Raw genomic sequence first — 144,179 nt, 5'->3', positions numbered from 1 at the left:
TAAATTATAGCTCTGTATGCCATGAAATGGACTGGTATTCAGCCTGTAGTTGCTTCCTGCCTTGCTTCTGATACTGATACTGACAGGATGTTCATCATTTTCGTGTAATTAAAAATAAAATGCAGATGGACTGTAGCCTCTCATCTTACTCTTTATTTGCTGTTACATTTCTTTCATCTTTTCTGAGAATGTGGGCAGCATGGTCCTGAAATGAACCTGCATGTTGTTTTGTAGATTCTCTCAATGCTGGTGTCAATTGCTTAACTGTAGGCACAGCAGAATTCTAGATATACCCTAAAAAGCATTGCAGGGTTTAAAGAGGGCCTCTCTGGACCCATGTTCCACACTCAGTGATATTCTAAGTAAGCCAGTATCCAGTTCTTCAGGTAATTGCTTCTACACATTGTGTGAATGTGGACAGTGATGAGCCCACCAGGACTATGCATTGTCAGGGTTTAAATCACCTCCAGTTTGCATGAAACTTCCTTTACCACACATTTGCCCTGTCCTTTATGGGTCTTTTTGTATTGATTTAGATGCCCCAGTAGAATCTGCTAATCTAATAAAATTTAGTGTTGTCAGCAAATGTAGCAAACATTTTTGTGTTAACTCTTCATCTTACTTTTTTGTTTAAATTGAGAGTGCCTTACAGCACCAAGTCTACTTTGTAAATTAACAAAATGTACTGTACATATTATTTTGAGGGTGACAGTAGGGTAAGTGTAAAGTGCTCAGAGTACTCAAAGCACAACAATAATTGATAGTGTATGAATGAATGCAATAAAATAAGTTAACCTTTATTTTGTAAAACATCTTCCAAATTGGCACTGTGTTGTCAGAGTGTCCTGTGTGAGCCTGATGATGTTCTGGGTTAGTTCCAGCCTTGTGCTGCCAGGGTTGGCTTTGGCCCTGTGTGTCCTGAATTGGATTAAATGGATTTGAGGAAGTTTTCTTTTCAACAGAAAGGGTTTCTTTAACATCAAAGCCAAAATAGATCTCGGGAAAATGGCGTAAATTAATATCAAATATAAAACACAAAATAATTGATTGCATTAAAAATATGACACACCTAAACCCTCACTGGTGCAGCCAGTTGGTGTTAGAATTAGTTCAATGGAGATCATCAGTCTGGAATTTCAGTTGATTGTAGTATAAATGCAATTATATACTCATCTGGTAGTGCCAACGTGTGGTGAGCAAAATAAAGTCAGTGAGTGTGTTTACATGCGCGCACACACATATACCTAACTGGCATAAGGCAGAAGCCTACTTTCTTAAAAATCTGTGTATACACGGGCAAGTAATCTAGTGGAGTTCTCCTTTATCAGAATGCTTAGACATCATTAAACTGTGCAAAAATTGTTAATTGTCATCAGCAGCTATTGTAAATCTGAAAATAAGCATGACGCCTGCGATCATTTTCTTGTGTTTTATAAATATGTTTAGTTAAATTATCACTTTATACTGTATATAGGTTTCTGTTATCGGATTGCACTTAGCTCACTTTTTTTGTGCTTGGCTGTGTGACTGAGCCCTATAAAGGACTGGTGGTATGTGTCTTTCTTGTCCAACACCCAGTGCTGCAGGAATAATAACTCAGGCATTTTTACTTCAATAAGATAAGTACTGCATTAGGTTACTCATTACTTAAAAAAATAATTTGACTACATAATGCATGTTACTTTTAATTTGTTACCTTACTGCTCTCAAGATTATGTTTCTGACTTTATCATGGTATGCTGAGTTCTTCAACATAAATTTAGCAATTTCTGAAATGCTAAGATAGATAATTTCAGCCAGAAAATGTAATAATGTGATTGTCCAAAAATTTGCCTCTAAAAATGTATTTTGGGGATGCTTCTATGTGTGGATGTTGAACGCACGTGCAAAGCAAATTCATGCCCAGACTGACAGAGTGCAACGGACATGTGCAGACTACAAACTCCTTAACAGTAACTTGATTAAGGGTTTACATGGCCACATAATTGGGTTATTCCTGGAGAATTCTACCTTTATTAACCAGATTTCTCAGATGCCAATGACCCAATTTCTGTAATCAGAATAAGGGTTTATACAGTGTTTTAAAAAACGGGTTTCTTTGAATAATTGCATTATTGAGACACATGTAAACATTCCTACTATGGTGGCCTAACCTACACAATGATGACAAAAGAGCACTCCAAGCAACCCTGAAAAGGTGATTGAAAAGCACAACTCAGGGGATAGGGACAAGACAATATCCAAGTCACAATTATCCCTCAGAATCTAGCTAAAGCAATTATTATGAAACTGAGTGATCATATAGGCCACTAAGAGAGCTCTGAAGGAGTTACAAACTGCAGTGCGTGAAATTGAGCTTTTTGGCCATTTGGCATAAACTAAATGCTGCCTATTATCTAAAAAACACATCATCCCCACCATGAATCATGCTGGTGGCAGCATCATGCTGTGTGGATGCTTCTCTGAAGCTGGCCCAGATAGGCCTGTGAGAGTAGAGAGGAAAATGAATGCTGCAAAACAATGTGAAATCCTAAAGGAAAACCTAACGCAGCATACAAGAAACCTGAAGAAAGGGAGAAGCTTTGTTTTCCTTCAAGAAAATGACCGCAACCATCAATTAAAAGTTGCACAGGAATGGCCTTAAAACAACAGTGTTAATGTCATTGAGTGGCTAAATCAGAGTCCAGATTTCAGTCCAATTGAAAATTTGTGTCTGGACATGAAAAAGGATCTTCATTCATAATCCCTATATACTGTAACTTGTAAGTTTGAGCAGTTTTGCAAAGATAAATTAGGAAAAAGTGAAGTGTCTAAATGTGAAAAGCTGATTGAGACCTGGGCACACTGACTCAAGGCTGTCATGGCTGCCAAAGGTGCATCTACTAAAACTGATCTGAAGAGGGTGAATGCTTCCATGGTAAGTTATTTTGTGTTTTAAATTTGTAATTTATTTAGACCACTTTATAGAGATCTGTTTTCACTTTGAATTTAAAGGGTGTTTTTGTGTTGATCAGTGTCAACTGTAATTCAGTTCTATTGTAAAATGTGAACACTACCAAGGAGTTTTCATAATCACTTTGTACCACTGAAGTCTGAACCGGTTCAGTACATAATACACAAAGACTGAAGTAGACCAGCTCCTCACTCAGTAGCCAGTCCACATTTTTGTATAAAGAAAGTGGCAGTGCTAGTGAATTTGGAGTTAATCCTACATAGTCCCAACCTTTAAAATGAGGATGAACGCTCCTTATTTTAGTGCAACTGATTCCAGCTTCTGTGATGGACTGGCATCATGTCCATGGCTGAATGGTTTCTTGTGACAGGAGTTACTGTATGTTATTTTAATCATAATTCATAACTGTGTGTGATACAGTACCGTCTGTTATTGTCTGTAATATATAGACTTGTCACTATAGCTTTGGCTATTAAGTCTACGAGGGTTAAATGCAATTTGGTTCTTCTGAATGTGTTCTGGTGTGACTGGTTAAAGGGTGAGTGTGGAAAATCTGATCATGATGAGTCACATTTGCTAAAGGGTTTTTTTTCCAAACAAATTCTTAGTGAGATACCAACTTTTAATGACATAAATACATTTATGAATTAGATATTATGTTCAAGGAAAATAATCAAACTGATCTAAGGAGGATTAGAACCTCTCAATCCTTTAGCATTTTTCCATCATATTTTTTTCAAATATTGATAGTTACAAATTAATGAGCACACATGCAAGTGAAAATGGCAAATGTTTCCTGTTATTTATGACTCATGGTTAATTGCTTTCTGGTTAATAAAAATAATAATGCACAACTTGAAATTCTTGACATGCAAGCAAATTAAAATTAAGCCGAGTGTAAAATTGACAGGCTCGCTAAAGAAAAATTGGGGTGCCAACTGCCTCTTCCATTTTAAAAAAAACAAAGTTCAAAACAAAAGAAAATGCTTCTCATGCATTATTGTCCTTGTCCTCGGGCTTCCAATAACAAAATAAGGCTTGACTTCTAGCTATGGATTAGGACCAGTTTGCTTGGGACCTCCATGTATTGGATTACTCTTTCCAAAATGATGCCTCCTTCCATGAAGCTGGGGTTCTTATGTTTGGGGAACCCGGAAGGGGTGGAGTTAGGTGCCCTCACTGGGTGGTTTCTCGGTGCTGTGGGGAGAGAAGTTATTGCATTCTTTCAACTGAACCTGTTAGGAAATCCTCCAACACACATGCGTGGCAAAGGAAAATAACTCCAGTGTACTAAAAGTCATTGTAGCAGTAAACATCATTAGAATAGTAATTACTTAGGCGAGATATAAAAATCTAAAGGTGGCCAATTGATTAAAAAAGGATGCCATTTAACATCAACACAGAGCTTAAGGTAAGAAGCTGGTTACAACAACATTTATTTATATAGCATATTTTCCTGCAAATGATGTAGCCCAATGTGCTTTATAAGATGAAAAAAGAAAAAATATAAAAATAAAATTAGGCAATACTAATTAACAAAGAATAAAGTAAGGGAGAACAGAAAAAACAAAAAAAACTCCAGACTGGAGAAGAAAACAAAATCTGCAGGGGTTCCAGGCCACAAGACCACCCAGCCCCCTCTAGGCATTCTACCTAACATAAATGATCCCAATCAGTCCTCATGGTTTTCAGGCTTCACGTGGAAGAGTTAGATGATGATGATCATGTGGACATCTGGCCTTCAATCCATTAATGAAGAGGACAGCACTGTGCTTTGATCGGAAAAAGAACAGCAGAGAAAGTAGGGGTTAGTATGGATTTCGGAGTCATGAAAAAAAAAATTCAATGCACATACAGAATATCGGGGTTACACTAAAATGGAGCTATGAGAAAGCCATGTTAAATTAATGGGGTTTTAGCAGTTTTTTTAAAGTGCTCCACCGTATTAGCCTGGTGAATTTCTATCGGTAAACTATTCCAGATTTTAGGTGCATAACAGCAGAAGGCTGCCTCGCCCCTTCTTTTAAGTTTAGCTCTTAGAATTATAAGCAGACACTTAATTTGAAGATCTTAGGTTACAATTTGGAGTGTAAGGTGAAAGACATTCCGAGATATAAGATGGAGCGAGATTATTTAAGGCTTTGCAATCATAAGCAGTATTTTAAACCAGTGTAACCAGTGTAGTGACATCAAAACTGGAGAGATGTGCTTGAAGCCAGTACAGTCCACCTGTAATTCCTAAATGTGTGATTCTGAGATACTGAGAACTACTTGGCCTATCTGTGCTCCAGTTATAAAACAAACATATAGAGTGTCCTCAGAAAGAATTCAGGCAATTTACTTTTTACACATTTTGTTATGTTGTAGATGTATGCTAAAATCATTTAAATTCAGCTTCCCCTCATCAAATAACACTGAATACATCAAATGGACAAAGTGAAAATGAAATGGGATTTAAGCAATTTGTATAAATTTAATTAAATATAAAAGAGTGAAATATCCCATTGACCATTTGCTATAATACTTGAAATTTTGCTCAGGTGCATCCCATGTTGAGATGTTTCTACACCTTATTTGGAATCTATCTGTCATCAATTCAGTTGATTAGACATGACCAGGAAAAAAACACCCTGTTAATAGAAGGTCCCACAGCTGACAATGTGTATCGGAACAAAAACCAAGCCACGAGATGAAGGAATTGCTTGAAGAGCTTAGAAACAAGATTGTGTCAAGGCATCTGGTAAAGACTACAAAAATGTTTTGTAGCATTGAAGGTTCCCTAGAGTAGAGTGGTCTTCATAGTTTTTAAAAGGAAGAAATTTGGAACAACTACAACTCTTCCTAGAGCTGACTGTTCGACCAAACTGAGCATCGGAGAAGAAGGGCCATGGTAAGAGAGGTGACCCACTGGTCACTCTGGCAGATCTCCATAGAAGCTATGTGGAGTCACGATAAACTCCCAGTAGAACAGCCACCCCGGCCGCACTCCAGTAATCTGGGCTTTATGGCAGAGTGGCCAGATGACACATGAAAGCCTGCTTGGTGTTTGGAAGAAGGCATCTAAAGAACTGTAAGACTATGAGAAACATGATTCTCTGATATGATTAAATCAAGATTTAACTGTTTGGCCTCATTTCTAAGCATCACATCTGAAGACAATCAGGCATCACTCATCCCCTGTGCAGTACCATTCCACTGGTGAAGCATGATGTTGGCAGCAAAATGCTGTGCGGTTGTTTTTCAACAACAAGGAGAGGGAGACTAGCTAGGAGTAAAGGAAACCAAAATGATGCAAATTACCAAGATATCCGTAATGAAAATCTGCTTCAAAGTGCTCTGGACCTCAGACTGGGCCCAAGGTTCACCTTCCACTAGGACGATCACCCTAAGCACAAAGGAAAGACAACACAGGATTGGCATAAAGAGAACTACAGTATATGAATACCCTTGAGTGTCCCAAAGAAAGCTTAGACTTGAACCTAAGCAAATATCTCTGGAGAGACCTGAAATCATCTGACAACTGATAGTCTTCAAGCTTGAGAGAATCTGCAGTGAAGAATGGCAGAAAGTTCTCAAATCCAGGTGTATAAAGCTTGGCACGTCATACTGAAGATGACTCCAGGCCATAATCACTGCCAAAGCTGCTCTAACAAAATACTCAGTAAAGGGTGTTAATACTTGTGTCATTGGGATTAATACAGGGATTTAATTTTTTTTAATAAATTGGTAATACTTTCTAAAATTCCATTTTTGCTTTGTCTCTTTGGGATAGTTAGTGTTGTTTATTAAGGGAAAAAATAAATTTACAGTAAATGATTTTGGCATAAGGCTGCAACATAGCAAAATATGTAAAAAGTGAAAGGGTCTGAATACTTCCTGAAGGCACTGTAGAAACAAATGTTACGTGTTGCTGCTTGTAAGGCACTTTGGATGGTGATTGTTAAAGAATGCTGCCATATAAAATTAAAACATTTGACTAGTCTACTACATGGCCTTACAAGGTGTATCATCGTTGTCTTATCATAAATTTGGATATAGTCACAGGTGTTTGCTTTAGGGAAGAACTGCAGAGCTCATATGTATTTGTTTTCAATGTTGTAATATATCTCTAATGTGTCCATTGATAAGATCCAAATGGGCAAAGAAGTGCTCAGAATCCTTAAATGTAAGCCTCTAGTACCTGTCCATTGTCTCTATTTAGCAAAGTATGGTGGTGCAGGATAGTCTTGGAGGATTGGAGAAATAAAGTACATGTCTAATACGGAGTTGGGAAACATTTAGGAACAGTCAATCATAACAAATTTATTTCTGGTCATTATGAAAAGTGTCCCTAGCAGTTCTAATAGGAGTATGTATGCTAAAGTAATGAAGCTTCAGCCTTGATGTAAGCATCAAAAGAGATGGGACGTCTCTTGTATTGGTAGACATGCCTTTCCATACTTTGAGAGCCCACTAGCCAAATTTTATTTATCTTTGCAATTTTTAGTACACTTGAGTGGATTGTCAAGAGTAAGAATAAGCTGTATAACTAAGCTAAAGGTGCTGGAAAGCTAAGCTTTTAATGATTTTTTTTCAAAAGAAGCCTTAGAAATTTGGATGTTGTGGACGAAAACGGCACACTGACAACAGGCAGATAATATTTCTCAATTCTCTTTTTTATTCATTCGGAGTCACAGTAAGTAGAGATTCAAAAGAGCATAACTTATTGCCGCAAAGCTCAATTTTGAACCCCAAGAAAAAATTAGGAGGGGTTTTTATAATTCAGCATTTCATGATTAATAAGACAGAAAGAACATCCTTATCAAAACAGTAAAGTTAAACAATATGTCTGTTGAGCTAAGCATTATCTGTGTTCTCAAAGCTAAGCACAGGAGAGACGCCTTTGCATAAACTACATGTACTTTCTGCAGCCTTGTGACCTTGTCCCTGAAACATTCACTCTGAGAAGGGAAAAAAAACAAGAAACAGCTTAGATTTTATTCATGTGGACACTATTTCTCCTGAACCCTGGAATAACATATTTTTGTTAGTTCATAAGCCAAAGCGTCTCTCACTGGCGAGTTACAAAATAGTTATTATAAAAATTCTAATTTACTAAACACACAAAATACATGGTGCTGAGGTGAACATTCTTCTTCTACAATGTAAACTTAGCTGGAACCCTGTGTAGAAATTTTGTAACTACTTATGCGATTTAACTGATAGTTAAGACACAAGTGATCTTAGTTTAATAGACAGAGACAGCTTGAACTGTTAATGTTAACATCACACTTTGGCTGTTCAGATATTGTAAAAAATTGAAGCAGGTAAGATTGGATTACGGATGAAAACTGGAGCTACATGAAGCCCCCATATTATTGTGAAAGGTAGCATTCCTGATTGCATGATAAACATTTGACTCGGAAAGTGGCATCCTGATTGGGACCTGGCTTCTCTATAGACTTCTCCCAAATGAAATGACATCCAGGCTGAGGAAGAGTGTGAGTGAAGTTAAGATAATTCTTTTCTCTAGTGAAAAAAGAGGCCATTTCCCCCAATGGAAAACTTGTCAGAAAACACTTTTATGCATGTGCCTTAAGTACATCATGAGAATGAACATTTAGCACAGAAGGGAATATTGTGACTTCGTCTTGGTCCCTCCTGGGGTTGGAGAAAGCTAACCCGCTACCTGTGTTTCTGCCAAAAACATGTCAGTTGACAGTGAAATGAAACCCCATGCACTTAACAAAGCTGGCAACAGGCCTATGACGTGAATTATAGTACTGTTTTTTTTTTTTCAAACTTGTCAGCTATTTTATTTAATCAATGCTTTACTATTTAAGAAATTGCATTTCTGGGTTTTACTTTCACTATATTTCAGTTAGATTCTTGTTCAATTTTAAATGTTAATATTTTCTTTTACTGTTCTAACTGAAGTATAAATGATATGCTGTAATAATAATATTTGCTCATTTTCATGTGATAGCTTGGCCTTAATATATTTTGTAAGCGGAAACATTATTTTTATTTTTGTCAGTCTGGCATGCCTTCAGTTTCTAGTATAACAATGTATGATTATATCTTATATTGTAAATATTTCTCATATTTCCACACAGTTAATATGCAAATGATTACATGGCCTAACTATAGAAAAAAGGACAGGCTGCAGAGTACTGAGCAGTGGAGAAATGTGACATGTGTTATTTATTAGTTTGAATTTATATGTATTTTGTGATTTAAAGTATTGTTTTTGTTCATTTTGAGTTATTTTGAATTATTTTTTATGTTTTATGTTATTTCTGTTAGTTTCATTTATTATTTGTTACTTGTCTTCTGTTGTGTTCTGTTATCTTCTGTGCGACCATTCACTGTTTTGTGGGTGGAGCCCCAGGAGGCGGGGCCACCCTGATGGCATGACTGCTGGGTCCTCCTTCTGGTTATTTATTTTTAGCAGTCAGGTATTGAAGTTTTTTTGAAGCCATTTGTAAGTATTGTTGGATTCACTTGTGTTTGACATAGTATATGCTCAGGTCTTGGACTGTGTTTTGGGACTTTATACTGTCTTTTTGGCAACTCCTTTTTGCCATTTTTCTGCTCTTGTTATATTTTCCTATTTTGAAAAATAAATCTATTTTTAAAGATTGTTTAATTGCTCTTTTTTCCACAAGCAGGGGGGTTTACAGTCATCCTCCTCCTGATAAAACTGTACTGCTGTATGGTGCATTGTTTTATTTAACTTATTGCTCTTAATGAAGTGTTAATGATAATTCCTAGTTAATGATTCTGAATGTCATGAAGAGTAACTCCAAAGGTTTGCATTTTTCTGTCCATAGAGCTTTTGCAGTAATCAATACCCTGTAGCCTTTCCAGGAAGAACCCAATCAAGCATTTATAAGAAATTCTGGAAAAATATTGGCGATAGTGTTTCCACTACATGATATATGTGAGTAAGAATTCAGGTAACCTTGTATACTGTACATTGCTATTCAATAATCATATTTTTAGTTGCTTGGATATTTTAAAAAAGATTATATTTTTCACATATTCTTAGTTTGTTTTTCTTTTTGCATTTTTTTACGTGTAAGAAAACCAGTGATAACCTTTCCCTTTTACACTTGTTCTTTTTCATTGTGCCCAAGAAAAGATTTCTCCTGCAGAATCTCATTTTCAATTTCAGGACCAAGTTAGAGGTCCACCCCGAGAGAGTCATGGCAGAACTGGTAAATGTGAAGATGAGATGTAATTATACTGACTGCCATGATAATCAAAGTCAATCTTTTTGTTGCATGAATTGGCTCTGCTGTCATTAGCTTTGTTGTAGTTTGTAATTAGAAATGATGAGTATGGAAGTAATGGGAGGAAAGAGGACAATGGCATGACAGATGCTGCTGTCATGCTCTCTGCATTGCATTGTACTAGAGCTATGGACTTATTCCACCACAGTGTGCTAAGAGGTACTGCTAACCTACAGCTATCAGTCCTAAAAATGACTCATTGTGTTCATCTTCATCATATCCTGTATTAACCGTGGATACAATTCCATGCAGCCAATATTTCTTAAGGGACACTATGCATTTAATGTGCAATGTGTATATAGTGCATCAAGTTCTGGGTCTTGAACTGTTGTACTCCCTTGCGTTTTTGTTTTTACTGTTTACATTGCCTTTATGTAAACCATACTTTATAGGTTGTTAGAGCATGTGAATTACTCCTCCTAATTCTTAATAATGTATTATCTATCTATCTATCTATCTATCTATCTATCTATCTATCTATCTATCTATCTATCTATCTATCTATCTATCTATCTATCTATCTATCTATCTATCTATCTATCTATCTATCTATCTATCTATCTATCTATCTATCTATCTATCTATCCAGAGAACATTTTAATTTTATTGAGTTTCTTTTATTGTTAAAATAATAATAACTAGGGGGCTCTGCCTCTGCTTACTTCACTTGCCAACCCAACTGGGGTTGGCAGCTGAGCTGCTCGAAGGGTTTGGGGGTGCCACTCTGTTAGAGAAAGTGATTGAATGTAAAGATATATAGAAGAGTATGCGGGGTGCAGGATGAAGAGTTTAGTCCTTAGTTATTATAGATAGAAAATCAGTTACTTGAGTATTTCACTTCAACTGCCTGTTTTAAATACCAATTAATAATAAAACATAGAAAAGTAAAAGTAGAATATATAAAACATAATAAAAACTAAATAAAAAATTAAACTGTATTAATGCCTTGTCAAAAACAATATTATGAATTACTTTATCCTCTAACATACATTATATAAACGTTGCTTTTTTGCAGTTAAGTTCTGTGGCGGGCGGCTGGCTCCCGTGCTCGGCTGGGATGCCCCTTCTACATATTATGGTGGGCGGCCGGGTCCCATGCCCGGCTGAGACACCCCTTCTACATATGTTCCAGGGGAGCAGCCATGGACATCTCACTACCTCCCCCGGGACGCTTGGTGGCAGCCTCCCTGGCTGATGATGGTGCCTCAGTTTCCCGCAGTGTTTCATGGGAGATGGAGTTCTCCACAACCCTGTGGGGATCTGGGATGGCCGCCAGGGGGTGCTGTATGGATCCCGGAGCCCACATGGACACCTCTACCGCCCCGCCCAGAAGTGCAATTAGCCACAGGTGATCAAGCACCTGGAGCACTTCCGGGTGGGCTATAAAAAGGGCCAGCATCCACCACTAATGAGCCAGAGCTGGGAGGAAGGAGACGAAGCTTGTGAGGAGGGGAGAGGAGGTCAAAAAGGAAAAAAGAAAGAGAAAGAAGAAAGAGTGTTGGAGGAAGGCATTGTGGTACTTTGGAGAAATAAAGAAGTGTTTTGGACATTCTGGTGTCTGTCTGTCTGTGTACGGGGTATGCTTTCCACAGTTCGTGTATGTTTCGGGATATTTTTCTCGTTTTCATTCATTGAGCTCTTTGTTCTTGATTTTTATTATATGCAACTCTTTTTTGTTTATTTTCTTCTTTTTGACATTCATTATCAGCTCTTGTTGCTCTTTTTCTATAGCGATCTAAAATTCAGCGTCCTTGGATAGATAATTTGCTTTTCTGCCTTAGCATAATCAACCAACTGTGTGGAAGGGAGAGTTAGCACTGAGAGTGTCACGGGGTGGTACGGAGAGAGCATGTGCGCAGCAGGAGTGATGATTGGGTGAGTGGTGTGGAGGCTGAATAACATGGACATGACAGAAAACTTTTTTAATAAAATAGAGATACAATAAAATACAATAAATTATTTTATTTTTAATCACAAGAATGCTTTACAGAAGTGGGTTATGTAACACCGTTTTAGTTAAAATACAAGAATTTGGGACTTTGTGAGCATACAAATACATAACTTGACTTGCAGATTATATGACACAAGAGTAATGTGAGATTTCTTCGGTTTTGATGTTTTGACATTTTTCTCACACATCACTACAAACGACATGAGATTAGCAACATATAAAAAATATTTTTCAGTGAAGTATTCCTTTAAGGTAAGACAGAAGAGTACATACTCTATCTCTATAAGACTGACATGCCTGTCCGTTCTCTTTCCAGTGGCTATGACATTTGTCACCACCAGATCCAGTAAATTATTTGCCATTTAAACTCCACCCAAATACAGTAAATGATGGCTCAGTGGTTAGCGCTGCTGCCTCACAGATCCAGCATCCTGGTTTAAATCCCACACCTGGTTGCCTCATGTATAAACAGTACATACGTACAAAAATGTTGCATATGTCCATTTCCATGCTCACATCATAATGTATAAAAACTAAACTTGGCCTAAAGCCACTGTAAAAGACCAGGTCCCAGGCACAGACAGACAGACACCGTATGTCTTAAAAACACGCTTTATTTTATCTTCAGCCGTGGGGCACGCCTTCCCCGTGTCCCACTGGCCCAACACAGTCCCACAAGCATTTAAATTGCACTTAAATTGCACACAACTAACCACACTTCTTTTCAGCATCACCACTCCTCCTCAGGCTTCGTTCTCCTTCCTCCCAACTCTGGCTCTTGACTGGAGGGAGGCGGCCCCTTTTATGTGCCCCGGATGGGCTCCAGGTGCATCCTCAGGACTTCCGTAGCCACACCCCTGTGTGGCGGAAGCTCCCAAGGAGAAGCCGGAAGTCCACCGGGTGCCCTCAAGTCTCTTCCCCCCAGCACTTCCCGGTGTGGCGGAAGTACTGAGGGACAATGTTCCCAAGGCATCGGGGCGCCCCCTGGCGGTGACCACGGGCCCCTACAGGGTTGAGCTTCTAAGCTCCGTACCCGTGGTCCCCAAAGCCACCAGGGAGGACGCCCCCTCGTGTCCTGGAGGAGGCACAAGCCCTCCTCCACTCCTCCTAGGCGTCCCGGCTGGGCATGGACACCCGCCGGGCACCACACCACACACATTTTCACAGCAGCACCCCCCCTTGTGTACGCACTTTTCTGCTTGGCTTTGGAAACTGGCAGCACCCAGTGTCAAAGCAGTGCTACTGCTTCTGTGTGATCTCCCTTTTTTCAGATTTGCATCAGTGATAAGGGATTTATCAAATATATCAAAATTAACTGCATATCGTTTGCAAATGTAATTGTAATCATTCTGTAACAATGTAATTGTGCATGGAATGAACAAACTATTCCAAGTACCATAGCTGCTTTAGCTGCACAGCAGTTGATCGGAAACCTTATGGTAGGTTGTGTTGAGAATGCAGAAGATTATCGGTATACAGCTTCCAGTCATGGAGGACATTTATAGCACATGCTGCCTAAAGAAAGCCATCTGCACCTGCATGGATTCCACTCAGCCATGCCACAGTCTATTTGAACGTCTTGTTGCCCTTTTTATTTGAACTTGTTCTTGCCTCGTACTTGATGCTTTCCTAGACTGCTGTGACCTTGGATGGATGGAATAATTAAACATGTATAACAAAGTTTTTTCAGTGTTCCATAAAAGTTTCAAAGGATCTGTGTTCTAAGCTTACAGCTGGCTATAAATTCATTATTGAGTTCATTGCGATTGGTTACGTGGAGAAAGAAAACGGAAGGACAGGAATTGGGGGTTGGTACATTTGACAGCAACAGTACTGCTGCATTAAATTATTCCATTCAGGGTCGCATGTGTCCCAGCAAGCATCTTGTGGGAGGCAGGAGCAATCCCTTGACAGGAAAGGCTGGGGCAATTCCTGGATGGGGCGCCGGCTCATCACTACCGCTGCACCACCGTGCCCCCACATGTTTAATACATGCTTTAATACATTTCATCATGAAAAGGATATCAAGTATACATCTTACTATTCTAAAGTGTTCAGAGAGCTGTAATATCATGAATGTAATGTATTCTGTGTAGCGATCAGTGCCTGTGAGCTCCTATCTATGAAAGAAAAAGGCCGTTTAAGAAGAAAACTTAATAATTAATGACTGGGTCAGGGAACACATCCTACTTTAGTAACGATGGGCTTTGAAAAACTCTAGTAAATTAAACATCGATTTTAAGATGAAGTTTACGACAGTGTACTTTAATGACAAAATAAACTACAAGATTATAGTGGAAATTTGAAGATTTCTACATTTCAACCTTTTTAGCTTCACTGTGTCCCTAATTTTTTTTTTTCTTTTCTCTGTGCCCTAATACACTTCTGTATGACACTCTGATGGTGGGCTACGACTCGCCTTTACACCTCGACTTTGACATTTGACCATTCCTTTTTTATTTCGGGCACTGTGCGACTTTCTGAACTTGAACTTTGGAGTGTCTCTGCCACACTGTATCACTCCATTACTTCCCTTTTTGTTGCTTATAACACTGCTTAAGCCAACAAATAGTATGTTTTTTCACCCCCACCCCATGCTTTTGAACGTAACAGGTTATTTATATTGATTTGCATATTCAAAGGGGTGCATGTTTTGTGCATCTGAATTTTTGTGCATACGCACATTTCCACTTTTGTGCGTATGCCATGTTTTAGTGTGCATTTTCCGCACGCCGTTATACATGAGGCCCCTGCTCATTTTCTGTGTGGAGTTTGCACATTCATACTGTTTATATGTTCTGAATGTTCCTACCACATCCCAAACACATGCATTTTCCTATGTTGAGTACAGTGCAGCTGGTATAGTGGAACCTTGGTTAAAGAACGCACTACTTAACGAACAAATTGGTTAACAAACTTTTATTTTGAACAATTTTTGTCTTGGTTAACGACTGAAATTTGGATAACGAATGCAAGCACAGACCGTTTTTTATGCGTTCATGCTCATTTGTGCTTTGACGCACTTGCTGTAAACATTGCTTTTCTGAGTGTTGAGTTCACTAACGTTACTTTTTTGTTATTTTTTCAGTTTTGATGTTATTTTTTATGTACATATTTACTCGTTATGGCACCTAAGAAAGAGAAACGTGTTAATGATAGTGGCAGTAGGAAACGTGTTAGTGTAGCAGTAAAGAAAGAAATTATAGCAAAACACAAGAATGGCATTCGTGTTTCCAACATCGCAAAGGAATACAATATGCCAAAATCGACTGTCTGTACAATTCTAAAGAACAAAGACGCATTTAAGGTGGCTGAAGTGGCTAAAGGAGTGACTGTGTTAATGAAACAAAGATCTAAAGTGCTAGAAGAAGTGGAAAAACTGCTGTTAATTTGGATAAATGAAAAGCAGCTGACTGGAGATAGTGTTAGCGAAGCAATAATTTGTGGAAAGAATAAGCAGTTATATGGTGATTTGTTGACCAAAACACCCAGTGCAAGTGCCGATGAGCGAGACTTTAAAGCGAGTAGAGGGTGGTTTGATAATTTTCACCGGCAAAGTGGAATTCATTGTGTTATAAGGCGTGGAGAGGCTGCAAGTTCAAATGAAACAGCAGCAAAAGCCTTTGTGGATGAATTTGCAGTGTTTGTTGAAAGTGAAGGCTATGTCTTGCATCAAGTGTTTAATTGCGACGAGACAGGGTTATTCTGGAAAAAAATGCCCAGAAGAACCTACATCACCCAAGAGGAGAAGGGACTACCCGGACACAAGCCTATGAAAGACAGGCTTACACTTTTATTTTGCGCTAATGCAAGGAAGAGGAGGGTAGGGAGGAAATCACCAGTGCTCGGATAAAGGAAATTTGCAATAAGTGGAATGATGTGCAGAAATTTATTGAGAAGCACCACCCTAACAAAGTTGTGGCTAATAGGGCAATTAACATAATGAATGGCAATGCAATATCACATTTTAGAAAAATTCTGCAGCAAAGAAAAAGACAAATCTTATTAGATCGCTTTCTTGTGCCCAAAGAAAAGGAATCGCAATGTGAAAAAAGTCCTGAATCAGTGTTGCCCGATGTTTTTATGGAGGGGGATTAGTTTCCTTCTCTTCTTCCTCCGCCATCCACCTATGCCACCAACTACAACAAACAAGATAAATACAGTGCTGTTTTATGTAATTTAGTTTATTTGTTTGTACTAATGATATTTATAAATATACATTTTTTCTATATTTTTCATCACAGAAAAACCCTTAAAAAATAAAATTACAAAATTTCTGAGGCTGGAACGGATTAATTGTATTTCATTAATTTCAATGGGAAAAATTGCTTTGGTTAGCGAACATTTTGGTTAGCAAACAGAGTCGCGGAACAGATTAAGTTCATTAACCGAGGTTCCACTGTATATGTTCCAACTTTCAGTAAGCCTGAAAATAGATTATCTATTCATTTATTGTGATTTTCGACTCTATTAAAAATATGTATTAAATATTGCAAATTTACTGTTGGTGGATATGTATTTAACATCAATTTTTCTTATCTTTTTCCCGAAGAACAGATGATTAAGTAAGCTGTGATGTGTTTTATGCCTCAGAGCTGTTAGACCCCAGAAACAACAACAACAATTTATATCTTGTATAGCCCACAAAAACACACTGAATGTTTCAATGGGCTTTAATGGGTCCTGTTTTTTGACAGCCCCCTAGCCTTGACTCCCTAAGAATACAAAAAAAAAAAAAAAACTTTGGAAAATTTTTGGGAAAGGTAATTCAGAGAGAGAGAGAGACCCCCTTCCCGGTAGGTTGGGCATGCAATGGGTGTCAAAAATTGGGGTAAATGCAATAAACAAAGACTAGTGGACCTTGGTCATGCTTCCAGTGGATTGAACTCCTCTTCATTCCACCTATGATGCAGAATTACTTTTCTACTTTTTTTAAAACATTATGTTTGTAATCAGCACTTTATCGTAGTCTATGGCTTTTGAAAATTAAGTCAATGTGTTAGTAGCCATGTCCTGTTTTAACAGAAAATTTCCAGAAGAATGGAGCTGTTTGATATTTAAAAAAAATGCATACAAAATGATCAAATATGTAATTTGGCTCCCTGAGGAGCAAAAGGTGAAGAGGTCTCTCCTACATAGCTGAGGTCCAGGAGCAACTGTGCATCAAATAAGACTGGAAATGAGACCCCAGGGTACACATGCTTGCTCAATTCTAATGGATTTTAATTTGTAAGCCCCCACCCCCACAAATTATTGTGATGTTGCTTCCAGATGGATTGAGCCGTTACTCACGGATTTCTTCTTAGAGGAGATGCCGAACTGCCCACAAGATGAGTTCAAGTCGGCATCGGATTTGAAGGGGTGCCAGATATTTTCTTGACAGGCAAGTTGCCTTTTTTGATGGAATATGCAGCTTGCATTTCCATAATAACACAGTCCAACAGCAACAGCAAACACAGATGTTAATGGTTTACATCTTGTGGAAAACCGTACGACGCTGCAGAACCCTTCGACCTTTTCCCTTCCCCTGAAGAACACGGGGCTTGTTCATTTTTCAGCAATGACTTATTTCTGTCGATTGTGTGATTATGACTTCCCAGAAGGTGACGGTTTAATCAGAACCAACTTTGCCCTCTTTTTTTTTGTACATTTTTTTGTACTGAAGTATTCAATGCTTAAAGGTTTTAAGAAATGAAAACATATTTTCCCGGCAGTTGAGCTTTGAGCTCGGACCTTGAAGCTTCTGTTGGGTGTATGTGTGTACAGCTTATGCGTCTTTATGGAAATACACAGAGCCGAAAGCGCCGGGATTTTAAAACACATGGCCTGTGAAGAGAGCACAGCTCTTGTAATTCTCCTTTACTTTTTAATAGTGCCTTCCCCCTGTAAAATATTTAGTGGGGCACTCAGAAGCACAAACAGGCACAGCAGGAAGTGATCCAATTCACAAGGTGGATTACAGCATGTTTTAGGGGAAGAATTAAATAAAGAAAGAAATTATTTTTTCACATAAAGTAAAACATAATAGTGTTTCTCTTAAATGATGCATAAATTCCATTAGGCATTATTACTTAAAGGAAATGCAGCCAAAGAAAACACACTTGTATATACTGTAGACAGTATGTTTGTACCCCTGTTGTGCTCAAGAAGCCTCACTGGCTTGTATTTTTTCAGCTTATTTATGATTTGTAAAATAACACTGACAAAGCAGTATCACAATATTCAGATTTAAGTTTAAAATGTTTAAATTACTTTATTACATTCCAGTGCAACCTGGCTCATCTACTGTCTGACCAATAGGAATACAGTACACAGACAGAGAGTGATAATGACAAAGTGCCAGACAAAATGGCTGACAGATATGATATTCAAAGGTACAGATATGGACATGAAAAATGGACAGAGGAGAAACACACAGCTAAGCAAAAAACACAATTTGTGGACAAAGGGAATAGACAGAAAGACTGAATAATACATTGACAAAAACAAAGACATAGACTGACAGGCAGGTAAGTGAAAAAAAAAGATATCACAATGATGGACAACAGAATGTGGACTCTTGAACAAATAGATGGACCATCTGGATGAGAGAAGTGGCAGACACATGTCACACTAGTAGAAAGTAATTTTGTGTTTTGCTCTGGCCTTATTGAAATGTTTCCAAAAGTTACCTCGGTATACTCCCAACAAACTTACTGTTATTAACATTAAATTCAGGATGTTCACTTAGTAAAATATTTTACAGATATACACTAAATCATACTGCAAAAGATATAAAACTCTGACCTAAACACTGGTTTCTTAAATGGTACAAAGATCAAGGTTATATACTGAAGAGGATGATAAAATAGACTGACAATCCGATTACTTTTCTATCTGCTTTTATAATGTTTATTCTTATATAGCACTAGTCTAGTTTAACTATGTAAGAGCACTGCGTACACTGTCAAACTGAAGGTAATCGTATGCATTAAAGCACACCTCTGTCTTTCGGATGGGCACACTCGAAATCTGTTGCATTCCCACAAGGGGGAGCATATGGCCTATGGCTGCTCTCATCTGGTTTCAGAAAAACAAGAAACTATCACTATGTAAATGGAAAGCTCAATAGGCCTGATGAATGTCTCTGTGAAAAAAACAGAGTATACCTTTTAAAAGCATGATCAAAAAAGACATGTTAAAATGGAGGTCAGGCTAAACTGTTTTACTTCTGGCAACTAAATACAAAAAATGGGGTATGCAAACTGCATATTACCTTCCTATCTCAATTGCTTATAGATCATAGTACTCGAACTGAGGGATGCATTGCGTATGTTTCTGGTCTCATGAAATCATATGCAGGAAATTTTATGTTGTTGCAGTATGAATTTAAATATACTTGGACATTAGGGATGAAAATGGCTTAGTGTTTAACACTTTTGCTCCACAGCATCAGGAGACTGGGTTCAAATATCAGCCTTGTAACTGTTTATGACAGGTTTGCACAGTCTTCCAGTGTCTTTCTGTCTTTTCTGTCATGCCAAGGACATATTGATCCACTCTTTAGCAACAAGCATAGAGAAAAGTGGCAGATGAAATGCATCATAAGGAAAAGACAAAGTCATAGTTCATAATCAACAGTTAATCAAAACACAGCACCAATTCAGAATCCTAACACTGTCTTGGGTTTCATTCCTTTTGCTACTACTACCGTAAATTTTGCTTTCAGAAGGGTTTCAGTATTTGGATAACAGAATCTGTGGGCCACCATCATTTATAGGTGGAATATAATAACACAGAGGCCACATGACTGTGAACAGGAATAGTGGCTATAAATAATATGCCTATGAAATACTGGAATATTGGAAACATTGTCCCAAAATGTTGGCTAGTCTGCCTGGATGTGAATATAATATATTAAAAACCAACGGGGGTCTCATGTATAAAACATGCATAAACTTTGTGGACGCTAGAGGCGCTGTTGCCCCGCCAAACCCACCAGACAGACGTCCAAGACAAACTTATAAAAAGCACCAAGAAGAATCGTTAATAATATTTCTTCAATAAGTGCACAAAGCACCACACACTCCACAATTCTCCAATAATAATAATAATAATAAACAATAATCAATAATACAATCCTCCACTCCTCCCAGCAGCTCCATCACTCAACCACCCCACTTCGGCTCTCTTTGCTGGGATTCCCAAAGTCCTTTAAATAGTCCATGACCCGGAAGTGTTCCCTCTCTGGGTCAAATACCACATCATTCTTTTCAAGTAGCCCGGAAGTACTGCGGGCTTCCGTCCTCGTGACTCCGAACTACTTCCTGGTTGTCGTAAGAGTAATAGTCCCCAGGTTCTTTATGAGCTCCCCCTGGCAGCACCTAACAGGGCTGAGGAAACGGACTCCACATCCCAGGGGAGGCAGTGTCCCGAAAAGGCTGCCTTCTTCCATTCTTTTCTTTTATGGATGTCTCGGCCGGATCGAAAAACAACAGCCTACCTATCACAACTTGTATAAAAATGCTTGTAAACCAATAAGCCATTTCTTACACAAAAACTGGCATTTATAAAACATGAACTTTGTGTGAAAATTGGCTTAACATGTTAGCAAGTTCACAGAACTTTTATTTCAATGAATATACAACTGATATGTGATGCTCAAAGCTGTTCGTTGTTCTGAGGTAGCCCTGCTCAAGCCACGATTCCTTTATTTTATCAAATAGTAGTGTGGGAAGTGGATTGCAGGGCATGCAGTAGACGATGGTTGACTTCTTGGTAAGTAAGTCTAACTGATAGGGCTGCAATTAAGTTTAGTAGATTCCAAACAGCTTTTGCAGCGGAGAAGTAGTGTGTTAAAGAAGTTATGAAAAAGGAAAGGAAACATTTTAAAAATAACATAACATGATTGTCAATGTAATTGTTTTGTCACTGTTATGAGTGTTGCTGTCATCAAGGATTGGATTATCATTACTTCTTTCAATCAGGTTCGTATTTGGAGTACGTGTTGTGTTCAAGTTACATTCCGCGTTTGTCAACCGTTGTAAAGATACAACAGGTTTCATTGATAACTTTATGTCCACGTTGTCAGAGTTGAAACATTCATAAACATCGAAGTGTCCACTACCCAAATCGCTACCCGTGAATATAAGATGTTTAACAGGCATTACCGGTTATCCAAATGTGTAAAATATTTCCCCATTTCTATACACTTGAAAGCGACAACAAAACAAATCCACGGAAGCTACCAGTTCGCATGCAGAACCATAGGTTTAGAGCTTAAGCATTTCACTGCTATAGTGGTCCCGTGTAGTGTAATTGTCTCCTGTACCGTCATCAGTCCACACCTTGAACCGTTCCCAGTCATTCAGTACATAAGACACAATGTCTCTGCGGATATCAAGGCTGAGACTGATATGGCCATGCAATAAGTAAGAGAGAGAATGGAAGAGGCAGGCGCAATTTTGTATACAAAATTTATATCAGCAGTAACTATCCAAAAATAGAATACAAAATAGAATCAGCAAACTAATCATATATTAAATAAACAATAAGAAATCAATACATAAAATACTAAAAATAGCATGAACAGGATAGATAGATAGATAGATAGATAGATAGATAGATAGATAGATAGATAGATAGATAGATAGATAGATAGATTAGATTTCTCCCAAGGTTAAAATGTAGGTTTTTATAGAAGCATTAAGAAATATTATAACAAACAACACCAATTCCCCCCAGAGAGTGGTATTTTAAAGCCATATTCTTGTATGTATAAAGGAGCCTCAGTGTTTTTTCTTGACACACTTCTGTTGTATTATTTGTTGTCTAAAAGTTCTAAATGCTGGTGTGTCAGAAGGAGGATGACCAGCATTGTTCATAATGGCCATCAGCTTTGTCTTCATTCTCTCCTCGTCTACTACTTTATCACATAATTGAGCCTGCCTTCTTAATTAGCTTATTTATTTGAGAGTCCACTCTTGAAGTGATGTTACTGGCCCAGCATACCACTGTGCAGAAAATCTCTGTGGCCATCACGGAGTTGAAGAATATGCAAAGGATGATACTACCCATATTAAATTAGCTGCGTTTGTTAAGAAGAAGAGAGTCTGCTCTGCTCTTTCTTATAAAGTCTTTCTGTGTTTTAAGACCATTCCAGCTTATTAGTGATGTGAATTATAACCAGGTGTAGAGGTTCTTTGATGCGGTGAAAGTAAATGTGCAGTTTCTTGTTTTTGCTGGTGTTGAGTTGCAAACAATTCTCTTTACACCAAGAAACAAAGTTCCACACCTTACGTATCTCCCTTATCAATACATCATATCAGTGTAGAATAATCTGAGAACTTTAGCAAGTGACATGACCTGGTGGTGTTATATTTTTAGTCCATGGTGTACCGGGTGAACGGAAAAGATGACAGGACTGTTCCTTGTGGTGCTCCAGTATTGGCCACACAGTCCTTGAGCCTCAAAAACTGCTGGAAGTCCAAAAAAAATTAATGAAATAAATTTTTTACTGTTGACCATAGGAAAAAACTGTACACCATGAAGCCTTACATTGTATGTTATACATATATTTTATCTGATGAGAAAATTTAATTCCTGTAATCGAACATTGGGCATTTTGGTGTCTCTATTTAGTACTGATTGTGCCACACTTGTAACAATTCTTTCTAATATGATTTACCATAGTTAGGAGATATTCAATAATTTGGGCATTTTCTTTTGTCCCAACTCCATAATATTAGTTCTCTTTTCCCTGGAATATTCATTTATCATTCATGCCTACTTAACTAACCCCTAAAAGAGTTAAAACACTTTCTTTTACTTCCTCTTCATCTCTTCCCACTTTTATGTGGAATCAATGTGCCTGACCAACCTTCTCCAAACAGATCGGTCCTGCACACCCACCTCATTCAGACCCCACAATGCATCGGATACCTTCTTGCAATTGCTCCATCCACACTGCACTCTGTGGGTTACCTCTGCATCCTATTCTTCATTTTGGGCTACCACTAATGTTACAATCACAGATGGAAATAATGCTATAAAAATGATTGGAAAAATAACAGTAAAAAAGTCAGATAAATTGACTATGGTTCCAAATCTCCTTTTATAGCATTACAAAATGTTTCCAAAGTCCATGCGCTTATGCCTAGTGATGTTGCATATCTGCAATGTATCCTTGCCCAATGAGTCACATGACCACACCCCGGAATATCTTGATACAGCAGCCTTCCTGGATCATTGGAAGCAATGCGCCAATCAGTGCATAAAATGCCATAGATTGGCTCACAGATGGGCAGTCATTTACTGTTTTGAATCTATAATTACTTTAGAATGATATAAAAATGTGTTCATTTATGTGGAAAGTTTATTACAGCAGTAATGAATGTAACCCAAAAAGTTAATTTATTATGAGCCCCTTTGGGCTAGTCACAGAAGTGTCCTGCCTACGATAGTTAGGTCTCTGCTGCCCAAGTCAGAGACTAAGCCTAGCCTGATAACTGGCTTTCAAAGATAAAGCCAGGATTTAGAGGCGAGTCATGAGTCTGAAGGGACACCAGCTGGCACTTTGACTTGCTTACCTCAAACATTTGTGGATCTTCTACCGGGCCTAATTTAGTTTAGTTTCCATGCAGGTCTCTGAAATTACCTGAGCATGATGTATAATGGCGTCTCCTATTCTGAAAGTAATTGCATCTAAAATTAGGAATTATATAAATGCTTACTGCCAAGGAAGTAGAAAGAAAAACAGTGAGATTTGAAATGATATGGTAGGTAATGAAGAGTGCAGCTGTTTAGAATTAGGAGGTGGGAAATGGAGGAGTCATCACACCTATATGCAAGTGTCAAGACTCTGCTGACAGGAAAGTAAAAAATATATATACAGTATTTACTGAACAAACTCTGAGACGTTCCACTGAAAAAGATCTTGTAATTTATAAACTTTGTTTTAGCTTGATTGTACAGTGTGTGCATCATAACTGGAACTGATCACAAGAAAGAATATTGTGTAGTTTTAACAGTATAGCAATGTATGGGATTTTGAAAGTGGTGTAGTATGATCTTGCTTTTATTTGAAGCAACGACAAAGAGACTTGACCTTAACAAAATGGAACTGAATTGCTCACCTTATTGCAAAGCCCGCAAGTACTTGCTTTGCTCACAATGTGTATTTCCTCTATGCAACTAGTCCATGAATGGCTTAAAAGAACACCATAAAAAGTGTAAAAAAAAAAAATGATTGTGCGGTGCAAATAAACCAGGAAATGTCACATCAGTCAGACTTGCAATGAGGAACAAGGAAAGATCAGAACACAAAAGATGGTAACTAATCAGTAAACAAAACACAAAGGGCAAATAAAAAGGGAATTCAGGAAGAGAAGGAAGTCAAAAAAATGAAACAAAAATTAATGGTGTACCTACTTGATGAATAAACTATTCAAGAAGGGTTTAGATAGAAGTTACCCAATATAGAATGAAGCTGTTTTACAGAGCTGATGAATTTATAGTATCTAATTCCCACTCACAATCATGTGACGCATAACTCCTTGCTTCATAGACAAAAGACGTTAAGGCCAAGAAAAAAATAAACTTTGTCCAAATAAATAAAATATAGCTCAAAATCTCACAAAATTGATTCTCCATAATAAAAAAACTGATCTCCAGCACATAACAAAAAAGAAATAACATTTATTTAAGAAAAAACACAAACAATAAGAAAAGAAGATAACTTTGCTGAAAAACAAATTGCAAAAAGTCTTGTCTTCTAAATTAAGAAAGTTGAAAATTCCTTAGTATTTTCAGACTACTTTTATGAAAAAGTCTACCACGTTGTCACAAGGTAGGTGTCTTATTCGGCACATACAACAAGAAACAAAGTGAAAAAAAATTACAGATTTTTACAGCTACTGGATGTGTTTTCTCACAATTAAAAAATGTTTATAAATAGTATGAGATGGGAAACCTCCATTGGAAAACTGTGACTTTATATTAATCCTATTACAGTGTTTTAATAGATAGATAGATAGATAGATAGATAGATAGATAGATAGATAGATAGATAGATAGATAGATAGATAGATAGATAGATAGATAGATAGATAGATAGATAGATAGATAGATAGAAAGCTACACACAAATGATATAATGTAGAAAGAGTTGAAAAATACCTCATTAAGAATCATTTTTACATTTGAAACATCTGGCTTCTAGATATTTTGGCTGCCCCTTCTCTATGTCTAAGATCATTATACTCTGAAGCCAAAGCCCACCTGTGGGGCCGAGATGCAGGTGTGCCAAGTCCTTAGGAGAGTAACAGGGACAACAGTGGAAATGTGTGTGTCCATGCATGTGTGTACAGCAGTCCCAGGCCAGATGTGTTTATTTTTAGGTTTCTCAGAACTGGAAAGAATACTTGTCAAGCCTTTCAATCAGAAGCAAAAAAAGACATTCTTGGAAAAGAGTATGGTTTCTAATAAAGAGCGAACAACTGGGATCTCGACAGCTGAGTATTTCGGTCAGGAGCAGAAAAGGTAAGACACATCTCCATGATGTCTCCTTGGATAGACAACAAAAACAAATATTCTGCAGTAAATTCTATAAAACATTCAAACAATTGAGTTGTGCTCATGTATGTGCAACGTTTGGTGCTCTGGCTTTTGACACTTTGTGTATTCTGATATTAAAAATTGTCACAGGACATGTTAGAAAAAGGTGGAAATGTGAGCCTTGAAAGGCTTATCTACGTGAATGATGTTATTCTTCTTAAAGCTGTGTCATGCACTTTATCATTGGGGAGTGACTACAGGGTGTAGCAAAGTAAGCCCGCTTCTTCAAGCACCTTAGGGTCCATGGTCACTAATGCCCTGAGACAAACAAATTCACTGATGAATTATGATGTCACGTCTGGTTTTGGTCTGAGGATCTTGTCTCGTCTGGCTCAGGAACTATTTAAACAATGATAGAAGTGCTAGAAGTTTACATTCAATTAGGGACATGCATCTAATGAGTGTGGAGCTCTGCAGATAACAAATCAATTGACTGGAGACAAACTCTCGAAAATCCAGCAGGCGTAATGTGCAGAGAACATGAGACATACGCAATTTGTATTTAAACTTTTTTTTTTTTTTTTTATTAAATGGGGAACCCATTTGGTGCCCAACCTTTTAATTGTAAATTAGCTGTTAATTCTTGTCAATACAGCTAATACATTTTCTTTAATCAAACTTCTTTTTAATTTTTTACCTTCCTCCATGAGTGGTATGTTGACAAAGTAAGTAACACTGATGATGAATAGCTCCAAGAACACAAGTTTGGTTCTTGAACCGGTATATGTGAGGTTTGAACACACTGCTTGTGCCTATATTCTTCTGCTCTATGTTCTCCAGTTTCCCCCCTACATCTTACTGCATATTACAAAGTTGTCCAAATCATGTTTTTTCCATCTTAAAAATGTTGGGAAATTAAGGCGCTTTCTAAATAAACAGGATTCTGAGAAATTAATTCATGCATTTATATCTAGTAGGATTGACTACTGCAATGCGGTTTTCACTGGATGTTCAAATTGTTCTTTATACAGCCTCCAGTTAATCCAAAATGCTGCTGCAAGAATTATTACAAGAACAAGAAAATACAAACACATAACTCCAGTTCTTAAATCCTTACACTGGCTCCCGGTTAAGTTTAGGGCAGATTTCAAAATCCTCCTTTTAACATATAAAGCATTAAATTGCCAAGGTCCGGCATACTTGTCTAAACTTATCATGACTTACAAACCAGAGCGCACATTAAGATCTCAAGATACAGTCAGAGTCCTCTCATTCTATTTCTTTCTCTGTTGCTCTCTTTCTCACTCTCCTGTCTCATCCTGCTCACCAGACAGGTATATTCTGCAGGGCAAAGACATCAGCACATGCCATCCATAAACCAACTCCCATCCCAGCCACCTCCAATAGTACCTGCAAGGGATGCTGGGAGCACTACTCCTTCGCTCTGCCACCATACCTCTGCATTCGCAGTGATAACCTTTGTAGCACTCCAGCCACTCCTGCTCCTATGCTAAACAGGAATTGCCCATCCCTTGAGGCATCATGACCGCTTCGACTCCTTCAGCTTGCATTGACACTCCTACCAGATTCAGCTTCCTTCTCATCTTCCTTTCACTTGATTTTCTTCTTTGCCTGTCTTTTCCCTTTCCGTTCTTTTCACTTTTCTCTGTTCTGACCTTATACTCGTCATTAGTGTGGGTGCACTAAGCGATCTGCTGAGCCTCAATGGAGGATGGCTAAGCCAATCGGTCTTTTGCATGTAAATGCCTAAACAGTCCATTCTACAATTAACTGCTTCGTGGCCGCTCATCGCTACTGTGCTCACCTACACTCACAATGTCTGAGCTGCACTCTTTTTAAAACTATCTGCTCTGATCCATAATGGACCCCGGATACATTTCACCACAGTGTAGTCTCTGCAATGGACACACATCCACCTCAGCACTGTTTCATGTCTTATAACCAGTGATGCTGGTAAAAGTTATGGTTCTCTGTGGCTTAGTTTTCCTCACACATTCTTTGTAAATTTTTCCGATTTGGGTAAGTATAAGTATGTGAATGAGTATGGGCTCTGAAATGGACTGGCCTTCAGTTTAGCACTGCTTAATTTGCTCTGCCTCTTACTGCCCATGTAATTACAAATGTTGTTTCCAAATGTGGATGGATTGCTCTCTACAGAGGATTGTCCTCTGATTCTGCAGAATAAAGCATAAACATGTGTTTCTTCTCATCTTAACAGTTTTATTCAAACACCAATTTCTCATACTTTTGGTATCCCCTACTAAATGTTGTGAATATAACATATATGGGAGCTTGATTCACGGTCAAGGATTAGAGCTCTTTGGGATTCTATGGCCAAAAGGACATACACTGTTGAGATACAATAGCTACAAGACTTTGTGAAACATTCCCTGCCCTGCAAGTACTCAATAAAAATGATAAATTGCTGCTCCTGTGGCACTTTGATTGTAGAGTCTGGAGGTGAGTTGGAGAAAATGCATGTTGCTGGGAAGGAGATAAAGCCTGAGTGAGTTGTAGGAAGTAGGTGGTTGTTGAATAATGTGATATCACATTATTATGTTAAAAGGCTAAATTCTGAAAGTTAGGTCCTCAAAGAGTCAGGAGGAGTTTTAATGTATTTGTATCATTTCTGGATCTGGTTACTATCTGAGTGGAATTTCCATATTGTTAGGAATATGCCCTTGAAACCAGTTTTCCTCACCAATATTATAAAGACGTGCATGTTAGGTTAATTAGATAACATAATATTCTTAATCCAGTTCAGAGTCATAGATGCCAGCAACACTGGGTGCAATGTATGAACCAATCCTGGACAAGGAACCCATTCATAATGGGGCCCACTCATACACAAACCCACTTCACTTATATGCAGCCTATTTAAAGTTAAAGATTGTTCAAGAGACCCTGAAGATGGTGTAAAGCTTTGCTAAGTGGTTAGTGGAGCTCAGACATTGTAAGGCCCCAAGAATTTTTGAGTCAGGCAGAAGGTGTGGCTCCCATTGAGGGATCCATCTCACAAATTGCCTCTGTGATTTCTTGGCCATTATTCCATAACAAAGTGTGTTGGTCCCGATTAATTTCAGGATTTAACTATGTTTCATGTTTCCAGTCTAAAACTGCTCCTGTCTTATATCCATACTTATAATCAATCTCTCCGCCTTCTCCTGTTAATGTAAATGGAGAATGACAATGTGAACATTTGCGTATTTTGTACTGTCATCATAGGGATTCTATGATATACTGTATTATCTTGTTCATTGGTCCCAGAAGGTTCTTTGGTGCTCTATTGTAATGTTCATGCTCTGGGACTGTTAAGTTTTTTCATTTTCTCCATCCTGGAAAGCCTGATGAGCAAGCCTTGGAGATGTTATGTTTTAGTCAATGTTCCTTACCTCACTTTATATTAATTTTCTTTCTCAATTTGAATTATTTATTATTATTTTTGCTAATATTGCTCTGTGCATTTGTTGATTCATCAATATTTTAATGCTTTATTGATTTTGTTGTGTTTAAAAGAATGTATGTACCATTTCTTTACATGCCTTTATGTTCCATGTATTTTGTAGGTGGTTACACTAGTGGTGGGGCCTCCTGTCTATCACTGTTGAGGGACTGCTTCTCAGCCCTATAAGGGCTCATGGGATTTGCAGTCCCTCTGTTGCACATTGTGTATGTTCTGGTGGTTTGGTGAGTTACCCCCTGCTACTGCTACTCTTTCTCTTTGAGTTTACTAACATTTTTGCTCTGTTTAATTATTATCTCTTGTAATTTATGTATTATTATTTGGTTACCTTCGATTGTCTATTTTAGGTAATGCCTTTTTGACTCTTTCTGCTCTTTTGAGCTTTTATTTTTTATTTACCTTTTTTGTTAATAAATATTTAATTTTATAAGGATTCTTGTGGACTTGTCCCTCACTCTGGCCAGAGATTGTACAGTTTTTCCTCCTGTCAGGATGTTTTTAAGAGGTTTGCTTTTTTCTATTTTAACTTTAAAGTCAATTTCCAATTTGAGGCCTAGTTGGGTCTTGAGCTTCCCGTTTTCCTGGGTCTGGCTTGCCTGTGACATTTTTGTAGGCCTTGTCTCTTTGCTGTTTTGTGGGACCAGAATGACAATTGGGAGGGCTATTTTATGCATGTTGGCACTTATTTAATTTTTTTCCTGATATTTTTCTTTTGGTATTTTTATGTTTTCATTTGGATTTTGCAGAATTAAGTGTCTCTTTTATTATTCATTTTATATTTTTTTGGACTAATTATTTTATTTTATCAATATATTTTACATTTACCACAATACCATGTTGTTTTTAGAGGGTGCCACCATTCTACATGTCTGTAATTGTGCGGTGATGGCTTGTTGTGAGAGGGAGAAGCCTGGAAGCCTTGGTGTGTGACGTCATTAGCACAATGATATTTAAGCGGGCTATGTGTTTGCATCTTCATTCAAGTTTGTGGATATTATTTCAGAAATGCTTTGCGAGTGCTATTCTTTTTAAGATTCTGGTGTGTGACATTTTGGCTTGGGGTTTCTTAACTTCTAGTTTTGAGTTATGCATTGATTGTTTCTTTTTGATAATCACCCTGCCTTGTTTTTGACTAACATTTTCATGTCCTCATCCTACTCTGATTTTCAACTACCTTCAAGCTCAGATCCTCTTGTAGCACAACAGCAAAGTCCATTCTGGCTAATAAACAGCATTGGAATATCACAGTCCTGAAAGAAAGGAATCATATAATTCACAAATAGCAAAATTCAGTGTTAAATTCAAGGTTCAAAAGCTCAGGCAATGAACATTTTAACATCCATCCATCCATCCATTTTCCAACCCACTGAATCTGAACACAGGGTCATGGGGGTCTGCTGGAGCCAATCCCAGCCAACACAGGGCACAAGGCAGGAACCAATCCCGGGCAGGGTGCCAACCCACCGCAGGACACATTTTAACATAACAAACCTATTTCCAAAAAAATCAAAAGAGCAGATGATCCTAACTGTATCCCCAGGCCTCATTTTATAAGTGATAAAAGCTGTTTTGCCATCATACCTCAATTAATATTTTCCATGCACCAACTTATCTACCACATACCATCATAGCAACACAGAAAATTAAAATATACATAAAATTAAACTGAACTGGTTGTAGACGTCCTGACGCCATATATATTTGTATAATATTTTACAGACTCAGTCTACCCAACTTCCATCCATCCATCCATCCATTTTCCAACCCGCTGAATCCGAACACAGGGTCACGGGGGTCTGCTGGAGCCAATCCCAGCCAACACAGGGCACAAGGAAGGGAAACAATCCCGGGCAGGGTGCCAACACACCGCAGGACACGCACAAACACACCCACACACTAGGGCCAATTTAGAATCACCAATCCACCTAACCTGCATGTCTTTGGACTGTGGGAGGAAACCGGAGCGCCCGGAGGAAACCCACGCAGACACGGGGAGAACATGCAAACTCCACGCAGGGAGGACCCGGGAAGCGAACCCAGGTCTCCTTACTGCGAGGCGGCAGCGCTACCACTGCGCCACCGTGCCGCTCTACCCAACTTCACCTAGCAATATCACTTATTTAAAGCTAAAAAATGTACATGTCAAGATGTACTGAATTTCAAAATAATGTGCATGTACTCCTCCTAGTAAAAGAAACATTCATCTGTTTTTATACAGAAATGTTAGTCTAAGTCTTAAATTTAGTTAAAGTGAAAGTGACAAAGTTACAGCTGTTCATAAATATCTGACAGACAGATGGACATGGGCATTTAGATCTATTTGAGAATATGAGTTTTCAAAGAGCTTATAAGTTGGTCAAAACATGCACAAAACAACTCAAAAAAAGCCCCTAATTTATATGATACAAAACAACATAGACAGGAACGCAGATTGCAAACCACTGACCCTGGCTTGTGGTTTGCCTGAGGTTGGTACAATGCTTTTTGGAAGACATTCAGCTGTCAAATAACAGACAAACAACCATGAAAAAAAAAACAAAAGGATTGTACAAAACAGCTGTCTGGGTACAAAAACAAAAATAATCTGATATTTCAAATATTTGCATTGGTTTTTGGATAGAAGTGGTACAGTGACGCAGTGTCCCAGTCTCCGTTTGTGCTGAGATTTATCATTTCCTTCATGTTTGTACATTTTTAGCTTGGGTAAAGGAGTTCCATTCCACTTCCCAAACGTGTTCATTATAAGGTTAACATAGTAACTCTAAATTACCCTGGTATAAGAGAGTGAGGACGTGTGTGTGCATGAAATATAGCAGACTAGTGTGTCTTACAAGGCTGGCTCCTGCCTTGCACTTATTACTACAGGGATAGGCTGTGACTCTTTGTGATCCCCTAATGAAAATAATTGTAACAGGAAAGGGTTTTTGGATAAAAACAATATGTATTTGTCCACATGCAGTGCATTGTGGAAACTGAATAAAAAGCTGTAGCACGTATAGAAGCAGCCCAAGAATAAGGCTCATGGTATTTTACCTGCCTTACTAAATGCAGCCATGTAGCCCATGAGAATTGCTTTGGCAGCCCAAACTGTGCAGGGCAAAAATATAATTTTGTTCCTAACTTCTTGGTGGAGTAGCTCAGCCCTGAAGCAAAGAACTTGAAAGATTATCCATTATGCAAATCCATGTTATTGCAATATTTATTTTTTTGTTGTACTACGTTCTGTTTTGGTGTAAAAGTCTACATGTTCATTTGTCTGTTTCTGAAAGCTGCTTTGCTGTTCAGACCGTAGGTGACCTTGGCTTGGTTCCTTCTGTAACTGAACTGAGTTCAAAAGGGCTCACTTACTTCCCAAGAAACATCTGGCATATCTCTTATTAATAGTTTCATTTTTAACAGTATTCTGATTAAATGTACCCATGAAGTACAATTCATCTCAAACAATGTTTCTTAATATAAAACTCTCTAAGGATACCAGCATTCCAAAGAATAAAATCAATCTTTATTTTATAATCAACCATACTTCACAAAAATTGGTCTTGATGGCATACATCATACACAATTTATTATAACAAACAGTAAGCTTTATTTTAATGTGGCACATTCATATAACATATTTTAGACTAACAATAACCCAAATCTCATCATTTAAATTTGATCACTTTGTGTCAGTAAATCTTTGAAATCGTCAAACCATAACGAACTTCTGTCCAAGTCTATGTTTTTTTATCTATTTTTTAAACAACATTTTACACTCATTGATGGTACTATCAAGAAAGCCAAAAACTACCTGCATTGGATTCCTCCTCAATATTTTTCTTTTCTCAAGACCCTTTTTAAAACCTTATATAAATCTTAATTAATATTTATTGTAGCAACTTAAATAGACAGTAAAGTGACACAGTGAGTAGTGCTGATGCTGCACAGTTGCCGAGACCTCTGGTTTCTGGCCAGTCACTGTCTATGCGCAGTTTTCCTCTTCTCTAGGTGGTTGTTTTCTTCAGGTACTCTCATTTCTCTGCACATCCTGAACATGTTTTAGACTGATTGGTTTCTCCACATTGGCTCCACTTGAGTGAGCATGCAGGTATGCATTAGTGTGGCATATAATGGACTGCTAACCTCTTCAAGGATTAAAGCTTGCCTTACAATTTTGCAATAAGATTTAAAGTTCCGTGTCTGCATTGAGAATACGGATCGATGGATTGACAGACCCATGGATGGAAAAAATAGATTTTTGATAATGAACAGTGCCAAAAACACCTATTTAGCAAAACAGCTTATTACAACTTTCTGAAATAATCAATTGAAATATAGACAATGCCCACAGTCATATAGTGAATCTTGACAGGGAATCTATCTCCTTAGCCAATTGGTCACTCTTGCCGTTGAAATATCTTATACACCGGTATTACTAGCTTCTCCAGCCCTTGTCATGATGGAGTCCCAATGAAGAATGACATTGCTTAACTTAAATCAATGCTGCCAACTTCTTTCTGCAGGTGTTCATTTCAGCCATATCCTTAACATGATGGGCTCACATGATGAGAAAAACAAAAAATTAGGTAACTCTGTGTAGGGTAAAAGTATGTTTCTTATTAGTACTGATGCTTAATGATCTCAGCCTGATAGATTAAAGAGTCCCAGTGGTGGGGTGGTTAACTCAGAAAGCACAGAGACAGAGACCATGAGGTATCTACCACCTAATGGAGTTGATGCATCATCATATTTAATGGGTATATTCATATTACTTAAAGCAAATTTTATAATAAACTATTATTGGTACTACTACCCTGTTGATTTAAAATAGTCTAAATTGAATGAATGCAACCTCACATCTTTGAACCCTGGCTTTTTCAATATTTCAAAATCATAAGTGCATCAGGTTTTTTTCTTTTTTTACACCAAAGATTTGGAATACTTAATTGACAGAGATATATCAGACTAGTACCATTGAACACTTCAAAAAACTAATGAAAACACATTTCTCTAATTTGGCCTTTTTGTAAATTATTTGTAACACATTAATTCATAAAATTACAATCAGATTTCTTTTGATAGGAATATGTAGCAATCTGTCAATCCTATTTAAACAATTTCTCCAAAATTACATTAGGTTGAGTTCTGGGGGTCCCCAAACTCTACTCTCCGCCTTACTAATAGATAGTTTATTCCATGTGTCTATGATATGTAAAGAAAAAATATCTAATGTTTGTGCAATATCTACCCTTAACAAGCAGCTTCCACTGGTGTTCCTGTGTTCTTCATGAAGAATTAATTTTAAAGTAACAGGACAAAATCACTAATTCCAATCATAGTTTTAAACAATTCAATCATGTCACCTCTTAATAACCGTTTGCTTATACTAAAAAGTGTCAACTCCTTCAATAAATCCTCATAGCTCATACCTCACAGTCCTGTAATCAGGTTAGCCATTGTTTTTGCCTAGTGCCACAAAGTCTTTTTTAATATGGGGAGCAGGGCTGCATACAGTACCCCAGGTTGGACCACACGATTGTTTTGTGTATCTTAATCATAACCTTCCATAACTTTTACACAATGGGATACACGAGAGCACTTTGAGTAGTGAGAAAAGCACTTTATAAATGTAAAGAATTATTATTATTATTATATATTAACCTGGCAGTCCTGTTAGCCTTCTCAATCGCTTCTTTAAACTGCTGGTCCACTATGTCTCCAAAGTCCTTCTCGTAAGTCGTACTTTCTAGTTTCAAATCTCCCATTATGCATTATCTCTCTATTATAAAAAAAAATATTTGGGCGGGAGACTAGGGAGACGAGATGTGATCTTCTCAGAAGACAATTTGAAGTCCCACGAGAGACAATAAACTTGCTCCCAACTCTTAAAACAATGACAAGCAATAAGGAAAACACGTAGCTTGCCAGCAGCAGAAACCCAGCAGATGATCTGACCGCTTCTCCTTGCATGCGTTCAGCCACCCTAACCCCCCCCCCCCCTTCACAACGTGAGTGGCAGAGGCGCAAAGTGGCAAAAGGACAGCTGCTGTACAGGCTTTAAAATGATCAACGGGAGCGCGACAGCAGCAGAAAGACAGTAGATGATCCAACGGTATCTCCTTAGCATGCGTTCAGCGGCCCCCCCTCCCCCCCTTCCCCCTTCCCCCCTTGACAATGCGACCTGCATTATACATCCTGCGAGAAAGAGATTTAACCACGCCTGGGGACCAGAAATAAAGGACAAGTATTGTTTTTACAACGTCACGCAAGACAAGGCAGTGGGACATCATTTAAAATCAGTCCACAGACATCTAATCTAGCAATTGTTGGTTTGCTGTAGGCAGACACGCTTCATGTGCTCCCAGCTCTTAAAACAATGACAAGCGACAAGCAAAACATGCAGCTCACCAGCAGCAGAAAGCCAGCAGATGATCCAACCGCTTCTCCCTAGCGTGCGTTCAGCCGCGCTCCCTTCACAATGCAAGCAGTGTTATACGCCCTGAGAGAAAGAGATGTTACAATGCCCGGGGCCGAAAATAAAGGACAAGTATTGTTTTTACAAAAATTTTAAAGTAAAAGTGAAATAATGCATATGTAACAATTCCGATGAAACTAACAATCCCTTTAAATTGTATATCTGGTAAACCAAACCCGGGGGTGGACAAGCAAAGTGAGCAGGGGGCAGAGCCCCCTAGTGTATCTAAATTTTTATTTCTTACCTGAATTACATTTTATTTGCATTAAATTTTATTTGCCACAAATCTATCCAAGCATGCATTCTGCCTAGGTCCCTCTGTAGTGATCTGTCTCTAACACTACATTATCTGCCTTTCCACCTAATTTTGTATCATCTTCAGAATTAACCAACTTGGTATTTACTGTATATTCCTATTAAGATCTTTTATGTATTAAAAAAAAAAAACAGTGGCCAACTCCAGGAAACACCACTTTTCATATCAACTTAATTAGAACAAGTTCCTCACACCATAACCCTTTGTTTCTGGTGTTTAAGAAACTGAAAACTTCATCTTCACTAGTTTTAGTCTGATCTCAACCCTCTCATTTGGTATCTCATCAAAGGCTTCCTGAAAATCAGGATAAATAATATCATATGAACCCCTCTTATTGCATGCTTTTGTTGCTTGCTCACAGAGATCCATCATATTAGTGAAACATGATCTCCATCTGAGCGCATGCTGATTATTCACTAATGTTCTTGCTATTGCAGTGTGCTGCTTGATCTTTTCATTAATTTACCCATGATGCATGTTAGCCTTACTGGCCTATAGTTACTTCAATTAGCCTGATCACCTTTATTATATACTAGCTGTCCCCCGCGGCTCAGCCCACGTAGTAGTGAGACAGGACAAACTTTAAAAATCAATAAAAAAGAAAATTAATTCTGGCCAAGCAGAAGGGGTACACTCTAACGTCAATCACTGGCACTGTATCTGATCGTGTTCAGCTCCCCACGTGGGGGGAAAAAAAGCATGTGCCCTTGATATCTCTGCCAATCAGCAGCTACACTCTAAAACACATGTAGCTCTGGTCTCTCTCTCAAAAACTTCAAACATTACTCCTTAACAATCTGTAAATGATAATGTCTGTTGAACAAACAGGTATCGCTAGTTAAATGGAGGCACAGTGCACTCCAACACGTGGTGAGATGTAGACCAACTCGAACAGAGGCTGATGTGTGAGTGAGGAGGGTCCTGCCCCCCTCCCCACAGCCCACAGCCACTCTCTTGGATTCACACAAATAAATCGGTGCCACAAGCCAACTATGATACTTAGCGCGATGACAGAAGTCACAAAAGCAAATTATAAAAAAAAAAAACAATCTTAATCTGTTAAGTACTTCTCTTGTGAAAAGCAGACAGACATTGGATTATATATATATATATATATATATATATATATATATGGTTGAAATAGTTTACTGTCAAATAAATGCAAAGAGTACACGACACGTGTTTCGCCCTCATTCTGGGCTCATCAGGTGTACACACTCCACTGCACTCCCTCTCGGGAATCGAACCTCGGACGTCAGCGTCAGAGGCGATGCCCCTAACGTTGCGCCACGGCGTGTGGTTCGTTTATTTGACAGCATGTAGATCGGGGTAATTACATTCACGGCATTCGAAGTCTGTGTCACAATCTGATAGTGTGGGTGGTTACCTACCAGGTAACGCTTTGTGGTTGGCCAGCAATCTGCTAACATCCGCCACGGTGCCCTCAGTTTGTGAAGAGCAGATCATAGAATGGTTGAAATAGTTTACTGTCAAATAAATGCAAAGAGTACACGACACGTGTTTCGCCCTCATTCTGGGCTCATCAGGTGTACACACTCCACTGCACTCCCTCTCGGGAATCGAACCTCGGACGTCAGCGTCAGAGGCGATGCCCCTAACGTTGCGCCACGGCGTGTGGTTCGTTTATTTGACAGCATGTAGATCGGGGTAATTACATTCACGGCATTCGAAGTCTGTGTCACAATCTGATAGTGTGGGTGGTTACCTACCAGGTAACGCTTTGTGGTTGGCCAGCAATCTGCTAACATCCGCCACGGTGCCCTCAGTTTGTTAAGAGCAGATCATAGAATGGTTGAAATAGTTTATTTCATTTATTTCATTTATTTGACAGTAAACTATTTCAACCATTCTATGATCTGCTCTTCACAAACTGAGGGCACCGTGGCGGATGTTAGCAGATTGCTGGCCAACCACAAAGCGTTACCTGGTAGGTAACCACCCACACTATCAGATTGTGACACAGACTTCGAATGCCGTGAATATATATATATATATATATATATATATATATATATATATAATATATTGTGAAAAGCCACTATATCGGCGCCCAACCCAGCGCAAAGAGACAGGGAGGCACGTGTAAAAATAACACAAATATTTATTTTTCTTCACCTGTGGGGCACGTCTTTCCTTCCCTGTGAAAGCACAAACAAAAACACCAAAACAAAACACACTCTTCACCACCACTCTTCCTCCTCCTCCCGACTCTGGCTCCTGGAGTGGTGGCTGCTGGCTACTTATATAGCACACCTGGGAAGTGCTTCAAGTGATAATTAACCTAATTCAGGTTGCACCCCGGGTATGGCTGCTTTCCCGGCCACACGGGCTCGTTAAGCCATGCAGCTCCCCCTGGAGGTGGCCATAGAGCCCAAGAGGGATGAGCTCCGGTGTAACATAATTGTGGCCCCGATGTAACCCAGGGGAGCTGCCACCAAGTGTTCCGGGGAACATAATGTGCATCCCATGGCTGTTCCCTCGGATCCAGTACCAAAGGGGCATCTCGGCCGGGCATGGGTCCCGGCTGTCTGCCACAATATATATATATATATATATATATATATATATATATATATAGTGACAAAAGAGCTTCACCAGCACCAACCCAACACAGACAGACACGGGAGGCACACGTGTAAAAGAAATAAACTTTTATTTTCTTCACCTGTGGGGCACGTCTTCCCTGTGACCTGCAGGCACAACACAGTCCCACAAAGACCAAAAAGCACAAGCAGTTTCATCATCACCACCACCCCGCACGCACGCACGCACGCACGCACACGCACACGCACACGCACACGCACACGCACACACACACACACATACACATACACATACACATACACACACATACATACACATACACATACACATACACATACACATACACATACACATGGGAAAGGATTGTCTTCCGATTATGGCTCCCGGAGTAATGACTGCTGGCTCCTTTTATAAAAACCCCGGAAGTGCTCCAGGTGCTCGTTGACCCACTTCCAGCAGCACTTCCGGGTGTGGCAGAAAACCTGCCCAAGATGGCTCAGCAGTTGTTGCAGCACTCCCTGGTGGCACCCTCGGATATATATATACGGAATAACTTCTGGTCCATTCTTATGAAATTTCCCCTTTGTGCAGTGATTTTTTAAAAAAATATATGTTATCTGGGCCCAGTCCTTTAAATCTAAGCAGCACTTCTCTCTTTTTATGGCAAGCCGAATTAACATTTAAGTACAAACTTGTCAGTCCTTCTAAGACAGTGTTTCCCAAACTCGGTCCTGGGGACCCCCTGTGGCTGCAGGGTTTTTGTTCCAACCAGCTTTTGTTTTTAATTGGACTCCTGGGCTAATTAAGTGAACTGATATTTCCCAAGTTCTGTGTTTTGGGAAAAATATAGAAATTAGAAAACTAAGTTTGGTAAAAAAAAACAAAATATATTAAAATGTACCAAGCATTTATATAGGAATCATGTATTTTATTTCTTTTTAACAATGCTTTCATCTTGATTTTCATTCTACTTTTCAAGGTGTTCTAATTGTTTAATTAATCCATTATTTACTAATTAGTGCGTCTGACTCTAAAGTAGCAGCCTTTGATTATTCAGTGTCGTTTGCCTGCGTGTCTGCTCTGCTCATTTTTAATTGTTATTAATAAGATACAACAAGGGGAAAAACTGCACAGAGAAAGTGCAAAATATAATGAAATCAATAAAAGAGATTTCAGCATTTAAATCTCTAGCAAAAGCAGAAATATTTCTAAATGTCTTATAAATGTAAAAATCATGCTGCTGTGCTTTTCTGAATGTAGAATAAGAGAAAAAAATACCAGCTAATTAAATGAGATCAGTGCTATCAGGTGTTGTCACTGATTAGAAATCTGTTTGGAACAAAAACCTGCAGCCACAGGGGGTCCCCAGGACCGGGTTTGGGAAACCCTGCGCTAACTGCTGTGGTTATTGATTTAGAGCAGGAGTTCTCAAACCCTGTCCTGTGTATCCACTGTGGCTGCAGGTTTTTGTTCCAACCAGCTTCTGTTTTTATTTGGACTCCTGAACTAATTAAATGAACTGTTATTTCCCAGATTCTGTGTTGTGAAATTAGAAATTAAAAAACTAAGTCTGGTAAAAGAAAAATGTTATTAAAATGTACTAGCAGATATATGGGATTTTTTTTAAGAATATTTTCATCTTGATCTTTATTCTACTTTAACAGGTGTTCTAATTGTTTAATTATTCCATTATTTACTAATTAGTAGGTCTCTTGCTAAAGTAGTTGCAACCTTTCATGATTCAGTATTGTTTGCCTGGGTGTCTGCTGTGCTCGTTTTTAATTGTCATTATTAAGATACAATGAAGGAAGCGAACTACACTACAAGTTAAGCATTATACTGAAATTAAGTATTTAAATCAATAGCAAAAATAGAAATACTTGTAAATGTTTTACTAATATACAAATCATGCTGCTGTGCTTTTCTGAATGTAGAATTAAGAGAAGAGAGAAAACAATACCAGCTAATTAATTGAGATCAGTGTTATCAGTTATTGTCACTGATTATGAGTCTGCTTGAAACAAAAACCTGAAGCTACATTGGGGCCCCAGGACTGATTTTGAGAACCCCTGATTTAGAGCATTCACTATTTGACTATTTCCTTTGCTGTTCCTGATATACGTACTTCACCTCCTACCTGACAGCTGTTTTACTACTAACATGAAGAAAGATTCTTTTTGGGGCCTTCTTTTACATTTTGCATAATATTTCTCATTAATTACCTCTCAGTACTCCTTTTAGCTATGGTTGCCATGATCTCATAAGTCCTACGGATTAATCCTGCATGATCGCATATTTTTAACTTTCTGTTTGCTCATAGTACTGTGCATGGCTGTTTTCACTGAGTAGAATTATTAAGCAGTTTTACGTATTCACATTTTTTTTCCCCCGTTACTAATAACTACTTTCTGTGATGGTGCAATGTGCCACTTCCGCCTGCGGTACTCTGCAGTCAACTTTGGTGTTGTTAAGGATGATACCACCATGATGATAGCTAGTGAATCATACCTAGATATTATTAGTAATATTAGTAATAACTGTGACATTCAAGTACTGTAGAATACCCATGGGACTGTGAATTCTTTGGCTTTTAAATAAAGCCTTAGAAGGTTGTTTCGTTTCCAGCATTTGTGCTGGCTGGAGTCGTTGTTTTCCTTTACTCTCTGGCCATTTGATCATAGCATATATTTTCAAATCAGACACTGACTTTTGACAAATATTGGAGACATTTTTGTTTTGATTGTAATTTATCGATTGTTATACTTTGAGCTACACTTCTGCAAGAAAATCTAATATATAAAGCTGAATGTCTGTTTGTGTGTTTGTCTGATATGCAGCTCTACAGTGTTGAACCAATCTCTGCCACATTTTTGTACAGATTCCTCATGTGTACAGGGGAGTACCAGAGGCTAAGTTTCTTACTGAAATGTTTGTCTTTCGGGAGCTTCATTTAGTGACCACATCTGTGTTTTATGATGGGAAATGCCCCCTGGAAGACAATTTGGATCACTGAAATTTTAGTTTGGGATCAACATTTTTCCTCCTGGGGAATTAATTTATTGACTGCACCTGCACTTTATTCATTCTTAGGCAGCATCACATTTCCCTACTAGTGTGTTATATACAGTACCTATAGAAAGTATTCAGAGCCCTTCACTTTTACACAATTTCTTATGTTACACCTTTATGCTAAAATCATTTAAATTCTTGTTTCCTCACATCAAGCAACACTCAGTACCCCAGAATGACAAAGGAAAAGAACATTTTAGAATTTTTTCAGATTTGTTAAAGATAAGAAACTGAAATATCCCATTGAAGCAAGTATTCAGAGCCTTTACTTATTACTTAGTTGAGGCAATGATTCCAGCCTGGAGTCTTCATGGGTTTGCACAACAAGCTTTGTACACATGGATTTATGGATTTTTCTACTATTATTCTCTGCAGATCCTGTCAAGGTCTGTCGGGATGGATGGAGACCATCAGTGGACAGACATTTTCAGTTCTTTCCAGAGATGGTCCCCAGGCTCTGGCTAGGCCACACAAAGGCATCGTCTTTGCATTTTGCTTACTGTCTTTGTACCTTCAACCTAGTCTGAGGTACTCTGGGACAGGATTTCATTATCTCTGTACTTTACTCTGTTCAGCTTCCCCTCACCCCTGACTAGTCTCTGAGTCCCTGCTGCTGAAAAACAACCCTACAGTATAGTATAATGCTGCCACGACCATGCTTCACTGTTAAAATGGTATCACACAGGTTATGTGCAGTGCCTGGTTTACTCCAGACCTGATGATAATCTTGGTTTCACCAGACCAGAGAATCTTCTTTCTCCCAGTCTGATTCCTTTAGGTGCCTTTTTGTAAATTGTAAGTGGGTGTTCATGCATCATTTACTGTCTTACCAATCTGTCATAAAGAACAAACTGATGTAGTGCTGCAGTGATGGTTGCCCTTCTGGAACTTTCTCCTCATCTCCACATAAGTTCTCTGGAGCTCAGCCAGAGTAACCATCAGGTTCTTGGTCGCCTCTCTTACCATGGCTCTTCTCCTGCTACTGCTCAGTTGGCCAGAGTAATGGTTGTTTCAAATTTATTCCATTATGGAGGCCACTTTACTCTTGAGAACCTTTAGTGCTGCCGAAATGTTTTTATAGTCTTCTGCAGATCTGTGCCTCAACACAATCCTGTCTCTAAGCAATTCCTTCAGCCTCATGGCTTGGCTTTAGCTCCGATACACATTGTCAACTGTGGGAGATTCTATGAACAGGTGTGTGAATTTCTTAATTATGTCCAATCAATTTAAATCACCACAGGTGGACTCTAAACAAAATTTCTTAGTGATAATCAATACAATGTGTTAGAGCAAATCATGGAATGTTTAGATAGATAGATAGATAGATAGATAGATAGATAGATAGATAGATAGATAGATAGATAGATAGATAGATAGATAGATAGATAGATAGATACTTTATTAATCCCAATGGGAAATTCACATGTTTAATGTTAATGCTAAAAGTGTTTGCTTAATTTCTTTAGAATGTGAGTTTCTCATGGCTGCATACAGTTGATAATGGAAGATTCTGTTTAACCCCTAAAGCTAACTTATAATAGAGCTTACTTATCGCTCAGCTTTATCAGAACTTCAATAATAGAATTTTAGTCAATCTCAGCTTAGCTAGAAACATAACCGTTTAATCTGACGTGTTTTCAGTGGGATAATGACGGCATGCAGTATTCTGACCGTTCATGTTTCGTGCCTGAATGTTATAAGAGAAATTTAAAGAAACACAACAATGTATATAAGCTTTGAACAGACACATTTAACATATTAACTTTTCTTTGTATCTTTATATATAATACACTACCGTGGCTCTCCATTTGTCTGTCCAGGATTTTAAATCACCTGTAGCTCGCAAACCGTTTGAACTATTGACCTGAAATTTGGTACACATATACTACGTGACGTCTGCTATCCATTTTCGTGGTGATGATTGACCTCCAAGATTATTTCTCTTTTTATTTTTATTTTATTTCATTGTATTATCAACTCTCAGCAGCAGCCAGCAGGGCGGCCATGTGGTGCATGTATACGGGCGCCGTTCTCATCCCTACCACCTTCGCCTTGACTTCCTCTACCTCTTCATATCTTAAATCATTCTTGAGGCAGATTGAAGACTTAAGTGCCAGCTTAAGTTAAAAATTAAGAAAAACGTACTAAGCAATTGTAACACAAACACTGACTTAATCAGTTTTAACGTGAAAAGATGCTGACAGAAGAAGAGAAGAAGCGGGCTGTTAGGGTGAAGAAAAGAAGAGCTGCTTAAGAAGCAGCAAGCGCATCAACCTCTGAGCAAACGAATGCTAAACATACAGAGAAGGAGGATGAAAACTATGAATGCTCAAGTCAAGTGTATTCACTGCATGTTAGATAGATAGATAGATAGATAGATAGATAGATAGATAGATAGATAGATAGATAGATAGATAGATAGATAGATACTTTATTAATCCCAAGGGGAAATTCACTGTTATCGTGCAGTGCGCCGTTACTGGTTATTAATATTTCTGTTTGTTTTTGTTTAAACTGCATTTCTTTGATTTTTTTAGTAAAAATTTTAAAACGACGACACTTGAACTATGGATTTATTTGCATGCATACATATCTACTAGTCATACTCATTACCTGAACCCCATGAGAAAGCAGACGCTACAGATATTTTGGAAACCAAATGAACACGGCTACACAATGAGATGCACATGAGCGAAATTTCAAGTGTCACAGCAAAGGGTCTGAATACTTGTATCAATGTGATAGTTCAGTTGGTAAGTTTTAATAGATTTGCAAAAAATTCTAAAAATCATATTTTCACTTTGTAATTCAGGGTTACTGAGTGTTACCTGATGTAGTGAAAACATGAATTCAAGTGATTTTAGCATAAGGCTGCAACATACGATATGAAAAAATGGAAGAGGTCTGAATACACTGTAAATAAATAATATATAAGTAACTTTTTTTCTGCCACCACTTTTGTCTTTTGCCAAGCTACCTCTTGCTACTAATATTGGCATCACAATAGATGGTAAAAGGTGCCATCATTTTCTGAAAGCAAGTGTTGCTCTATCTGTGTGGCGTACCCTTCCCCGAGTACATTTACAGCATATATTTTTCTTTTAGCACTGTGCACTTGATGTCTGACAGCATGTAAGGTAATTAGCAGCTGCACTTATGATTTATGCAGAGTTCAGAATGCCGAAAGTAATAGCAATATAATATGACCCACATCTGAAACCAGAAAAAGCTACTGCGTATATACTGTATGTGTATAATGAAAAACAGAACCCTATCTGTCTTAAAAGGGATGAGCAGGTCCAAGAGTTACAAAGAAAATGTAGAAGCCAGGACTCCATTATGTTAGCTGTCTTCTGCATATCATCCTTCACATGATGTTCCACTCTCTCCCCAGTGCCCTCTTTCTGCTTTAGTTGGCTGCCAAAGAATCAGATGATGATAAAGATAATAACCTGATTAAGTGATTATAACTATGATCTCTGTGCTCCTCTGAGCTGATATACAGAACTGGTAAATGGTTCCACTGGTTCACTTGTTTGTAATTATATTATGGAATGTGAAAAAGTCTGTACAATAAATTTGCAGACATACCAGTTGCATACCTAATTATTTTGAAAAAACCCCCAATATTTGTTTAAATATCATCCTGCTCCATGTCTATTTAAGAGGCAGCATAGAGTGCAGCAGATATTCAAAATCCTTTCTGTGGCATCAGGAAGACATGGACAGAAACATCCTGAGTTTATACATTCACGAGGCATCTACTTGTGAAACCATTTACTTGTATTTATTATTTATCTACAGGTTACCAATTACAGAAATGCTTTCTCCCTGTTGATGTTTGAAAGTCCCCTGTTTTACTGGCTAACAGTCATGCAAGCCATTTAAACAAAAAAGTATGGAGCCTAAACTGGATTCCAAAGATCAGGCTGATAAAGAATTAGAATCATTCTTTGGAAAGGGCAGAGACAAGCAAAATTCTGATCCTGTCCTGGCATTTTTGAATACCCTAACCTAGAATAATAAACTAGCCATACACGCTTTAAAGTAAAACCTGTGATTATCGTAATCTGTTTTACACAAAAGCCATATAAAAGTGCCCACAAATACTACCATTAAAGAATTACTATAAATGCCTTAAGGAAGCTCTATAGTAAATGGCACCCCAAATACAAGGTGTTAAACTCATTTGGACAGACATCAAACACAAAACGATTTTATGAAAACACCTCTAACACTGAACATTTGTGGATCCTTGCTATTGATGCTGTGCATAAGCACTCCATAGTAAAGACTAGACGTCATTCTGAGTCTTCTTTCAGAATATTCCAAGCAAAACCAATAGAAGTCTTTTCTTACTTTACATATTTAAATATATTGCATATTAATCAGTTTGACCATTATAATTATGATAAATAAAAGGCAGCTTACTCCTGAGGAAAAAAATGAGAAGAGTTATCAAACAATTTCATCATTCAATATGACATCTTGGGCACTTTCACCAAGAGCTTTAAAAAATCCTGAAGGAACCATGTTATCTTTAGACATAAAAATCTCATATAAACTGTGTGAAAAACTATACGCTTTGGGGTCTTCTTTAAACATCCATATTCAAGACCCATTTTATTCAATATACTGTAGGATTGTAGGGAGTGTAGGCCTGGTGCAACAGCTTTCCACTTGAGGCCAATTTACAGTCAAAAGTCTATTTTGCAAGCAGGCCTTGAAGTGTATTAGAAAATTAGAGAACCTGGAGAAAACCACTAAACAAATACAAGGATAGCATACAAAACTCAGTATAGCCAGCAGTTCAGACAGTATATAATGTAATGTTGAAAGCTGATCAACAGATGATTGAGGATACTATAAACTGTAGCCGTGCCATTGTTCAATTTGCATTAACATCTACTGATCTGTGGGTGAGTTTCCTTTTATCGGTAAAGGAAAATGTGAACCAAAAATTATTTTTTATATGCTACTTACTCCAAGTGGTTGTAGTGATGGCCAAGAAAAAAATTCAATCTCATGTTTTCATGGAGAACGAAAATAACAACGTTTCTGATAGAATGGAAACCTATGCTGAAAAACTCTGCAAAATTGGTAACAATACCAAAAATGTTCATGAAAAAAAATCTCATGTTGGCCACCACTACAAACCACATGGAGTAAGTAAATAAACAACAATTCTGGGGGGAGTATTCTTTTCATGTTTAGCAACAAAAGCATTACAGTCTACAAAAATAGTATTGTAGACTTCGACAGAGGTTTTGGACTATACAGTACAATGAAAAGCATTCATACAATTATTATTCTTAAAAACAAAATTTCAAAGTGCTACAACCCTTTTGTCTTAGTTCTCTTTATTAAAATTGTAACATAACATTCTCAAAACTACATACCTAATTCAGGGCTATGATGGACAGTGCCTACCAAAGCACCAAAATGTATAAAAATTAAAGGTATTCAAGCTGCATTTTTACAATGGTATGCAAACTCATACCTACTTTTTTACTTTTGAAAAGATTTGTAGAGTTTGGGTAGGGGTTGAATCGATTTTAGTTTTGCTAAGGTTTGACTTTATTGTATGGAATGTTACTTGTTTTTAATAAATTCAATAAAAAAAAGATCTGTAGAGTTTAGAAAAAAAAATCACAAAATAAGGGATCCCATCCAAGCCAAAGTTTTACATCTGGGCATGAAGCCACCCAGTTTGGAAACTATGTGCTCAGATTAGATTTTTGTATTGCAAATGATTTTTTTCCACATCATTCTCTGTTCAGCATCGTCAATTAGTGTCATCAAGTGGTTCCAAAAGGAAAACGATATTTAAAGTGATGGTTAATACAGGTAAAAGTAAGCCATACTGAGGTGGTATCATGATTACTTTCATTTTGGGAGGATTCAGGTACAGTTCAGGGATCAGCAAAACGGTTGCACTAAAAATGAAATTTGAAAAAAAAAACTTAACCAATAGCTTGAAAAATATGCATAATTCAGTATCATTACAGTAATGTTTGTAAAATAACAGAAAATTATTTTCAGCCTCTCAGCGCACTTTGTGTGTATAATTTGTACCATATTCCACTCATCTGTTTTAGAATCTTTGTAAAAAGCTCTCCTCAAGCACTTGCCGATAATCCTCAGTTCAGTGCACTGTTACAGAAACAATCTGTCAGTCCTAATTATTGACACTTAGTTTTTGTGTTCCTGTCAAATGTGTGGCCACCCTGAGTCACTGCCATCTGGCCAAAGTACTCTGTAGCCACTGTTGTTGTTGGAAGGGATATCAATTCTATAACTATTGATAGGTCTTGCTGCATTAAATGTTCCAAGACAGTGCATCCTAATAAAAATGAAAGGCTTTTTCCCATTTGTTGAATGTTGAATGCTTCCAGTGTGTTTGGCTGGGCCGGTTTGTTTTCTCCAGTATCACACCGGTGGGATTTTATGTTTTTTCTTTTAATTGTCTGTTTCCTGGCCATCTGACCATAGCACACTGGACAACAAAGATTTTGCTTCCCGAGCCCTTTTATGTGTATCTTATGGGTTTTGACCTGCTGATCACAAAAATCGTTTTTACATTTTTCTATCATATACTGTTTTTTTGAAAACACATATTTTTGTGATTTCCTCTTGTATTAGAAATATGCATATACAGTACAACAATTACATCTGGAACACCTATGGTTATCTAAAGTAGTAGCACTATGCTACCAGGAATGCAGCTCAGATCGACCAAGTCCTGTGAATGGTACAGCTCTTCATTACATTAAAAAGATCCAGCCACTCTGTAAGTAAGAAAATGCGGCACATAAACCACTTGTCAACCAAAGAAAGACAATTTTACCTACTCTACATATAAAATTTAAACAGAAGGAAAATTTTGTGAAAGTGATAAACAAGGAAGGTGAATGATTTTGATATCTGAGACAGATGTTTAAATGATTAACTTATTCCAAGTGTGGCGGATGACCGGGACACCTCCACGCTGGGCGGACCATTGGAGCAAGCATGGCCAGAGTGTTACTGTATATACTCACGTATAAGTTGGGTCTTGAAATTTGAAAAATCGATCATAAAATCAGACCCTGACTTATCTCCTCCAATCTCGCATCAGTTTCTCAGACACATCGAATTTTGTTGCAGCAGTGCAGTTACCAATTTCTTTCGCTATTTTAATGACGTTTCATTTAAAACCAGCTTCATATTTTCTTCTGATATAACGCTCCATCATAGATAAGAGATGCTCTTACGATAAAGGTGTATGAGGGTGTGAGATACAAAAGACACAAATCAGTGCAAATGTTGCTTCGGAATAGTTTGGGTATTACCGTGTGGTCACGTAGCCACAATACATAGAAACAAAGGCAGTGTGCTCCATGGTTACTCTCTCAGGAGGGCATTAGCATATCATAATCTCTTGGTCCAATAGTGTGAGTTTTCCGCATTCGACTTATACAACCGACAATACCAGAAATTAAACGGTAAAATGAAGTCCCGACTTATATGCGGTACCTCCCCTGGAGCGCTAGATGGCATCCCTCCTGGGTTGCAGCGGTGCCTAGGACTCCCGCAGGGCTCCATGGGAGTTGGAGTTTGGTACACCTCTGTTGGGGTCTGTGGGTACTGCCAGGGGGTTCTGCAGCAACTGCTGAGCCCTCATGGGCAGTTCTTCTGCCACACCCAGAAGTGCTGCCGGAAGTAGATCATCAAACACCTGGAGTACTTCCGGGTTCCTTATACAGTATAAGGGGCCAGCAGACACTATTCAGTGAGCCAGAATCGGGAGGAGGGAGACGAAGCTTGCCGAGGAGGAGTGGAGGAGTAAAAGGAGAGAAGAAGAAGAAGTGTGGTATTGTGCCTTATTGAACTGTCCTTGGGACTGTGTTTGAGTTGTGGGAATGGGGAAGGTGTTGCCCACAAGGGGGAAAAAGAAAATAAAACCAGTGTGTTTTCCCAAGTGTGCCTCCAGTGTCTGTCTGTATCTGGTTGGGTGGCTGGTACGCCCCCTGCTGGTGCCACATAAGATTAAGTAAGACATTTTTGTTGACCCACAAATCAGACACATCATCAATAATAAGTGGTTCGAAGACCTGCTAGTCATGCCAGAGGAAATTGCAAAGTAGCCATTCAAGGATGTTGCGGAGAATTTTCATTGTATCTACAGAGCACACCCAACTCGCTGACATCATGCTTCTGGCATACAAAACCGCAAAGTGCAACATGTAACTAAAGATACATTTTCTGCATTCATACCTGGACATCTTTCCTGCTAATCTTGGTGCAGTCAGTGATGAACATGGTGAAAGGTTTCAACAGGACCATTGCAACAATGAAAAATCTGCATCATGACAAGTGGATGATGCTGGTCAAGTATTATTGGACACTGAAACGCTAAACTGTCATATGCTAAGAACAAATGAAAATCAGAAGCAAAACATTTTCAGCTCAGCTGTACTAATTTGTCAACATCATTGAGTTATTAAACACATTACATCAAAAGAAATCAATCTCATGTTTCTTCAGCTTCCTATGTGATACAGTGAATCTGAAATGATATTGCTGTTCAGCTTGAAGGTTTCTATCATATATCACAAATTTTTTTCAGGAAGCAAAAATATGAAAGTATTTGTTGTCCAGTGAAATTGCACTCTAACCTTTGCCACCGTAGAGACTTAAAAACTGCCTATAGATAACTGTAACTTAATATACAATTATGTTAGGGACTCTTTCACTTATTTAAATTTTTGATATTTTTATTTCTTATCTTTAACTGTAATTTCTTTTTATGTACTTTTCATAAAACTCTTTGAGCCATACTCAAAAAAAATGGCATGCAGATAAATGCTGTAGGTAGTAGTGTTGTCTGGTGTCCCAAAATTTCAGGAAGAAGTAAACACATCCAGGGATAAAGGCAACATTCTGCTCACATTTTAAAAGCAACTTGCATCACATATGCCTCGTGTTTCATTACATGAGTGATATCACATCATGTTAGCACAAATCCATAGGTAGAACTATAAAGGAAATATTATTTTATTATTATATAGTTTGTTTTATTGTGTAAGGTTCCATGGTGACCCTATTGTGTAGACCAGGGGTCTCCAACTTTAGTCCTTGAGAGCTACTGTGGCTGCAAGTTTTCATTCTAACTCTTTTCTTAATCAGTGACCAGTGTTTGCTGCTAATTAACTCTTTCCCTTTATTTTAATTGACTTTTCTTGAGATTCTGACCACTGAATTGATTCTTTTGTCCTTAAACGGCACCTAAACATAAATTTGATGTGAAGTGAGCCAACAGCTGACCAACTAAGCTGGGGCCTCACACTCCAAGCAACTTCACTTCGTTCGGTTTCTTAACTTGAAGCCAATTCTTGTTGCTAATTAAACCCGTTATTTAATTCCATGGCGCTCATTCTGCTATGGCAGACATTTCCAAAACTGTTGATTTTCTTTTTTAAGAGGCTGTCAAAATGTTTTGTGGACCTGAGCAGATCAACATTACTGAGGCCTTCACCTTTCTTTATTTTCAGTTATTGTGTGATGGACATCGGTTGTTGTTTATGTGTTGGTACATTTTGTGTCATAATATTGTTTGGTTGCTAATTAAGGGAAAAAGAAATAATTCAGGGGCCTGAGTCTTAAGTTGTGAATCAATTAACATTAAGACAGAGTTAATCAGTAGCAAAATCTGGTTACAAATTAAGAAAAGGGATAGAATGAAAACCTGCAGCCACAGTAACTCTCCAGGACTGAAGTTGGAGACCCCTGGTGTAGACCTTAACAAAATGTCTAAAATCTCATACACTTACCACTCTGTGATCAGGTACTTTTTCACTTCCTCTCCCTTCCCTTCTACATATGTATACTCAGGCAATTAGACAGAATAAAAAACTAGACAGGAGTTAAGTTATACATTTGCAGTAATTATGTATTATTGATAAAAATGTCCCAAAATATTAAGGAAGCAGAATGCTATATGAATACTGGCAAACCATAACCCTACAGCCTAAGTAGCAGTGCATCTTGTGTTCAGAGGCAGCTCTCAGCATATCTTCAGTCTCACTTGCTTTGTTATCACGTACCCTTTGAGTATTGAAACAGGCCACATACCAGTCTCAATATCCATCCATCCATCCATTTTCCAACCCACTGACTCTGAACACAGGGTCACGGGGATCTGCTGGAGCCAATCCTAGCCAACACAGGGCACGAGGCAGGAACCAATCCCTGGCACCCACCGCAGGACACACACACCAAGCACACACTAGGGCTAATTTAGAATTGCCAATCCATCTAACCTGCATGTCTTTGAACTGTAGGAGGAAACTGGAGCACCCGGAGGAAACCCACGCAGACACGGGGAGAACATGCAACCCAGGTCTCCTTACTGTGAGGCAGCAGCACTACCACTGCGGTCTCAATATGACTGCTAAAATAGAGTTGTCTTAATCATGGTCAGATGGTGGGAAAGAGAGATGTAAAGGAAAGGTGACCAATTTTATACCATTCTTAAACCAATGGGGCGTTGTAGTACAGCATGGCCTCTGAATTAAAATCATAAAAGGCCACACTTTAGACCAACAGAATTAAATTTCCAGTCCTTTGCTAACCAGTTACCAATGAAACAACTCATCATCAGGTACAACTCATCCCCCAGTTGCTTTGTTTAGTCAGCTTATGGCCGTCCTGCAGTGAATGGCTTGCCCAGTCACCCTTGCCACGCTGGTCTGATGCTCTATCCCCCTCGCCATAAATTTCACATCGTGAGCCAGTCGTAAAGAATGGGGGGGCGGGTTGGTTAGGTAAACATCAATGCACATCTGTTCTCATGAATGAAAAAAAAACATGCTCCCAAAACACTGTCTAATGTTACATTTGCTTTGTCTACTTTGCAAATAAAGACATACAAAATATTTATCAACTTATATGCCTGAAATCACTCCAGCAAAGTTTTGTTAATATAGAAAAGAAACATTTTGCTATGTGTTGACAGAGTATACTAAGAAAATTAATAAAACATCAGTAGAATCACAATGAAGGTCCTAAGACAAACACCAGTGAGATTTTGTTTTTTTATTATTGAACCCCAAATATTGAAACGTTGAATAAAAGGATGCAACAAACATGCCAGTGTAGTTCCTCTTTTTTTCTTTTAATAAACTGTTTGAATATTAAATGCAATACATGTAATACTACTGTGAAACATAACTACTGCACCCAAATATAAATTTTTTGTTTAACAGTTTTGCGTAACAGAAAAAAAGTATATAGCAAGACAAAAGAACTATGAAACAAAGCCCTTCACCTGAAGTTAAGGTTACCTCAATGACTTTAATGCGATGGCACTTTTCACACATCTTGCCATTTCCTAAACATAACTAATAACCTATTTTAATTCCCACGAATATGGGAATGTCCCAGTTTTCATTACCTCTCCTGCACAGAAAGACATGACAGAGAGCTATATAACTAACTGGGCAGCCTTCATACTAACCCGTTGCATGCAGTCAATCAAAGAAGGGAAAAAACAACAACAACAACACAGAAAGCAACAAGTAAGTAACAAATTAGAAGAGCAATCAGCTTATGGGTGCCTAAAGGCAAAGGGAGGTGGTGAACAGGATGGATGGCACTGCCGAAAACGGACACCTTCAGCACCGATTGGATGCATTCTGTGTCAGTCATTTGTATACATTTTGTTACCATGAATGGTTTAAAATAGAATTGCATACAACTATCAAAGTAACCAGCTTTGCTAAGAAGGGAGTATGGGCTTTCATTTTTTTCTTTTCCTGTGTATATTTGGACTATTTTTCTGCAATTTTGCTCACTATTTCATGCCTGGATTCTCTGCCATGTTCAAAAGCACATCCTCCTCACCCTTACCCCCCCAAAACCAAGTGCTGCTGCTTGCTTTGGGGCATCTTAAATGATAATGGTCCTTATTTTACTTTCAAGCTCTGAAAGGCTGGAAAGAAACCCCAAAAGCAGTATTTTAAAAAAGGGAGTTACAGCTTGGATGTGTTTAAATCATGGCCAAGAAAAATAACGATAAATCGGGGAAAAAAACACACAAACTGAAAAATGAAGCCAGAAGTGTTACACAGTAAGCAATGGCATTTTATATTCTGCTTAAAACATCTTTAGAATAACTTATTATATTGTTTTTTCTGATTTAAAATATGTCATTTTTTTTTTTAAGAAAAAGCAAAATGAATCTGAGAATGCTATTAATTCATCATTAAAAATACATGATACTGGAAACGAAAATAAGAAATTTGATTAATAGAAAATCTGTTCTAAAATTTAAAGCCACGACTAACAGGATATGCCTCAGTTAAACCATTCTGTCAAAAAAATCAATGATTTCAGCCCCCATAATCTAAACAAACAACAGTAAGACATCTCATATGTACAGGTGTGAATTCATTTTGCATGGTGAAATGTCTAACCCAATGCCATATTATGAAGCAATCCAGAAATTCTGCAGTTACTATCTACCCCCAACAGGATGCATTGGTTATCTAAAAGGAGCATTTATCAACAACTACCCCCCAACCCAGTTTTCCTATTTTTCTAACAATCATTCATCTTTAGTACAAAAAGAAATTGAATAACAATCTGAAATTTGTACATTTTGAAAACTTTAAATATGAATTATAGGAAGATTAAAAACAGCAAACAAACCCTGTAACGTTTAACTAAAAAATCAGACATGCATTTTAGGACAAGGTGACTGGTAGCATAATTAATAAGTAAGAAATCACTTTGTAGACTAAAGTGTGATTGGTTTCATTTTGAAGTGGGGCTTAGAAAAATAAAGCAGTCTGATTTCCAGCACATGGTGTGCATACAAAGTGTTATGGGGAGGTGGGAGGGAAGCATGTACTGTCAAAGGTCTAGGAATCAGCAGTCAGTTTTGCCAATCACTTGAAAACAGCGTCATACGCAGGACACTTGTAGCTTTTCATCTTCTTCAAGGCTTTTTTGAACTCCTTGCTGGCCTTGTCCCATTTGTGGATCCCAGTTATAAGATACTGCTTCTCTGCTTTGCGCCCCATGATGAGGTAGTTGTTACTGAGGTTTTCCAGCTGCTGACATGGACATTCAGCTCCGTTCTTCAGGTAAAGGACTAGCTTCTTCAGGTCCTTCTTTTTCACAGGGCCCACCTTCAGGAGTTTCTTCTTCTTTTGCAAGACAACCCTGCGATCCATATTTTCCCGCTTCACCTCCTTGATCTTCGTTTTGATGGCTAAACAAACAAAAAAACATTAAAAGAACCATTAACAACACGAGTATATTTTGAAAGAACTGTGTTGATTATTCAAAATTGAAAACCATTTTTCTCCATCACGTAGCTTTTTTTGTAAAACATTTATTAGCCGTCAGGTAGGCTTTATTGTTTTCACACTATATTTAAACATTAGTAATGATTTGTTTGAATTTCAAAAAAAACATAAAAATAACCATTCACAACACAGGTATATTTTGAAAGAACTGTGTTGATTATTCAAAATTGAAAAAACAATTTTTCCTTATCACGTAACTTTTTTTTGTAAAACATTTATTAGCCATCAATCGAAGGTTTTTTATTGTTTTCACACTATAATTGAACATTAGTAATGATAATTTGTTTGAATTTGATTTTTTCTAATATTAAAATCAAAATCTGGAACAGTTATAAATGATAAATTTATAACTAATGAGATAAATGAAGAAGGAAAAGAAATGTGGAAATAATTATTTCTTTTTATTCTAAAATATTATTGATTAGATCCTGCCAGGTTTTGAAAAAATTCTGTACAGATCCCCTAACTGAGAATTTGATTTTTTCCAATTTCAAATACTATAAAACATCGGTTTCCCACTGACTTATTAGAGGAGAGTTAGGATTCTTCCAATTTAACAAAATCAGTCTGCATGTAAAAAGTGTAGTGAATGCAATTACAGTTTGCTTGTCCTTCTCCATTTCAAATCCATCTGGAAGAACACCAAACACAGCTATTAATGGGTTAGGAGGGATTGTGACACCAGGGCTGTCTGAAAGGCACTTAAAAATTTTGGTCCAAAATGTTGTTAATTAGGTGCATGCCCAAAACATGTGACCCAGTGAGGCAGGAGCTTGGTTGCAGTGTTCGCAGGTTGGATCTTGCCCTGGAAACATTTTGGATTAAGTAAGTGAGACAGATGAGCTCGATATATCATTTTGAGTTGAATAATTCTATGCTTTGCGCATATGGAGCTCAAGTGAATTCTCTGCATTGCTACCTTCCACTCCTTTTCTGATATATTAATTAAGAGATCTTTTTCCCATTGTCCTCTTGGATCTTTGAAAGGAAGGGACTCTAATAAAATTTTATATATTGCAGAAATGGTGTCTAAGTCCTCGAAGTTGAGCAGTATTTTTTCCAGCATGGTGGAGATAGATAGATAGAGTACGAGATGAGGAAAATCGGGCAGGTTCTGTTTGACAAAGTTTCTAATTTGAAGATAGTGAAAGAAATGTGTAGCTGGAAGGTTACATTTGGAATGTAATTGTTCAAAGGATGCAAAGATATTGTCTATATATAGATCTCTGAGCAATTTAATCCCAAATTTTTTCCAGATATTAAAAACTGGATATGTTTGCGAGGGTTGAAAGAGGTGGTTCTCTTGCAGGGGTGCCACAGATAGAAGATGTTCCATCTTAAATTGCTTTCTAATTTGGTTCCATGTTCTGAGTGAGTGAAGCACAATTGGGTTATTAGTATATTTGCAATAACTTGCATTTATTGGAGCACAGAGCAGGGAATATAAGAAGTGCTGCAGAATTTTACTTCTATTGCGGACCAGGCCTGTGTATGTTCATTTATTTGTGTCCAGGTTTTTATGCCTTGTATGTTTGCTTCCCAATAATAAAACTGAAAATTAGGTAGAGCCATACCACCTTCTGCCTGAGGTCTTTGTAGGGTCGCTCTTCGGATACGTGAATGTTTTGAGTTCCAAATAAATGAGGTTATTGTTGAATCTAATTGCTTAAAAAATGATTTATTGATATATATTGGGATGTTTTGAAATAAAAGAAGAAGCTTAGGAAGGATATTGTGTGTGTGTGTGTGTGTGTGTGTGTGTGCTGTGACATGCGAGTCCCCGTCTTGCACCCCAAAACACAAAGCTGAGTCTCAGTACTTTAGCAACACCAGCTTTATTCAGCTTGAAACAGCAACAGCGCGGTTTTTTATTGTAGCGGGATCTGACGCTCTCCTATACACAGACACAGCAGTCATGGCCAAGTAGTACTGTGCCCTGCGCATTTATAATGTTCCTTGTTACTTGTATCACCCATCGACGGCCAGCGCTTATAGCATTGTCCGCAATCTTTTCGGATTCGCTTTTACGGCGAACTGCTACAGTGCTGGGAGACTGCGATTGCTTTGGGACGCTCTTCCGCGTGTCGTCCCATTGGGTGGAATCCCACAAGAGTTTAGAAACTCACTCACACCAGCCATGATTCTTTTCAAAGGTAAAGTGCAAGTTAATTTGTTTTATGAATTTTTACATTTTTTATTAATCATTTTTATATGAATAGTTTTGGGTTGTTCATCTGAGTTTATTTCTTATGGGGAAATTCACTTTGATATACGAGTGCTTTGGACTGCGAGCACGTTTCCGGAACGAATTATGCTCGCAAACCGAGGTTCCACTGTGTGTATATATATATATATATATATATATATATATATATATATATATAAAGGTTTATGAAAATGCTATCAGAAGTGGTTGTTTTATTCATTATTTGATTGTTTCTTCTGGAGCAGTTTCAGCCTCTGTTTAAACACAAATTGATCTCCTTAAAGACTTTTTTTTTGTTTTTTGTTGCCTTTTTTTAAAAAAATGATAGCTCAGCAACTTCTAAAATGAAGGCTTCGGTTTTGGAAAACCCTTGAGACAATTAAGACAGATCAGATCAGATTCTATGTCTGTTTTTTTCCTTATGACTGATGATATCCAGAACATACACCCATTGCAGCAAAATGGCAAATTCTTAACCCCCCCTCCCCACACTCCCCAAGCCCACCACTTAAATATACTCTCTTGCCTGGCCACAAAACCTCCATTGTAGGCACGTCTTGAGTGAAGAAGGGTCGGCTGTCAGCCTCCTTCACTCCAGTGCCTGTTCCAGGGGTTCAGACTGCATTCAGCTGCCCAGCGTCGTGCCTTTCACAAGCAGCTCTTTGACGGCTACAGTGAGCCCTTGAGTGACAGCTCACAAAATCAGCCTCCCCACCCCAAATGGCTAATCTACTGAAAAGCTGTATTATGTGCCAAACTGGGACTTGACGCAAAAAAAACAAAAAAAAAGTGCTGAGTAGTGCAAAATGTGAAATCCTAACCTTTGCTGTACGTATATGGTGCCTTTCAAATAAGTAAATTATTTCAAATAGCTGGCCAGGCTTAAATAAACAGATTAATTTTTAGTGTGTTTTAATGGCTCATCCATCAGTTATCTTGTCAAGCACCTTTCATGGTGTACAACATGAAAAGGACTCTTTTGAAAAGGTCTGCCTGCAACACAATTAGTGGAGCTTCTCCAGCTCATATCACTTGGGAGTTCTCCTTGTTCTTCCATTGACTTTCATAGGTGCTTGCTGTTTACATTTACATTACCTTTATTTGTCTGGTGTCTTTATCCAAGGCAACATACAACGTTTATGATACAATTGGTTCCATTTCTTTTATTTTTTTACCAATTGGAGCACAGGCAGGCCAAGTGACTTGCTCATGCTCACACAGGTACAGTAGAGGGATGTGAACCCACAACCTCACGGTATGAAGCCCAAACTGCTGTCTAAAAAACTACTTATCAGGCGGATTAGCAGGATTTAGACTACACATGCTGTTGAACTTTCCTCATCCATTTCCGTAATATGGCACACAACTCTGACCTCTTAAGAGAACAAACATTAGTACTGGAACAGACCCCTGCCTACCATAATTATTTTGTAGCATATATTAGAAACACTATTGATAAATTCATAGCACAAAAGGTAGGTTTGTAAAAATGGTGGGTAAGATATAAAAACAGTAAGCAACAAAGAAGCCCTAGCATGAACAGTAGAAGGCAAAATTTGAAGTTTTGTTTACTCTTAAAGCAACATGCAATAACTAGAATGATTTTCACTGACAACACATCTACAACATTAATACAGTGGGGTCACACTTCAGCAACACAAAGAGAATAGGGGCACACTGGCCCACTGGGTAGAATCACACAAAAGTAGAAAAAGAATTGATGAAATCACTTTACAGAGCCCTAGAGTGTTCCTCACATAGAGTGTAGAGCCACTTACAGCAACACAGTAGGTGTGGTAATAATATCGTAAGAATTAGACGATGGGGTTACACACTACACCAAAACAAAGAATATAGGGTGTCATACCATACTATAGCAAAAAACAGAAGGGATAACGTTACACTATAGAAACAAAGAATGTGTGACACACACAGCTCTGCCAAGAGGTAGAAAACAGCAGGTCACAACTGCAGAATAATAACAGGTCAGAAGACAAAGCATAAGTCGAAAACAAGTGTAGTCAAAACTAGAAAGTCAATCGTATACTCCAAAATGAACTAAATTACAAATGAGAATTTGCCAGACTTAAACAAAGAATGCATGGCTTGTGCATTGTCTCTTCAATGGACCCGCTTGGCACAACTTCCAAGGGCTGTCACCTAGCAAACCACGGTTGTGTCCATGCACAAAATGGCAGCACCCATAACAAAAACAAAATTGAGGTAAATTGACACAATTTTGTATCCCACAATCGTGCCAATGCACAAAATGGCAGCACTCATAACAAAAATGAAATTGAGGTAAATTGAAAACAAGTAATAATTAATTTATCAGGCCATAATACTATTTTTGAACAAAAATAAATTTGGAATTTTCATGTTACAAAATTAGAAAAATGTTTTTTAAGCCTGAAATTACACAGCACACGCAATGATGAGTGGGATGTAGTCACTGTTCTCTTTTTTTTTTCCTCAGCCTCCAGTTACATCTTTTGCAATCTTTGTTAGTTGAGGATTTCAAATTTCTTGTTTATTTTTGTGTATTTAATAGTGTTAAATTATTTTTGCCTCTCCTTACCATTATCATCACAAATGCATGATTCATGAGGTCAGAGATACGACCGTATAAATGTCATCCCATTTACTTCTGTAATTATCTGGATTTTCAGATAAATGTCTAAAAGATTAGCAAGGGATCTTGATCTACTTTAATTTTTGGTACTGATTTGTTGACTATGATTTGGGGATTTGGAATTGGGTTTGGTTTGGCGATAAGGCAGATTGATTGTTTTGGGCTACACTTAATGTGCTTTTGAGTATGTCTCATTTTCTAGTCCTGCTATTAATATACTGACCTACATATTTTTCGAGTAATTATAGTCACTCCATTATAACAATTGGAATTCAGGGTCACACAAATCTTTACATATAGAAAGGAGCATCCAATTATAGTATTGAAGAGGCTAGGGTCACATTTCCACAATATACAAATGGAAGGGTACATCTTTGGCCACTCAGGCAGCAAGACTACATAGCGGCAACATACACTACATTACATGTGATAATACTTTAACAACTTACAAAGAGTCTCCATTACTTATAGCAACAGAGAAGGTGTGGTCACTGGACCATATCATTCAGAGGGGGCGGAGTCATTGTAAAGAACCAGACAGAACAGATGGCATCACTGTACAGTATGTATCTCATAGAAGGAAGGTCTAGGTTGCACATGGATTGCAATCGCACTACAGCAACATTCAATGAACAGGGGTTACTTATAGCAAAATAAGTGAGAGTGAGATGGTCACATTTCAGCAACAAACAATGACAAGGGGCCCACTGCTGTAGGACAGGACAACCAAAAAACTTGTAGCATACAAAGGACAGGGACACTAGCACAATATGGTTGTACAGTCATAGGAAAAGAGGGGCAGAGTCACACTACAGCAAGATATAGATAGAAAAGAGTCAACATACAGAGCTTCACAGTGAGTGCCATGCAGTGTATAAGGCCTCATTGCAAATAGCGCTGTGGTGTGGTTATTTTACAGCTACATACAGACAGAGTTGGGTAACAGTACAACACTATATAGATATTGCAAGGCCGCATCACAACATACAAAGGGGATAGGAGTCACACAAACTTGGAATGTGGAGGACTTTGTTCCTTAGAAGGTAGCCAGATAACGTGCAAGCAATGATAAGAACGCAATCTATAGAGGGAGGGAAAATAATCCTGTGTGTGAATGTTGTCAGCTCCTGTCAGTTTGGGAACTTATGTCCAAGCTGTCAAATTCTTGTGACCATGCAGTAAATTACACATGCAAAACATAAATGAATAAGAAACATATATAAAAAAAGCTTGTCCAGGTATAGGAAAAGTAACTCCTACACTCAAAGACACCACCATACATTCCTACATACACCGCAAGAGGTACCATGCTTGGACCGATTAGATATAAATTGTACTACTTAGTCTGAGTGAAGCAACACACTTTTTTTTTTCACCTCACATCTCACATTTTGCTTTGTGTTTTTTTTTTTCCCTGTAGGATCTAAAAGAACTAGTAAGCCCGCGATTCGCCAGCGAATCGGATATCCAAGAATGGCAATCAGTTTCTGTTCCGTCCGATATCTGGATGGATGACATATCATGGAGGGTGGGTGTGTCTGGGGACATGTCATTTAATTACATACGCATATCTGTAGTAAAGTGGTCTCGTTTTGTGGAGACGTGATTCCGTTGCCTTTGCTGACACCGACCGCTGGCAGAGTGGAGCACAGCAAGTTCAGCCCTGCGTCCTGCGTCCATATCCGGTTTACGCTGTTTAGTTTGGACGTCTGGGGCTTCCGTACTGTAATACTGTAATGTGATTCACATATGTGCTGAATCCTCTCGTTTTTGTTTTGTCTATCATGGAGGGTGGGTGCGTCTGGGGACATGTCATTTAATTACACACACACACATCTGTAGTAAAGTGGTCTCGTTTTGTGGAGCGTGATTCCGTTGCCTTTGCTGACACCGACCGCTGGCAGAGTGGAGCACAGCAAGTTCAGCCCTGCGCCCTGCGTCCATATCCGGTTTACGTCGTGTGATGCGCTGCAGTGCGGCAATGCGCATGCGCCTCAATGTGCCCAGTGCCCTACGTCCATATCCGGTTTACAACCTTCGGTTAGTAAGATGGATAGAAAACTGGTGCCATGAATCCCAAACACCCATCAGATGGAGTATCTGAAAAGCCAGTCAGCCAGCTGAATGAAGAGGGAATCGTGAAAGTGGTGCTTTAATGAGACCTTACTCTTACGGCGGGTGTCATGGTGGCACCCAGGCTCAGCACTTTGTGTTTTAATCTCACATTTTTGTCATGTTGGCCTGGATTTTCCTCTGACACCCCAAATATATGCAGGTTAGGTGATTCTAAACTGGCTTCTTGTGTCTGTGTTCAGAGGGACCTACAATGGACTGGTGTCCTACCCAAGTTTAATGTTAATGTCAATTTATTTATATAGCACATTTAAAACAACATAGGAATGCTGTGGCCAAATTATGTTTTACAATAATAGAATAAAAGAAAAAAAAACAAACAAATAACAAATAGAAATAAAAATATATGAACATAAATAAAAATAAAATAAAAAATAAATACAAGTGATGTTATATAATCACAATGAGGAAACCATCAGTATTACTGAAGGTCACAGAATGCAAGTGAATAGAAATGAGTCTTTAATCTTGTTTTAAACAGTTCAATTGTAGACGACTCCTTTATATGATGAGGTAAAGAGTTCCAGTTTACTTTCTGCCTTGCACTCACTTGATTGCCAGTATAGGCTCTGGTCCCCATAATCTTGATTTGGTTTGAGCAAGTTCTTACTGTTCTCACTGCTGACAGCACAAAATTCCTTTCAATTTTTATATTGTGCCTTTAACCAGCAAACACACTTTTAATGCATTTTTCAAGTACTTTTTAATAATATAGAATATATAAGTGGGTGCATGCATCTGAGCACTTTAACTATGGGCTCGACAACCTTCAAATTCATGTCCCTGGCCACTAGTCCACCATGTCTGTTAAAAGAAGAGCCACAAACGAGAAGGTGAAGTGCCATGGAGAAGAGCAGCAAACAAGAAATTCAACACCACACAGAGAGAAAAAGTAAAAGCCATGCATCTCCAGGTACAGAACAAAGGCAAATGACATGGGCACAACCAAAGCTGTGAGATGAGTATATGAATGTTCACTGACTATGCAACCTTGAACATCTTCTCTGTGTCAGCTCAAGTCTTGTAGGTTCCCTCTGACATCCCAAAGATGTGCTTGTTATGTTTACTGGCGCCTCTAAATCTGATCCTGTATGATGTAAGGTGGCATAGTGGCTCTATGCTGGGCCTGTGTGAGTGTGTGATGAGCTGGCACTTGACTTGATTTTCCTGTTGCCAGAATAGGCTCTGGTGCCCCATAACCATGAATTAAATTGGGCTGAGAATATTATGATGTACATAGATAGAGTCACAAAATAGATTGTTGCAGAAAACAATGTGCATTAATGCACCTTATTTTTTTTTGTGAAGCTCATTTTTCCATTACAGGTGTGTGAGTAGTTCTGTTTTAGTGTGCTCGCCAACAGGTCATTGACCCATGAACAGGTCCTGGTGCTTCTACAATAGGTTTCCCAGCTTATGAGCAATTATGAAAGAATAGGCTCTGTGACCCTGAACTAGATGAAGTGAGTTTAGTAATGGACAAATGGTTGGATAGACATTTTTCTTGTGAAAATTGTCATATCATCCATGCCTTTTTAAGATGAAATGGGAACAGAGATTGATTGTGTCTAAAAGGGCATCTTTACAGAGCTCAGTTATGATAGTGAGCAGATATACTTGTGTGATAAACAGGATGCACGATAAGTGGTGGTGGGGAGCTAACAGAGCAATAGAAAAGTATGATATATTTAATAGTGACAATAAAACTGAAATGGATTTATATGTGCACAGCACAAGACTAATCATTTTCTTTATTTGGTACCTTTACTTAACATGCTGCTGCTCATATATTTCCATCCATTTTAGGAGTATTTTCATTTTAGGAACACACACACTAACTGCCTATCCTGGCATACTAGACACAAGGTAGGAACCACACTGTATGGCCAAAAGTATGTGGTCACCTCTTCAAATGATTGAGTTCAGGCACTTTAGCCACAGCTAATGCCAAAAGGTGCATACAGTCAAGCAAATAGCTATGCAATCTCCTTAGACAGACATTGGCAATCGAATGGGTCATACTGAAGAGCTCAGTGACTTTAAATGTACCACTGCATCAGGATGCCACCTTAGTCACAAGTCAGTATGTGAAATTTCTGCCCTGGTCACCTGTAAGTGCTATTATTATGAAATGGAAGCATCTAGGAGCAAAAACAGCTCAGCCACAAAGTCATAGACCACACAAGTTCGCAGAGTGAGGTGGCCACATACTAATGCACATGGTACACAAAAATCCTCAACTGCATCACTCACAACAACACCCTCTGGAAGCAACATAAGCACAAGAACTTTGCCTCAGGAATTTCATTAAATGGGTTTCCTTGGCCAAGCAGCTGTAGTAACGTAAACCATGCCATCACTGGACTTTGGAGTAGTGGAAACATATTTACTGGAGTGATGAATCACGCTTCACTATCTGGCAGTCTGATGGATGAATCTGGGTTAGCAGATACCAGTACAGCACTACTTTCTGGACTGCATAGTGCCTACTGTATCATTTAGAGCAGGAGGGGGGGTGGATGATGATCTGGGTCTGTTTTTCATGGTTTGGGCCAGGTCCTTGGTTCCACCGAAGGGTGCACATCCATTTTGAGGACACACATTATCTGTTTCAGCACGACTGTGCCCCTGTGCACAATGCCAGGCCCCATAAAGACATGAAGGAACTTGAGTGGTCTGAAAAAAGCCCTGGCTGCAACCCTAACGAATACCTTTGGGATGACCTGAAATGTTGGTTGTGAGATTAGGTCTTCTTGTCCAACATCAGTAACTGACCTCACAAATGCTCCTTTGAAAAAATGGGCACAAATTCCCACAGTTACACTACGAAATCTGGTGGAAAACCATCCCAGAAAAGGGAAGGCTGTTATAGCCGCAAAGAGGAGTGGTTTGGTGGGGACGCAACTACACATTAATGCCCGTGGCTTTGAAATACCATATCCAACAAGCACATATAGGTGTGGTGATTAGGGGTCAACAAACTCTTGGCCATATAATGTAATTCTGTAACAGAGCTTCAGTTCATTGCAGCATACAAGCCTCCAAACATATCCACTCTCTCTCATCCATCCATCCATCAATTCATCTTTCATGCCTACTTTATCATGAGCAGGATTGTGGGTAAACTGGAGCCTATGGTGGCAATATCAGGCCAAATTACAGTCTCCATTACACATATCTTGCATGCCTCTGGCATGTATAAGAAGACTGGAACACCTCTGAGCATAGTGACAACATATAAACTACACACATATTGTGAGAAGGCCAGGAATCAAACACACTGATGGGCAATAATCACTTTCTATTACTAGTTTAAGAAACAAAAACACAAGGGCCTTCAATGCAACTGGCAATGAAAACAGCCCCATTCCCCTCACCCCCTCATTGCAGTAAGGCCCGCCACGTCTTCAGTTTTACTTCATGCACTTCGTTTTCATCTTATTATTTTCCTGCAATGAAAGTACTTTGATCCCCAGGAGGTGAGCTTTTTTCCACTGAAGTCCCGCCGATGACCCCTTTTACCATCTACATTTACCAGCTACAAGGAATTTAACCTAATTAAGCAGGCTGAGAAAAACAGAAGTCTGATTTTGCCCTTTTTATCGTGATTAAATCTGATCTGCTAAAGCAAGGCTGCCAACGAGCTGGATGTACCATGGAATACAATTCCTCTAAAATTTTTAAGCTCTGAGAAAATGTAAGGGGAGGCTTACTCTCTTTTTGGCTATGTGACTGTGAAACTAAAATCTTACACTTTGCACAAACCCCTCTATCAGAATTTGCTTAGTTTACGCCAGTCAAACTCTATTCTTCTGTAAGTAGGTACAACTGCAAGCAACAAGGCATGTCTAAGCAGTACAAATGAAAACAGAAGGACTAGGACTAACCCACCCAGTTTGCCTACCTTTACACTGGGAGATAAACTAGTCCAAGCACTGCAGGGGGTGTAAAGCTGGGAGGTCAAAAGACCAATACATAAGCCAGAATGTTTCTAACTTAATGATTTCATCAGGAATTTGGTCTCATGGTTTGTCCCAATGGTCACAAAACCACATCATAACTCACACTTGAAACCAAAATTCTCATCCCTGAAACTGATGCACTATTGGACTCAATAACTGCTACTAACTAATGCTCACTATTTAGTTCTTCAGCCTGCCTACTGATTAAGAGCATAAGGGAAAAGCTCATTATGATATACCATGCAATCCACCATAACTTGTAATTTTCAGCTCACTAAACACTTCCGAAATAACATAAAATTGATAAAATAAATGCTCCGAAGGCTCCTGTCCAGTGCTGTGATCAGAGAAAATCTTTCATACTGCAGTGTCCTTTGAACCTGAGAGGAACAGGTTCCTCAGGTGGCCAAGGACTATCAGAAATGGTGGGGATACCTGAAGAAGCTGGCCATAAAAGCAGCCTCCTGGAACAAAGTAGAGATACAGTGCTTCAAGAGTAGCAGTTCTGGTGAGTCTCTCTACTGATAAAGACCTTTGGCCTAGGTGCGTGGTCACTTTTGAGCCTCAGCTTTGGACTCTGGTCTTGGTTCGGCTCACAGAGATGGGGGAATGTATGTTCAATGGATTGCCTCAAGTGAGCTGAAGGTGACGGTATATATGTGTCAACACAGGGACGAAGCAGCTGGGTGTCTGTGGAACTGCAGAAGACATGAGAGGTGCTGAGGAGCGGCTGATGAAGATGGTAGTGGGTCTGGCATCAGTCTAAGGGTGAGCTACCAAAAGTTTTGTCAATGCTAATTCCATTCCTCTGTCTCTTGCACCAACAGATTGTTATACATTTATTTAATAGTTAATTAAAATAATTAAATTAATTAATAATTGATTGATTAATTAATTTAATATTTAATACATTTATTTATTTTCTATCCCAGACGTCCTGAGTGTAAGGCAGAAACCAATACGACACATGTCAAGGTATAATCATGCTCACACACACTGGATCAATTCAGCATACTATCGGGATGTGGCATAAAACTGGAATAACCAGAGGACGTCCTGGTAGAAAAAAGGTGCAAACTCCACACATAATAACAAGGCTAGAATTTAAATTCAGGACTCTGGAATTGTGAGGGAGTAGCACTAACCATTATAACATTGTGTCAACAATGTGTACTTTTATATGGAAAGCAAATGTGAATAAATTGTCTTTAGATCTGTATCAAAAAAGTTAAACAAGATGAAACATTCTGGTCACAATAATTTTATGGTGACGTAGATTGGAAGAGGCTGCCAATGATGTTATCATATTTCTCTGCTGTCATGATTTATGTAACGGCCTTCTGGTAATGAGGATGGAGCAATCAGAGACAGCTTCAAAAGCTTTCAGTCAGTTGTGGGCCGAACAACTTCACCCAGGGTGCTTGGGGTTTGTGAAGTACAGTACATCTAGGGCCTTAATATTTATTTACCTTGGCTAAAAAGTTTCAGTTATTTCCTTCTTTCTTCAGTGGTTATAACCTTTATTTCTACAGTAGGGTTGAACACTGTAATAATGATACTCTGCCCTACTTGTGACTCAGGCCTCACCACACTACTACATTTTAATCTAAAAACACAGACATTAGTCTACAATTTTGCCTTTTGTCCACACTGTCATGGAGTTTCTCAACCCCAGAAAAGTAAGACTTTTGAAAACACTCTCCAGAGCTGTATACTTCTGAAAATGAAGCCTCTGTGCTGTAATGTGGATGGGTGAAAACACAGATATTTAAAAATGCAGTCACTCTGATTTGTGTGTTGATTATATTATACTCCTATCAATTATGGAAAATCCACTTCATCCACTAAAGAGTGTCCTCTCCAGACAGAAGAGCAGCTTCAGCGACAGACTGCTGTCACTGTCCTGCTCCACTGACAGACTGAGAAGATCGTTCCTCCCCCAAACTATGCGACTCTTCAGTTCCACCCAGGGGTGTAAACATTAACATTATACAAAGTTATTGTCTGTTTTTACCTGCATTATTATCAATCTTTAATTTAATATTGTTTTTTGTATCAGTAAGGTGCTGCTGGAGTATATTAATCCCAAGGGGAAATTCACAAAGTATTATCTATCTATCGCCGTTCCCTAATTGAAATCTGCTCATTACAACATCTCATTCACTGATTGTTCACCCTTCACAAAAGATAACTGTATTTCAACATGGCGGACATAGAACAGTTTCTTTCTATGGCACTTATTTTGTTGCTTTACCAGTGTGTATCTAAAATGCTTTTCAGTTGTTTTAGTGTGGTACTTCTGTAAATGATGTAAAAACTTGTATTGTGGGAAGATCTTGTTTTCATTTAAAAATACCATTATTAAATTTAAGCTTAGTTGTATGCATGTTACCTTAAAGTAGAAAGAGTTCTTATAATATGATTTCAACCTTTTTTATGGAACGGAGTCCACTGTGAGTGTTTAAGTGACCAAGGCTTTAGAGAGAAAACTACAGGGTTACTGTGTTGGCTCCAATACTCTTTCGACTACATAGACAGAAACCACTAAACCTGCCAATACTGTGGCTATAGAAGTATTTAACAAAATAATTCACTTATCATTTGCCAATCACTTTAAAAGGAATCTAGTAAAGAAATTATCCTAAGTATACAATGTTTCACGTTCTCTGTATAGAATCCAATACTTTCATTGTCCCACCACCTACACCATAAACAAATCCGGTCATTTGTCCTCTCTTGGTAGCATTGTACCTTTCTCAAATTCATCCCCATCATTATTTTTGTTTCCATTACATGAGACTGAACATCAAAGATCTTCTCTAAACCAACACAAGCCTGGTTCCTTATTGTGTCATTAGCTTGTCAAGTCAGTGCCTCCCAGACCTTCTTTTAGGCTGAAGTTGCCATTGGTGTCTATAAGTTAACTTAAATGAGCTCAATACATTAATCAGACACAATTCATTCTAAAATCTATCATAAAACCACCTCAGTTACTGGTAGTTATATATTTTTGTCTGCTTGTTTATTTTTACATATTTGTATGGGGCTGATAATATTGTTTCTTCTAAAATATATTGTATTACACATTGCACTAAAAAACCCCACAATTAATCGTAGACTTACAGTATGCTGCCTGGAGTCCATATGTGAGCATTGGGCTGCTCTTTGAGAAGAATGGAGCAATTGTACTGCCAAACGACAGAACCAAAAGTCAGGGAAAACACCTGAGCTAAAGAAGGACTCCCACACAAGTCTAGACGTGTCTCTGAGTGGACAAGAGGCACAGGTGGTGCCCCACGGCGGCCTCCTTCAATCACTGAGAAGTCAAAGGCACTCTCAGAAATGTGTGTCTGGAGAGACGATAGCCACTGGCGTCATCATTGGAATTCAAGGTGGGCTTGTGAGCTGCCTTGCAGTGGATTCCAAGAGCCCAGGATCTGGATGGGATGTCACTTTGTTCTCCCAGACAGAGTTACCTGAAACCTCAAGCTAGGATTACAGGTTTAATAAAGCCAAATCGGACTTCATAATAGGCTCTGTCTGAAAATGACATTGGAATCCAAGTTCATTAAATGTCTTTCACGGGACAGTGGAGATGTTAAAAGGTTGATTTGGATTATAAATGTCATTTTCTTGTTGCTAGTTGTTCTCCTCTGGATTACATAATAGTCTGAACAGGACCACTGTAATGAATGACACCGATTTGTGCTAATAACATGAAAATTAATTGGCTGGTGCCCCATTTTTTTACTGCTATTGAATTTCATTCTTTTAATATGAAGAACACATATACTGGGTAAATTAAAATGTCACATTCTAAGGGATTATAAAAATTAATAGCTTTCATTCGAAAATAATATCTTAGAAAGTCATTCAAACAAATGCATGTCTGATGAGGTGGTATGGTGGTGCAGTGGTTAATGCTGCTGCCTCAGAGCTTTAGAGCCTTGCAGTCAATTTCTAGCTAGGGCATTGTCTATGTAGCCTTTCCACATTCCCCATAAGGCCACATGGATTATTTCTCCCATAGCTCAGAGACACACAAGTTACATAGACTGATGATTCTGATTAAATGTTTATAAGTAACTGTGTGTATGTATGTGTGCATATGAATATGACCCAAGATGGACTAGTGTTCTGTTTAGAGCATCCTTGGACCCTATGCTTTTTGGAAAAAAAAAACTGAATCCCAGGTAATCCTGTAGGTTCAGTAAGCGGATGGAATGAATGAATGTTTTTGCTTAAATAGACAATCCAGATAAAAGTTTTACAAGATCTTACTTCTAATACACGTTATGGATCTTTCATACATCACAACAACTGTATTGATCAAGACTATCACAAACCAATTATGAAGAAGAGTAGCTTCAAATGCAGAAAATAGGCGGCTTTACTCAAGCAATCCATCTGACAACCTTAATGATTTGAAATATTTCACCAGTATTGATATGCAGTGTAATATGTCCATCTATCCATCTATTTTCCAAACGCACTTATCATGAGCAGGGTCATGGAAAAACTAGAGCCTATCCAAGAAGGCATCAGCCACAAGTAATTAAGTCTCCTAAACATTCAGACTATCCTGAAGAGCGACATACCAGAAAGAAAGAAAAAATAAAATAAAGACAGTATATGGCCTTACAGAGCAAACATAATTTCACAAAACTGGTCAATGCAATGAGAGTGATGTTAGTCATCTATACTGTCCATGAACTCAATGAGTTAACCAAGGCATCTGATAAATCTGCATTTGCTACTAATATGACTGGGCCGAATGAGCACCTTGAATTTAGTTGCCTCACTGATCAGTTTCACAGTATAAAAGGGGAAATTCTTTCTCTTTTATATGTGGTCTCATTAAAACACTTACTTGGGTTTACAGTATGTCAAAACCCTACAACCTCTTTAGTATCTTTTGAACACAACAATATAAGAAATTTAACAAATGAGAGGAGACCGATCAGTACATCAGGCTCATTTGTTAGAGCGAATAGCTAACTTGCCTGAGTATGTCATCCGGAGACTTCTTAAAGGTTCTCAAGGTTTCTTCTTCAACTATATGTCTCAGTGGGTTGTTCCTGATCCCCACAATGATTTGAGATAAGAAATGCTTCCTGCCTTCATTCCTTTGCTAGTTGTACCCTGTGGCTTCGCCCATATAGTAATGAAACAGGACAAACTTTAAAAAATCAATAGACGTTGGCACTATATCTGATTGTGTTCAGCTCTGATGGGGTTCCCCGCATGGGTAGAAAAGCACATGGCCGTGATATCTCTGGCAGCTACCCTCTAAAACACATGGAACTCTGATCTCTCAAAAACATCAAACGTTACTCCTTAACAATCTGTAGATGATAATGTCTGTTGAACAAACAGGTATCGCTAGCTAAGCGGAGGCAAGGTGCACTCTAACATGTGGTGAGATGTAGACCAACTCGAACAGAGGCTGGCAAGTGAATGAGGAAGGCCCTGCCCCCCTGCTCTCGGCCCATAGCCACTCTGTTGGATTTGCATAAATACATCGGTACCGCAGAGAGAAGTTGCAAAATCAACCGGAAAGTTCAAGCAAATTATAGAAAACAACCAGATCTAAATCCATTAAGTAATTCTCTTGTGAAAAGTGGACAGACATACAGAAAGAACACGCTTGGACCACAAAATTTTTAAAACCGTTTCTTAGTGAGCACCTATGGGCCAAGGGTAATCTACATTCCAAATTTCAAGTCCCAAGTCCTCATGGTTCGGGAGAGTTCATGATGAGTGAGACAGTGGTATTTGGCTTTTATATTATTTTATATATATATATATATATATATATATATATATATATAGATAGATAGATAGATAGATAGATAGATAGATAGATAGATAGATAGATAGATAGATAGATAGATAGATAGATAGATAGATAGATAGATAGATAGATAGATAGATAGATAGATAGATAGATAGATTCCCAATGCATTTGACGATTTTGAAGACCAGGATTAGGCCCCAACATGGTCTTCTCTGTTCAAAACTAAAAGGCTTCATTCTCTGCATTAGAGTTGAATGTGAGCTTGAGTGCTGGGATGCATTTGGTTGTTCTCCTCTGCACAAGTTCAAGTGCTGCTATGCCTTTCTTGTAGAACGATGACCAGAACTACACACAATACTCCAGCTCAGGTCTCATGAGCGCATTATACAGCCTGAGCATAACATCCCTTGATTTATTTTTTTCTTCAAACTAAATGGAGTTAGTTTTTTTTTTCTGTCCTCCAAGCCATCTAATTACTGGACTCGTCTTTAGAGACTTACAGTACATCATGACATTGTGTGTTAGGACACTAGATAGATAGATAGATAGATAGATAGATAGATAGATAGATAGATAGATAGATAGATAGATAGATAGATAGATAGATAGATAGATAGATAGATAGATAGATAGATAGATAGATAGATAGATAGATACTTTATTAATCCCAAGGGGAAATTCATTTATTTATTCTTCTACTTGACATATGTCTGTTTTTTAAGATTGCATAGATTTGTTTTTTCTCTTCTTTGTTACTTATTCTTTAATATTATTCCCTAATCTTTTTTTTTTTTTCTTGTAACTTTATCTTTGTCATCTTGTAAAGCACTTTGGGCCACATTGTTTCTAGAAAAATGTGCTATATAATGTTGTTGTTATATTAAACAGTTTTTAACAATGTAACTTAACATTTTATTTACCTTTTTAATAGCTTCTGCACACTGTTGCTTCTGCAAAATGATGTGTCTTAATAAGCTTAAGCCTCCTCCCCTCGTTCCATAAAAAACTCGCTCATCGTTAAAATCCTTCTTACTTACCTTGTAAACATATGTCACTGCTTCACAAAGCTGCAACCATCTTCGTGAAAAGCCAGTTGGTGCATTCTTCTGTTATCACTTTTTCTGTAGTTTTCAGCTGTGTACCTAAATTACCAATGTGTGATTTTAAAATGTGCCTGGATTATGTGGAGGTCAGGAACCTGAGTTCACACAGCACACCACTGATCTGCACTTTGTGTTGAAGACTAATAGAAGGGATGCTGTTAAATCCCCTAATTAAGCCAAACAAGATGTGATATAGTTGTATCATCAAGGCACTAGATTTTGTTTAATAATTAAAATTTAATACTATAATAAATATTATTTCATGCAATTATGAATATTAACATTTCAGAAGTGAAACAGAAATTTTGAAAAATGCCAGTAATGCATTTTAAAATAGTTTGGGGGCAGTGACACAAATACTGGTAAGAAATACAATAATCCCATATATCAAAACCTGGCTAATGTCCTTCTAATAACCGAAAGCTATTTTAGTATTTTCAGGGTCTACTTTCATTTTGGCAGCCATTAGTCAGAAGAAGATGATGATGACATCTATACAATGCCTTGTTTACTACTCAAAGTGCTTTACATAGAGAGTGGAGAGCCACTTCACCCACCACCAATGTGTAGCACCCACCTGATTGATGTTCAAGCATCCATTTCTGCACAAGTATGCTCACCTCACATTAGCTATTGTGTGCTGAAGGGTTAAAGATAGTAAGCAAAATAGGGACAAGGTGTGAGTAGGGGGCCAGAATGACTAGGCCATGATAGACAATTTAGCCAGGACATTGGGATACATTCTACTCCAGGGGTCTCCAACTCCAGTCCTGGAGAGCTACTGTGGCTGGAAGTTTTCATTCTAACTCTTTTCTTAATTAGTGACCAGTTTTTGCTGCTACTTAACTATTTCCCCTTATTTTAATTGACTTTTCTTGAGACTCTGACCGCTGAATTGATTATTTTTTCCATAAACGGCATCTAAACATAAATTTAATGTGAAGTGAGCCAACAGATGACCAACTAACTTGGGACCTCAAACTCCAACTAACTTTACTTCATTCAGTTTCTTAATTTGAAGCCAATTCTCGTTGCTAATTAAACCCGTTATTTAATTCCATGGCGCTCATTCTGCCATGGCAGACATTTCCAAAACTGTTGATTTTCTTTTTTTAAGAGGCTGTCAAAATGTCTTGTGGACCTGAACAGATCAGCTAACATCACATTATGATGTGACCTTAAGAAATGCTCTGGACACAGTGGCTCCCCTTAAAACAAAAGTGATCAAAGCACATAGAAACTCTCCCTGGTTTAATGAAAACACTTGAGCTCTTACATTAGTGTCGAAAACTGGAGTGCAGATGGAGAACAACAAAGCTACATGTCTTTCAAATTACATGGACATAGAGTGTTAATAAATATAAAAAAGCTGTCTTTAAAGCTCGCTCAGAATACTATTCTACAATAATAGATAGCAATAATAAAAATTCTCGGGTACTGTTTAGAACAGTGGCTAAATTAACAAATGGAAATTCAGATCAACAGTGCAAAATACCAACAGATATTAGCAGTACAGACTTTATGAACTTCTTCAATGAGAAAATTAAAAATATAAGATCCCAGATCTCAGCATCACAGTACAAACCAAATACTAGCTTAGCAGACCCTGTCTCACATTGCATTCAGCACTTTATTAATTTTAATCCTGTAACTGAACAGGAAGTCTTAACTTTAATTTCTAAAATGAAGCCCACTACTTGTTCTCTAGATCCAGTGCCAACAAAACTATTAAAAAGTGCAATGGATGTTCTTGCAGCGCCTATTCTAAACATTATCAATAGTTCATTATTGCATGGCACAGTACCTGAAGCACTAAAAGTGTCAGTCATTAAATCATTACTTAAAAAGTCAGACCTATTCCCACACATACTAAATAATTATAGGCCTATTTCAGATTTACCGTTTCTCTCTAAAATACTAGAAAAAGTAGTCGCCAGTCAACTTCAGTCACACCTTACGCATTACAATTTATTAGAGAAATTCCAGTCTGGTTTCCGCACTGGTCATAGTACAGAAACGGCACTAACACGGGTTGTAAACGACATTCTGATATCCTCTGATGAAGGAAACTCCACTGTAATTATGTTGTTGGACTTAAGTGCAGCATTTGACACCATTGACCATTCTATTTTACTGCACAGGCTAGAAAATGATGTTGTGCTTACAGGCACCGTGCTCGCTTGGTTTAGTTCTTATTTATCAAATCGATTCCAATATGTACAGAAATGTGCTGACAGTACTCCATCATTATACACAGAAGTTCAATATGGTGTCCCGCAGGGCTCAGTACTGGGACCTTTACTGTTTTCACTTTACATGCTTCCACTGCGATCTCTCATTAGGAAACATAATGTTAATTTTAACTCGTATGCAGATGACACCCAGTTATACCTTTCATTTAAATCAAACGAAGTTTCTCCGATGTTGTCTTTAATTAGTTGTGTTAGTGAATTAAAGGAGTGGATGAATGAGAACTACTTGTCTTTAAACACAGATAAAACAGAGATGTTAATTGTTGGAGGGAATGACGCTGATCACAACAATATTTTGTCATCATTTAACTTAGTTGGAATCTCCATTAATTTTACTGAATCAGCCCACAATCTAGGAGTTATCTTTGACTCTAGCAGGTCATTTAAAGTGCATATTACAAAGTTGTCCAAATCATGTTTCTTCCATCTTAAAAATGTTAGGAAATTAAGGCGCTTTCTAAATAAACAGGATTCTGAGATATTAATTCATGCATTTATTTCTAGTAGGAATGACTACTGCAATGCAGTGTTCACTGGATGTTCAAACTGTTCTTTATACAGCCTCCAGTTAATCCAAAATGCGGCTACAAGAATTATTACAAGAACAAGGAAATACGAACACATAACTCCAGTTCTTAAATCCTTACACTGGCTCCCAGTTAAGTTTAGGGCAGATTTCAAAATCCTCCTTTTAACATATAAAGCATTAAAATGGCCAAGGTCCAGCTTACTTGTCGGAACTTATCATGACTTACAAACCAGAGCGCACATTAAGATCTCAAGATGCCGTTCTGCTTATGATTCCAAGGATTAATAAAATAACAATGGGAGGTCGAGCTTTTAGTTACAGGGCCCCTAAACTGTGGAATGGTCTGCCTGCTACTATAAGAGATGCCCCTTCGGTCTCAGCTTTTAAATCCTGGCTGAAGATCCACTACTTCAGTTTAGCATATCCTGACTAGAGCTGCTGATTAACTGTACAGACTGCATCTCTGTTGTTAGTCATTAGCACTAAAACATAAGTAACATGGTAGTTATAACTGGATACTAACCCTCACCTATTCTGTTTCTCTTTTCGGTACTCAAATGTGGTACTTGGTGCCACGGCCCACCTGTCAAGTTGTTTTGCCTGCATAAGGTAAAGTCATCCTTGATGGAGGATTGCAGGAATCGTGGGAAGGTGGGGTCCTTTCATCGGATTGGCTGGCACAGCACTGTTTCAGCCGTGGAATGGCCAAATGGGGGAGGCTGCTTGATGGATGAGGTCTCCAGGACTCTAAATATATCCAAATCTTATTATGTGATATTATCTACTGTTAAATTCTGCTCCGTACTTCTAAAATTTTTATTTTTATACTGTATTGAGGATTTGCTTTATTCTGTGTATTGTATTGTATTGTATTGTATTGTATTGTATTGTATTGTATTGACCCCCTTCTTTTGACACCCACTGCACACCCAACCTACCTGGAAAGGGGTCTCTCTTTGAACTGCCTTTCCCAAGGTTTCTTCCATTTTTCCCTACAAGGTTTTTTTTGGGAGTGTTTCCTTGTTTTCTTAGACAGTCAAGGCTGGGGGGCTGTCAAGAGGCAGAGCCTGTTAAAGCCCATTGCAGTACTTCTTGTGTGATTTTGGACTATACAAAAATAAATTGTATTGTATTATATCAACATCACTGAGGCCTTCACCTTTCTTTATTTTCAGTTATTGTGTGATGGACGCAGGTTGTTGTTTATGTGTTGGTACATTTTGTGTCTTAATATTGTTTGGTTCTAATTAAGGAAAACAGAAATAATTAAGGGGCTTGAGTGTTAAGATGTGCATCAATTAAATTTAAGGCAGAGTTAATTAGCAGCAAAATCTGGTCACAAGTTAAGAAAAATGTTAGAAAGAAAACCTGCAGCCACAGTAGCTCTTCAGGACTGGAGTTGGAGACCCCTGTTCTACTCTTTTCAAAAGATGCCCAGTGATCTTTTATGACCACAGAGAGTCAGGGCCACAGTTTTATGTCTCATCTGAAGGATGTTGCCATTTTTGCAGTAAAGTGTCCCCGTCACTACCCTGGGGCATTGGAATCTACACACAGACCACAGGGTTAGCGCACCCCAATGGCCTCACCAACACCTCTTCCAGCAGTAACCCAAGCTTTTCCTAGATGCTCCCCCATCCAGATACTGGCAAGAATCGATCATGCTTAGCTTCAAGTGGATTATCTTTTGTGAAGTACTGATGATAAGGATGGTGGAAGAAATGTTTCTGCTTCGAATTCCATTCAAACTAGACTCTAAAACAGATAAAATGTGTTCACCACATATTTATCTCTATTACATTTAAATGCGCCATTTTTAAGTATCTAATAGCATCTTTCTTTCTTAGTTTGAAAAGTTTCTCAAAAAACCTGACTCTGTAACCCTTATAAAATTAATCCTAAAACATCCTGTCCTGGTGCCTTTCCTATCAGAGACTTAATTTGTGACACCTCAGCAGGACTCTCAATGGGGAGCATTAATCAAGAGCACAAAAGAAAATTGAAAGTGACCAACTGAGCAAGTAAGAGAAATTACTTAGGAGACCAGGCATGACATGAAAAGCAGAGGTAGTAATAATACTCCTGGTGAGCATTTTGCTCTTCAAGCACCACATGAAAAAATGTAATGATTTGTTAAGACTGTTAAATTAGGCAAAGGAGAATTTGGAGGAGGCACAAAAATAAGCCTTTAAAAAAAATGTAAGGCAGCAAAAAATGGAAAGGAAGTTGAAACCAAGCCTGGTCATCAAATGTGTCCGAGACTCATGACAAAAAAAGTAATAATTGCAAGACTGATTTCAGAAGGAAAAAAGTTGAAGGTTACCTTTATTATTCGATGTGGAATAGAAGCTCAAAACCTTTTGATGTCCTGACTCCTTGTGACTATATAATACATAACGGACTTGAGAAAATTCATTTTGTATCGATTATTATTTGTATTTTCTCAAGCTACATGGTCAATAATTATTAGATAGATAGATAGATAGATAGATAGATAGATAGATAGATAGATAGATAGATAGATAGATAGATAGATAGATAGATAGATAGATAGATAGATAGATAGATAGATAGATAGATAGATAGATAGATCTCTTGCGGATTGCTCCCTACTCTGTCACGCTCTCTTGTCAGTTTTATTAAATGTCCTACAATGAACTTGCCACACTTTTTCTTGGCCTAGTCCTGCATTATTCTGGAAAGGTTCTATGAGGCCCTGAAATAGTTGCTTTTTATTTATTTATATGCATGTGCTTTTCTGCTGCCCTTAATTTGTAGCATTTGCATCTATTGAACATAAAGTCAATCACTCTATTGCAAAACGTACATGGAAAGGGGACCCATCTGATGTGCCACCTCAAAAACAATTTAATAAAAATTAAAAACGGCAGTGGCAGATGTTACACATTAGCTTGGTTGTCAAGTTCAAGTGTTAGGGCGGCATGATGCCGGACACCAGGAAGGAATTAAACTAGCCAAAAAATAATCTCCATCTCGTTGCCAAATCCCTGTTTTTCTAACAAACAGCTGGTTTTGTTTTTTCAAAAAAAATTTTTTTTTTGAGAGGATGTGGTAGAAACATCTGACAGAAATTATCCAGGTGTAAAGCACTTTGAGATTCATAGATGAACATTGTTATGTGAACAGAAATAATTTGCATTATTTAGAGAATGTATTTATGAATTATTGTCACAATTCCAATTTATGGTGCAAAGAATTAAACCAAATTCTTGGCTACTGCAAGCAGTCCGGAGGAACTGCTCAAGATTTTAAACATCGTAGTCTCCTTCTTGTTCATGTAATGACTCCGCAGAGACCTAATCCTTTATAGCCTCAGGCTTTTGTGCTTTTGGCATTTATTAATTTGGATTCAGCTGGCTGCTGAATAGGAAATCTTGGAAAACTTAAATAAAGCCAACTTAAAAAAAGTTAACACTTTTCACTATACCACAGTCTTTGAATTTAATCATACAATTTGGATGCAATGAACTTTGCGCCCAACGTACCTATAAAGGATCTCAAGTGTTAATGAAAGGATCCAATTTATCACAAGAGACTTACTACAATAAAACATTGATCAGTGCTAGATGGCTCTCCTCCTCGATTGCTGAATTAAGGCAGTTCCTTTGGCTGCTCCGGGGTATTACTTACTATTATTACACATTCTGTATTATGAGAACACCATGATTTTTAAATCATTTTTACAGCCTGAAAATGTTTTAGTCCAGTCCAGAGTTCAGCCACCATAATAAAATTAAGTATTTTTAAGATTTCATTTTTACTAAAATAATTAAGTCACTAGTGGTAAGGAGTTCTACAGTGTAGTGAAACTAATACTTTTCCAAACAAGGCGAAGCCAGCTGTGGTCATTTGGGTGTTTGTTAAAGATATCCATCTAAGGTTACCAAATACAACACACCGGGAGAAGACCAGAGCAAATCTCAAAGCCTACTGAAATGATTACATCCCATAGGTGGCACCTAAAGATAAAGGAAATCTAGTCTGCCCTGTTCAACAGGCATCTATGATATCCCTAAGTAAAAGTAGTCAAAAATACAGGTGGATGAATCCATCCATCCATCCATCCATTTTCCAACCCGCTGAATCCGAACACAGGGTCACGGGGGTCTGCTGGAGCCAATCCCAGCCAACACAGGGCACAAGGCAGGAACCAAACCCGGGCAGGGTGCCAACCCACCGCAGGACACACACAAACACACTCATCGACTATTAGCATAGCTGAAGCTGAACCTCGAGACCTTATCAGTGATGAATTCACAGTGTTATAATCACCCTCTAGGCTAAACAATTTTGGTTGAAAGGCCTGCTATCAGAAAACCTTTCCTATCCTTCAATTATAATCTAAATTTGCTGTGATCATAGCTTTAAATCTAAAATTCACTTGAAGGCCAAATAAAATTCTTTACTGGCAGTTCAGAAAATATTCCAGGATACAGCACTTCGGCGCAACAAGGCACTAGAGATTCGCACAACACATCACATAAAAAAGATAAAGACTCATAATAGCTGACAGAGAAGGAAACTTGGTATAACAGTGTTGGAACTCAGGGGGCACTTTGGGGTGGTACTCTGAAAAAGTAAAAGTTAGTGGCACTAATGAATGTGGCAGTCTGGGTAGAAACATGCGATAATAATTCTTTTTGCATTTATATAGCACGTTTCTCACTACTCAAAGCGCTCAGCAATTGCAGGTTAAGGGCCTTGCTCAAGGGCCAAACAGAACAGACTCCCTATTTGCATTTACGGGATTCGAACCGGCAACCTTTCGATTGCCAGTGCAGATCCCTAGCCTCAGAGCCACCACTCCGCCTAAACGGTCGTTCCCATACCGGGAGTCGAACCCAGGCTGCCTGGGTGAAAACCAGGAATACTAACTGCTATACCATATGGGTCATTCTACTACATACTACATAGCAGTCAAGCCGACAAATGCTAGACTTAAGCGATGCCACATTAAGTGACTTCTGGTCATGGAGTGTGTAAGATTTGCCAACTGCAGTCACTGATTTTACTGTTGGACCATGTCAATTTAAACTACTAATAATTACTGGCCAGGTCATATTCACAGACTAAGTACTGACCTTCCAGGAGCTATGGCAAGTTCAGCAGAAGTTTCTGCCCTTTTTCTTTTTTCCATTCTGTCATGTTACAAAAAATATAAGACTTCAGACAGATGAGCTTCTCTTCTGTTTGTGAGGTCCAAAACAGCTGTGTTCCTTATTTTTTGTGGCTGCATTATATACATTGTAGTTCTCAGTCATTGTACTTACCAGTTCTCATGCACATGGCCCACCTCTACGATTACCAAACCTATTTGATTTTATAGGAGAAATTCACAGACTAGGTGGAGCAAGTTACTGGGCATATCACATTAAATGACCAGTTTTTATGGAAAGGACCACCGACTGCCTCCGACTCATTAAATTACTGTATGTAAATGAAAGCTATGGCTGGAAAAGTCGCATAACGTGACATAGCCTTAAATCTCTACTTTGAGAGACAGAATGCTGGCAAGATACCTCAAAACCAGGCCAACACAGTCTCCCCAGATGAACACCTAGGACCAGGTGGACCATTTAATAGTGACATCATGTAAGATAGTCATTACTCATCTACCCAGCCCCTCAGAGATAGCGTCTGGTCCCTGACTTAGAAGATTGGGGCTGTAGAGTTACTGTTCCTTTAAGAAGTATGGACAGCTGAGGACACCCAGTGTTTTAAGGGATACTAGAGGCTTTTAGATGGAGCTTTGGCCTAAGAATTGCTAACCCTCACCTCAGAAATAAATTCAAGGCTTGTTTTGTGGGTGTAAAGTCGCTTTATACCAGAGAGTTTATTAAGCCAATAATAAAAAGGCAAAGGTTCACTGATGAGAAGAGAAGGCCAGAATAATGCAAGATAAAGACAGAGGGAGAGGCAGAGGTGAAAAGGTAGAATGCTTTGTTGATAACTAAGCCCAGACAGGCATCTAGGGATTTGTCTTGCCTTTGTTGATCTACTTTTACTTTGAGCTTTCCACACTGTTATCTCTCTCTTGTGGTTTATTTGTTTTTATAATAGTGCACCACTGCCCACAGTTAATAAACTAAAATAAAATGGTTGCCTGGAGAATAAACCAAATAACCTGTGGTTATGTAGCTGCACATAATTATGATCATATCCTAATAACAGAATCCTGGCTAAATAAGAGTGATGGGGAGGAGTATGACCTAAGATAGTTACACATTATTTAAGATAGATGGGCAAAATCAAAAAGATGGAGAAGTAGACATTTATGTTATAGATGTCACAGTGGATCAACAGGCATCCTGACTACGATGGCGTGCAATGCCTCACCCAGCCAGGATGCCTCCCAGTTTTGATCCCAGTTTGGGAGAGGCCGTAATGGAAAGACTGAAAACAAGGAGGGTGTCAGGATTTTTTTTTTCCCCAACATGAGAGTTTGGACACCTGCAGCATTGCTTGGGGCTTGTAGTTCCAAGGAGTAGCCCTGTCGGGGGTCCTTGGGTGCTGCTAGGGGTCACTGCCCAACTAAGGACCTCCCAGTTTTGTCCAAACTCCATATGACCTGGAAGTGCTTCCACAGGGTAAGTACCCCTGTATCCAACATAAAAGGAGGCATCTGACCTCCCTCAGACAGTCAGATCTGGGAGGTGGTGGATGAGGCTTGCTGGTGAGGAAAGTATAGGAAGAGGACTGTATCTGTGGTGTTGATTGTAACTTTGAAGATGAAGCCTGTTTAAGACTTTTAAAAAAAAAAAAATCTTTTGAACCAGAGACTTGTACCTGTGTTGTTGTGTCTGGGGTTTGGGGTGCTGTCATTCTCTCTAGTGGTCATAATGTAAAAGAAAAATGTAATGCATTCACTGTATGCTTCAAATGGGTGATAAGCCAAACCTTACTGAGGATATTCAGATACAACTGGAAGACCTTAGCGATAGAAACCTGTGAGTGTTTTATAAATTCCCACCATGCAGAGAATGTCAGGGTTTTGATGGAGTGCTAATTCCCAAACTAAAACTATTAAATTTAACAAAGGACAAATTTTGACAAACTGAAGCAAAGTCTAAAGTCTAAAAAAGGTAAACTAGGACAAACATTTAAGATTACAAACTGTACAAAAGTCTGAGCACGCTGTCTGTTGCGTCATCACGCTCACAGGTTATGTGTGAGCATGCGCACGTGTTATTTCTGTATCTGATACGCAGAAACACTGTGCTTCCAGGAGTCTACACGTTGCCGCACTTGTTCGATTATTTGTTGACTGTGTGCATGTTTGATGCAAGTTATGTGCTTTGTTGTTAATTTTATCAGAAATATAACAATTTTTCTGCAAGTAATGATAAAGTTCTTAACGATGTTTTTCTAATGTGTTCAGGCAAACTTTTATGTCAAAGTGTGTTCAGTTTAACGTTTAAAACTGTATAAAGTACGTTCAGAAATGTTGTTTCTTTATCTTGTATATAAAGATCTACGCATGAAAGTGTGTATGTCTGTCCCGCTCGAAAGTGAGAGGTGGAGACGGGGTAAGGGCTCCACCTCCAAGGATACGCAAGCGAGGCAAGCACGTCGGTAAAACGAAACCTCCAAACAAAGTCACTTGCTTAACCGCTAATACAGAAATGAGGTGAGCACATCGCAAAACGGTATCCCTTTTACTTCTTGCCGCTAATACAGAAGCGAGGGGAGCACGTCGGCAAAACAAAACCTCTGAAGAAAGACAGTTGCTTAGCTGCTAATGCCCAAACAATGTGAGCATGTCGGCAAAACGAAACCTCCTAGGAGAGAGATGCCCAGAGTAGTTCCTTTCAATTACCTGACATGTCTACATTTCAATTTTTTTTTTCTGATGATTTCAATAGTTTGTAGGACCGCATGAGCTTACACAGTTAGTTAATATATAAGAGCGTCTATAAAACAGACTTCATAATGGCTGTTTAAGTAGCGATTTGTTCGAGTCTGTACAGTGCTATGTCCTGCAGTGGGTTGGCACCCTGCCCGGGATTGGTTCCTGCCTTGTGCCCTGTGTTGGCTGGGATTAGCTCCAGCAGACCCCCCGTGACCCTGTGTTCGGATTCAGCGGGTTGGAAAATGGATGGATGTACAGTGCTAATGCATTTGGTAACTTTTATTCAGTGCCTTTGCCAACGACGGCATGTCATAGTGCTCTGTTCTACTACTGACCTTTTTGGGTATTATCTGTTTTAATCATTCTGTGGGCTTTTATATTTTGTGACAGTTATTTAATGTTATTGCATTTGTTCTGTTTCAGAAACCACAAACACATTTATCTGCAAATAAATATTTAGGTCTACAAAGACATTGCAATGAATCCTTCCTTTTCAACGTTCAGCAGTTAATTGAGTCTTCTACATTAATTCTGGTCTGCTTCATCCTTCTTATCAGAGATTAGGACTTGATGCCACATACACACCAGTTTGACGCACGCATTGTTTAACACAAACAGTTGAGGAGTAGGTAAAATCATTTTATGTGCAATGCTGAAGAATTTAAAATTTAGAATCTGTAAGTAATCAAATAGAACCAAAAGAGAATTTTCAAAGAAAAAATAAACAGTTGCATAAGGCATACAAGACAAACAACTCAAGCACTAACAGTAGTGCTTATGAGAGCATGACACCAAGGCCTAATAAGGATATTAGGAGAACCAAAAGGTATATAGAAAGAAAAATTGCAAATGATAGATAAATATTGTAAAAGATGACCCAAAAAGATTCAGTATTTTAGTAGTTAAAAGACTTGTCAGGGAAGAAGTGAAGTATATTAGGATCAGTAAAAGTGAACTAAAATATACAGATGGTGAAAACAGCAAATGCTCTAAGTTTGCATTTTCATGTGGCGTTCATGTGTAAAGAAGTGCATAAGACTGCCAAGGGGGTACTTAGTGATTTGGAAATTGGAGAGTGAGAGATGGAAACAGACGGAAGTGCTGCTTACATTAAAAAGGCTGAAATCAAACCAGTTGCCAGGACCCAGGAACATTTATCCTAGAGTGCGGATTGTGAATACATAAACCTTTGCAATGCATTTTTTAAAAATTACTGTACATGAGAGAAATTCCTCCACACTGGGAAATAGCATATGCTGTTCCATTATATAAAAAAGGTGGTTAAGCCAATCCAAGCAACTAGAGGAGGCTTTACATGCATGATGGGGAATTATACTAGGGCAGCTTGTGTTTTACTAACATAATGGGAATCTATGAGGAATCAGCAAAATTATTTCAAGTATTGAAGTTCATTTTCAGAAAGCTTTTGATAAAGTGACATGAGAGATTTGTGATCTTACTAAAGCTATGTATACATTACTACATTTTTCTTTAAGAAAGCATTTTTAAAACAGGAAAAAATCTCCATCCACACTAGCAATTTCACATTGTTTACAAAAGTTCTTCTGTCCAAACTATGATGTAGATCAGGGGTGTCCAGCTCCGTTCTTGGTGGGCCGCAGTGGCTGCAGGTTTTCATTATAACCTTTTTCCTAATCAGCAAGCAGTTTTCACTGATAATTAACTCCTTTTCCCTTCATTTTAATAGCCCTGTTTTTAAGGATTCAGTCCTCTGAATTGATTTGTTTCTTCATTAAATGGCAGCCAAACTGAAATGAGATGTGAAACGAGCTAACAGATGACCAGCTAATTTGGAACATCAAACGCCAGCCAATTTCACTCCTACCAGTTTATTAATGGGAAGCCAATTCTTGCTGTTAATTAAAGCCGTTATTGAATATCATGACTTGTTGCTGCTTTCATTCTGCCACAGCAGACTGTTGGTTTTTTCTAAGACCACCAACAAGATGTTTGGGTGACCTGAGCAGACCAACCTGACCGAGACCTTCACCTTTCTTTATTTTTCAGGTTAGCTGGTCATGTGGCGGCTTGTTTTGTGTCTCGTTGTTTGGCTGCTCATTAAGGAAAAAGAAACAACTAATGGATCTGAGTCACATCAATTAAAACTAAGGCAAAACAAGTTAATCAACAGCAAAAACGGCTCACTAATTAAGAAGATGGTTAGAATGAAAATCTGCAGCCACTGTGGCCCACCAGGAGTGGAGTTGGACATTCGCTTACACTGGGCATACATGCATCCATGGAAAAATCCTTAAAGGAATGGTAAGGCCACTGGCCATGGAATTTGCAATAAAACTGTACTGACCAGTAAATTATTTGCATTTTGTGCATTTAGGCAGTATTCAAACTGTAAAAAATCTATTTTGATCCATACAGGTAAGCAACACAATAAGCATAATGGAAAGCAACTCTTCTAGGTCAGCTATATTTGAATATGATTTTTTTTTTTTTTACATATCTCATGTGTTAAAGGACACCAGATTTGATGAAAGGGAAGCATGTACTGTATTAAAAATAAGCATTTATAATATTGTATTTCCGAAAACGTTGAATATATATCATATAAGACATACTGCTTTATTGCGGTGGGTTGGCGCCCTACCCGGGATTGGTTCCGTGCCTTGCGCCCTATGTTGGCTGGGATTGGCTCCAGCAGACCCCCGTGACCCTGTGTTCGGATTCAGCGGGTTGGAAAATGGATGGATGGATGGACATACTGCTTTATACATACTGCATATTTAATTTATATTTATTGTTGCACATTTTTATGTACTGCTTTTTGTTTCTAATGACCTATGTCAACTTCACTATATTGTACTACAGGGCCACAGGGACTGCAGCCCATCCTGAAAACACAGACGTCAAGACTAAAACCAGCCCAAAGGGGGGCAATCTAATGCAGAGCATATGCATACCATACATCTCAAAACAGGACTATTTAAGAAATGTATATTAAGCTCATTAATGACTCTAATGGATAAGTTTGGTTATTTCATCACAAACATGGTATATATGCATGTGAAATTCTGTTCTAAAGTCAAGTGTTTTGTATAAATTTAAAACAATACCTTGCCCGCACAGACGCTTTACAATGGAGGCTAGGGGATACTGAGGAAAAGCATAAAAATCTTACTAAATATGTCCATTATTCAAACCAAGACAGTTGTCAAGTATTGATCCACTCCTTATAATTACACACACATTGTAAAATAGTTTATGTGTGTCAGGTTTGCGCAAAAACACCAATATTATGAAATTCAGTCATTTTAAAAGAAAATCAGCTGTTTGTGACAGCTCAGCACTTAGTCTTTCTGTGCGTGATCATCAGAGGTGACTGTGTGCAGAGGGTGCAGACCTATAAATACCTGGGAGTGCAGCTGGATGATAAATTGGACTGGACTGCCAATACTGATGCTCTGTGTAAGAAAGGACAGAGCCAGCTATACTTCCTTAGAAGGCTGGTGTCTTTCAACATCTGCAATAAGATGCTGCAGATGTTCTATCAGACGGTTGTGGCAAGCGCCCTCTTCTATGCGGTGGTGTGCTGGGGAGGCAGCATAAAGAAGAGGGACGCCTCACGCCTGGACAAACTGGTAAGGAAGGCAGGCTCTATTGTAGGCATCTATCTATCTATCTATCTATCTATCTATCTATCTATCTATCTATCTATCTATCTATCTATCTATCTTCATACCCCACCAAAGGAAGTGGTTCCCTCTCAACAGACCAAATCAATGTAAACTTTTCATGTCACATAATTGGTTTTATTCTTATTTACTTCCATAATTATGTGAGAACTCACTCAAGCAAATAGGAAACATATCCTTAGCTTGAGAAAAATAGTAGCAGGAAAATGCAATAAAATTAGTATTTCCAGATCCCTTTTGTTGTGATAAATATGCATCGTAAACACGCAAGGCATGTTTTTGTATATCGAAACCTTCGATACTTTATATGCAGTTTTTTTTTTTTTTTAAGTTTTTGCTTTCCGGTAGTGTTCTGGCCCTCATATCCTCCTATGTAAAGTGCCAGTGTGGGCAACATTTTTTTTTAATGTACAGAATATGCTTTACCTTAGAACACAGTTTTGCATAGCAAATGCATATATGCTATGTTTGTGAAGAAATAACTTCGACTTGAAAAATACAGAACATAGTTTAAGGATTTGGGGGAAAAAAACAAGTACCAGGAGAAGAACCAACACAAACATGGATTAACAGGGCAAACTCCACACAGAGCAATGAAAACTATAAGGCATTGGACATGCCAACATGGGTTAAGGTAGCTAAGACCATAACATCAAACTGTTTCTATGGCGTTTTCACTCATATACAGCATAATACAGGTTTAATATTTAATTTAATATGCTTCAATTTATTGTCATTATACCTTACAGTACAATAAAGAGTATTTCTTGTTTCTTTCAGTGGTACAGAAACATGCTGTGACAAGATACGATGACACAGCCCATTTCTAATCCAAAATGATGTACAAATTCCTAGAGGAGATTAATACCCCTGGCTTCCTAATTTATTCAGGCAATGCACTGGCAGTTAAAACTAATTTACTCCAAGTTACCTAATGAGTCAGACTTAGAGACTGAAATGTAATCCTTTGGTTTTTAGTCCAACCCCTGTAGCCACTAGGCCACACTGCTTGCTTTTGATGAAGACCAGTCTCTGCTTAAATAACCTGGGTTGTCTGAACAATCTGCTCTGAACAGAAGGCACGGGGGTGCCCTCTGGGGATAGTGGATAGTAAGTTCTGTCTAGTGCATGCTGTGATTGCTATTCTCCACTTACATCCAAAGCAAAATAAAGGGGTTTTCTTTTATCGATCTTATAACTTTACTGTTGGTGGGCTAAATAAACATGTGGGAGCAAAGTGAAGCAGAATGCCTGGTGCACACACCTCAATTTATTCTGACTGCATCAGCCAGCTTCACCAACCCCAGGGTACAACAACATTATATTCTACAAATGTATATCACTACATGCTATATTAAAGTTCAACTTAATATTCTGGGCTATTCAAAGAAGAGATTTTCAAACCTTAAATGTGCGCAAGATGTGGCTTTCTCGTTTTTTCCAGAAGTTAATTGAAAGCAAGGGTCTATTTGGCATTTTAAAATGATTTGTGGAGTTTCAAGAACACAAAATCAAAACACTGCTAAACTTTGAGGGAATGGGCAGTGCTGTTCAGCTGAAATGGTTCATGAGCAGCACCATTTTTGGCAAGAAAATTCTGGTGGGCCTGTACAAGAATTTTCCTGTATATGTGCAGGCTTCTCTAACATTAATTTATCTACAGTAACTAACAACATTTGTCCCTCTTTTGCTAATGACTAGCAAGATGTTTAAGTCAATGCAATATTTGCATAACAAAATCAAATAAGCAATGGGTTTGGTGCCTGGTATGTCTTGACTGGCATCAGAAGATTGTAATTCCCATTGACATCATCATCACCTGATGAAATACCACAGTATAGCCTTAGATGTAAACTGAGAGTCTTGTAATTGCCCCCTGAAAGGAAAGGACAAGCTACAATAATATGGATAGAATAAGCAGACTACGCATGCTGCACAATGCAATCACAAGACCCTGAAGCTGTCTGGTAGCAGAGCTAGCTACTGCATGGTCAGGTGTTTGCTGGACAGCGTGAAGCTGGCAAACAATTGAGAAAATTATTTTCTATATACCTGCCATTACCATACCAGAACCCAGCACTTCTTTGAAGTAGATGCATTATACCGTAGGCTTCTTTTCCACAAATTGGAAGGAGCGCACAAGGGCTTCCTTGGTGCCTTTTTCAAAAAATACCATTAGAAAAGCAAAAGGTATTGGATATTCTGTACTGTTTGACTGGTTTGCCTACCTACATTTGGCTGGAAAAGGCTAAAAAAAAGTTGTCATCATGTTAATGCCAAAAACAAGGGGCTAAAGCTTTAAGGCACATGTTCTGCATGTACAGGCCCAAGGGTATAGAGAACACTGCAGGGCCAATGGGTCTTATGAGACAAATACAGACTTGCAACACCCAAGACGACAAATTTGATGGTTGTTTAATAAGTTAAACTATTGAGAGAAGCTTATTACTTATTTTGCATAAAATCTGATGTGCCCCACTGGGCCTTAATGCAGAAATACTACCATTCATAAGCTCCTTTAGCGTTGAGATCAAAGAGGCTAATCTAGAGTTCATTATTGTTAATTAGCGATTCACATCTGTGTGAGGAGAGGGATAAAGTGGGGTCTAGGGGGATTTCATGGATATATTACAGAACATTTAATACCTAGAGAAGTAGTAATGTCATAAGGCAATGGCATTCGACCCACCATTCAACAATGCAAGAGGAATGCAGAAATATATAGAAGATCAGCCTCCAGTTACTGCAAATGTATTGTCATTATTGTTTGGTGAACTCCAGCAGGGTAGTAATGCTAACCATGATAGGTATGTCTTCATGGTGCAATGATATACCTTTTTATACAGTTCAGAAAGTAAAAACTTACAAAAAACCTCTTTGGGACATGGGGAAGTGATGACATAAATATTGGAAGAAACTAATTAAATACCTGGTTGACTAAAAGTAGTTTCTAATAGGATCAATATGTTCCTGTTGGGAAAGTGCTTTGATAGTTATACATTGACTTTTTTTTTATTTATTAAGTGCTCATAGCATTTTGCAATTGCTGGTGCTGAAACATTGAAAAAAATATCTTTTTGACACAAAAATCAGTAGGGACTGCATGCTTTTGTTATTATGACTGAGTTGGCAAGAAAAAAATGTCAAGAGTGTAATGATGCAGCAGAGTTTATGGACACAGTTTTCAATGAAAATTGAAAGAAAACGGGATACGGATAAGAGCAGAAGAGATCTATCTTGCTGTTTCCCTTGTAATCTAGACACTGATGCAGAGAAAGTATAAATTTGACATGTTCCTCTTCCAAATACCGCAGAAGCACACGATGAGAAGATAGAACATTACTGTAGACCAACATTATTAAAATAGCCCACAGCCACTGAGTATTTTCTCTCGATAAAAAAAGAACTTCTCATCCAAGATCTCCTTGCTCTTTGAGCTCTTTGTTTAAAAACATAAAAAAGAATGAAGGAAAATATACAGCAGGCCCAAAATATGCTGGTGAATCATTAGGATTTAAATGGAAACAGCACATGATGCTAAAAGTAATTTACAATTACTACTAATAGACAAAAAAGAAGCTAAACACCAAGGATTTCCTCTCTTGACTTTATGTAATCAAATGCAAGTGCCAACTTATTTATTTATTTAGCTCCTAACCAGCACAAATACCACAGGGATGAGGCCAAAGAAAAAAAAAACAAGGGATATTTCCTGTAAATGAAAACGTACAAAATCAAGAAGAATTTGTCTAAAACATACCAAGACAAAATAGGGTATCAAAAATCAGACTTTTAGGCAAGAACAGCCATTATTTATAATGGTGTCCTGTTGCCTCCCTTCATAGTGAAAATGGCCACTGGAATAACAAATATTGCTACATGTGATCAAGCCTAAAGTGTGATGTCACAATATGTTCTGAGCATTTTAAATCCTAGACAACAAAAAAAGATCATCATCTTATGAAAATTACATGAAAAACAATTAAACAAAGATGCACAAAAAATAAAACACAGAAAACCAGGATAAAAACAAACTTTGTCATCTATAAAACTGAACAGTTAGTAGTATAACCAAATAGTGCCTAGTTCATTTTAAAAACCACTGATGATAACAGTCATATATGGTGTTCTGCCACTGGGATTAAAGTGCATAGAGAAAAATCCATTGTCGTGGCTTACACCACACTACTAGCATGCAAACTTATCTTAATAACTGGCAAATCCCAACCTACCGTCTATAACTACTCAGTGGGTAAACAGAGATCTATTATCACCTCAAATTAGCAAAAACATCACCCCTTTAAGGGGATATATCCCAACCTCTTTTAAAACTTGCCAAGAATTTATTAAAAAATGTATAGAATAAGTTTGCTAGGCCTGTGATAGACAATCTTATGCTATTAATTGAGAAAGTGGCCATGTGATCTTAATGAATTGTTTAGTTTGATGCCTAAAGATTTAACCAAACAAATATGAATGAGTGTATATATATCTCTACAGGTTCTCCAGTATTGTTTCCAGATTTCTAAAGCCAGGCAAACTAAAGCAAGTGACCAACTTCCAGTAAGTGTGAAGTGAACAGGTATATTTCTCACCCAAATAGCCACTAGAGCTCCTTAAGAAAGCTTCTAGTTTGCCCCTAAGCCATTCAGATTCATATCAGCAGGTCTTCCAACATCTGTAAAGGCTCCACAATTAAGAGAAAAAACCCAATGCTTTTAGAGTATGAAGACAAGCAAAAGTAAGTTAATACATTATTGATTCGTGTGATTCAGAAAATTTACAATAACAGATTTTCATTTATGCCACAATGCATACAGCTTTTTCTTGCTATAACAGAAATTAAGCATTTGCTTAAAAACCTCCAAACCCCATATTCAATTATTGAACCCACCTAAACACCTTTAAGGTCACGGGAGCTGAAGCCCATTCCTGCAACAATCAACATGACCCTGGACAAGTTGTTAGAACTAACAAGAGCACATTCATGGCTTAGAATACATCCTTATCCTAACATCTCTTTACCATATTCAGGAAAAAACCCAGTGAAAATGGAGGTAGCATGCCAACTTCATACAAACAGTGACTTGATCGCATTCAAACGCAGAACTGTGGAGCTGACACACAGCAGTGGCAGTCATGGCACCTCCGTTCTTCCTTGGTTGCAAGCCTACAAATATGAGATGGAGTTTTATTTTATACTTTTGTGATTTCTGCTTGATATGGTCATATGTTGATGCATAATTAGATATTATGCATTTTAGAAACAAGGTTCCTTAGTGTGGGCTATGTTATTGCAGCACCTGTTAAATCCAAAGTTCATCTGTATCTCACTTCAGCAATGATGGTATATTAAACTCTGTTCAAGCTGCCAATTTTTATAAGCATTTGTTTTATTATTAACTAACTGCTACCTTAATTACTACAAAAGCAAACGAAATATGAAATCTAAAAGACCAAGAGGAAAAAAAACACCACCAGGTGACCTTCTCATCCATCTTTCGACTTTCCCCTTTCCAGGCTGTTCAAACCCCCTGCTACAGTAATAATGCTCCATTGTCAAGCTCTTCTGCACTCCATCACCAGCTCATTCATTTGCCTTCTCAATACCCAGTACAGACTGTGCAATTTTCCAGGCCTTAAAGTGGCCAAGCTGCTCTGATCTACTCAAGCCTTTCCTTCTGAAAGGCCCCGAGTATAATCTAAAGCATGTTGTATTCTGCCGTAATTGTTTATTAAACCACAGTAAGCCAGTATTCCCAACATATAAAATTACAGTAGGAAGAATCTCAGTTTGACAGCTTCATGGTAGATGGAGACATTAACAAGGCTGCTTTCACTTTGGGTGCTTTAAATTTGTCCAACACAGTAGAAAATCATCCATTAATTTACAATGTAAAATCACTTACACCAACAGCATCTTCTTCGAGGCCCAAAACCTACTCCAGCACTTTCAGGTGAGAGGTAGGCCTGAACTGTAGGACTGAGACATGCCTTGCACAAGGGACTCTCACTAACATTAGCAACACTAAAATGGCTCAATCAGTCACACTTGCCTATCCCTGCAATGTGGGAGCAAACCCGAGTACCTGGATTTAAAAAAAAAAAAACAGTAACAGACATGAAGAGGATCATCTGCTGTGGCAACCCCTAACGGGAACAGCCGAAAGAAGAAGAAGAATTAACAGACATGAAGAGATTGCAGAAACTCCACAAAGTCCATGACCGAACAGCAACATGAACCATGTCTCCTGGACCTATGAGGCTCAGTTTGGAATGAATTTAAACAACAAAAAGTTCCAACTGCCGTATTACTTAAATAGGAGCACTGGAAGTTGTCTGTAGGACAAAAATCTGAGGTGTCATATTGACCACACAGCATGCCCTGCTACAACACATTAGGAAAACTCAAGATTCTTTTACAAATTTAAGAGATTTTAATGGTATTCAAAGATGAATGCAGTTTGCATCATAGGTTTATGCTATTTTGCAACTGCAATCCCAGGCAACCGCAACCTATTTTCCAGCTCCTGACAATTAAACTTTATTTTAAAGATCATCTATGCTACACCACCACATTAAATGATTTTTGTCTCCTAAAAGCAGCATAGTGATCAATCTTTATGTGCTACAACACAAGCCGGTTTTGTTCTTCAATGTCAAGTAGATAAAACTGTGTGGAAACATCAGCAAGACCTTCAAAAGTCTCAAAGGCAGTGTTCACTACTAATCCGACAAAATTCATTTAGCTAAATAATGAAATAAACTCTCAGGAATTCTGGAGGAAAATAAGGAGAATTGCATAAAGACAAACGTTATACTGTAGGTTATCCAGGCAAAGAATGGGATGGACACCCAGATGTTTTGTCGAAAACCTCAAAAGAAGAAAATTGTCTCATACAGGGGAATAGAAATCTCCATTGAAAGTTGAAGTTATCTATTATTGGTTCAAGCACAGAAACAAATAACCAGTCCTTTGGATTCATAAAAACTGAGCAAAGATTTTTTTCCATTGAACAGCTCACTATCATTTAGGAAACAACTGGATAAAATCCTGGGAATATGGTAACCTTAAACGCAAGATGGACTGAATGTACTAGTTTTATGACATTGTGGCAGCCCTGGCATGTTCTAAATCTTCTCAAATGGTAAAAGAAAGTGCCCAGGATTAAAATCTCTGACATGCTTCAACCCATTTCTTCAGAACTCAGTAATTCCCCAAAATTCTACAACCGGAAATGCTCGGCTCATCTGCCATCATTCCTCTCCATGCAGGCTACTTTCACATCAAATGCTAAATTAAACATCAGATAATAAAAGCATTAAACTTGCCTGAATATGCTGAAGCTTTAGGGCATGACAACATTTTGAATAAAGATGCCGCTGTCTTTATTCCAAACGGCTACATTACAATAATGTGTAGGCATAAAAATTAATGAAGAGACACGTTTCGAAGCAAAGCTTTTGAACAAAAGCTAACAAACCTCAAGACGTTTCATCTACCCCATTAAAAGAAAAAGCTTTTGTTCTGAGACCTTGTAAATGAAAAGTTGAAGCAACAGGAGTAACCCTCGGGGGTTCTAAAAAACGTCTTACTATAAAACAGGAGCTAAGAGAAGCTGGAAATGTTAAAGAAATTCAGTTTTGCAAATATCCACAGCCTGAGAGCTATGTACATTATAAAGACCACACAAATCCACAACTTTAAAGTTTTTAATTAACTAACTCTAAAAACATATGGTTGTTAAGAAATTATTGGTGTTGTTAATAATTAACTCAAAATTTTACAATGAAATATTCTGAAGGTACATCATCTTATGCAGCAGATGATCCTGCAGTTAAACCTAAAGCAAAGTCAAACCACTGCCATGATGGACTGAACTGATGTGAACAGTGGCAGCTGACGAAGCCTCGAAGACAGCCACTAGAGTTCAATTTTTAGCACTTCAACTCTGTATTATTCCAGAAATGCAAACTTGACAAGGTCTTGAACCTAATCTTCAAATGAAGAATGACTGAGTATTCATGCAGAGAATGTTGTGGGTAACATTGACAGGAGCGTTGTTTGGTTTAAGTTGATGTTAATAACTTTTTGTTACTATACACAAAAGATCGCTAACGTCCCCTTCATTTTGGAAGTGGAAAATTACTGTCAAATGAAACTGGGAAACCCCTGACTGAAGCAAGAAGCCACCAATAAAGGATTTGGCTGAGGGCCACATGGATATCAGGAGTATTGAAGACTCCTGGGTTAAACTAGCGTAGTGCTTAAAGACATAAACTGTGGAAAAAAAGGAAAATATCTTGGTCATCTTGGAGACATACAACAATTATAGAATAAAACAGCAGTCAAGAGTGCCAGATGACATGCTTTTTCAGAACAAAATCTCCTTTGAGAGAGATCCCCATTCTGGTGGCACTTACTGCTGAGCTATAAAATTTTTATATATGGAGCTCCATGAAAGCAATGATTTTTAAAAGAGCAATGACAATTAATACAGTTTCTAACCTCACTCCTGACCTAATCCACCAGGGTAACCAGAAGTGGTCACACTTAACCCTTGGTTATTATTTTATCTGCTTATTCTGGAAATAATCACAACCATTGTCTGTGGTTGTGCCCTTTATTTGACAGCTGCTCTGATTATTATTCTCTAATCAATCCATGATCACAGTGTGGATTAGTCTGCAATAAAGTGACACACATCTAAAATATCCCCACTCAACTATTCAAAATCATTTGCTCCCACTGTGGAGAAATTTAAAGCTGAAAGCACACAATCTCACATAAGGCAATACACAAAATCAATACATGAAAATGCCGAAAGCTGTGTTTTTGTTTAAATTGGACATATAAATGTACATGAATAGTTAAATCCGTATATTTGAAAGAATTATAGCTCATAGGTCTAAAAAGTAAATATGATCAATATTCCACATATATTCAAATTATGTTACTTGCTGCTTTGGCACATCCAGAGTTGGTGCCTGCCTTGAGCCCATTTTTTCTTGAACTTTTCTCTCCCTAAACCTAAAAATTGACTTGGAGGGGGAAATGACGGATAGATAGATTACTTTCAGTAAAGAATTCAGAGGAGTTGGAGCAGTGAGCAGGCCATAGGAGCCAAACCTAGACACTAATTTGATGCAATCAACTTCAAAACCTGTTAGTTCAGGAATCTGACTAAAGGCTACAAAATCTACCTAAGTGTCCCTCTAATACAAGACTTTGCAGTCTGCCATCAAAAATTCACCAAATGCCTGCAGCTCCTTTCCAACTCTTCTAAAAGTTCCCCTTAAAGACATTCACTTAACCATGACATCTATCTATCTATCTGTAATGATGGGATATTCTGCGTAAAGCCCATTGTGATATTGAATGTTGAGTACTTCAGGACACACTGCTCACTCACTCTTGTCCTCCATGGCCTTCAGCTTCTGGTGGTGTCAGGCTGTGGTATCCACAGTAGACAAACTGGCCTAACCCCTGGTTGTGTCTGAGACCTTTAACCATGACCACAAATCGAGTCGGGATATAGCTCTACTACTGACTATGGTATTCTACCACTTCAACCTGATCAACTGCAATATTCCACATTCCCACTAGTAGTGTTTCCCAATTTACTGAGCAGCAGGGTTTGAATTTGACAGACTTAAGGTGTCCTGCATGTGATACTACATGGTTTGGTACTTAAATCCTCACTCAAGTGTAGGAGCCGAGGTTGCTGCTCTGTAGGTCAAACAGGCCTCTCTTGGGCCCCAGCAGAAGTGAAAGATAAATCTGTTCAGTGGTACCGTTCCTTGAGGAAATGTCTGTAGTAATTCACTGAATTTTGGAGAATCTAGGCAAATGGGACTAGCAAGCTTGTTGAGCTGAATGGCCTGTTATTGTTAAATTGTTCTAATGTTCTTATTTTCTGTTTCACTACACCCTTCATTTCACTCACCATTGAAGAGGATTGTAGAAATCCTCCCAATAAAAGTCTTGAGGCAGACCGTCATTGTGCAGTAGGTCTCATGTGGCACAGCATCATTTTGATTGCATAGTTAGCTCTGCTTACATGTTCCTGGGGGTCTGGCTACCTGAACAGGAAGTTTCCTGAAGCATCCATATGAGACTACGAATATTATGAATGTAATTACTTCGATCTCCAGGCTGTCAAATAAACGAACCACATGCTGTGGCGCAACGTAAAGGGGCTTCACCTCTGACGCTGACGTCCGCGGTTCGATCCCCGTGAGGGAAGCAGTGGAGTGTGTATGCCTGATGAGCCCAAATAAGGGCGAAACACGTGTCGCGTACTCTTTGCATTATTTGACAGAAAACTATGTAACATATATAATATATGGTAACATTTCACCGGCACAGCACAGCACAATAAGTGAAAAGATATAAGAGACCTGCCAATACTCGAGTAGTACTGCTAAGATGAAAAAACTCACATTCTGTTCTGAGTTATTTATTCCTTTAATCTGCACAATATCTTATCAGATAGAAGGCAATAAAAAAAGAAAACAAGCAGTAAGCAATCAACTGCTAAGAGAAAAACGGCACACAAGCCCCCTTACTTAGCAGTCAATTTGGATTTCAGTCCTTTTTCTTTCTTTTTTGGTAAGATGGCCTCTCACAAATGACTTTTGGACATCAGGAGGTCAGCAAGGTGAAGGCCACTGACCTGCAAGAGCCCCTCCAGGGACAATGGAGCGTAAACACAATAAGACAATCATGGGGCCCCGCTAGGCAAATCCGCCTAAGCTGTGCCGACATGCCCATACAGACACAAGGATCCCATTTATTGTAAAGAATAAGTCTGCCCTTGTATTTAAGGGAAGCTAAGCACCCCCTTCTCCTCACGCTCACCCAAAAAAGAGACAAGAAAGTAAAGAGAAAAGACATCTGCACATTAGCCCTTAGAAGAAGGGGAAAAATAGGCTGTCGCTTCCCACGTTTCTTACACACGGGGGGGAAGCCACAACAGTTTGGCACAAATGCAGCAAAATGACAATTTTTTGACATGGGACAAAGACATCACCCTTTACACCCTAGCACCCTGAATGGAAGTCTGGCAGCAAAGCTGAAATATTTCCAGACCCCCTATAATGAGCCAGCATGAAAACTCCACTTTAAGACTTTTATCAAATCTGCCAGTATTTTATTTACCTTCACTGTTCTACTTTTAATTTATGATGCAGGAAAACCGATATTAAACCTGCTCCATCTTATAACTGCTTCATTTGCTTTAAGTGTTTTGGTCTCACACATAGTGTTATTTCATTTCTATTGCACATAGTGCATGTGGTAAGATAAGCCTGATATGGTATGTAAATCAGTACGTTTCGGTTAAAAACAATAGATGCAAACAGACACATCTGTCTAATTTCCATTCTTTTATTGAGTAAGACGACAAAAAGTAATAAGAACACTGGCTCTTTCTAGTCAATTTTGATTTGACTTGTCTGTATTGATAGAGCTGGTTGTCTTTCCATCTTTAAGTTTATATCAAACAAAATACAAAAGGGAACCTGGAAATGCATTTTATTATAATTATGCATTATGAAATTAAATAAAACCCGTGGATAGCCTTTAGTTATATTTTCCTCAGCATATTTAAGTGGCAACTAACAAAGATTTCTGTATTGAAGAACAGTCAGGTATAAAAACCCAAAAGTAGGAGAAAGAGAAGCAAGGGAGCGACCTACCAATCTACATGAAAACCAGATTCTGCATTTTGGACATTTACACTATGCTAGATTGAGATCAAAATTCATGTACATCATATACATCCACCTGTATAGTACAGGTAACATTAAGCCCAAGCAGTGTAGAACTTTTACTTTTACTAGCCACTCCAAATATGAATAATCTTGGTCTACGCTGAATAGGAGCTCCAAGAATGCATGAGAACCCATGGCCTTCAAATATTGACTTCACTCAATCACAAATCAATGCTGTATCTAGCTTGCTTGTAGTGCATTTGCAGTTTAATGGAACTTTTTACCTTGGTTTCAGATTAAATAAACTGACTTCATCTTTACAGTATTTAGCTTTTGACTGTAACTGCTCACTTATAACAGGCTCTCGAACTAAGCTAAAAATGAAATCAGGCAATATGAGCATAAGCTACATAGACAGATATGGAAGGGAATGTATAATTATTTTAAAATATACTCAGTTCAAGAAGTAAATTGATATTCAGTAAACACTTTCTCTAACTTGTGTGTATACTGTTGTAAAGTTTTGAGAAACAATATCACTACGCTTGCTCAACATGAACCCCATAAAACCAGAGAAACGGTGCCCTTTCTGGTGGTGTGAACCAAATACAACGAGGATACAAAAGACACCCAGATAGACCATAGACATAGCAGTTTGTCATTCCACTGCTAACAAGACTGACCTCTGCTTCGCACCAAAAGGGGACAATACGTAACTACAGATGCAACAATCTCTAAGGGTTCTGACCCATTGTGCTAACTGGGGACTCGAAAACAAAAAGAGATCAGCATGAATGGGCGGCAACATAAATCTCTGGTCTTGAATCTTGTTTGGCCAAAGGGTCAATAAATGTTCACAATACATAATTGTGCCCATTTCTGATAATTACATATTTAAAATCTGACTCCATACACTGTATGCCAGACTTTATTATATTTGCAAGGCGGCACCTAAACCTGAAAGGTTTTAAGGCATGCAAGGGCACTATTTGTACACTGGCATTTGAGGCCAAACTTGACTAATTTTGATTCACTTAACCTCATCTTAAACGTTTTGACATGGTTACCAAGTTTTTCTACAATATTCCTGTCTGGATCAAATGCTATTAAATATTACTGTTACAATTTAATCTAACTCTGATACTGTAGTGTGTGGTGGACGGCGAGACCCTTTCCAGGAAGTACCAGGGAAGAGAGCATGCACAGGGCATTATTTCCCCCGGAGCGCTAGATGGAAGCCCTCAGGGGTTGCAGTGGTGTCTCAGATTCCCACAGGGCTTCATAGGAGTTGTATTTTGGCACAGCCCTGTTGGACGCTGTGGGTGCTGCATGGACTGGAGAGCCCTATTTTATCAAGCTTTCGCTTCACCTGGAAGTGCTTCCAGACCACACTAACAGGACACTGGAAGTGTTCCCCGTTGAGAGAGACGAAGAGAAGAACAGAGAGAGAAAACAAAGTGCTGTGTACTGCTTTGTATGTACTGTGCTGTGTGCAGGTGGGAAACGCTTAGGGAAAAGATTCCAAAAGCAAATTAAAAACCTGTGTGTTGCTGTACTTGTGCCTTGTGTCTGTCTGTGTCGGGTTTGGGGAGCTGGAGGCCACAAGTGTTAAACACAATTAATGACAACTGATTGGTTTTCATACCACTTGCCCATAGCTCTGTCATAACCAAGACAATCTATTTGAAACATTCCTAATAAATGGTTTACAACACTTAGTTATCTCTGTTAATTTGCTCTGTTATTCACTCTTTTTATTAAAGCTAATGCCATAAAGATTGTGTGCAAAATATTACCATTAAAAACACAAAGACATGAAAAATGTTACACAATTGTACAGTATGTAGCCTAAAATAATGCCTCCCAGGAAAGCTCATTTCAAAAAGTACTTGGTTGGGTGTGGAATCATCCAGTCTGGCAGCCAGGATCAGAGAAAGATCATATTTTAAAATAATTCCTAAAATGCATTTTAAGATATCTTAAACACATCTCAGCAAAATAAATAACCCCATGTCCAATCGCAAAAACCACGTCCCAAGAAAACAGCCTACAAATACAAGCGTCTTCCTGCTGATTCCAAAATACTTTAAATATTGACATGAAAAGGTTGTCACAATATTTCCAAATGCTTTTCATATGTCTCATAATAAACAGGAATTGGTTTCAAAATACTTTTTTAAATTATATGCATGGAATCATTGACTTTTGTCTTCAGGGCTGAACATTATTATTTTGTCTTGTAACTGTGTCACCAGTATTATTATGCTTGCTCCCATCTCACAGCTCAATGTACCCGAGTTCTATTTTCAACACAGCACTATCCGCTACTCCATATTCTTATAATATTACAAATATGCATATGAAATAGGATAGCTTTGTAGCAGCCTTACAATGGTTCCCTGTGGATTAAGGCATGAACTTTCACGGATATTTCCTGCATTGCATCCTGTCATCAAGTAGTTTGGTAAAACATGCTCAATAAAGGAAAGAAAACCAGGAGATGACGGAGTCAGAAAGGGAGTGAAAAAAGGTCAGAATACCATAAATCTTAGATTAGCAATGGGGGACATTTCTGTAAATAACATGATGGCAACTGTGTATACAAAATGGTGGTACCGAAGCAAGAAACCTTCAGCAAAATGGTGGTATGCTAATTTCATCCTTAATGAGGTTAAAAACGACAAACAAATAAAATAAAAAAACAAGAATACTAAATATTCCTTGAAACATAATAGGGCCGGCGACTCCCTACTGCCATCTAGTGTGGGGGGCAGTCCAGTCCATCACCACAGGACTACAAATGTCTAGTGCAACTCATATTAATGAGATCCAGTTTTCAGAAGTTTGATTTAGACTAGACTAGATTACAGTAATCCCTCGCTATATCGCTCTTCGACTTTCGCGGCTTCACTCTATCGCAGATTTTATATGTAAGCATATTTAAATGTATATCGCGGATTTTTTGCTGGTTCGCGGATTTCTGCGGACAATGGGTCTTTTAATTTCTGGTACATGCTTCCTCAGTTGGTTTGCTCAGTTGATTTCATACAAGGGACGCTATTGGCAGATGGCTGAGAAGCTACCCAACCAGAGTGCGTATTACGTATTAAATAAAACTCCTCAAATATATTGTGAGCACGGGGGCTGTTCGCACCCCTAGAGGATATGTCCGCTCCTCAATATATGCTGAAAGATTACCTTCACATTGCTCTCTTTCTTGCTGGGCTTCCATATGGCTGATTTGTCAAGCGATATGCTTCCAGCACGGTGCTTTGCATACTTAAAAGCTCGAAGGGCACGTATTGATTTTTGATTGTTTGCTTTCTCGCTCTGACATTCTCTGCTCCTGACGGAGGGGGTGTGAGCAGGGGAGCTGTTCGCACCCCTAGATGATACGGACGCTCGTCTAAAAATGTTGAAAGATTACCTTCACGTTGCTCCATTCTGTGCAGCTGCTTTATCAAGCGACATGCTTCCTACACAGTGCTTCGCATACTTAAAAGCTCGAAGGGCACGTATTGATTTTTGATTGTTTGTTTGTTTTTCTCTGTCTCTCTCTCTCTCACATTCTCTGCTCCTAACGGAGGGGGTGTGAGCAGAGGGGCTGTTCGCACACTGACCTAGAGGATACGGACGCTCCTCTAAAAAATGCTGAAAAACTACCTTCACATTGTACCGGTGGTGCATCGCATACTTAAAAGTCAAACAGCCCTATTGATTTTTGTTTGCTTTTTTCTCTCTCTCTCTCTCTCTCTCTCTCTGACATTCTCTGCTCCTGACGCACACTCCTTTGAAGAGGAAGATATGTTTGCATTCTTTTAATTGTGAGACGGAACTGTCATCTCTGTCTTGTCATGGAGCACAGTTTAAACTTTTGAAAAAGAGACAAATGTTTGTTTGCAGTGTTTGAATAAAGTCCCTGTCTCTCTACAACCGCCTGTGTTTATGTGCAAATCTGTGACCCAAGCATGACAATATAAAAATAACCATATAAACATATGGTTTCTACTTCGCGGATTTTCACCTTTCGCGGGGGGTTCTGGAACGCAACCTCCGCGATCGAGGAGGGATTACTATATTCCATTTTGTTCTGCTTTTTTATTTCAATAGTAATTCTACAATAACTCGGCATACTCTAAATCACTTGTTGTATTTGTAACAGTTCAGAAGCGGGCCTCTGATGCACCCTGAGGCTGCTATTTTTATTTTAAACTACATCTTAATCAGAGTCCTCCTGCCCTCATTTAAACTCTTTGTTTAAGGTGTCTGTCACTTTGGAGATACCCATCTGAATGTGTTTAATTTCTCTACAAAAAAATTCAGCTTATTGTTCAGTTAATGGATCTTGAAGCAGATAGTGCACTTTTATATTAATCTTCCCCTGCCCACTCATTCATCCAATTTAAACACATCTTTAGAGATTTGGATCTCTTCTTTCTTTCTTTTTTAATATATAAAACATCCTTATACTTATGATGATGCATGTTCTGCCAAGGAAGTGGAAAATGAGAAATCACAAAGAACAGGAGATGACAAAATTAAATTCCATATCAAGATGTCAAAATGTGGAAAGTCAAAAGATCATTTCACTAAAGCACAATACATTAATGTCAAAAAACGTGAAAAATTATTAGCTCCCAAGACAGATTTTAGACACTAGCTTTGTATAGTAGATTTTAAATTCTTTAAACATTAGATACAGATTTAAAACAGTCTATGCTGTCTTTTGAAATATCTCTAAACTTAGACACCAACGAGTAATGTGATGCCATCTTATATATCTGAGGATCAATGACATAATACGTCTAGTGACCCTTGCATCACGTGACCTGCAACAGGCATAGTTACCATAAACAAAGCTGTGACCAAGCAAAAACAGAAGAAGGTGCTGCTTGTGAAGATTAACCAAAATGTACGTAAAAAGGTGACACAACAATGAACTGAAATTGACAAAAAAAAAGAGTTTAAAATCAAAACAGGAGTACAAAATGTGTGCCGAAATGAATTTTAGCATGTATCAGAAGCTCAAAATGATAAAAAGTTGTGCTTTTATTGTTAACTTTACTTACATGTTTTAATTAGGAACTCTAAAATGTTTTTAAAATAAAAAATTAAATGATAGAAATAATTGTCTTTAATTGACTGAGAATTTTTAGAATATTCTAAAATTTCTTATAAATATAAGCTTACACTGATGTTTCAAATTCTGCATGGTATGAGTGTAGACAGAAATGTATGATTAAAAAAAAACATATACATATGGTCCAAAGGCAGAAACGCATTTATGATCACTCTACACTGGGGAAATTCCAAAAGACTAAAAAATAACGGCACATATTATCCCATTATATAAAAAGTGTGATTGGGCAGAGGTCAGTGCTAGGGACACCGTTGGGAACTTGTTAAGAATTAATTTTGCACAAATATTAGGAAGTTTTTCTCCACACAGGGTGTCTTAGACACATAGAATAATTGATTTATTTCAGTAATTTATTTTAGTAGTGTGGTACACAATAGAACTTTAGGAACCTTCAAAAATGACTTGGAGAAATTCAGTGAATAGGACAGGTGAGCTTTGTTGGACTCAATGGCCTGTTCTCATCTAGATTCTAATGTTCTAAAGGAAATGTAAGAAGTCAAACTAACTCCACAAGGACACTCCGAGAGCCATTGTGTTTGCCACCTTTGTTTAAGCACAGACTTTTAGTTTGGTCTCTCTCAAGCTATCCCAGCTTCCGTCTGTTGCCAGTGCCAGTGAAGCCCAAATTTAAATGATCTTATGTAGTTAGTATAAATTCTGTTTAGAGTAATTCATGTAATTCAAGGTGGTCTTAAAACGTCACGATCAAAAATGTCACCTTTCCGAAAAGGCAATTAAAAAGAAACAGTAAAACAAGCTCCAGACATGTACTATATATGGAGCACTTAACGCTATTCGTTAAAAATATACATACTCTCAGCCACAGTCTTCATTTAATTCAAAAAGCTAAAAACATGGCCAGTAATGAGTAGATTCCCAATACTGGTTTCAACTGTCTTCTAGGCTTACCAAATTCGCTGGCACACATATGGTCAAGGATCACCTCAGTCTTCATTTCATTGTCACATGGTGGACAGATACCAGAATCTGCAAAAAAAAAAAAAAAAAAAACATGGTTGTAATTATTGAAAATGTCTAGTAACCTGAAAGAATCTGCTGTCATTCTGCAAAACTGAACATGACATATAAAAATAAAATAACAATATCAATGTCACTTTGATGGGCTGCTGTTCAATTTAGGGTTGTCTCCTACCTGTTGCTCATTGCTGTTGGTATAGGCTTGAATCCTTGTAACCATCAACTAGATAAAAGTCTATTTAATCATTCATAAATGAATGGTTGTATTATAAATGTCTCTGAAAATGGCAGTCACCCCCACAATTATAGAACAGCATATGTACCCACACTCTGACCCTGGACAGTACTAATACATGCAAAAGGGAGTTGGAAATATCAAGATTATCAACTTAACATACATTTACATGTACTGTACATACAATGCAGGCTTCTCCCCAAGGACCAGAAGACAGCCAACATCTAAGTAGGACGTTATTAGATAATGATTTAATTTGAATTTGTATAGCCTCCAATGACAAAGGGTGGCACTCTCTGTGCATTTTACGAGACTGAAATTTAAGGGGAAGACATCTGACCAGATGACCTGGTTTGTTCAGAAACAGCAGCATTCAAAAGCATCCACCTAGCCATGGGAATTAAACCATTTTATGCCTTTGTGTAGCCATGTCTGCTCAAGTCATATCTGGTCCTCAAAATTGTCAAAGACATCAATAAAGTTTACTGAGTTTTCAATTAAACAGTGAAAAACATATCTGAGGACACTTGGTAGAAATTAATGAAAACTGTATTTATGATGGAAAGTGAGGAAAGACATCTTCATTTATAATGATGAGAGATTCTAGAACAAACTAGTCTAGTGTTGTCTTCAACAAAGACGACTTGATAAGGTAATGGGACAACATCACTATTACCTAACCTAAGAGATGGTGAATATTTGTTTATAGCATGTATGTTTTTGAGTGTCATTTTTAGGGATGGCCTAGGCCAAATGAAGCTATTTATTCAATGGGGCCCCATGCTCACTTAGAGAAAAAGCCCACATAGAGCCTCAATAAACATCCCTGAGTGTAAGGAAACGACCCTATATATACATAAAGCATATTAGTAATTTATCTGTGTTTTCATTTAGGAAAATTATTTATATTATTTAACGATACAAATACATCACTCTCACCTCAAAGTACTGCACCCTCCAACCAGTTTCCCCCAACCCACAATTACAGCAGCGCAGGTGAGCAGAGAGCTGAGGAGACTTTGTGCCAGCAAAGCAGTGGGTCCAGATGGAGTATCGCCACGACTGCTGAAGGCCTGTGCGTTGGAGCTGGGGAGTCCTCTACAGCGGATCTTTAACCTGAGCCTGGAACAGGGGAGAGTCCCGAGGCTTTGGAAAACATTTTGCATCACCCCCGTCCCAAAGATATCATGTCCTAGTGAGCTGAACGACTTCCGGCCCATCACTCTGACGTCACATGTGATGAAGACCATGGAGCAGCTGCTGCTTCACCTCCTAAGGCCACAAGTCTGCCACGCCCTCGACCCTATGCAGTTCGCATACCAGGAGAAGGTGGGAGCGGAGGATGCCATCATTTACACGCTACACCAATCCCTCTCCCACTTGGACAGAGGCAGTGGTGCTGTAAGAATTATGTTTCTAGACTTCTCTAGCGCCTTCAACATCATCCAACCTATGCTCCTTAGGGACAAGCTGACAGAGATGGGAGTAGATTCATATCTGGTGGCATGGATCATGGACTATCTTACAGACAGACCTCAGTATATGCGTCTCGGGAAATACAGGTCTGACATTGTGGTCAGCAACACAGGAGCGCCGCAGGGGACTGTACTTTCTCCGGTCCTGTTCAGCCTATATACATCGGACTTCCAATACAACTCGGAGTCCTGCCACGTGGAAAAGTTCGTTGGCGACACTGCTATTGTGGGCTGCATCAGGAGTGGGCAGGAGGAGGAGTATAGGAACCTAATCAAGGACTTTGATAAATGGTGTGACTCAAACCACCTACAACTGAACACCAGCAAAACCAAGGAGCTGGTGATGGATTTTAGGAGGCCCAGACCCCTCATGGACCCCGTGATCATCAGAGGTGACTGTGTGCAGAGGGTGCAAACCTATAAATACTTGGGAGTGCAGCTGGATGATAAAATGGACTGGACTGCCAATACTGATGCTCTGTGTAAGAAAGGACAGAGCCGACTATACTTCCTTAGAAGGCTGGCGTCCTTCAACATCTGCAATAAGATGCTGCAGATGTTCTATCAGACGGTTGTGGCGAGCGCCCTCTTCTACGCAATGGTGTGCTGGGGAAGCAGCATAAAGAAGAGGGACGCCTCACGCCTGGACAAACTGGTGAGGAAGGCAGGCTCTATTGTAGACACGGAGCTGGACAGTTTGACATCCGTGGCAGAGCGACGGGCACCAAGCAGGCTCCTGTCAATAATGGAGAATCCACTGCATCCACTAAACAGTGTCATCTCCAGACAGAGGAGCAGCTTCAGCGACAGACTGCTGTGACTGTCCTGCTCCACTGACAGACTGAGGAGATCGTTCCTCTCCCACACTATGCGACTCTTCAATTCCACCCGGGAGGGTAAACGTTAAAATTATGCAAAGTTATTGTCTGTCTGTATGCCTGCATTGTTATCACTCTTTAATTTAATATTGTTTTTTATCAGTATGCTGCTGCTGGAGTATGTGAATTTCCCCTTGGGATTAATAAAGTATCTATCTATCTATCTATCTATCTATCTACATCATTCACTATGATAACACTATATCATTACATCCAGCTCAAAAAATTGACATGCTTGTGAACAAAATATCTCAAAAATACATCAACAGATGTGTATAACTGTCCCAAGATCATCAGGTACCAGCCCATTACAGAGCTCACTTTTTTTGCACAATGGGCCAAATAAGGTTCACCAATCAACTTAACTTGCATATCTTTTGGATGAAGGAAGAAAACATGCAAATTCCATACAGTCAGTGGGAATGGTTTTGAACTCATCTCCTCGCGCTATGAGGCCCAATTCACAAGCTACTGTCAGCACACTACAAGAAAAACACAGCAGCACTTGAAGCTGTGCAGAAGAGAGCAATTGGGTCCATCCCAGGACTTAAGGACATGTGCTGCTCTGATAGAGTCTGAGAATTAAACCTGTTTTGTCTCAAGCAGAGATGACTGTGTGGGGGCATGATACATGTCGTTAAAATTCTCAAAGACGTTAATATAGTAGATCCAACAATATTTTTTAAAACTTAAAGATAAAGCCAAGATGCACTTCTTCAAACTAAAGGTTGGGTTGTGGAAATCTGAAACACACTACTGAGACATGTAGTTGAAGTAGAAACTTTGACAACCTTTTTACTTATAGCTATTAGCAAAACAAACGAGGTTGATGGACCATATTATCTGCTCTCATTTGTCAAATTTCTTGTGTTCAGAAATTATGGAATCAAACTGAAACATAGATTAGGACAAACCCAACCATTAATTAATTCACTGAACTGCTTTTCACTAGTGCCACAGCTGGCATCTAGTATAAGGTATAAACCAACCCTAGACATGGCATTAGTCCTCACAAAATAAGCATTTATAAACATGAATTGAGAACAACAATCTTTTATATACACACGGCTTTGCATTGCTACCACTATCACCAAAATCTTAAAAAAATAAAATCATTAAACAAATCACAGCTTATTGAAGTGCCAGGTAAATTCCATACAGACAGTGCCCAGTCCAGGATTCAAAACCGGTCTCATCAAGTGCTAACCACTATACCCCTTGTCCAGTATAAACAGAAGAAAACAAATGTTTAAAATAATTATTGAATTTTTACCTAATATGCTAAAACCAGCTTTTGAGGTTTCCCAAGAATCAAATGCCACAGAATTATCTGAATAAAAGCACTGCAGGTACTTCCTAATCCCTATCTTTGCCTTAAATGACTAATATTTCTGGTTGATTAAAGGGGAGTGTGACTGAGCATACACTAAAGAAAAGATTATCCTCTGAAGTCTGTGCATGCAAAACATTCTCTTTTTTTAGCATCTAGCTTGCGTCTTTCTTGAAATGCCTGCAGAAGAGCTGCCACTTTCAATGATCTGTACTTAGGTCTCAACATATTTAATGTTCATCCTGAATTGTCATTTTTATAAAATCTACATGGTTTAATAAATATTTACATAAATGTATGATTTTTCTAAGTAAAATGATTTGTGACTTATAAGTCAATGGACATTATAGCCTGCAAATCATTTGCACTGCTCTTTTACCATATCCTGTGATTAGCTCACTGTTATTACCTTTTCTTAACAGTAACTCTATTTCCTCCAGTTTTTGTCACATGCACATGTGTCACAGCTGCAAATTAGGTCTGGAAGTGTTTTATGTTATTTACATTTTGTTTACTGAATCTTCATTACACCCCAACAGTGAAAAGTGCCGAAGTGTGAGTAAATAGTGTATTACACCTACTCAAATCACATCTTAAGAATGAAGAAAAGCTGAAAACTCTTAAAAAGCCCACAGGGATCTCCAGAGGATGAATCGACTCCACTTTAAGCGTGACTGGGCCGAGAACCAACCCAAATCCCTTCCTCTATAGGCAGTAGAGCTAATCACTCTCCAGATATACTTTCCACAGTATCTAGGGTATTGGAAATGAAAACACTTCCTGTTCTTAAAATGAAACTGTTGGAATGTATCATTTTTGCATCTCTAATTTAAAAACCATGAGAACTTAAGAACAATTTAGATGAGGACAAGCTGTTGAACCTAAAACTGCATGTCAATCCCAATTCACTTTACTCTTTGCAAAATATTATTAAAATCTGAAGGTGCCCGAAGTAGGACTAACCCTACACTGCTGTGTAACTTGTTTCATATACATTATTTCTGATTATTTGTGCAAGATGTGCTTTCTATTGCTTGTGTGATTTTGACCATTAACCGACTGTCATCCTGTCTCTGAATCTCACTCACTTACTCATGAGGGTCTGATCATTTTGTGGGTGTTGAGAGCAAAGAATGTCAACATGCAGTTTAAAATAAATGATAGTGGTTAGTGGTGCTGCTCCATTCATTCAGAATAGTGAGTTACATTCCCAGCTTGCAGTATTTACTGATTCTGCAGAGTTAATAGTTTCTATTTTTGTTCCCAGTTACTCCACTTTTCTTGCTATAGTCCAAACCGTTGTGTGTAAGGCTAATGGGTGGCCATTAACTACTCAGGATGAGTGTGCTCTGTTATGGACTGACACCCTGTTCATGGTTGACTCCTGTCTTACACCCAAAGCTGGGTTAGGGCCTGGCCCTTGCAACACTGAGTGGATCAAATGGGTTTAATAACTGATGAATGAATATATGGAGACAGGCAACAAAATGACCAATTATAGGTGAGACACATTTTTTTCTGTCTGAATCTAATTAGTCCAAAAGCAGTGATTAATTAAATGAATAAAAAAGGTAGACAATCACCTCTCTCTATATAAAATCCAGCGTCTGTCTGCTTTTCATGAAAGAACTACTTAATGGATTTAGATTGGGTTTTTTTTCTATAATTTGCTTGAACATTCCAGTTGATTTTGCAACTTCTCTTATTGCGCTATGTATCATAGTTCACCTGCTGTACTGATTTATTTGCGCAAATCCAAGAGACACGCAGCGAGCGGAGGGGAAGGGACCAGGGCCCTCCTCATTCACACACCTGCCTCGGGGCATGTACCTTACCTTTGTTTAACTAGCAAATGAGAGAACTACTTAACGGATTTACATCAGGTTTTTTTCTATAGTTTGTTTGAACATTCCGCACATTATCTCATCATGCTAAGAATCATAGTTCACTTGCAGGAGCGACATATTCACGCTAATCCGAGACAGAGGCTATGGGGAGGGGGAAGCATGACGTCAGGAGTTGGGAGCCGGGCAGAGCCCTACTCACTGTCTTGTTTCACTGCTACGCAGGTGGAGCTAGTTAACAGATATAAGAAAGATAACATGACATCAAGAAAAAGATCAACCATACAACAGAATCATAACCTGCCAACTCCCTCCCCTCCCACTCATCCTAAACAAAAAGAAATAGGTAAGACATCACTGCACATACTGCTTCTGAAGCACTCTCATCCAGAATAAAGGTAAAAATATTCTGCTTTATTGTATTCTTTAACCAATGAAGCAATATGTTCCCAATTTAAAAACCATAATATCAGAAGAATCATGCTGATAACTCTAACATAATTAAGTTAAAAAAGGAACACTTCCAAGTTTTAAAAAGTGGTACTAGCCGGATTGTTCCACCTAGAGACCAGACAGATTTTGGCAGCAATTGAACACAAAGAAACAACTCACTAATGAAAAGTACAAAAAGGAAAAAGCAGAGAAATCCACAGGCAATAATTGAGGGGACCAAGGAACAGAATAGCTTCAGCATAAGAGGAAATAGATGACAAGTTAGCTGCCACAGGAGGAGTGCCCAGAAACATATGCAAGAAAGTTCCCTAAGTGTTAAGTGAGCAAATTTTACAAAGTGGATCAGAATCTAGGCCTTGTGAAAAATGCAATCTAAGAGTGAAATAAATCCTGTGATAAAAATGGTGTATGAGCTGGTGGTAATTTTTTCCAGACATGCTTAACATTTTTAAAAACAGCATGCCAGCAGATACTGTAGAATCAGATGAAGGACGGTAAGAAGCCCATTTCCACATTATAGCTAGAGCCACCCTATCAGAATCACACTGAGGGACTTACATGCAGAAGCAGAAATGAGCTTAACAGAAGAGGCTGAAGAGACAGCAAAGTTACACAGAGTACACATCAGTAATGGGGCAAAAAGACAAAGTTCCACATCCCCTGAGAGAAGGTCTGTGCTGCAAATGACAAAAAGGAAGGAAGGAAGAATGAATGGAAAACTTTGACTAAGGAAATGGAAACGGAATAGAACATAAAGAACCCCATCCCATCGTTTAAGTACTCCGCTGTACAAATTTCCAGAGATACTCTGTTCAGGCTCAAAACAGATTGACCTTAAATGTTAAACACTTTATTAAAATAATATCAGTACACTGGAGTGCTAATACTGAACCAAAGCAGCAACTACTAAGTATCTGAACAGCTTGCTACATAGTTAATCTTTATTTCAATAATAATTTCTGTTATTATATCTCAAGCATGGTTACACAATTGCTTCAGTCATCTGTAGCTTGTACAGTTTTACTGAAGTCTTATTACCAGTATGTGGCCTTGGGGGATGCTAAATCTCATACCCACACTGTCACCTGTGGAGTCCCACAAGGATCAGTCCTTGGGCCGACCCTCTTTAATATCTATATACTACCCTTGGGTCACATCATCTGCAAGCATGGAGTTTCATTCCATTGCTATGCCGATGATACGCAGCAATATGTGAGACTGAATTCGACTTCTCTAACACCTCCATAAACTTTTTCCTCTTGCTTGGATGAGATTGAGGCCTGGATGTCCAAGAACTTCCTCAAGCTGAACAGCACCAAAACTGAAGCTCTTTTAATTGGCACCCCCCGTCAACTTCGTTCCTCTGTAAATTGTATTTCCTTTTCTGACCCTACCATTACCCTCTACCCTTCTGTTACAAAGCTGGGTGTCAAGTTAGACTCCTATCTGTCATTTGATATACATATCTATCACCTTTGTAAAATTACATTCCTTCATCTCCGAAACATAGCCAACCTCCGTCCCTACCTCTCCCTCTGTGATGCTGAAAAGCTGGTTCATGCCTTTGTCTCATCCAGACTGGACTATTGTAATGCACTCCTCATCGGGGTACCCAACAAGAGCCTTCAAAAGCTACAACAAATTCAATATAGTGCTGCAAGAATCCTGATGAGAGTGCAGAAATATGAACAGATCTCACCAATCCTTCGGTCACTTCATTGGCTCCCTATCCATCTCCGTATCGAATACAAACTCTGTTTGTTTACTCACCAGTGTTTCCATGGAAATGCTCCACAATATCTTAAAGAACTCCTTATACTACAATCCACTACAAGAAACCTCCATTTTAGAAATACCTACCGCCTTCACCCCCCTGTGACCAAACTTTATACAATGGGAGACCGAGCCTTTGCAGCGGCTGCTCCACGGATCTAGAATGCCCTACCAGAGAGCCTAAGAACACAGCAGATTGTGGGCTGTTTTAAAAAACAGCTAAAGACTTTTCTATTTAGGAAAGCTTATTAACAAGAATGCTATAATTATTGTTGTTTTATCTCTGTTTTTATCTTGCTTTGCCTTTGTTTAATCTTTTTATGTTGCACTTTGAGATTTACTGCTAATGTAAAGTGCTCCTATAAATAAAATGCATTATTAGTATTATTATTATTATTACCATGCACACCATACTATTCACTTTAAATCTGCTAAAAAATGTAATTGATAGAAAATCTTTGGCGTGTGCCATAGAGCTGTCGAGTCTGATAATCATTTTTGCATTTGCAGCAACCAATTTCCAAAACAGGAATCTTAGATCCTTCTATTCATTGCCAAATCCACTCAAGGATGTAGGGGACCATGGTCTATCCTACCAACATCAGAAGAAGGCAGAAAAAAAACTGGAGGGTATGTGAATGCACAGGTCTAACACTCCTGGGCCATCTCTTGCTTTACACTAAATAAGGTAATGTTAAAATCTGAAAGTGTTCCATTCATGTTAACTCTGTTTTAGCAGTAAGGTCCATGTAATTAGCATTCTGGAAAGCGTTGTGATGTAGCATTAAAGAAAAAGAAGCTATGTTAAATATTTCAGCCCATGTTTAACTACTGGTTTATACCAAGGAACCAGCACATCTCACATCCCAATGGCCTTCAGTAGTTCAGCCATGTGTTTGTTTCCACTAAGATCATTCTTAGAGTCAAGCAAGGTATTAACTCATTAGTGGAGACATCCAAACTAAGCAAGATTCAATTCTATTTATTTTTGTATAATGCTCTTTATTGTGTACAGGCTCAAAGTACTTCCATTATAATTATAAATATGTGTATTAACAGTAAATTACGAACCATACAACATTTGAACACACAAACAAAGAAACTGCATTAAATACAAAGAAAAGAGACCAGTACCCATAAGGTACTGCTGTTTATATCTACCCATGAATAGATTATAGACATAGCCAAGCTCAGAGACCTATTATCATATGTGGCTGAACCAGTTGTGAAATCAGCAGACTTTTTAATGGTGTACTGAAGTGGGCAACTTCTGGACCTACAATGCTAACTTCCTCTGACCAGTGAGCCCTCACAAACCTCTGAGAAGAATCCTTAAACATCAAAAAAGTGCAGCACTCTGAGCACCTTGGTGTGCTCCACGTGAACTACCACAATGTCCCAACAGTCTACCTCATCTGTCAGGCTGAGCACCTACTGTATCACCAGGATTTTAAATACCTGGATTGGTCCCCATGCAGCTTCCTCTGCTTTTAACCTATTTAGTCTGGAGACTGCATGAGGACCGAATCCAGGTATTTAAAAATCATCAAAGTCATTGATAAAGTAGGTCCAGCAACATTCTTTCAGCTAAAGGGTGAATCAACTACCGGAGGACATCAAAAGTACATTTAAGACTGAAACCGGGAAGCACTTCTTTAAGTAAACAGTTGTGCGACTCTGGAACAAACTACCAATACATGTACTTGAAGAAGAAACCATGACAACCTTTAAGAAAAATTTGGATGAAATATTAGCAATTAGCTAAACAAACTGGCTTGATGGACTGAATGGTCTCTTCTTGTTTGTCAAATTTCTTGTGTTCTTATGTATGTGTATTATCATGTCTCCATCAGAAGTCCTTCAGCAACATTAGCAGGCAAGTTCAGGACCTGCTCAGATCTCTTAATTATGTCAAATGTTGCTATAAAAATGAAAAAGAATAAGGAATGTGCCCTGTAGAATAACTACATGTTTTTCATAAATAACAGATAAGCCCTGACAAAGAGGACTGTTCACGATTGTGTGTGAGAACATCAGAGAGAAGACACCAAGTAAGATGTTTGTAAAAGAGAAAATACTGGTCGTTCACAACTATAAACATAATTTTCAATAGCGCACATATACTGTAATGCTAATGGCAATGAAATGTTGTTCACCTTCATAAAAAGACAAGACAAAACTTTCTAATCCAACATGGTCTTAGCACACAAGTTTGTTGGATGAGCTGACAGCCCTCATTGTCTTTTTATAATCCTTATGGTTATGGTTGCTATTTAATTGTTATACTCAAAGTTTACAGTGTTCTTATGGAAATGGCCATGACTATATCTGCTTTGTCTTTTTATTTTATATGACACTTTAATATATGCCTTACTAATAAATTCTCCAAAGTGAATCATGTGAGAGTAACTGTGAGCTTGTTAACTCAGAGCACAAAAGCAATAGATTTAATCCAGAAATATAAAGCATCCCACTCTCACCTTCCACTTGAATTAGTTTAAAATATCATCCATTCATTTATCCAGTCCAGAGATACATAAAGGCTAAAGTCAATCCTACCAGTAGTAGGCCTAAAGTTGAAGGGTATGGTGGTCCACATTATTTACTTCCACTTCACCAGCCTAATTGGCAGTGTCTTTACACTGTGACAGGAATGTCACCCAAACACAGGGGGAGCACGCACATTCCACACAGGAGGTACCCCTTCTGGGTGTTAAACCTGCTACCAAGATCTCAAATTGGCTAACCGGCAGGAGACAGAGAGTACAGATGAGAGGAGAATGCTCCACATGGAGCAAAGTCATCAGTGGAGTCCTTCAGGGGTCTGTCCTTGGTTCATTACTTTTCATATTTATTATATTGACATTTATTCTGGTATAGCAGAAATTGTCAAATTCACAGTTGATTCTAAAATTGGAGGGACTGAAGGCACTGAGGAGGCAGCAAAAAGACCTGGACAACCTTCACAACTAGGTGAACACCTGGAAAATGCACGTGGGAAGAAGAAACATCAATTATAAATACAAGATGGCAGACACCATCATACAGGAAGCCACCTCAGAAAAGGATTTAGAGGTATATGTTGATGCAACACATTTTCATTGACTAAGCAATGAACAGAAGCAATTAAAATTTTGTTTTATCATAAATATCATATTTAAGTCAAGGGAAGTTATGCTCAAACTATATAATTCACTAATAAGAATGCATCTGGAGTATTGTGTGCAGTTCTGGTCACCATGGTATAAGCAAGACATTGCTCTCCTCTTCACAACTTCAAGGGCTGCTATCAAGTGCATGCCAAGACTTCAGAACATGTCCTACTCTGACAGGTTCAGAGAATTAAACCTGCTTAGTCTCGAGCAAAGGAGACTGTGTGGGGACCTAATCCAGGTATTTAAAATCCTCAGAGGCATTGATAAAGTAGATTGAGAAAAATTCTTTCAGCTTAACGGTGAATCATGTACTCAAAGGCATCAGTGGAAATTAAGGTGAAGTGCATTTAAAACTGAAGCCAGGAAGCACTTTTTTTTTTTTTTTTTTAAACACAAAGACTTGTGGGAATCTGGGACATGTAACAGAACATTTGTGTCATGTAGTTGAAGCAGAAACCTTGACAACCTTTAAGAAAAATCTGGATGAGCTTTTGGGACATCTTAGCCATTAGTTAAACAAAAGGACTTGATGGACTGACTGGTCTCTTGTTTGCCAACTTTCTTATGAAGTAATTCTGGCAGATACTATGAAGACAGAAATAGAAATTGAATGGACTTCACAATTTTCATATATTTGACCTGAAAGAAAATATTCACGAGAAGTATATTGTTAAAAAATGCTTCTTTGATTCATCAGCAGCTTCAAAATTTACAGACATTCTAAGCAACCAGTCTGTTTGTAGTGCTAACTACAATAGTGAGAATAATGTAAATAGTAAGGTGGAACATTTTAATACTAAGGTGAGAGCTGCTGCTGACATAATCGCACCTGAAAAGATAGTTAAAAAATCTTTTAGCATTGTTATACCATGGAAGACCCAAAGAGTGTCTGATCTAAAGAGAACATGCCAGAGTGCTGAGCGTAAATGGAGAAAAACTAAACTGATTATCCAATATGAGATATTGAAGGTTAAAATAAGAGAATACAACAACATAGTCCATCTTCCCAGACTGTCTTAAGACTGCTGTAGTTAAACCCCTGCTGAAGAAAAATAATCTTGACTCCTCTGCTTTTGAAAATTTTAGACCTATTCCTAAACTGCCTTTCTTAAGTAAAATTCTAGAGAAGGAAGTCATTATGCAGCTTAATGATCACCTCAATAAACTTGCTATTCTTGATAAGTTTCAGTCGGGTTTCAGAACAAATCACAGTATAGAAACTGCACTCGTTAAAGTAGTAAATGACTTGCGGGTAAATACAAACATAGGCCGTTTATTTGTTCTCATCCTCTTAGATCTGAGTGCCGCATTTGATACCATTGATCACAATATTCTTAGAAATCACCTTAGTTAATGGGTGGGCCTCTCTGACAGTGTCTTAAATTGGCTTGAGTCCTACCTGGCAGGTAGAAAATTCTTTCTTAGTTGTGGTAATTATACTTCAAAGACACATGATATTCTATATGGTGTTCCACAAGGCTCTATCCTGGGTGCGCAGCTCTTTTCAATCTACAGTACATGCTTCCGTTAGGTCAGATTATCTCGGGGCATAACGTGAACTACCACAGCTATGCTGATGACACATAACTGTATTTATCAATAGCGCCTGACGACCCCGACACTCTTGATTCACTGACACAATGTCTCACTTGTGTTTCCGAATAGATGAGTAGTAATTTTCTCAAACTAAATAAAGAGAAAACAGAAATTTTAGTGATTGGCTATAATGGATATAATGAGGTTATTAGAAATAAACTCAATGCATTAGGATTAAAAGTCAAGACAGAGGTAAAGGACTAGGACAGCATTTTTTCACTTAAGAAATATAGCAAGAGTTATACCTCTTATAACATTGCAAGATGCTAAAAAATTAGTTCACGCTTTTGTTTTCTGTTGGCTAGATTACTGTAACGCACTCCTCTCAGGACTACCCAAAAAAGACATCAATCAATTGCAACTAGTGCAGAATACAGCTGCTAGAATCTTAACTCGGAAACGAAAATCCGAGCACATCATTCCAGTTTTGATGTCACTACACTGGTTACCTGTGTCATTTAGAATTGACTTTAAAATACTGCTTATGATTTATAAAGCCTTAAATAATCTCGCTCCATCTTATATTTTGGAACGTCTTACACCTTACACTCCAAGTCGTAACCTTAGATCTTCAAATGAGTGTCTGCTTAGAAATCCAAGAGCTAAACATAAAAGAAGTGGTGAGGCGGCCTTCTGCTGTTATGCACCTAAAATCTGGAATAGCTTGCCAATAGCAATTCGCCAGGCTAATACAGTGGAGCACTTTAAAACACTGCTGAAAACACATTACTTTAACATGGCTTTCTCACAGCTTCATCTTAGTTAAATCCTGATGCTCTGTATATTCAGTTAATTATCATTATTATTCATGGTGGCTCCAAAATCCATACTAACCCCTACTTTCTCTTCTGTTCTTTTTCCAGTTTTCTGTGGTGGCGATCTGCACCACCACCACCTAATCAAAGCACCGGATGGATTAAAGGCCAGAAGTTCACATAACCATCATCATTAAATTCTTCCATGAGAACCCAGAATACAATGAGGACTGATTGAGGTCATTTATGTTAGGTAGAATGCCTAGAGTAGGCTGAGTGGTCTCGTGGCCTGGAACCCCTGCAGATTTTATTTTTTTCTCCAGCCATCTGGAGTTTTTTTTTTTTTGTTTTTTCTGTCCTCCCTGGCCATCGGACCTTACTTTTATTCTATGTTAATTAGTGTTCCCCAATTTTAATTATTTATTTTGTCTTTTTTCTCTTTCTTCGTCATGTAAAGCACTTTGAGCTACATTGTTTGTATGAAAATGTGCTATATAAATAAATGTTGTTGTTGTTGAATGGACTTATCACTCCAAAAATGGCAGTGCGGTATGATGGAAAGCAGCCTTGATTTCTCATCTTAATCAAAATTTTTTTTGGCTCCTATATTTTAAGATAAGTTATTAGATATTCTACATCAGTGGTCAGCAGTTCCTTTCCCAAGCATTAATGTCACACCAATACTAGCATGGGGCTTCTGTTTTCAGATGCCCGGGCAGGTGTAATAAGACCCAAACACCACTTGTCTGCTTTGAAAATCATCTCACTTGAGATTTTGGTGGTTCCTGAGATTTTCATAGCTGACATGATAACTTCACACATGCACAATGCATTTTGGCAAGGCACACCTGGAAGTGGCAGTTTGAGTCATAGGTGTGAACAGTCCCTGAGCCGCAAAGGAAGTTTTTCTAGCTTCCAGCCTTCAGTCTCAGCGGATCAACATGTCAGTCTTGTTGTTTTGAGAAAAACCAAAGGAGCGTAATCAGCTCAACTGCTGATTTTCAGGCAGCTGTCTAACCCCAGTGGATGATAGTTTAAAGAAAATTCTTACTGAAGATGCAGCCTGATCAGTTGCATCCATGTGCTTTCTTCACCATTTACTTTTCTCTTAGCACATTCTTGTAAAATATGGCTATAGCGGTGAGGAAGCTGCTGCCCAACTGGCCATTACATGTTCCTTAAACGCCACTTCACTATCATCATACTTGGAATGGCACTCGGGAAAAGCAACAATACCATGAACACAGCAAGTAGCAAAAAAGTGAAACGCCCTTAACAAGTCAAGCAGGCAAAGAGAGACAGACTGGCACAGACACACATGGGCTGGGCAAAACAAAAACCACACAATCACACCATTAAAAAGGCCTCAGAGAAGATGTAAACATAAAGAGACTAAGGGATAAAAGAAAAACACAACTGGTAGCCAGCCAGACAGAAATCTTCAGCAGGTATGCATAGTCTGAGCATAAACAGACTGGTGGAAGATTTTGCCAAGCTTAAAATGAAGGCTGTCTAAGTTTAGAGAAACCGAAAAGAATAAGCCGTGCTCAGACAGACCGAAGTCTCCAACCAAGCTTAGAAACATAGCCTATACTAGGATTTGTCCAACATCCTTAGCAAATGGACACATATTCTAAAGACAGACAGAGAGCCCACATTAGACAACCAGCCACCAGAGTGAGACCAATTTACATCAGAACGACAAACCCAAAGGACAAAGTGGCTTTTCTTTTTATCTTCTTCTGTTCATTACTAACCACACTGCATTAAAAATTGAAAATGTTGTTGATCTCCATCCAGAACCCAACATTCCACATCATGACCCTGCACACTTAACCCTCTCAATGTTACTTTTATTCTTTTTTTTGGGGGGTGGTGGTGGTTGAATTACCTTTACTGTTATGTGAGAAACAGCCAAACTGCACATCATGCTGTCCTTTGAGACCTGAGGGTCAATTCCAGCCGTAATGGCATTTTTGGCTTTGAACAAGCAAATCATTCAATTAAAGCAAATAATGCTGCCCAGAAGGAAAAAAAACCCTTTACCTGAAAACTTCTCCCTTTAACTGAACCCTGAAAAGAATATTCTTTATATAAGGGTCATTGAAACTATGATCAAATGAAGCAAACAAAACTTCTCAGTTTGCATCATTTCAAAGTGCAACTTTTTGCAGGAACATTCATCATTACATCTTCTGGCCAGACAACCACTTTAAATATTCACACCGTAACCTCTAATGTTACATAATGTTTATCTTTATGGTCTATTCTTCAGCCTCGGATTTAAATTTAGCATTCACCCTGCCACCAGTGATTCAAAAACAAAACATAAAAATGGGATCAGAAGCCAAGTTTTTAAAGTCCCCCACCATCCACACATAAAACTTGATTTGGTCTTTAGGCAACTAATGAACCAAGAGATGAGTGAAAAATCTTGAAGTAGGGAATTGCTAGTACTTCCACATTTGAAACGTTTTCTAAACATATTGTGAATTGAGGCTTCTCCAACCATAGAACATTGGAGTTTCAGCACATCAGGCTGGATGACACCTTCTGCAGTCTTTACATGGTTCATTACATAAATGGTCAATTATGAAGTACAGAAACCCCACATAGATGGAGTTACCTGCTCTAAAGATTCCGATCATTTTGGACATTTTCTTTGCACTGAACATGGAATATATACTGTAAGTAAATGTATTATACAGACAGGATACAGTTATGGTGTGCAAATCAAAAAGAGAAAACCTTAACTATGTCACTATGAGTTTCAAGCTTGAAATATTCCTTTATGAGTCTGTAGCTGGTTCACAAACAATCAGAGTGCAAATCATGAACAACTCATAACTTCTCTGCTCTGTGAACCTCATTATACTGCCTTTACACAAATTTCAGTTGGCCTGGGTCTACATTATTATTATTAATATTATTATTACTTAATATTTTGTGGACGCCTTTATTCAAGGCAACTTATTGAAACAGTAAAAGAAGATACCCAGAACATCTCAAAATGGTTCTGATTGACTGCAGAGTATTCCCTTAACCCTTTTAAGCTAGGCTTCACTCCAGTAAATACAAAATGGTAACCTTAAACATCTCAAAACTGGACTCATAGTAGAACTTCTCAAAGTGGTTCTGTTCTTCAAACTCAATAATGGGTTATCAGTTGACTGCTTAAAGGGTGGCTATTGGCCCATGTGTGGTGTACAGGCCTCACAACAGAATCCCAAAACAGCTCAATACAATTCAAGTCTACAAACACCAGAACAGAATTCTTTCAGCTTAATTGGAACACTGAACTTGCCACAGTAGGAATGTCTACATAACCTACAGTGGGGTGCTAACGCAGATTCATTATTAGCTTATGTTGGACATTTCTCAGGATAAGCCAGGTCTACACATCTGATACAGCTCCTCAATAGCAACTTTTAATATTCTGTTATTCTGTTCTGAAAACTCCATTGTGAGATGCTCAGAAGCTATACTGTAGCTGTACTGCAAGCTAAACTATAGGTCTAGTTTATAAACCTATATTGAGAATTAAAAACTTTAGATGGTTCTTCAAGATTTGGTGTTCAAACCCCAAGTAGCAATCTGGAACATCTCAACACTGTGCATTTGTACAGATATAAGGAACCTTGTACTTTACTGGACCTTAACGTGTCAGTATGGTTCTGATCTACACAACCTATAGTCTTATGTTCTCACATTTGACGGTCATCCTGTGTCTGATCTATAACTTCCATTGCAGAAGTCTAGAAGGTCTCATCACGTGTCAAGCCTTTGAACCTAAACATGCAAACCTCTAAATATCTCACTATACAACCTACAGTGAAAACACTGAACATGTTTGAATTCATTCTGTCTTCAAACCCTACAATGAGAGTCTAAACATTGTGGTGGACGGCTTGAGCCCCTTACTCAGCTGGGATGCCCCGACAATGAAAGGACTGGGGGAGAGAGCTTTTTCAGGACATTTTCTCTCCTGGACCGATAGAGGGCAGCCCCCTTGGCTTGCCATACCAGGAAGTGCTGCCGGAATAAGGTTGTTGGACACCTGGAGTCCTCTCGGGTGTCCTATAAAAGGGGGCCAGCTGCCGGTATTCATCGGTCAGAGTCAGGAGGAAGAAGGATAAAGCCTGTGTGGAAGAATCGAGACAGGAGGACTGTGCTATAGCTCTTTGAATTATTTGTATTGTGCTGAGAAGTGGGGAGCAAAATTAAAAAGCACTTCCCCACCGAACAATAAAAGTGTGTGCTGTGTGGCAATTAGCATCCTGCCTCTCTGTATTGAGGTTAGGGTGGCTGTTTGCGCCCCCAGTGGTTCACAACATGTTTTAAACTGGGCTAGGTCTGGTTCAAATGAAGGTGCACTACAAAACCTTGAAAATGTACTCTATTGTCGAAAACTGTGACATCCCAGCATATCTGGTCTAGACACCCTACCAGTATAAACTTGGTAAACCAGCATCTTCAAAGCAGGAATCTTTGGCTGTTCTTTGTACTTGCACACACAATGCACAAGGTACAACTATATCCCATGTGCGCTTAGCATACACAATGTGCTGTCTTGCACAAAACATTTTGTGTCTCCTCTTGTGGCCTAGGCAGCTTACTAAGATGAACATTCATTAAATTAGAGGCCTTTTGAAATAATTCCAGAGTTCTGAATGTGGTATTTGATGCCACACTGGAATACATTCAAATGGGACTCTGATTTCAATCCTAAAACCCACCTGTGAGAATAGAGCCAAAATTAAAACCAAGATCTTAATTCTGAGGAGAATGCATTATTACTGCTAGGTTCACAAGAGGTTAATTAGGTCAGCAGATTCTGAGATATTAGTTCAGACAGAAGAGCAGATACAATTACTGCAGCCCCAAGCATCTGAAAGGAGTTGGCAGTGCAATGTAATCATCTGAATTCATACCAAACCAGCTCACTCACATGTTACAAAGGAGATGTTGTACACTTGGCTCTCGGTGCTGCAGCAAATTGAAAACGGCTCGTTAGCATTTGATAGGCAGGGCATGTAATCTGTGTTGCATCTTGTTTTGAAGAGGAAAAAAAAAATAAAACTACTTAACAACGCAAGCCCTGTGAGTAAATCCTCTAGAAAGCTCCTCTTTAAATTCAGCCAGTCTGCTGTTTAAACTGCAGGCAGTGTGGCCTAGTGGCTGAGGTGTTGGACTCTAAACCACAAGGTTTCCGCTTCAGTCTCCACCACTTTTTCACTGTGAGTCCTTGAGCAAGTCAGTTACCCATCCATTTAGAAAAGAAAAAAAAACTTGAAAATAATGCTGCCACACTGGGAAAGTTTACTTTAAACTTCAGAAAGGTTCGCAAGTAAAGTGAAACATCTCGCACTTAATGTGACCCACTTTAGCAGTGCACTATTTCAAGTTATGTGTCTGCATACTTAGACACTTGGGTCTGGTCATGGAGATCATGACACATTTTATATTTAGCCAATACTTTTATTCATGCTCATAGAAAAAAAAATACAACTAAAATTATGTTCCCATGTATACAAGTGGAGCACTAGCAGATTCAGTGACCAACTAAATCAGGGCTTACCCAGTGACACAGGCTTACCAAAGGCCGCAAGGTGGTCGTACTTACAGCTCACATCCTCGGTCATGTAAAACTGTGTCTTCTCCACAGAAACCCTGCAAGGATTTCTCTTTACAGTGAGCACAGATATGACCCAAGATGAGTAATGGAAGCATTAGGGTAATTAAGAAATGGATAAATTAATTTTCAGAAATAGCTCACACAATGCAATCACTGAATGTTAATTTGATTATTTGATTATTTACATTGATACAAGTACAATAACATAAAGCAATGCAAACTCCAAACTGCACCTAAACTGGCAGATTTATGCTACATCCACACTACTACATTTTTATTTAAAAACTGTGTTTTATAAACAAATGATCCCCATCCCCATTTACAAAAGTATCACTGTCCATGCTAACATGACTGAAAATGCATATGACATACAGTAGATGTTCACCTACACTGGGCATGCACGCATCATTATAAAAATTCTTGAAGAGGTGTGACACCGCCGTCCATGAGATTTTATCACAAAACTGCAGTGAGCGGTAAATTATTTGCCTTTTTGTGCATGTATGCTGCATTCATACCATACAAAACATAATTTAAATGCATACAAGTAAACAACAAATCAAGTGCATTGGAAAGAAACTCTTCTGTGCCCGCTCTTTTGGAATATAGAGTGGACGAAAGGTGAAAATGGAGACGATTGTAAAAGTATCTTTTTTATACTTTGTATAAAAGTATCTTTTGTAAACCTTTTGTGTTGCTCAGAGTTTCAGGTAATATTAATAAATGCCAATATTATTTATGTAAAAATTAGGGATACATATCAATATATCCAAAGATTGTCATACCCTACTATAGGGATATAGAAAACAAAACAACTTACGTCATGTTCTTGCACAGAGCAGGTCACTTGGACACTAAAATTTCCTTACTTTGGCATTTTGCTTCAGTTCAAATGATTCCCCTGTGACATCATACTTTACCTTGAATTAAGTAGTGAGCCACTATTAGTCCATTATTTATATGGCACATTTTGCATTTTGTGCAGTATTACTGCTTGTATATTTCTACATTCTGAAGAGTGACAGAAAATGTGAATACCAGAGATCAGTCACAGTGAAGCTGAACCAGCAATCTCCTGATTTATACTCCAATAGCTAAGATATTAAATCTCATTGCACTGGCCATACAATCTTCTTCTTCCTCTTTTCCCACTTCTATGTGGGGTCAATGTGCTTGATCAACCTTTTCCATACAGCTTGGTCCTGCACTTTTCATTCAGATCTTCTTTTATTTTATCCATCCACCTCCTCTTTGGCCTCCCTTGCTTCTCTTTCCCACTTCCCAACACTCTTTCGCCCACATATTCATTGTCTCTCCTCATGGCATGTCCATACCACTTCAACCTACTTTCCTGTACTTTCTTAGATATCTCTCCCACTTTTGTTGTACCTCTGAAGTTTTTGTTTCCAATTCTGAACTTTTTTGTAACTCTACACATTCATCTCAATATTCTCATTTCTGCCATGGCTAACTTCTTCTCCTACACTCCATTTACTGCCCCTGTCTCAGCTCATACATCATTTCCACTTTCTTAAAAAAACATGCTTTAAACCTTTGCCTTAATTCTCTGATCACACAATACTCCTAATACCTTCTTCCAATTGTTCCATTCACATCGGACTCTATGGGCTATCTCTGCATCTAATTTTCCACCGTGGGCCACCACTGGTCCTAAATATTTAAATGTATCCATTCTTTTCAGTAGCTTTCCATATGGGCTAAGTTTTGAGTCCTGATCATCATTAAACCTCATATATTCGGTCTTCTTCTTATTTATCTTCAACCCTCTATCTTCCAAAGCCCTTCACCATTCTTCCAACTTCTACTCCAAATCCTCATTTCTGTTGCTACACAACACAATGTCATCAGCAAAAAGCTTGCACCAGGGGGAATTGGTCTTTTATCACGTGATTCAACACATCCATGACCAAATCAAAAAGGTAAGGATTAAAGAAGATCCCTGGGGCAGATCTGCTGTAACTGGGATCTTGTCTGTTACCCCAATACTGTTTTCAACCTGAGTTCTCACTCACTCATATATATCCTGGACAATCCTGACAGAATTCTCTGGTACTTCTTTCTCTCTCATGCACCTCCAGACATGGCATTCAATCATAAGCCTTCTCCAAATCAATAACACCATATACAAACCTTCCACGATGCTTCTCTATGAGTTGTCTCAAACTGCACTGGCCATGCAACAGTAGAAAGGATTATCATCATGAATAACAATGTTCATTCTGACAATGACTAAGACCACTGCTGCCCCTGGTTGTGTTTTGCTTGAAGATTTTCCTTCAAATATGAGTGAATTTGGTTGAATGTGGCAACCCATAAAGAGATGTTTCCAGCCTTGAAGGCCATGAGACCTCCTTTGCAGTTCCTAGTGATTCTCAATTGGGGTAAATCAGGGATTACAAAGCAGGCTTTTAGTGGTGTAGCAATGCTAATCACTGTACCACCATGCCAGCCCTACAGTAAACCTATCAGCTTCTTATTTGTGAGAATTTAGCCTCAAAATTATAGAATCCAGATACATGATCCTTTGATCAAAGCTTAATTTTTTCTCTGAATTAAAAAAAACAAAAAACAATTCATATAGCACCCGTCTATATGGAAAAACCTCAGAGGTCAACTGCTACTTCTCCCAAGAGGAGCTAGTTGAGGTGGTGTGGGCATGTAGTTAGGAGGTGTACAAGGCAAAGGCTATTGGGAGAACACAGAGAGGCAGACCCAGGATGCTTGGAAGGGATCATGACACTCGACTGTCCTGGGATCATCTTGGTATTCCTCAGGAAGTCATGGAGCAGGTATTTATTTTTTAGTTTGGCTTTTGCATACAGTAGCTATATTTTAGTTTTACTCAGAATATGCATTCATAGAATTATCATATTCTTCAGGGATTTGCAATCATTATTAATCACTACTTTTCTCTGCAGTGGCATTTTCAAAACCCTCAACCCCACCCCCTCCCCAATAGAAGCACTGTGCAGCCACCTGTGATGCTCAAATGAAGGCAGGTGCCTGAGCTGTCCACTGCAGTGAATCCTCTGGGGCAAGGCCTGGAAACAATGAGGAATGACTTAATGACATCTATGTTAAGTAGAATTCCCAGTGGAGGCTGGGCGGTCTTTTGCCCTTGGAATCCCTGCAGATTGTTAAGCTGGAGTTTATTGTGTTTTTTTCTGTTCTCCAGTCATTTGAGCATAGATCGGTCTCATCTTTGGAGACTTGGAATACAATATTATATATTAGATTGGATTTTGCTAAAAAGTTATATATCTTTGTTATTAAGCTTGTATTGATTTTTATTACTTGTTCATTTATTATTTTATAATTTATTTTTCTTTTCTTGTAACTATGTCTGTGACATATGGTAAAACACTATATGCTACTGTATATTCTGTGTATGAAAATGTGGTATAGAAATAAAAGTTTTTGTTGTTAAGATAGGGGGGTCCTAGTCAGCTCAGGCTGGTGTGCTCCTACTGCAGCCCTCACCAGAAAAAGCAAATAAGAAATTATGCTGATGATCTTTTTACAGAGTGTACCATTTTAATACTGTATAGAACACTTTTTCACAATTTTACACATGAAGTAAAAAATAACAAAATGGCATTATCAGCTTAGTCCCAAGACTAAACTGAAGAAGTATTTCACTAATTTTTCTGTAGTACTAGGGTGTTGTACCGTGTTAGCCATTATGAATGTAGAGAAAAGCCAAGCAAAATGACACCTTTTATTGGGTAACTAAAAAGTTTTTAGTTAGCCAATAAAAGGTGTCACTAATTTTTCTTCAATATGTATCTCTAAAAGATGTCTTGTTTAATGTCTTGTGACCATGTTTGCCATTAAAGCAATTGCATACAGTTTATTACATACACCTATCTAGATTTGTGTTGTGTCTCCTCTGACCTTTAGAACAGCAGACATTCTAGAAGATGCTAAATGCATTGTTATAGGAATGTTCTGTATTGTGAAGATAACTTCATTGCACAGTTTCAAACTGACTACCGCCTCCCGTCCTTGTATGAACAGCCCTTTTCATCCCAAACCAAAGATGACTGATGGGGTTGAGGTATGGGGACTATGTAGGTCTCTGAAACAACAGAAACTTATTATCATGTTTATGGACTCGTTCATTGATGATGTATAGGAGTGACATGGTACATTTATCATGCTAGAAGTGTCAATCCAAGTGTGTAGCCACAAACAGATGAACTTGGTCAGCAGTGATGTTCAGATACACCTTACTGTTAAATGTGCATCAAGACCCTAATGTGTGCCATGTAAACATTCCTCATACTGTTAACACTACCACATCTGGCCTTTACTGTTGACACCAAACAGGATGTCACCATGGACTCATGTTACCTGTGCCATATTCTAATTCTTTCATCAGCATAATGCAAAATGAACCTGAACTTGTCCAATCAAGCAACATTTTGCACTACTCAATGATCCGGTTTGCTCCTGTGTTCACTAGAGACACAATTTCTTGTTTATTGCGGACAATAGCGGCACCTGACATGATCTTTGGCTCTTGAATAACCCATTTATTACACAGTCCAATAAGTAGTGCATTCTGGGAAAATATTCTGCACACCACTGTTGATTTTAGATAGATAGATAGATAGATAGATAGATAGATAGATAGATAGATAGATAGATAGATAGATACTTTATTAATCCCAATGGGAAATTCACAATTTAGTTAATTTAGTTGTGATTTTCCTGCTTGTGGCCTGTCTGTTTGCTTCTACAATTCTTGTCATTCTTCTTTGGCTCTTCTGATCCATTAGATGTCTTCATACACAAGACTGCCTTTCACCAGTAGTTTTTTTTGTTCGTTTTACTTTTCATCCCACTCTCAGAAAATCTTTGAAACAGTTGTATGTAAAAAGCCCATGATAACCGCTGCTTTGGGACACTAAGCACTAGTTATTATGTCACATTGATTATTTCAGTGTTTAGTTGAACACTATCTCTAGAAATGCCGGCCTGCCTGATTCATACCACACACTGCTATCGGATTACATAAGACATATTGGAATGGAGAATATGTGTGAAGGTGGGTTATGCCCAACAAACTACTAACTCTGTGTTATAGATTTAAGATTTGCTGCTTTGTGGCAACACAACTATAATTATTATCACCTCATAAACATTGTGCTCTAGGTTTAGTTTCAATGTCTTTTGATTAATTGATAGAACTTTACTTGTTCCCTAGGGAAAATTTGACTTTTTACAGAGGCTTTTTTTAATAAATGATGCATAAATAATTAGATATGTAAGTATCTAGTAATATACAGTATATAAATAATTACATACTCATACTTTGGTCTGAACACACACCAGAATGACTATAAAGCAAGAAAATTAAAAAGAAAGAAAAGTTCTGACTTGACTGTCCCAGTCCCAGTGAGGCATTATGCAGATGTATTGCTGTTGGTATAAAGGAGCCCGAATAGCATTTATTGACACACTTCTGCTGAATGATTTGTTGAATGAAAGTCCTCAGCATTAGTGTGTCATGAAGAGGATGTGCAGCATTCTTCATAATGGTACTCAGTTTTGTTTTAATTTTCTCCTCTACCTCTAGGGGGTCCAGAGTGCATCCTATAACTGAGCCTGCCCTTTTAATTGTTGATTTGCTTGTTGATTTCATGGGCCTCTCTTGAACTGATGTTACCAGCCCAGCACACCACAGCGTAGAAAATCACACTGGCTATCACAGAGTTACAGTATAGAAGATGTGAAGGATGTCACTTCCCACTAATGTTCTCCTTTCATTTATGTGAATTCAATCATGGAGCTGGTTCAGACGGCATCAATATATTGTCTTAATGTGCCCAGAAATACACTAATATCCCATTCAACACTTATTCTTATCTGGATGGTATCCCCCATCCTTGACAATAAATTGGGTCAAACATAAGATAAAGGAAATAATAAGAGTCAGTTAGAATTAGATCAGAGGGACACAGCCATGCAGAGAATAGCCTTAACAACTCACAAAGTCTGTACCCTTTCTGATGGGAATTGCCACGATTTAACTGTGATCATAGGTTTGCTCCAAGGACACAAGTTTTCCCAGACAATCCAAAGGCATTCTTGGGTTGACTGGTAAGTGTAAATTAGTGTGTTATGGGCGAGTGACTATATTATTAATAGATCTGCAATCCAGCCAAGTGCTGCACTGAACACATGCACTAAAGTATAACGTATTGATAGCAATTTGCTAAACTATCATAACATTTAGACACACTGACACACAAATAACCCTGAAATCTGCCAAATTTTAATGATTAATGGAAATAAATTATATCACTTTATAATTATTAAAAATATTGAATAAGTAAATGATACAGCCAGTTGTCAATAGAAGAGAGGAAGAGAAAAAATAAACTCCATTCAACAGTATTATTGGAGAACACAAATATCTGTGGGGAGGTCTACAGTTAGTTATAACAAACAAAGCCACCAAGACCCTCAGCCCCTACTGGGCCTTCTACAATACTGACACCTACCTTGTGCCTGATGCTGCACAGTCAGTTAGTGAAACTAACCAGATGATCATATTCAGAAAATGGACCGATGATGTAGAACACAGCCATTGAACTTTGAGGCAAAATATTGCCAGTTCACACCAGTCACTCTGAGCTAATCATGTAACCAGCGATTGTTACTTTTCTTATACCATAAAGAATCCTGAGATTTTTTACTCTGTTGAAAGGCACCATAAATTTGTTTCAACTGTACTGCCCAAATACTCTTATAAAGCAATAAGCGGACAGGTTTTAGGCACAATGAAGTGCTTACAGGGTGGTTAATGGTAGGCATTTGATAAAAACTGGCATTATTTTTATTGCCCCTGTTACTTACAAATGCACCCAAGTTCAAAAAGTGGTCATCACTTTGAATGAATCCAAAAACTATACATTTTAAATATGTTTAATTACACAACTATGTTATTTGATTTTCTGAATTTGCTAATTTATATACAAGAAGAAAGATGGAAGCAGTTGCTGGCTCCAACAAGTAGACTTCTTAATTTAGCTGGGTTAATATAACATTGAAACTCTGCACCCTTACATTATACTATTTTGAATACTCTTTTGAAAGGTAACAAATTGCTTTACAACAAACCTGCTGGTGGAACATTTTTTGAAGGCTTTGCATTGTGTTGCCACTTGCTAATGGCCTCTGGCTTTATGAGACACATCTCAACTTGTGTCGAACAGTGAAACGCCTTGTTTCATCATTTCTGAGGACACTCCAAAAGGTCACCCAACAGACTGAACTAGCATCATGACAGTGGACTAGGGACACACCAGACTTCAGAGACAATGCAAAGCACAGACCAATTCACTAAGTGATGTGCAGACAAAGGTCAAAAACAAGAAAAGATTTCGATCTGAATAGAAAGTTCATTTCGGCTATTTCTGAATATTCTGTTAGATTTTGCTGTTAGGCTGTAACATGATGTTAGGGGTTGTGGTCTGCTACTTTTTTATTTTTCTAACCATTTAGAATTTATTTGATATTGCACCTTTCACAGACGGCAAATGAAACGTAGACAATAATAGCACTTTATGAATCCACTTTTTCCATCACATAATCAAAGAAAGCCAGAATCTTAAGTATAAGCTTCAGACTCCAAAGCAGGGAGCCACTTAACTCCAATACACACTCATTTACCCCAGGCTAATTCAGAGCTGATAACTAATCTAGCATCTGTGATAGACTGGTTGCACCCTTGCACCCAAACATGTAGGATTAGGCTCCGTCACCTCACCATCCTGAATTTGATTAAGCAGGCTAAAGAATGCGATGTTAACTGCTCTAATATGCAACTTTTTGCGGTTTTGAAAGGAGCCTAGGATATCCTAGAAGTGTAGATAATGCTGACTCCACACAGAATATGACAGAAGCAGGAACTGAACCCAGATCCTTAATACTGTGAGGCAGCATCACTAACCACTGTGCCATCATGCCACCCACACACCAAAACAACATTACCCTATTGAAGAATAAAGCAATGGGTCAAATACCCGTATCAAATAAGTAAAGTAATATCACATGTATGAGCTGTGGCCAAAGGGCAAAGACAACTCTGGATTTAAACAAGGCAGATCTAAAAGCCTGAAAAAGTTTACTCATAACTCTCCTTAGTAATAATAATAATAATACATTTATGTAGCTCAAGGTGACAGAGCAAGATACAGAGGACAGGAAAATATGGAAAAAGATGATCTGCTGGGGCAACCCCTAACAGGAGCAGCCGGAAAAAAAGAAGATGTACGTCAAGGTGCTTAAAAGAAAAAGGACTGAATAAGTGGCAAAAGGCATAACTTCAATTCAAACTACATCCTTCTTGAGCCCCCCAGGGAGGGACCCCCACAAATAACCAGCTTTGCAGGCCCCTTTTAGCAGAATGTCCAATGTTGTCGCCTACTTGTGTGGGTACTCAAAGGAGCATCACTAGCAAGAAGAGTCTTTGCATCATAAACCAAATTTAAGTCCCGTTTATCACCTAATGGATCACTGTTGGTGGTCATAGCCTTTTTTATATGTACTGATTTGAATTCTCCTCCCAAATAAAGCTTTTCAGTGTCAATCATCAATTCAGTGTCAGTCCCCACCAATTGTCAGTTAAGTGTAAACTCGCAGCACATTGGGTAAATTTGTGCAATCTGGACAGAGGGCTCGAACACGGCGGCATCACTTGTATGCCATCAGCTTGTCTCTGGACCTGAAAGTCTCATCTCCCTAATCAGGTTTAAGCTTGCAGCAGCCAGGCTGATTGCTGGTTACTACATCTCCATATTTTGCTGTTTTTACTGGAGATAAACCAACTTCATATTTCTGCTGGGTAATCCAGCTCTGTAATGCATTCCATTTTTTTTGCAAAAGAACGTGCCAAGTTTTCCTGCTCTAGAGGAATTTACTTTTTACTGCTTGCTTGATGAAAAAATGTAGAAATTAACACCCTGCTCTTTCATTTCTTGCTTTATGTTACAAGTTATTCATTTTCATAGACATAAAAAGGCACTTAAAAACTTTAGACTCAGTAGAATTTACACAAAATAATCTTGATCCTTCTCAGTTGTTCAAATTCAAACCATATTTTATATTTCCTTTCTCGTTATACAGATTAATTTTACCTCAATTCAAGAAATAACAATATCCTGTGTCAACCCTTCTGGGACGTCCTATTAAGACAAAAAGAAAGAAACTGGATTACCTTGCACCTTTGGTTTCTCAGTGGCATTTGTGGGATTCATGGCAATGCAGACATCATCTTGAGGGAACTGATCACAAGCCAGCATCTCTGGCCATGGGAAACCAAATGCCTGCATGATGGGTGTGCAGCCATCCCGGACAGCTTCACACAGCCAACGGCAAGGGTAGATCTGTCGCTCAAGGCAGACGGGTGCAAACAGGGAGCAGAGGAAAACTTGTGTGCCCGGGTGGCAGTTCTTGTGGACCAGTGGGACCCAGCTGCTTGCCTGCTGCTTGGCTTCAGACATAGTCTCATGATCCAACAAGTTAGGTAGGAGCATCAGCTTGTATCCTACCCCTTGGCAAAGCTTTAGGTCATCTGGAATTTCCACACACTGAGGCCGCTTACCATAGACCCGGGATGCAGGGAAAAAATCTGCTGGCCAGCTGAGATACTCATATTCAGATGCCCTGGAGAAGGACAGGAAGGTAAAGGAGAGCACCAGAAGTGATGACATGCAGCTCCACAGAAGGTTTGAAGTAAAGCAATGTATGCCCTTCATTCTGCTCACAGAAAAATTGGAAAAATAAAAAAATAAATAAAACTAGGGTTCTGTTGATACCAGTTAAAGAACAAGTTGAGGTGAGCCTGTGCAGCTGTATACATATGTTGTTGCAGTGATCCTGTGTCCACTCTGGTCTTGAGACGTCTGCCTTTAAACTGCCACTCTTTCAAAGGCACCGCTGCAGCTGCTACTTTCTCAAAGATCTCAACACCATCTCTGTAGGTAGCATTTCTAAGAATGCCCTCTCTTACTCTGAAAGAGGAATGTGGAGCAGAGCTGCATCCAATCACATCGCTTCTCTCCCCTTTTACAACTTGCATGCCAATCGCCACCCCCAACACCAATCGCAGTGGAGGAGGGCGGGGCACTGGTTCATAGGCCCGCCCACCCTGCCTCCACCTCAATCTGGCCAAATGAATTACCTGGCCCCCCAAGAGAGACTGAATCTTTGCTTAAGCTGCATTGTTTTGTCTTTTGCTTGAACTGCAAACAATAGTTTTAAACCGCTTTCGCACTCAAGCGAATTGCTTCTTCGCCCATCTGATCAGGGATACGGGATTTTTATCGTTCATATCTCAGCATCAGCATTCATCGACCTGATTCCATTCCTGGCATCAAAAGTAGTTTGGAAAAATCGCGTCTGTATGCTGGCACTGCGTTAACGGCATTTCCTGATCCTTTTCTTCTTGTTGACAGTGCTACAACGCCAAGCCATATCACCCTTCAATTAACATCAGGCAATAGGTGCAATGCACTTTTTTTTTTTCTAGGGCGCGGAGAAGTAAAGCCTCGCAACTTTATGTTTCACTCCAAATGGTGCCTACAGCTGGGCATGCAGCCATGAGACATTATTTGCCCATTTCCCAAACTACTTATCCCCGGGATTCTTCAAAGAAAACAAAAAGTCCTTCCGGATTCGAAAGCGTTACTTTATTTTCGAAATGCACAGCTGCCACACTTCATTGTACCCAAAATCGAAGAGCACGGTAACTTTCTTCAAGTTAACGTGATGCATTAGACTTTAAACTTTCAAAAAATCCCTGCAGGCTTTTTTCTACTTTTTTTTTTTTTTTTTTTAATGTCGCCCTTCTAATATAAAGGCACAGCGGTACTCATCCAATTAACGCTTCAGTGAACCTACAGTCACAAACTTGCGTCGGGCAAAATTAAGAGAGCTACATTTTCCGGGCTTCGCATTGTAAATGAGGAGTGTTTCTGTTTTCTTTGTTTGTCGCAGCTGATGAGTTTGTTTACCCCTCGCATTTACTGTGGTGTGTCGGCCAAATTTTCCAAAAGAAAATGCACCACTTCCGCACGGCAGGGTGTCAGGCTTTTAATTAATTCGCTCAGCCACTCGGGATCTCGCTGTGAAGATGGGGTTGTCGTTAAGGGTGCTTCAGTAAAACAATAAACTGTGCGATTACTAGCGAGCCCTCGAGAAACAACTGCCTCTTCTGCCTTTTATTCCTGCTGATTCTTTAAATGATGCTAATTAACTTCTGATTTACACATATTTAACACTTTCTCTAAATAGCGTTTACAGGGATGAATAAATACTTAAGAAAAATATTTGTCATATTTATTGAAGCTTTCGGGTTATTGAAGTAAGGCGATGAAATGGAACAAATACACCTTTTAAGTAATTCAGAATGCCATATACACTTCGTCAAGACAACAGACCGAGTAACAGGATAGATCGATTGTTTACATTACAAAGGCATTTCGTTCTCTTAATTGTTCGTTTCAACAATGTTACCGAAATTCATTCATATCTGCTTGTTAAATAAGGCCATATTCTTCCCCGGCATGGCTGCGCAGTGGTGGTGCCTCATTTGCGAATCCTGGCCCGGGCGCTATCAATGTGGTGTTTGTACGTTAATTTCTCAGCAGAACTTCTTCTCGCCTTACTCGGACGTGTGTGTGTGTGTTAAAGCTACTCTAAACTGGCCACGTAGCAGAGTGCGAGCCTTGCGATGGATTTGCGCTCGATACCGCCGAGATGCGTTCCTGCATACCCCACATAAATTAAACAGGTTCAGTAATGGATGAATAGATGGATGGGTGTAAGCACGCTGCTTCAAATTGGCAAGGAGTGTGAGTGTGTGCAGGATGCGGTTTATCAGTGAGAAATTGCATTTCTGAAAGCCCGATATGCTTCGAATGGTCGCGGTCCTGTCTTGGAAAAAATTGATTCAGAAAATTTGAAAAAAAAAGTAAAATATTTAGGTCGCATTTATTTATATAAGCTCCGGTCTCCGCACCCCTCTAATATGTTTATCCGGGTTTAGAAGATGGATGGATGATTATTTTTCACTTATCTGTCTCATCTGGAGGCATGAAATGTGAGCTTTTCACGTTACCAATCAAGTGCGTGCCTTTCAGTAAAATGATATTTTGTGCAGTGCAGTTAACCTTAATTCGATTACATTTTAAACACAATTTACAACGGCATGATGACATTGTGGTTAGAATTACTGACTTACGCCACCAGCAAGACCGTATTAAGACCCCCACTGGCCCCTGGGTGTCGAAACTCAAACACCCCTCACTAGCCACACGTATACATACAAACATACATACTCATACATTTTGAACACCACATATGGCAATAACAAATTAGGTACAGGTTTTGAAGTGGAAAAAAAGAAACAACCCCAACCTTTGTATCGGGTCAACGACACCTTCTTTTTGTTCATGGGTGTATTTCAATGAATGAATAAAACAAACTAATTGATGAGTGCAGCATCACATCAGCGGGAGATCAGCTTTCGTCTGATAGCGCAATTAACGAACATCGATTAAATATTTTTAAATGACCAGTGACGCTTTGATGCCAAAAGAAGATGCATTAAGGGGTCACATAGTTACGCAAATAAATATATAAAACACAGTTCGTTCGGGTTTGGTGCGTTTTATTCCCGGAGTGGTTCTGTTATTCTCCATACTGTTGCTCAGATTAAGACGCCACAGAATCGGAGCGCAAAGTGTTGCTTGAAGCGGCGATAGTAGTCGGGTCAGGAAAAGACTAATGTCGGACTTTTTAGTCTGAATGGCAGCATTTACAACTCGTTCAAATCATTATTTTAGTGAATTTTTAAATGTATTTATAGTTTCCACGAAAACACCCTATTTTTATTCTCTCTCTTTTTTATTTTCGCTCCTGTTTTGAATGACCATCCCGTTTTCTGTTTTGCTGCAGGACAACATAGACACCTGTTCTGATCTTGCCCAAGGTACATCAGCCAATCACGACTCCTATTGTTTTTCTTTAAAAGATTCTGTAGGTTTACAATCGTGGGGATCGAAGACGACCAGGGATGTGTACTGGACAGCAGAGTGCTGTGAGTGCCTGGGTCAGTGAAAGCTCGGACTTTTCTTGCTAGCAGACGTGTTTATTTTCTCGTATATGCAAACAGAGCCCCAGGGTGTACCCGCAACTCACCCTGATGGTAGATCTGGTCATGGTCATGGGAGTTGGGTCAGCTTCACACTGGGTCATTGTCTGTCCGACGAAAGCGTAGTTTCCCTGGCCTCCTTCCACGTACCTAAAACTGATGACTCCTTTTTTATTTTGTTAATGATATCTCATCCAGCGGTGCGTTTAGACTTTGACCTCTTACAACGTGCAAAAATGTTAGATTCCTTATAGCAATGTGTGTAGCTCCTCGGACTTGATACAGCCAAAATAAAAAAAGTTTTGAAATGTATGTATAGAGAGCTTTACACTACCATTTCACCCCGGGGTGCGCTCGATACTACAAAGCGAGCACACAAATCGAACAACCTGCATTGCATATAAATTCTCTTGTTTTGCGTTACTTTTTATTGTATTCATGTTGTCTTTGTAAATCACTTTGTAGTTATTCTGGCACTGAATCGCGGTATTAAATATTTAACTCTAGTCTGACATTTGTTTTAAGAGAGCGATCCTAATACGTGTTCCGCTGCTTGAAAAGCTTGCCCTTTCAGACAGCTGGCACGAACGTGTCACTTGGCTCTGGTCGTAGCTGCTTGCGTAGACCGCCGTCTGCTCTCTTAATTGAACTGACACTTCACTTACGAGGTCTTCATTGCGAAACGCACACTGGAGGAAATTCAGGTCCCTTGTTAATTCTCGGGTGCTAATTGTGTTATCAGTGGGTATCGGTGTGGGAGTGCCGTTGGCTATATTCCTGCTTTTTTCTTCCTCTTCTTCTTTTTAAAATCCTTTACATGAAAAATTAGGAATTTTCTGCAGCAAAGGGCCCCCACCGTGCCGCCTCAATTGTTTGACGCATGCTGTTGTAATGCCTGTTTGTGGATTAATAAATACATTTCCAATGAGTTTGTTTCTCCCGCCGTGTCTAAATCGTTAATCTCTATCAGATTAAGTACAGACCCGTTTGATTAAAATGACTAGATAATTGTGTTATAGCCTCTGCGTCTACAGCCGTTGCATAGCGCAATAATAAGACGCCGCATGGATCCCGTGTAAAGATTCTTAGTAGAGCTTTATGAGATTTTTCAAAATGTCAAAATAAAACCCACGGTTCCTTTTCATCTGTTCAATTATGAGCACTTTTTACAGAAGTGAGTGAGAGGGAGTTAGTACTGTGCACTCCATACTATTTCCTATGGATTCCCAACCCATTTCAGCAAACATTTTATAGAAACACTCAAACACTGCAGGGCCACTAAACTTGGCAACCATTCTTACCAGCTTATTTGTGGCCTGTGCGAGGAAAGTGAATAACAAAATTTGAAAGTGAACTTTGAGAGCTGGACAGTGAAGTTAGAACTCATATGCTACATTGTGTGCCTACAGTTTTTGGGAAAAGGAACAGGCAGTCCACACATGAAAAGTTTACATAGCATTGTAGAGAGAAGAAAAGAAAGGAAAAACTGAAGACAACCCAGACCAGAACACAGTCCTCGACAGAGATTACTGCTTGGTCCCATTCCAGCTTTTAATCAAACCTCAAAAATTACTCATTAAATGCAGACTGAGTGACCACTACCTTCCATCCATTCCCTAAACCTGCTTATCCAGAGCATGGTTATGGAGAAGCTGGAGCCTACCCTAGCAAGCATCCGGAAGAAGGCAGGAAGAGCAAGGTGAACACACACCCACTCCAGTTTAGTATCACCAATCCACCTAACCTGCATATCCATCCATCCATTTTCTAAACCTGCTTTATCCTGTGCAGAGTCATGGGGGTTCAGAAGCTTATCCAATCCAACCTAGGGAGAAAGGCACAAACAATCGCTGGACAGACCAGTCCATCCCCAGACAGACACACACACACTAGGGCCATAGCATTGCCAATCCACTTAACCTGCATGTCTGTGGGAGAAAACCAGACCATCAGGAGGAAATGCAGACACTGGGAGAACATGCAAACATCATGCAAGGAGCACCCAGGATTTGAACTTCAGCCTCCTTGTTGCAAGGCAACAGTGCTATTGTTGTGGAGAAATACTAATTCTCACTTAAAAAGAAACTCTCGGAGTCTCTGGATGATCATGCAGAATAAGACTTTATTGTGTACAGCACAACGCAGACTCAGTTCAATGAAGTGATCCCCTTAGACTGACCAAGCCTTGTATTTATTACAATTCTTATCACAAAGCAACTTTGCTTTACACCTTTTTCATTACTATCAGACTCCTAAGACACAAGTCCCTCATCTCTTGGTTTCCTTTTCCACCAGCTTTTCCTTATGTTCATTAGACATAATCACTTACTGTCCATCTCTTGTCACTATTATCTTGACTCAAAGGACACACTGACCACCTAACCCAGGAAGTGACCATCACCTAGTCACCTCTACACATTCAATTAATAAGTTTTCACATTCTTAGCCTTGGGCTGATAAATATTGGTAGTTTTCTAGTTATTTAGAAGAATAAAAAAGTACAGACATGAGCCTTTATTAATTAACTCTTACATGACCTTAGGCTGGCTATTACACATTTTACAATACAATACAATTTAGTTTTGTATAGCCCAAAATCACACAAGAAATGCTGAAATGGGCTTTAACAGGCCCTGCCTCTTGACAGCCCCCCAGCCTTGACTCTCTAAGAAGACAAGGAAAAACTCCCAAAAAAACCTTGCAGGGTAAAAATGGAAGAAACCTTAGGAAAGGCAGTTCAAAGAGAGACCCCTTTCCAGGTAGATTGGGTGTGCAGTGGGTGTCAAAAAGAAGGGGGTCAATACAATACAATACACAAAACAGAACACATTCTCAATACAGTATAAAAATAAAAATTTTACAAATACGGAGCAGAATTTAACAGTAGATGATATCACATAATATGATTTGGATTTGTTTAGAGTCCTGGAGACCTCAGCCATCAAGCTGCCTCCCCCATTTGCCTCACGCTTGGACAAACTGGTGAGGAAGGCAGACTCTAATGTTGGCATGGAGCTGAACAGTTTGACATCTGTGGCAGAGCGACGGGCACTGAGTAGGCTCCTGTCAATCATGGAGAATCCACTGCATCCACTAAACAGTATCATCTCCAGACAGAGGAGCGGCTTCAGCGACAGACTGCTGTGACTGTCCTGCTCCACTGACAGAGTGAGGAGCCCCCCCCACCCTATGCTACTATCTATCTATCTATCTATCTATCTATCTATCTATCTATCTATCTATCTATCTATCTATCTATCTATCTATCTATCTATCTATTGGCCATTCTACAGCCGAGACAGCGCTGGGCCAGCCAATCCAATGAAAGGACCCCTCTACCCCACAATTCCTGTGATCCTCCATCAGGGATGACTTTACTTTACGCAGGCAAAACAACTTGGCAGGTGGCCCGTAGCACCAAGTGCCACACTTGAGTACTGAGAAGAGAAACAGAATAGGTAAGGGATATTACAACATGTTTTACTTTAATTTGATTGTGATTACATCGATGTATAGATTTCAATGCTATTACTGCACCAGCCTTGACTAATACCTGGAAGTGAAAATTCAGAACTGATTGTGGGTACTCACAGCTGCACATTTCTGTTTATTAATAAGAATCCAGACATTGCTCTGGCAACATTTGTGTTCTTTATTTTTGTTATGATGCTTGTTAAGATTCACAATCCATCATTTTCTCTTTTGGTCTTAAACAGTTGCACTCATTTTTTTAAATGCTTCTTGTTTTCCTAATTAGCTTCCAGTCTTCTACTATATAATAAAATACTACTGTTTGTGTGTTTGTGTGTGCCCACTTCCTCCAACTAATCTCATTGGTCAGTTTGGCTGTGTTGTCTCAAAGGTAACAATAATTTAGGGGTGCAAAATTCAACTGCTGATTATGACAAGTTTATTTTTTTACAAAAAGAGTTAAAATGGATCATTTCAACAACAATTTGAATAAACAATTTGAAATCAAATAACTTACTGAGCAATGTTAGATTGCTAAATACTAATGAGGTACAACTTGAGACACCTTTAAAGATGGTTAGTGTTCATAAGAATACAAATGAAGATTTCACAGTGGGTAATGGGTGGCCCGGCTAACATTGGTGATGGTCAAAAAGGACAGGAAGCGAGCAAAGCATCTTGAAATAACAACAATCTGAGAAGCAGGATTAATGGGAGTGTGATCTAGAGAGGAAGCACTGGACAAGACAGATTGAGACATACAAGGATATCAAAGAAAGGTATAGGATGAATGGTGAGGGTACACATAAGGCAAGCGATTTCAGATGTCAAATATTTTAAAATTTAATCCGTAACAAGTTAGGTACTACGAAATGGATCTATTACTCATTTCATCTTATATAACAAGACCTTCACAAACATTTCTTTGGGTCTTCAGTAGATATAATTGGTTATTCATCTCTATGCAGCGTGTCGCATTGACATGATGGTAAAATGCCTTATTAAAATAAAGGATTCACAGAACTTATACTAAATAGGAAATATCAAGAGAAATGTGTCTCAGTTAAGCCATCATAGACGACTCCAATGTGACGTTTTGTTAATAGGTGACATTGCAGAGCTGAATAAACACTTCACTGATGCTTTGTAAGTGTTATGGAAACCCAAAGAACCGCTTCTGAATGTCTCGTTATATAAGAGTAAATGAGTAATAGATGTATTTTTGTAGCACCTATAGTAAAGTGTTACCATTTGTTCTACTACTTGTCTTGGAGAGGTAAGTGTAGGACGGAGTGGTGGCTCTGAGGCTAGGGATATGCACTGGCAATCGGAAGGTTGCTGGTTCGAATCCCGTAAATGCCAAAAGGGACTCTGCTCTGTTGGGCCCTTCAGCAAGGCCCTTAACCTGCAATTGCTGAGCACTTTGAGTAGTGAGAAAAGCGCTATATAAATGCAAAGAATTATTATTATTATTAAGTGGAGCTAGTTAACAATAAAATGCAAATGACAATGGAAACTAACTTGGTCCATTTGCTCCTGTGCATATTTGTGATGAAGTATTTGTTCTGATACAATATTGGAAAGAAATGGAAGAGAGAAAAGTGAATGACTCAGAATTAATAATCTGTTTTGGATCATGAATAACTTAGATGACTTTCTCTGACAAGATAAACGTACAATGTAAGAATGGCCTGACGCAGCAGAATGAAAGTGCTAATACGCCAAACAACTAGAAGACATGTTCTGTAATCAGTAAGGATTTGCTTCTAATGAAGCATTTAGGCTGGAACAAAACCTTCAACCACAGTGGCCCTCCGGGATTGAACTTTAGCACCTCTAGCCTGTGTGGTCAGTGTGAGTTGATTGGGAATGAGCTGTACTTGCTACTGGACTGAAAGAAATGCCTAGAGGCAAAGAAGTCGAGGTTGAGTTTCACTTCAGTTTTTCTGGCCTACAGTTACCTCATTAGTTCAGCACAGTACTGTGTCAAACAATGGGCAGAACTGCTGCCTCACAGATCCATCAACAATGGATTCAAATCCTGCACCTGGTCATTACCTGCTGGGATTTCTCCTGGCCATTTTTTTTTTGCCATGTCCATAAAGCAGTGCCTGGTAGGTTCACTAGTAGTTCTAAATTGGCCCCCTGTGTGTGTGTGTGTGTGTGTGTGTGTGTGCGTGCGTGTGCGTGCGTGTGTGTGTGTGTGTGTGTGTGTAAGTGAGTGAGTGAGTGAGTGAGTGAGTGAGTAAGCTCTGTAATGAACTGCTTCCCCATCCATGGTCCTGCCTATTCCCCAGTTCTGCTAGAATGGTTCCGTCCTTCCATTACTCTTAATTAGTTAGAAATTAGGAATGTTGTTCTGTTGATTTCTGCGGTGGGCTGGCGCCCTGCCCGGGGTTTGTTTCCTGCCTTGCGCCCTGTGTTGGCTGGGATTGGCTCCAGCAGACCCTGTAGTTAGGCTATAGCGTGTTGGATAATGGATGGATGGTTCTGTTGATTTTGTTTCCTCTATTCTTGTTTGCTTTATCAACCACATTGTTATAGGGAAGTATGTGAAATGTGTTATATAAAATAAAGATTGATTTAATTATTATTGTTTTTCTTCTTCTTCTATACTGGTATAGTATTGGGAACTAAGCTGGTGGCAGCTAAGTAGAAATGGAGTTTTGCCAATGCACCTACACTTAGTCAAGCTACTAATTTATTGAGTTAATTTAACCTAATAAACATACCCATTTAATAAAGGAGGAGACCTGATTATTATTATAATTTTTTCCTGGGCCTAAAAACCTCAGTTATATCCAACTCAGAAAGATGAAAAGGTTAAGGGATGGAGTGACGGCCAAGCTCTCGTGAATTGTAACGGTAAAGCTGATCTTAATTACATTATTATCATATTTATTAGCAATTAAAAAAAACTTGTTCATAACTGACCACATTACAGTGCCTATGAAAATATTCACCTCCTTGGACGTTTTCCCATTTTATCATTATACAACATTAAATCACAATGCATTTAATTCAGATTTTTTTACAGTAGTCAGCAGGAAAAAATTCTATAATGTCAAAGCAAAACAGATCTCTAAAAAGTAGTCTATATTAATTTTAAATATAAAACACAATGCAATTAATTTCATAAGTATTCACCCCCTTTAGTATGACACCAATAAATCATCACTGGTTCAGCCAGTTGTTTTTAGAAGTCACAGAATTAGTTCAGTGGAAATCATCTTTCAGTAGGCAGGGGGCTTAGCTGATTGTAGTATAAATGTACCTGTAGGTATCTGGATGGTTCAACTTGTAGTGAGTCAATATGGTAGGCTAACCCATGCACTGAAGACAAATAACATTCCAAGCAACTCAGTGAAAAGGTGATTGAAAACCAAAAGTTAAGGGATGGAGACAGGAAAATATCTAAGTCATTGAATAACCCTTGGAGTCCAGTTAAATCAGTCATG

At 38.6% G+C, this 144,179-nt stretch overlaps 1 protein-coding gene across 1 annotated transcript; it reads right to left on the bottom strand.

Annotated features, from left to right (window-relative positions):
• Positions 1 to 52,734: 52,734 nt before the first annotated feature.
• Positions 52,735 to 134,135, bottom strand: LOC114649422 (secreted frizzled-related protein 1-like). Its single transcript, XM_028798917.2, has 3 exons — positions 133,312 to 134,135; positions 104,867 to 104,944; positions 52,735 to 54,853 (listed from the first exon to the last, which is right to left on the bottom strand). The coding sequence occupies exons 1-3, from the start codon at positions 133,850 to 133,852 to the stop codon at positions 54,528 to 54,530; spliced, it is 945 nt and encodes a 314-aa protein (XP_028654750.1). The 5' UTR covers positions 133,853 to 134,135; the 3' UTR covers positions 52,735 to 54,527.
• Between the last annotated feature and the right edge of the window lie 10,044 nt (positions 134,136 to 144,179).

Source organism: Erpetoichthys calabaricus, chromosome 1 (assembly GCF_900747795.2).
Source record: "Erpetoichthys calabaricus chromosome 1, fErpCal1.3, whole genome shotgun sequence".
Lineage (NCBI taxonomy): Eukaryota > Metazoa > Chordata > Cladistia > Polypteriformes > Polypteridae > Erpetoichthys > Erpetoichthys calabaricus.
This window is presented reverse-complemented; position numbering and strand designations above follow the sequence as displayed.

Coding starts and splice junctions, on each gene's coding strand:
- LOC114649422 (XM_028798917.2), bottom strand. CDS start 133,852: ATGAAGGGCATACATTGCTTTACTTCAAACCTTCTGTGGAGCTGCATG. Junction 104,945..133,311: donor TGAGAAACCAAAGGTGCAAG/GTAATCCAGTTT, acceptor TTTTTTTTGCAG/ATTCTGGTATCTGTCCACCA. Junction 54,854..104,866: donor TATGTGTGCCAGCGAATTTG/GTAAGCCTAGAA, acceptor TTGTTTGTTTAG/CCATCAAAACGAAGATCAAG.